Here is a 131153-nt window from a genome sequence, read left to right as displayed (position 1 = left end):
ATTCATTCGAGTATAAACGCAGCGGAAATAGAAAAATAATGCTAACACAAATCAATTTTACTTGGTTCGGAGCCTGTGTCGACTCCTACTCCAAGGCCCGCGGTCATTGACCGCTTTCGGTGGGCAATCACTAGCAATTCAAATTTTATTACAAACTACGTACAGAAAAAAATAATGAAAATGACAACAATACCGACAACGGAATGAATCGAAAAGAGAAACGTGTGTTGTCGGAGCTTCGTTAGCGTCGCAGGAGCGCAGAGCAACAGAGCAAGCAGTAGAAGATCTCTTTTTTTAGTTGTGTTTTTGAAGCTCTCCTCTGACCCTCCTTTTATAGGATGCTCGGGGCGCCTGGATCCCTTCCGGGCGCCCTGGTGTGACGTAGCCTACCCAACCAACGAGCTCCACGTGTCGACGCACACCAGGGATAGAAATTACCTCCCGGGCGCCCGAACCACTTTTTCTCCAGAAACACCTTTATCTGTAAGAAAGAGTTAGTCCGAGGCAAACAATATGTATATCCTGCAAAATAAGATGTTAGCACAATTTATACTTTAATCAAAGAAAATTATGACTTAGATTCCGTCTTTCCGAGACCGGAATCTAGTCACGATCTCGACTTAGATATCCGAAATGGATCTAAGCCGGATCGACGCCTAATGTTCCCTTCCCAGGAACGCGTCCTCACAGTCACTCCCTTCCAGTGACTTACCTTTACTCACCTGCCAGACGTCCGGTCAGCCCTTCGACCCGTCTGGACTTCTCGCCAGCTATCCGGTCAGCCCGTCGACCTAGCTGGACTTCTCACCAAGCGTCCGGTCAGCCCGTCAACCCGCTTGGACTTCGTGTCAAACATCCGGTCAGCCCGTCGACCTGTCTGGACTTATCCTGCACACTCGATTAGAGTGTTAGATAACAACGAACCTAACTTAACCTGATTTGTCATTTATCAAAACCTGAGTTAAACCGTTAGTGCTAACCGCACCAACAATCTCCCCCTTTTTGATGGAATGACAACCTGGTTAAGTTAGTGAAAAAAATCAAGCATGATTTTCAAGGTTTTTAAGGTTTTAAGTTAGTTTTTCAAGTTTGCATTTAGTTGCTCTAACTTAACCACCTATCCCTCCCCCTTTGGCATTCATCAAATAAGGACATAAGCATCAATACAGAGTATAAAGAAAGTAATAGAAATTTAAGAAATGATGACAAGTTAACTTGGGGGAGTTTAAACTTTGGAAGACTTGTTTAAAACATCAGCTTTAGCTTTTGGAAAATAGCTAAGTTTTGAGAGAGTAGTTAATTTTTAAAGATCATTTTTGCAAAATTATTTTTTTTTTAAATGACTTTGCAAACTCAAAGAGAATTTTCTAATCAGAAATTTGAAAAGCTTATACGAGTATAAGAATCAAGTTTTAAATTTTCAAAGTATTTTCAAACATAAGTTTTCAAAATTAAAATTTTAAGACTAAGTTTTCAAAACTAGATTTATCAAGAAAATTTACAAACATAAGTTTAATTTTGAAACACTTTTCAAACCTGAGATTTCAAAGCTGAGTTTTAAAAGATATTTACTAAACTAAGTTTGTAATAGATTCAAAAAATCTTAGTTTATAAAATCTAATTGAAGAATATAGTTTTATAAAAGTTAGTTTAGAAAATTTAACACAAAAGTTTTTAAGATTGAGGATTTCATGGCTAAGTTTAAAAAATATTTACTTTTCAAAACTGATTAAGTTTGTAAAAAACTTTAAATTTGAAAGCTGAAATTTAATCTCAAAACTAAAAAAAACTTAAAAAATATTATGTATAAGATGGAGAAAATAATTTTGGTGTTAAGTGATGATTTAATCCTCCCCCTAAACCTGACATCTAAAATAGTTGTCTAACCAATTAGGTACTTACTGACTATCAGAAGATAGTAGCTTTCACTTGGTTAGTCAAGTTAAGTTCATTGTAATCAGTTAGTGGTTGACTTAACTGAGTAACTTAGCTTGATTAATGTATGTTTTGTATTTAACGCCCAGACCTATGTCGATGCACTGATATAAGCATCTTAAGTCCAGGCAATTGGCCTATACATCTCACCCCTTTCTATGTTTATCAATCACAAGCAAAGTAAACCTAGGGTGTTGGTGAGATGCTCAAGTGCTAGTCCTAGGGGAGCATGATTTCTAAAGGGATTTTCTTAGTCTAAGGCTAAAATTGTTTTGAAATTCTAGAAGTAGGAAGGTTTTGAAAAAAAAAAACAATTTTAACCTAGAATTTAAAACAGTCAATTTTAAAACAGTTTTGAATTTTGAAAATCCTAGTCTATTAAACACATTCCTAATTTTCTACGCAGATTGCTAAATTCACTTTCAAGGAGTGGTTTTGTGAATATGTCAGCTAAATTGGATTTGGACTCAATGTATTTGAGTTCAATGTCCCCTTTAGTAACATGATCCTTGATAAAGTGATGCCTAATTTCAATATAGTTCTGGAATGATGCACTGAATTTTTTGTTAGGTTAATTGAGCTAATGTTATCAATTAAGACTTTGACATTTGAAAGGTTCAAGTTAAAATCTTTTAGGGTGTACATCATCCATAATAATTGTGCAACACACTCTCCTATTGCTATATAGTCTGATTCAGTTGTAGATAAGACAACACAATATTACTTTCTACTGAACCAGCTGACAAGTGATGGACCCAATAATTGACATCCACCACTTGTGCTTTTGCGGTCTAATTTGCATCCAGCATAATCTGAGTCAGAATACCCTATTAATTCAAAATTATTTGTCCTAGGATACCAAATGCCTACATTTGTCGTTCCTTTAAGGTATCTAAAGATTCTTTTGACTTGAGTCAAATGAGATTCTTTAGCACAGGTTTGGTATCTGGCACACATACTGACTGCAAACAAGATATCTGGTCGACTTGCAGTTAGGTATAGTAGGCTACCTATGACACTCCTATAATGTTTTAGGTCAACTGGTTTTCCATTGGGATCATCATCTAGGATTGTGTTTACTGCCATAGGTGTTTTTATCTCTTTGGTGTTTTCCATTTCAATTTTTTTAAGTAATTCCTTAGTATATTTTTGTTGATAAATGTAGTTACCTTCATTTGTCTGTTTGATTTGTAATCCTAAAAAGTAGGTTAATTTTCCTACCAGACTCATTTCAAATTCGTGTTCCATTAAACTTGTAAATTCATCTAAGAATTCTGAATTTGTTGAACCAAAGATTATGTCGTCTACGTAAATTTGTGCTATAAAAATATCTTCTTTTATTAATTTGACAAATAAGGTTGGGTCAATTTGACCTTGGTTAAACTCTTTAGAGATTAGGTAAGACGTTAGTCTTTCATACCAAGCCCTGGGTGCTTGCTTAAGTCCATACAAGACTTTCTTCAATTTATAGACATAATCAGGTGTTCTAGACTCTCAAACCCAGGTGGTTGTCCTATGTAGACTTCTTCTTTTATTAGTCCATTTAGGAATGATGACTTAACATCCATTTGGTATAGTCTAAACCCTTTGTGTGCTGCATAACTTAGTAACATCCTAATGGACTCTAGTCTAGCTACTGGGGCATATGTTTCATCATAGTCAAGTCCTTCCACTTGACTAAACCCCTTAACAACTAGCCTGACCTTATTTCTAGTAATTTCATCAGTTTCACTTAGTTTATTTCTAAACACCCATTTTGTTTCTATTATTTTCTTATTCTTGGGTGGTGGTACCAAGTCCCAAACTTCATTACGCTCAAATTGAGCTAATTCTTCTTGCATAGCTATGACCCAGTTTGGGTCAAGTAGTGATTCGGCTATGGTTTTGGGTTCAATTTTTGAGATTAAAGATATTTGACTTAGGTTTCTAAAGGAGGATCTAGTTTAAACCCTAAGATCTGGGTCACCAATTATTTGACCAGTTGGGTGATTTGGATTGACTCTTATTGTTCTAGGGGGTTGACTCTCCTGAGGTTGTTGTTCTTCTTCATGACTTAGGATTTGGTTGGTTCCTTTAGAGTTATTATTTTCTTGAACAAATTCACTTGATTGATGTTGTGTTTGTTCTAGGTTTTGTTTGGATTCTTCAAATTTCACATTAGTGGTTTCTTCAATTCTTAAGGTAACCTTATTATAAACCCTGTAGCCTCTACTATTTAGGGAGTATCCTAAGAAAATTCCATTTTCAACCTTGGAGGTGAATTTTCCTAAATGTTCTCTTGTGTTTAAGATAAACGCTGGGCACCCAAACACTCTAAAGTATTTTATATTAGGTTGTTTATTGTAATAAACTTCAAAAAGTGTTTTGTTATGGGTTTTGTTTAGTGTTGTTCTGTTTTATACATAGCAAGTTGTACTAACAGCTTTTGCCCAAAAATATTTAGGTAAGTTGTATTTATTTAACATCGTTCTAGAGGCATCAAGTAATGCTCTATTTTTTCTTTCTACAATCCCATTTTGTTGGGAGGGTTTTAGGGCACGAAAATTCATAATGGTAGCCATTTTCAAGAAAGAATTTGTTAAAGTTATGATTTTTAAATTCTCCCCCATTATCACTTCTAATTCTTTTAATTTTAAGGTCCTTTTCATTTTCAACTTGTTTACAAAAGTTTGTAAAAATTTCAAAAGTTTCATCCTTATTTTTTAAAAATTTTACCCAAGTGAACCTAGAATAGTCATCTATTATAACTAGACAGTATAGACTTCCATTTATTGATTCGACTCTATGGGAGTCAAATAAGTCTAAATGTAACAGTTCTAAGATTGAGTTGGTTTGTGATTCATTAGTTGGTTTGTGGGTAGATTTTGTTTGCTTACCTTGTTGACAAGCATTACATATGGTTGAATCAAGGTTAGGTAATTTTGGTAGTCCTCTAACTAGTCCATTTAGTCTGCTTATATTTCTGAAGTTTGTATGTGACATTCTTCTATGCCATAACCAGGTTTCTTCTTTTTGTGTTAAATAACACTTAATTGAAGAAATGGTTAAGTTAATCGCATAGATGTTGTCTTTCCTAAACCCTTTTAGGCTTATGTTAGGTTTGTCTAGGTGTTTGATTAAGCATTCTGTAGATAAAAACCTAGCCTCATACCTAGTATCACACAGTTGACTGATACTCAAAAGATTATACTTGAAATTTTCAACAAGTAAAGCATTTGTAATAATAAAGTCAATTTTTAGTTCGATGTTACCTATACCAATTACCTTGAGTTTGCCGTTGTTCCCAAAGGCAACTGTTCCTAGGCTTTTGTAGGTGAGTTGAGTGAATTTTGTGTGATCTCCAGTCATATGTTTGGAGCAACCACTATCCAAAATTCACTTAGTTTCTTACAATAGGTAGGAATTGGCGTTAGTCTAACTATTGGACTTAAAAAATTACGTTAAGTTTTAAAATAATTTTTTTAAGTTAAAAAATTTAAGTTTTAATAAAAAATTTAAGTTTTAATTTTTAAAATAAATTTTTAAGTTAAAAAAATTTAAGTTTTAATTTTTAAAATAAATTTTAAGTTAAAAAAAATTTAAGTTTTAATTTTTAAAATAAATTTTTAAGTTAAAAAATTTTAAGTTTTAATAAAAAATTTAAGTTTTAATTTTAAAATAAATTTTTAAGTTAAAAAAAAATTAAGTTTTAATTTTTAAAATAAATTTTTAAGTTAAAAAAAATTTTAAGTTTTTAATTTTTTTTTTAAAGTAAAATTTTAAGTTACTTTAATTTAATTTTAATTTAATTTAATTTTAATTTAATTTTAATTTAATTTAAATGTCCTTAGTCATCTCACCCGATCTATGTTTTCAATCAGGGAATCCTATAATTTTGTGAGATGAATTAGGTTCAATTTTAAAGTTTGTTTTTAACTTGTGTTAGATTTATGTTTAGCTTTGGGTTCAACAAATAGACGTTCTCTGGATAAACTTCTGGGCTATGGTGAGTAACTCGGACATCATTAAAGTAACCATACCTTCGAGGTTTTCCAAATAGTCCTATCCACTGGACTTAGTACAAAACATTGGTCTAACTGGTTAGGATCCATAAAGGGTAGCTTCGGTCAGTTCCACTTAGCCAAATGCACCAGGTCGAAGCCATATCTTCCTAGACATACATAGACTAAGCTTCCCTAACGTACTATTTGTTAGGATGTATACTAAAAGCCTAGCTTTTGGTATAAACATTTATCTAGAAATAAAGAATCACATTGGTCAAATGTCTACATTTATGATAAATGTAGTTGTTCAATTAATTTATATTGTAGATAATATGGTGTGTGGTGTCACACACAGAGGATCATGTTATCAGTACCTTATAAATTATAAACAGTAGCTCACGACCAAGATGGAAAGGAACAAACCATTGGAAGGTCGTAGTGTAATTAGGTATTAGTTTATCTTAATTATATAATTACACTAGTACACTTAGAGTGTATTGAGTAGGACCATTAGAGGTCGTTCCTTTTATACTGACTTTATAAAGGAACAAAGACCTCAGTTATTATGGAAGTGTGTGCTCTTAATCCTAATATAATAACAAGCACATATATTTGATATTTATTTCTTTAATTTATCAATGGGTGAGATTTAGTTCGATAAATCAATAAGCCCGATAAGTTGGGAAATGATATCACTTATAGTGTGTGTTGTTGATTATAGAAGGAAACTATGTCCTAGTGATCTAGGTTGAGAATGCCCCCAAGAGGAGCTCATAAGGATTATCATGTTAAACCCTGCAGGTGGACTTAGTCCGACATGATGATAAGGTTGAGTGGTACTACTCTTGGACTAAAATATTAATTAAATGAGTTGTCAGTAACTCACTTAATTAGTGGACATTCGACATCTTAAACACAGGGAGACTAACACACTCATAATAAGAAGGAGCCCAAAATGTAATTTGGGATTGATGCGGTAGTTCAATAATAGTTCTTTAGTGGAATGAATTATTATTGATGAAATTAAGTTGTGTGTTCGGGGCGAACACGGGAAGCTTAATTTCATCGGGAGACCAAAACCAATTCCTCCTCTTGGTCCCTATCGTAGCCTCTTGTATATATAGATTTATACCCACCACATACCCACCTTCTTACCCATCCAATGAGGCCGGCCAAGCTAGCTTGGAACCCAAGCTAGGGCCGGGCAAGACCAAGTGGATGAGCCAAGTTGGTGGTCGGCCAAAGCTTGGGTCCCAAGCTTAGGTGGCCGGCCACTAGAATATTAAAAAGGATTTTTATTAAAATTATTTCTTATGTGGATATCATGGTTTTAAAAGAGAGCTTAAAAAATTTAAAATTTCCTTTTATAGCTTTCTACAAAAGATTAAGAGAAGAGATTAATCTCTTTCCTTATTTGTAAATTAAAAGGATGGTTTTAATTTTTGGTAAAAACTTTCCTTATTTGTAAATCATCCACATGTTTAAAAGAGAGTTTAAAATTTGAAATCCTTCCTTATTTGTTGATTAAAAGGTGGATTTTAAATTTTAAGAAAACTTTCCTTTTTAACCATGTTCATGATTTAAAAGAGAGTTTAAAAATTAAATATTCTCTTTTATAAGTTTCTACAAAAGATTAAGAAAAGATTTGATATCTTTCCTTATTTGTAGATTAAAAGAGATTTTAATTTTTAGAGATAATTTTCTTTTTATCCACATGTTTAAAAGAAAGATTTTAATTTATAAAATTTCCTTTTTACTAACCATGAAGGGATTAAAATTATTGGAGAAATTTTTATAAATTTCTGGAGACAAATTAGAAAGTTTTAATTAATTAAAACTCTCCTTGTTTATAGCTTGTGGTGGCCGGCCATATGAATTGAGAAAATAAAATTGATTTTTAATTAATTAAATTTTCCTTTTCATGGCAAAAGAATTAAGGAAGTTTTTATTAAAATTTCCTTATTTGCCAAGACCAAGGATTATAAAAGAGGGGGTAGAGGTGTCTTCATAGGTGAACGACTCTATTCTATTTTCTCCCTCTTTTCTTCCTTGGTGTGGCCGGCCCTTCTCCTTTTCTCTCTTCCTCTTGTGTGGCCGAAATCCTTTATCTCTTGGAGCTTGGAGGAGGTGGCCAGATCTAGCTTGAGGAAGAAGGAGAGAAAGCTTGCATCCCTTGGAGCTTGGTTGGTGAAAAAAAGTTCTTCATCCTTTAGAAGATATGCTTGGTCGAAACTTGAAGGAAGGTAGAAGAAGGTGCCTTGGTGGTTCTCATCTCGGAAGATAATTGCCCACACAATGTCCGAGGTTAGAAGAGGAATACGGTAGAAGATCAAGAGGTCATTAAAAGTTCACAAAGAAAGGTATAACTAGTAATTATTTTCTGCATCATACTAGTTTTATTTCTTTGTAAAAATACCAAATACAAGAGGCATGTGATTCTAGTTTTCGAATTAGTTTTCGATGTTGTGTTTTTTTGTTTTCTTTTCGAACTTGTGCTTCGATTGTTCTTTTTGGTTAACCTAGAGTTATTTAAGAAAATTAAATATTAGCTTTCCTTAAAAGGCTTTGTCTAGGCGGTGGTGGTTGCTCCCATATCCAAGAAGGTCATGTGCCTCGCCATGCAGTCCTGAAAGCAAATTTTGGAAATTAATATTTAATGGAATTAATAACCTAGGTGATTTGGATCAAACGTGTTAAGTTTCGCAGGAGATCCAAGTCTAAACCTAAAAGAACAAATAAGTTAAACTTAGGATCAAACGTGTAAAGTTCCGCAGGCGATCCAAGTTTAATTTAAAAGAACACATGGTAGCTAGGAAAAAGTTCAGACCTTTGTACACAATTTTTGTACAGTGGAACCGTTAGACTTTCCGAGTAGCAACCAACACTATCATCCAATATTTCACCAGTATCATTTTTCAAGTTAAACTTGAACCCTTTTTAACTAATCCTAATTACCCTGTCGGGTAGGTTGGTTAGGGTTACCCTGCCGGGTAGGTTAGTTTTGGAGGTGACAGCTATTCTGGAGCCTCCCCTGAATCAATGACCATTTAATTTAATTTTGTTCTTGGTTTATGTCTATTTCTTTTATAATTATATTTTACTTGGTGATAGTTTACATTTTGTTGAGTTTTAATATGTTTAGATTTTAAATTTTTTGGTTTAAGCTTGTATTTTGGTCTTTGACTTGATTTATTCAAGTTTATATAAAATATTTTTTCTTTAGATATGTAGTATTGATTAAGTCCTACTTGCGTGATTAAACACGCTTTCGAAACCCAAGCTTATTTTGTTGGTTTGTGTTGGGTTATTAATGACTTGAATGTTTTATTTGAGCTTGACTTATAGCCAAGTCCAGTTTTATTGTAAATTACTTTTTGATTATTTAATATTAAATCTAAGTTTTTGGATATTGTTGTGAATTTTTCTAACATTTCTTTTAAATTATTAATTTCATTTTTTAGTGATAAATTCTCCTCCTCAAGTGTTAGATCTTGAGTTGGATTTGAATTTTTTATTTGTTCCTTGAGATTTTGATTTTCTTCAAGGAGCAACTCATTTCCTTTTTCTATTTTAACTAATTTATTGTTTAAGCAAGAGATAATTTTAAAAAATTTCTTATTTAAATTTTGGTATACCTCTTCAGAACCTTCCGAAATGAGTACGGACTCGTGGCTCGATTCGGGTTCGGACCCGACTTCCGATTCTTCCTCCGATTCTTCTTCGCGGGCCATCATCGCGAGGTAACTCTTGTTCTTCTGTTCTTCGGCTTCTGATTCATCCGAGGAAGTGTCGTCCCACGTTTCTTTAAGAGACTTCTTTTTGGTTGTCCTTGGTTTCTCGTTTTTCAATTTCGGATACTCGTTCTTATAGTGACCCTTTTTGTTGTATCCAAAGCATGTCACGCTCCTCGGGTCGGTTGGAGAATTGATCCTCTGAAGGTTCTTTTTGCTGAAGCTCCTTTTCCTCCTGGTGAACATTTTCCTTACCAAGTTCACCAGGTGCTCTTCATCTTCAGAGTTCTGATCAGAGTCGTCTTCAGGTTCAGACTTGTTCTTTATCTTCTCCTTGGAGGAACCTGCAAACAAAGCTACACCCTTCTCGGCCCCGACGTTAGTTTGTTCGTGTAGTTCTAATTCACAAAACAACTCGTCTAATTTAAGTTTAGATAGGTTTTTAGAAATTTTGTAGGCTTCCACAATAGATGCCCACAAACTATTACGTGGAAACACATTCAGTGCATACCTTATTAAGTCCCGGTTCTCCATTTGGTGGCCTATCGTGTGGAGCCCGTTGAGGATGTCCTTGATCCTCGCGTGCAGCTGACTTGCAGTTTCCCTTTCCTTCATTTTTATATTAAATACTTTATTTAAGAGTAAATCCCTTTTTGTTACCTTAGCGTCGCTGGTTCCTTCGTGCATCTCGATCAGTTTGTCCCATAGCTCTTTGGCGTTCTTATGTGGTCCGACCCGGTTTAGTTCTTCTCTAGTCAATCCGCACTGTAGGGTGTTGATTACCTTGTTCTCTGTTGATGCCTTCTTTTTTAGGTCTGATGTCTAATCTTCTGGATCCAGTAGATTCCCGGAACAGTCTACTGGTATTTTGTAGGGTCTGGTGACGCTCATCCACTGGTCGAAGTCCGTCTTGAAATACACTTCCATTCGCTTCTTCCAATACGGGAAATCGTCCTCGTTGAAAACGGGAGGTCGTACTGTGCTGAAGCCTTCAAGTTGAGACATTTTAATCGCTGCACACAATCAAACAAATAAACAGGCAAATTCCCAAGACTTGGTCTTGGATTAGCAGTGCGGGAGGAATTAAAAGATAATAAAGGAACTAAATTGGTGTTGCACCAATTTAGATTTAATTGCAACGAGAAAACTTTCCAAAAAGATAATAGTATCAGTTTGGAATTAAACGTAGGATTGAAAGCGAAAAACAAAAGAAAATTTCACCCCCTTGTCTGATTGGTGATTGCACCAAATCAGAGGGTACCTGCTCTGATACCACTTGTTGGATCGTAGACGTTCGATAGAGGGGGGGTGAATATCGAATAAAAATTCGTTCGAGTATAAACGCAGCGGAAATAGAAAAACAATGCTAACACAAACCAATTTTACTTGGTTCGGAGCCTGTGTCGACTCCTACTCCAAGGCCTGCGGTCGTTGACCGCTTTCGGTGGGCAATCACTAGCAATTCGAATTTTATTACAAACTAAGTACAGAAAAAGCTAATGAAAATGACAGCAATACCAACAACAGAATGAATCGAAAAGAGAAACGTGTATTGTCGGAGCTTCGTTAGCGTCGCAGGAGCGCAAAGCAGCAGAGCAAGCAGTAGAAGATCTCTTTTTTCAGTTGTGTTTTCGAAGCTATCCTCTGACCCTCCTTTTATAGGATGCTCGGGGCGCCTAGAGCCCTTCCGGGCGCCCTGGTGTGACGTAGCCCGCCCGCCCAACGAGCTCCACGTGTCGACACACGCCAAGGATAGAAATTGCCTCCCGGGCGCCCAGACCACTTTTTCTCCAAAAACTCCTTTATCTGTAAGAAAGAGTTAGTCCAAGGCAAACAATATGTATATCCTGCAAAATAAGATGTTAGCACAGTTTATACTTTAATCAAAGAAGATTATGACTTAGATTCCGTCTTTCCGAGACTGGAATCTAGTCACGATCTCGACTTAGCTATCCGAAATGGATCTAAGCCGGATCGACGTCTAATGTTCCCTTCCCGGGAACGTGTCCTCATAGTCACTCCCTTCCAGTGACTTACCTTTACTCACCTGCCAGACGTCCGGTCAGCCCTTCGACTCGTCTGGACTTCTCGCCAGCTATCCGGTCAGCCCGTCGACCTAGCTGGACTTCTCGCCAAGCGTCCGGTCAGCCCGTCGACCTGCTTGGACTTCTCGCCAGCTATCCGGTCAGCCCGTCGACCTAGCTGGACTTCTCGCCAAGCGTCCGGTCAGCCCGTCGACCCGCTTGGACTTCGTGCCAGACATCCGGTCAGCCCGTCGATCTGTCTGGACTTATCCTGCACACTCGATCAGAGTGTTAGATAACGACGAACCTAACTTAACCTGATTTGTCATTCATCAAAACCTGAGTTAGACCATTAGTGTTAACCGCACCAACACCAATGAACTGTGATGATGGAGTGACAAACTGACTAACTACATGTACAGCATATGCAATATCAGGACGAGTCACAGTGAGATAAACCAAGCTTCCCACAACTGTATAGTAGAGGTTAGGATCTGGCAAAGGAGAACCATTTGATGGAGAGTATCTAGTATAGTCTCAAGGAGAGTATCAACTACCATGTTGTCAGTGAGATGTGCACGCTCAAATAGATCAGTTATGTAGACTGAGACAAGAGATAACCTTCAGGTGAAGAGGCGATCTCAATCCCTAGAAAATAGCGCAGTAAACCCAAATCTTTCATAACTTAACAACAAGATAATTCAAACTTCAAAGAATCAATTCCATCAAAATCATCACTAGTAATTATCATATCATCCACATATAAAGATAAAAGTATACGACCTGCACGTGTGCACTTGATAAATAAAGCTGAATCATGATTACTGGGATGAAAACCAAGCGAGGTAACCACCATGAAGAACTTGTCAAACCAAGCACGTGATGTCTGTTTGAGTCCATAGAGAGCTTTGTGAAGCATGCAAACCTCACCAGATTGGTGAGCAACTCCAAGAGGAGGCACCATATACACTTCTTCTTGAAGATCGTCATTCAAGAAAGCATTTTTGACATCCATCTGAGATATCTTCCATTGACGAACAGAGGCAACAACAATTAACATACGAACAGTGGATATTTTAGCAACAGGGGCAAAAGTTTTCTTAGTCGTAGGAGGGGGAGGTGGAGGTGGAGGAGATGTCTCGAGAATACTAGATTCAGTGAAGCCATCATGTGGAAGAGTAGCCATGGGGGAGGCTTCGTCGGTGTCGGTACTGAAGGGATCAATGCGAATACGATTTACATGAGTCATGTGATAGAAAAGGTATGAAGAAGAAAGGAATATGCTCAAGAAACACAACATGACGAAAGACATACAATTTTTTACTAACTGGATCAAAACAACGATATCCCTTTTGACCAACACCATAACCAAGGAAGACACACAAAATAGACTTAGAGGATAACTTATCACACTCAACATGTGGTCGGAGAACAAAATAGGTACAACCAAAAATACGTAAAGAGGAATAATCAAGAGCATGCCCATATAGTTTTTGAAAAGGAGACAAACCTGAATTGTGAGAAGTTGGAATCCTATTAATTACATGAGTAACAGTAAGAACTGCTTCTCCCCCAAAAATACTAGAAACATCTATAGACAATAAGAATGAACGGGCTATCTCAACAAGATGTCTATGTTTTCTCTCTGCAACCTCATTATATTCAGGTGTTTCTCGACATGAGGTTTGATGTATAATACCTTCTGATGCAAGTAAATGAGAAAAATTATTAGAAGTGTATTCGCCTCTCCAAATCACGACGAAAACACTTGATAACTGCTGAATGTTGAGTTTTGACAAGAGCTTTAAAGTTATTGAAAATAGTAAGATAATCATATCTATGTTTTATAAGATAAACCCAAATATAGCGAGTGCAATCATCAATAAAAGAAACATAATATCTTGATCCCCCTTTTGTAATAACAGGAGAAGACCCCCACACATCAGAATGAACAAGATCAAAAGGATTAGGAGAAAAAGATAGACTTTTATTAAAAGGTAATGCAAATTTTTTTACCAATTTACAACCACTACAATATGAAATATCATGACTTTTTAAAGGTCCTAATACTCCAAACGAAGCTAAAAATTGTAAACGAGAGATTGCAACATGATCTAAACGAGTATGCCACAAGTAAAAATCAGAAGAAGAATGACTCAATCGGAAAGATGACAAATCGACACTAGAAGTTGCAACATCTAGTACTTCAAGCTTATCCAAGACATATAGTCCCCTTTGCTTATGACCTATCCCAATCACCTTCTGAGATCACGGGTCCTGCACATAACAATTAGACGAAGAAAAAGATATTAAATATCCAAATTTAGACAATTGACTAACAGAAACAAGATTAAGTGTAAGACTATAGGAATATAATAGACATCAGGAAGAGACATACAAGTTGTAGCAACAGAACCAACACCTAATAATGGCATCAGTCATCATAACTGATAAAAATGAATTAGAAGATAAGAAGATAAAAGATGATAAGTTATGTGACATATGGTGAGAGGCTCCAGAATCTAAGATCCATAAAGAGGAAGATATACCTGATGTACCAGAAGATGACAAACCTATATGAGAAGAAGCAGACATGGCAGAGGGTTGTGAAGCAAGGAATTGTTGAAACTGCTCAAGCATATAAGGATCTAAAGAGGGGGCAACCACTGCATTACTAGATTGAGATAGTCCATTTGGTGACTGTTGTGGTTCATTAGCAGATTTCCATGAAGCATTCTGATGTAGCAATGGTGGCTGTTGAGGTTGTTGTTGCTGATATTACAGTTGCGGTGGTCGTTTTTGCTGCTACGGTAGTTTACCTTTGTTTAACAATAATGGATATTGAGACTTCCAATGTCCTTTTTCTTTGCAATAAACACACTCATCAATAGAAACCTTCGAAGTCGACCTACTTTGATTATGCGGCATAGACCGCTGTGGTGCTGCAAAAATAGATGGCATAGATGGTGCAACATTACTCTTATCAACCTGATGTTGGTGCAACATCCCTCAGGTCAAGGTTGACCTGGTTAACCAAGCTGAGTCTTGGTTTGGGTTTAGATGTTTGACAATAAGATATTGATCGAAGAAGAGTCAAGTAGGTCAAGGTTGACCGGATACTTGACTGGGAAGTCCTAACTGGCATGTTAGGCAGATTGAAAATCCTGGTGAGTGAAGCTAGGTGAAAATCCTGGTGAGTGAAGCCAGGTGAAAGTCCTAGTGAGTGAAGCTAGGTGAAAATCCTGGTGAGTGAAGCCAGGTGAAAGTCCTAGTGAGTGAAGCTAGGCAGATGGAAAATCCTGGTGAGTGAAGCCAGGTGAAAGTCCTAGTGAGTGAAGCTAGGCAGATGGAAAACCCTAGTGAGTGAAGCTAGGCAAGGAAGGAAATCCAGATGGATCAAGAATGATCGGACATCTGGTGTTGGGAAGTCCAAGTAGGTCAAAGGATTGACTGGATACTTGGCAAGGAAGGAAGTCCAGATGGGTCAAGGTTGACCAGACATCTGGTGGAAGTCCAAGTAGGTCAATGGAGTGACCGGATACTTGGCACGACGAGTAAAAGTCCAAGTGGGTCAAAGGGAGTGACCGGACACTTGGTGGGGAGTCCTAGCAGGTCAAGGGAGTGACCAGATGCGAGGCATGATGTACCAACAGGTCAAGGTTGACCGGATGTTGGTTAGGGAGGTTTGGGACTTGGTTTTGGGCAAAAACCAAGTGCTGGATCGATCCGTGGATCGATCCAGGATGTGGATCGATCGGTGGATCGATCCAGTCTTCAATCGGACGAAGCACGGATCGATCCGTGGATCGATCGAGGTCCCGATCGATCGGCCGATCGATCGGGACGATGCTCGCGCGATAGCGCCGGATCGATCCGTGGATCGATCCGCCGATCGAATAGGCGCTGGATCGATCCGTGGATCGATCCAAAGCCTCCCCGATCGATTCGGAACATTCGAATCGATCGGGATCCGACCGTTGCGTCGGGTTTAAAGCCGCAGGCGAGCGTGGTCTTCGATATCTCTTCACGAGCTCTTCTCAGATTCATTCCAGCTCCTCCACAGCTCTCTACAAGCACGTGATCGCCAGTTCTTGAAGGTTCTTGGAGGCTTTCCAAGTCAAGAGGCGGATCTATTGCAAGAGGAAGAAGTTAGGGTTAGGGTTTTTACTGCACATCTTGTAAGCTTTTGCTTAACTTGTATTTCCCTTTCTTCTTCTTGTATTGAGAGTGTTGTAGGGCTTCTCCGCCTTTGGTAGTTACCATAAAGGAGTGTTATTCATAGTGGAGGGTGTGTGCGTTGGTGTGGATCCTTGGATTAGTCACCTCTTGTGAGGTGGATACCAAGTAAAATCCTAGTGTTAGCGTGCTTGTGTTTGTTTCTGTATTTTCCGCTGCACATCCAAGAAGCAACAAGCAACGACAAGCAACGCCAAGCAACGAAGCGCATATTCACCCCCCTCTAGCTACTTTTGGTCCTAACAAGTGGTATCAGAGCGAGGCCGCTCTTCACCGGAATCATCGCCGGAAGGGTCAAGCATATCAAGAAAAGCTAGAGGGTGAAGAAGTTGGAGCAAATTCTTCAAGTTCAAGATTTTATCAAGCTCAACTTCAAGATGCAATTCCAAGATGGACTTGGATTTGACACAAGGGTGGCTCCACCATACACTTCTACAAGTTTTGATTCTTGGAGATCAAGAATCGAAAACTTTCTTATGATGGAGATAGAGCAATGGTTTGCTCTAATGGAAGGCTTCAAAGCTCCAACGAACTCCAAGGGCAAGCTTCTAAAGAAAAGCAGATGGAGCTCGGAGAAAATTCAAAGGGGCGAGGCAAATGACAAAGTGACCAAGCTTTTGGTCAACTTATTGCCTAGCCACATCTTGGCTCAAGTTGGAGAATTCGAAGATGCCAAGGAGCTTTGGAGCAAATTGGCCAAGCTTCATGAAGAGATCCCCTCCACTGTACGAGATCAAGAAGAATCCAGAGAGGGAGACTCTGTGGAGCAAGACCAAGAGGAGGATTCCGAGGTTGAGAGATGCTCAACCTCCGAAGAAGAGGAAATCCAAGAAGCTTCATCCTCAAGGGAATGCAACGAAGGGAACAAGGAGGGAGCATACTCCTTGTTTCATATTCAAGATGATGAAGCCTCCACCTCTAGGATTGAGGGGGAGCAATCCTTGGTGACACCGGATCAAGAAGAAGGAGAAGCTTCTACATCCGGGTCAAGAGAAGAAGAGGAGGAAGAAGCTTATACCTCCACAAGTCAAGAAAAATCAAATGGAGGAGAATCAAGGTCCGATCAAGAGAAAGCTTCTACCTCCGGATCCAAAGAAAAAGATGCCACCCCTACAAGCAAAGGTATAAATATTTCAATTAATAATAAAAATCATATTATTTGCTTTGAATGTAGGGAACATGGGCACTACAAGAGCAAGTGCCCTAAATTAGCCAAGAAGAAGGGCCAAGTGGCACAAAAGGGCAAGGTGAAGCCCAAGGAGACCATCCCCAACGCAAAGAAGAGCAAGGAGCATATTATATGCTTCTCTTGCAATCAAAAGGGGCATTACCGAAGTCAATGCCTCAAGGGGAAGAAGATGGTCAAGGCTCAAGGAGGCATTAGTCAAGGGGGAGCCTCCAAGGTAAAGAAGAAGGTAACATTTATTGAGCCTACTCCTTTAAATTATGGTAAAAAGCATGATAGTTCTAATTTTTATCATTTTAATGCAATTTACCATAAGAATAGGAAGCATGAGGGCTTTAAGGAAAAGCATGTGGCCCTACATGCCAAAACTACTACACCTAAGACTAGGAATGTAGGTAAAAGTCTAGGCAAGAACTCTAAGGATTGTAGATACAAGCCTAGAAACAAAAATGCTCATGGACTTAATGAAAAACCAAATTCTAAGGATTTAATGATAGAAAATCAAGTCTTGAGATCAAGACTTGATAAAATGGAAAAGACCCTAAAAAGGATGGAAAATATCCTAAAAGGGCAAAATGAGCAAAACCTAGGGCTAGGAAAGTCAAAGCCATCAAATAGCCATAGAGGTTTGGGATACAAACCAAAGGCTAAGAAGGATGTGCCTAGTTATCATAGGGTTCCATATAGTTATGGAACAAACCCTAGGTTTAGTGGTCAAGTCAAGAATACTAGGGAAGTCATCCCTAAGAGTATTTTTGCAACCAAAGTGACTAAGACTTCTAAGAAGTCTAAGAAAGTCACTAACAAGGTCACAAGGGAGGCTATCCCTAGGGTTGACCTAGAAAATGTGACCAAGGCTTCTAAGAAGCCCAACAAGGTCACTAGGAAGGTATCTAGGAAGTTATCCCTAGTGAGTACCTAGAGCATCCAAGGAGCACCAATAGGTGTTGGGTTCCTAGGAGCATCTTCTCTACCCCATAGATGGGTTAGAGAGTGTCAACTCAATTAGAAGGGTAGTTAACCCAACTTTGAGGAAATTGACACTCAAGGAGCATTTTCAAGGTTTTGTTAACCTTTGAAAATGAAATGGAACTATTATTTACTCCTTGAAAGAGTAAAATGTGCCTAGTGGTGAAAATTTGATTTTAATCTTAAAAGGCACATATTGGGAAATTCATAAGAGCTACCAAGTTGGGATTTTGGTATGTTCTTAGGAAATTTAAGGCAATCCGGGCCTTAACTTTGAAGTGCTACTCTTGTGGAAAAATGAAATATGCCAACATTTGAGGATATGCTTAATTTCGACTGGCATAAATTAATCAAGGGAATTAGAAATGCCAATTTAGGCTTTGACATTTTCTTGAAGCACTTTAGGGCAATCTAGGTTTAAGTTGTAAGTTTAGCTAAGGTTTTAAGGATACTTAGATAGTTAATCTAGGTATATTTTATTTATGCTAAATCTTGCCATGATTGTTTGCCCATCATATGTCATGACATCATGTCTATTTTTGCGTTCATGTTTTATTATGAAAAATCCAAAAATACCATGTCATGACATTCATACATCATGTAATTATAGGATATTTTCTTTTGAAAATTATTTCTTTCTGATGTATGTCATAACATTATCATGCATTAAGTTTAATTCCTTGTAATTAAGGACAAAAGGCATTTAACAACACTTATTAACAAGTGACATCCTAGGTGGGTGTCTAATATCTCCAAAATGCCTAGATAGATATGCATGATCCCTAGATTAGGGCAAAACCAAAATCTACATCTCACAAAGACCTATAAGATGACTTGTATGTGTTTTAGTGCACATTAGATACAAGTGAGATGTTAGGATGATGAACAAAACTCAAGATGCTGATTTAGTGCATTCTTTTGAGTTTTAGTTTCATCAAAACACATAGATATGTGTTTTCCCATCATTGGGAAAGCTAATGTACAAGTCATGTGCATTAAGCCCAAGGAATATGGTGGGATATTGGTTTGAAAAGTTTTCAAAATGATTTTGGAAAACCTTGGTGAAGTCTATCTTTTGATAGTAATCACCATTGAATAGTTAAACACAAACTTAAAGAAAACACTAAAGTTTTGCAAGTTTTCAAGTTTGTGTCAATCTTTGAAAATATGATGTATTTTCATAGAAAACTATTTTTTTTGATAATATATGCCCTAAACAATGTCTACACGAAATTTCATAATTTTTGGATTTTTGTAGAATTTTCTAGGGGTTTCTGAAGTTGACTGAAATGGAATTTCAGCAACTATCAGAGTTCCGATCGATCCATGGATCGATTGGAGTGCCTGAATCGATCCATGGATCGATTCAGAAGGCAAATCTCGCGAGCAGTAGCTCGCTGGATCGATCAGCCGATCGATCCAGGTAGTCTGAATCGATCAGTGGATCGATTCAGAAAGGTTCAATCGATTGGAACCCAACTCCAATCGATCCAAGTTGCTGATTTTGGCTGGGAAAGCCTGATTTCAGCACTTTGAACCTATTTTTAGTCTAGGTACTCATTCCAAACCCTTAAAATACATTTGTATACATAAAAAGGGTGTTTTCGTGTTGAAAACAAGGATGGAATGGTAAAGGAAGGCTAAGTTGAAGTTTAGGTTGAGGTTTGTTTCAAATTTTGAACATTTGAACCTCAAAACTTCTAAATCTGGGTTTCCTAAAGGTTTAGGGATTCCAAGTCATTGTTGGTGCAATGACAGAAGTTACCACCATGTCTTTAGGGGGAGGGACTCTTTAAAGACATGAAAATTATTTTTCATGAACCTTGGAAGGTGGTTAACCTTCTGTTGTGAACTTGCTCAAGGTTGAGCATTTAAACTTGAAATGGGGATAAATGGGGAGTGGATATCCTCATCATTTCAAGTGGCAACTCAAGTGGTTGAAAATGCTCAAGGTTGGGTATTTGTCAACATTGAGGGAGAAGTTAAGGATAATGAAGGGTATGGGACCTTCGATATTAAGTTGATCACAATGAGTGAAATTGTGATCACGATGAGCAACTCTTCAGGGGGAGAGTCTTCACCAAATGGAGTTGTTGAAGTGTGCCCAAAATTGGAGCATAGGTTGATGTGTGTCCAAAGACGGGTTGATGTGTTTTATTAGTAGGAGGTTGATGTGTGCCAATAGGGGGAGAATGAAAGGAAGTAAGTTAGGTTTTCATTACCTAGAGGGAGTTTGCCCTCTTAGGGGGAGAATGAAAAGCTTAATTTATGGGTTCATTACCTAGTGGCATGAAGAAGGAGGCTATAGGATTAGCCTAACTTACATGTGGGATTGTAAGTGTTATTGTGGTATTGTCAAACATCAAAAAGGGGGAGATTGTTGGTGCAACATCCCTCAGGTCAAGGTTGACCTGGTTAACCAAGCTGAGTCTTGATTTGGGTTTAGATGTTTGACAATAAGATATTGATCGAAGAAGAGTCAAGTAGGTCAAGGTTGACCGGATACTTGACTGGGAAGTCCTAACTGGCATGTTAGGCAGATTGAAAATCCTGGTGAGTGAAGCTAGGTGAAAATCCTGGTGAGTGAAGCCAGGTGAAAGTCCTAGTGAGTGAAGCTAGGTGAAAATCCTGGTGAGTGAAGCCAGGTGAAAGTCCTAGTGAGTGAAGCTAGGCAGATGGAAAATCCTGGTGAGTGAAGCCAGGTGAAAGTCCTAGTGAGTGAAGCTAGGCAGATGGAAAACCCTAGTGAGTGAAGCTAGGCAAGGAAGGAAATCCAGATGGATCAAGAATGATCGGACATCTGGTGTTGGGAAGTCCAAGTAGGTCAAAGGATTGACTGGATACTTGGCAAGGAAGGAAGTCCAGATGGGTCAAGGTTGACCAGACATCTGGTGGAAGTCCAAGTAGGTCAATGGAGTGACCGGATACTTGGCACGACGAGTAAAAGTCCAAGTGGGTCAAAGGGAGTGACCGGACACTTGGTGGGGAGTCCTAGCAGGTCAAGGGAGTGACCAGATGCGAGGCATGATGTACCAACAGGTCAAGGTTGACCGGATGTTGGTTAGGGAGGTTTGGGACTTGGTTTTGGGCAAAAACCAAGTGCTGGATCGATCCGTGGATCGATCCAGGCTGTGGATCGATCAGTGGATCGATCCAGATTCTTCCCAGCGAACAGAAAGCTTCTGGATCGATCCGTGGATCGATCCAGAGGTCCCGATCGATCAGCCGATCGATCGGAACGATCTTGCCGTGATAAGCGCTGGATCGATCCAGGCGCGTTTCCTGAGCACAGAGGCGCTCTGAATCGATCCGTGGATCGATCCAAAGCCTCCCCGATCGATTCGGAACATTCGAATCGATCGGGATCCGACCGTTGCGTCGGGTTTAAAGCCGCAGGCGAGCGTGGTCTTCGGTATCTCTTCACGAGCTCTTCTCAGATTCATTCCAGCTCCTCCACAGCTCTCTACAAGCACGTGATCGCCAGTTCTTGAAGGTTCTTGGAGGCTTTCCAAGTCAAGAGGCGGATCTATTGCAAGAGGAAGAAGTTAGGGTTAGGGTTTTTACTGCACATCTTGTAAGCTTTTGCTTAACTTGTATTTCCCTTTCTTCTTCTTGTATTGAGAGTGTTGTAGGGCTTCTCCGCCTTTGGTAGTTACCATAAAGGAGTGTTATTCATAGTGGAGGGTGTGTGCGTTGGTGTGGATCCTTGGATTAGTCACCTCTTGTGAGGTGGATACCAAGTAAAATCCTAGTGTTAGCGTGCTTGTGTTTGTTTCTGTATTTTCCGCTGCACATCCAAGAAGAAACAAGCAACGCCCAGCAACGAAGCGCACCGAGCGAATGCGACGAGCTATTCACCCCCCCTCTAGCTACTTTTGGTCCTAACACCTGAGACTTAAGACGAATCTCCTCAGCTAGCAATTCATGTACTACTGAATCAACGGAAGGGAGAGGACTACGATGTAAAATTGTTCTACGCAATCTTTCAAAGTCATCACGAAGAGCCATCAAGAATTGGACCAGACGTTGCTCTTCTCTATGAATGACATAAGCTAGGAATGCTCGCAATTCTGAGGATTCTGTGAGTGCTAACTGGTCCCTTAGTTCCGACATAGCAGAATAAAAATCTTGGACCTCCATATCTTGCTGCCGAAGTGCACGTATATCTGCTTCTAATTGATATTGTTTCACAAAATTAGACTGCGTGTATAATCTTACCAGATGATCTCAAACCTCTTTGGCTGTCTCGTACTTGGCCAATTGAGCACCAATGGAGTGTGAAACAAAATTATTGATCCATGTAATAATCTTCGCATTATCGGTCTCCCAAACATCCAACGACTTTGCATAATCATCAGCATTAATGTTCGTAGGTTGAACTCGCACACCTGAAACATATCCCCACATATATTTTCCTCGCAAAAAATTTTTCATAACATATCCCCAATACAAATAATTCTTTCCATCCAATCGGAGACTGATCGATAGAAGTGAATCTTCTGTACGACCACTCATGATGATAGAACAAATTGTGTTCACAAATAACCGAACACCAAACAAAACCAAGTATTGCGAAAACAAAAGAACCCCAATCAAAACTGTACGGTTACGCTAACTGTGGATTGAATTAATAGTTCTTCAATCTGATTATCAAAAACATAGAGATAAAGGCTCTGATACCATGTAGAAATTGATGCCAAAGAAAAATAGTCGTCTTTATTGATGAATTCAAAAAAAGGGTTAATAGAAAATAAAGAGTACAAAGTCTTATATAAAGAATTATCAGAAAATCTAAATCCTAAATTAAAAAAGTAAAAGACTAAATTGCCCTCAAGACTATAAACAAATAATTCTTATTATATAATCTAACAGTGGGATCCCACTTGTATAACAGGTGGAGTCCATAAAAACTCACGTATGAATTAACTGGTCCATCATCTAGACTAAAAAGTACAATCCTGATCCGCACTTGATATCAGGCAGGATCCCTTGGACCGCGACCCATGTTCCACTCCTAGATCGGGGTCGCTCATAGGTAGGACCCCACCTATATAATAGATGAAAACCTGACGTATGAATAAACTGATGTGACCAGAAAATATGATATAGAGGATCCACACTCATAATGGTATAGTTTGTTTGGAAAAAAATCTCATTCGTTCTTTAAAAAGATAATACAAAATATCACTTGTTTTTTTTAAAAAAAAAAACAAGGAAAAAGTCCTTATCAAAAATCCAACAAAAAATATCTCATAAATAATTTGTTTGGAATAAAAGCATTCAGTATGTGTTTACAAATATGGACAAAAGTAATATACTTTATTTTCATGCGGCATCGGAGAGGGATTTTCATGAGACATCGGCGAGGGAAGCTAGTTCAGATCCTCTATCTTGAGGGATCTGAATTTGAGGGAAACAGATCTTTTGATTCATAAAAAAATAGATTAAAGATGAATTGTTCGTTTTAATTTAAACTATAATTTAGGGGATGATGAACTCATGAAAAAATTGTAATCGATTACGGTTAGATCGTAATCACGATCCAGACGAAGAATATTCAACAAAACATTGTGGTGTGAGTTGTGCCTCCCTAGTCTGAGGATGGTTACCTTTCTAAATCTTAATTTTATTGCGGTGTGAGTTGTGCCTCCATAGTCTAAGGATGGTTCTCTTTCTAAATCTTAATTTTGTTTGGTGTCTCTTCTATATATATTATGGTGGCAAAATGGTGGGAAAGTATGCATAAGGAAGGTATTTATCTCTATTATGCTAAGATTCGACTATACTTTCTATCAAATTAAGTATATTTTTCTGCTTTAATATAATTCCTCCTAAATTAGTACTATTTAAAAAAATTTAGTATTTTTTCCATCTAATTAAGCAATATTTAAAGAGAATCTATTATATTTTTAATCCAATTGAGGTGAAAAAAAGAGTTACGTTTAATTTGATAGAAAATATACTAAATTCTAGTTTAATATGTTGAATTTAGGAGAAATTATACTTATTTTTAAACTTTTTATACCTAAAAAAAATAAGGGGTAATTAGGTAAATTGATATCTATTATGTTTGGTTAGAGAGTGGAAAATTGAGCACCGTTTTTTCCCACTTAATATAATTTCTCCTAAATTCAGCATAATTTAAAGAAAATCTAGTATATTTTCCATCTAATTGAACACTATTTAAAGTGAATCTTGTATATGATCCAATTGAGGTGGAAAAAGAGTCGTATTAAATTTGATAAAGAGAATATATTAGATTCTAGTTTAATATGCTAAATTTAAGAGAAATTATACTCATTTTTAGATTTTTTATACCTAAAAAAATATAAGAGTTAATTAGGTAAATTGGTATCATTATGATGGGTTAGAGAGTAGTAACAAAATTTGATAGTAATGGAAATGCATGTAAAATTTAAATTATGATTAAGAAGTTCATGCAAATTTTACCTAGCTAATTTTAGTATGTTTTTTTTTGAATGATAATTAGAGGGAAAGAATGAAAATTATTAGTATAAAAGATATTCGATCTTGTAATGAATATAAGTATGGAGATATATATCAACCTGATGAGTATAAGAATAAAGAATATAAAATTCAATTCAAATCCGATTTATTATCATCCTTAGTCTGATTTCATCTCATCTCTATAGAGTTTAGGATGCAATAAGAAAGAGGGTTTAGGATGCAATAAGAAAGACGAGTGGATCCTTCGTCTCCTAAATAAATTACACATAAATATTTTTAAAATGAATATAAATTCAATATTTAAAATTATTTAATTGATGCATGAAACTACATATGTATATATATACATGCCAATTCTTACTAACCCAATATATATATATATATATATATATAATAAATGAACAAAAGATATTAGCCAAGATGAATAATTGGGATAAAGAAATTGAGGCTTAAATTGGGCCATTGAATCCACTAGGCCCAATTGGATCCCAATTACAAACTGTTGAGAAGGCAAAAACCTTCACACTTATATCTCTTTATCCCTATAAAAAAACTTCTTAAAATCTCACTCAACTCATAACTTTTTTCTCGAGTTATTCTCCACCCTTTCTTCTTAACAAGACTTCTAAAATGTTAACAAAAAAAAAAAAAAAAAAAAAAACTTGAGCACTATTAACCTTGATATATTTAAGTTAGAAGTATCAATTCGAATGGATCGGTATTATAAAAATTTTCTCAATCTAAATCCAATCGAATAAATATGAAAATTATAAATCCGAACTTGAATCCATCTGAATAACCCGATCAACTCAATCTGATTTTTTACTATATATATTATTCTTTTATTTCTTAAAAAAATAAATCAAAAAATCAAAACATATAATAATAATAATAATAATAATAATAATAATATTTTACTTTAAACACATAATAACAATCTCGTCATAATTATATTTGGTTAATATATTTAAATTTAAAAGTTTAATTATTTAAACTAATAATTACCTTTAAAAATAATTATTTAAAAAATCACCATGAAAATATATGATATTAATATAAAATCCAAAAAAATTTAGCATCACAAAATAATTTTCAAATTTCAAATTCCACTTTTCCATCCTAAATTCAGATGAATATGAATCCAATCTACCCAAAAAATCTAATTCAACAAAAAAAAAAAAAATTCTGATTCAAGTCGGATTGACGAGTTTTATTCTAACACCCCTAATTTAAGTTTATAATTAATTTATAAATAAACTTATTTATTAACTTATATAAAATTTAGTTATAAATTTATCTCTTAATTTTTTATTTAAACATATAAAAATATAATAATTTATAATTTATATAACAATAAATTATTCATAATATATTAAAATTGAAAGAAAAAAAGCGAATTTCATGTATACTATAAACGATAAAAAGCTCAACCTTGCCTTGACTTTACTAAAAAACTTAACAAAGAAGCTCAAACAAATTTGAAAAGTAAATAAATAAGCTTGAACCTACATAGCGTGTCCACCTTAAGAGGAGTGTTTTAACAATTCAAAGAGGATTTGTCAATAAATTTTAAAAAGGCTCCAACAATTCAACTCAGAGAAAATCTAACTTGCTCAGCATTTGCTCTCCTATCAACCATTCCTTACACATAGAGAAAGTTCAAATATCAGGTTGGAAAAGAAAGAAGTCATGTGTAAGGGTAGCCATTAGCATTTCTTGTCAAAAGAAGAAACCAATCAAATTTGGCTTCAAGTTCAACCTTGATAAAGTTGAATACTCAAATTTCTAATGAACTCCTGAAGCTAAATGGATCCATGCAGCTGATCTTTTGAGGAACAACTGAAGGGGAAGTGCTTGGAGGGCAACATAGAAAGGATTCAGGACGTAGTAAAGAAATTCAAGCAAAACACCACTTCTACCAAGCACAGTAGACAAATATGATACAGACATGTCCTACAAAATGAGATACAGTAGTCAACTAGAATCACAAATGACGATCAAGTAGGGCGAGAAGCAATGCGTATGTAAAAGAGAGCACGAGCCCTGTTATCCTACCAAACTTAGCTGTGGAAGAACTGCATGTTCTTATCAGACCAACAAAGAGAAATGGATAACGGTTTGTTTGATCTATTGGCCATCAGATTGATCACCAGAACGTAACTGCTCCGTTTCCTCACCGGGAAACACTTCGCCCTGCAAAGATGGAGCAATATTGTTTACATGAAACCATGTCAGGTCCCACAGGCTATCCCCACCTATTGTACTTCTTTTTGCAAGGATGCCCTTGGATTTCATCGCAATGAGAATGTTCTTGAGAAGCTCTGGAATCAATTCTTGCAGTTTATCGCTTCTCTTACCCCTCATTTTAACCTTTTTGTACTTCTCCATACGACTGAGGACCCCCAACCAAAGCTTGCAGAAGCTACTCAATCCAAATAGCTCTTGCAGCTGCTGCATAAACACCTTCGACAGCAATTTGACAGCTTGCACAAGTGTACCCTCCATGTTCCGGTACTCCTTTTGTGATTGATTCTGTGCGCAATCCAGTAAGTCATCGAGAATATCAAATATAACAACATCGAAGGCCTGCGACCAAGTTGAGGGTGGGATGCACACCCCATCTATATCAACCAAGCACCTCTGCAGTGATACTACCGCATGGTTCCTGATTTCTTCCCTCTGATCCAAACAAATCTTTCTCAGTGATTGCACGAGCCGCAGCCACATCTCTTTGATTCCTTCAGAATTTTTCTCAGCTTCTGCACCTCCTTCCCTAATCTCATTAGACCAGCGAGCAATGCAATTCATTGATTCAGTCATCAGATCTAATGCACGAACTGCTCTATCTGTTAGGCCAACACGAGATTCTGCAAACTGTCTTGCAGCTTCAATGCAAAGGACATAGTTGGCTGGTGATAAATGAGCCCCTTCAGACATAATGAAAAGAATTGCCTCGAAGCCTACTTCTGAAGCTTCTGGGTGGCGAGCAGTGATAGAGAGTAAGGATGTTATGCTCCGCCAACCAATTTGTGATTTGATATGGGCTGCATTTGCTTTTACAAGTCTGGTGACTTCTTGAGTGATGTTCTCACAATAAGCATCGGCAACACGGGCATCAAGCTTCAGAACCAATTGAAGCGACAGTAAAAGCTCATCAGTCAGGTTCTCTTTGTAAGGTAGTAAACGCTGACAAATTTTTAGAAGTCCAAAAACAGCCTTTTCCACAAGAGCACAACGCAGCATAGTAGATTGAACAATGTTGGCTATGTGCTCATAGACACCCTGCCAAAGAAGTCCAATCCGATCACGGTTGTTTAGGGTGATAGCAATAAGCAGCTCCAAGCAGAAAACTGCTGTGTCCTCATCATCAGGGGAATTGCTAACTTTCTGGGGACGACCTGCTGCCCAGATAAGTGCCCTGGCAATTTGCATCAGTGAATCAGCATGTAAAAACTTGCTTTCTATGAATATGCTATCAATGCGACATTTCTGTATTGTTTGCAGAGTTCTCTGATGAGCAGCAAGTTGCTGCTCAGAAGGTTGCAACCTTGGTTCTTCGGTGTCCAGTGATAATAGCTGGCTGAATCTCCCCATCAGTCCGGAAGATCTTCGAGGGTGACTCATACTATGAATATGAGAAATGGACAATGAGCTTGTGACAGATTTTCCAGGGACAGAATCTGCAGGCAATTCTGAGTCATCAGTTGCATCACTCGCAACACGGGCAGGAAGCAGACCTAGTTTGTGTAGTCGCAAAATACAATCAAGGATGTTTCTCCAGCCAGTGCGTATGCAATCACCATATCTATTTGCTATGCTAAAAACTGCCTCGGTTGCCAGCCTAGCTTTTATGTCATCCCCAAATGCTGTGACTGTTTCCTCGACAAATGACGAGTTCAAAAGGGTTGTGAATTTGCATAGGGATACAACTAAATCATCCAACACATCCTCTAGGTGATGATATGCTGAGATCTTTGCGACAGCTAGAAAGCCATCTACACATGTCGAGAGTACTTCTTCATGTTCTGCATAATCAAACACCACAGAGATGGCAGCAATTGTAGGACCTGACATGATTGCAAACATGTCACGATCAAGGTACGGAAGCGGGTCACAAACAATGTAAGGAGATGTCTTCTTTGACTTCCGCATGAGATCAATCCATCGGCTAGGTGACATTTCCATGAAACCGAAACCCTGTTCAGGGGCAGTTCTTATCTCATTCCTGCATATAGAGTAATAGAGCTCGGTCAGGAACTCCCTTGGGAGGTCATTACCGCCATTAATGTGACGATTATTTCGGATAAAATCCTCTTCAGTCATCTTCTTCTTAACCTGAACATTATGTTGATCCGTATTGAGCATTATAAGTGAGTAAGCCAGCACCAGTGCTGCATCCTTGTCAACAAGGATCTGAGGTGACTGCTCATAATATCTCTCTGAGAAAGCCTCGAGTACTCTCTGAATCTTCTGAGATTCACCAGGAAGACGGAACGTCTCCAGGAAAAGCCGTAGAGCAGTATCCAGATTCATGTCCTGAAAATCAAAAGTCCATGCAAATTCATGAAGCACTTGCACACAAAATTCATCATGATTTCCCAAAAAGTCGCCAACAAGGTTCTTATCCAAGCCAGCTGTGAATCTGAAGAAACAGGCCACACTCTGTGGATCGAGCTTCTCAGGCAACAGATGAGTTCCTTGCAGAAACTCCAAACCCTTCTTTGGGTCTCTGTTGAAGTGGTCTGCACCAATCATTAACCTCCTTTTAATGTACTTTCTCCGCCGGACAAATTTAACCCAATATTCTGGAGCAGAGTAGTCCTCACACCTCACCGCCCAAAACGGTGAATATTCTTGAAGCTCCAATGAAGACGGTTCAAGAGAGGTAGATGCATTTCCAATCCTATCAGCCATTCCCTCAATCACTGCAATCAAACCATCCAAAGCAAGAACATGCATGGACGAAAGAGGGCAGTTAATAGGAAATGCACTTTTTGAGAGAAGATTAGCAAGCTCTTCAAACATATTGCTGCAAGTAATGTCACAGTCGAAGTTGGCATACATCTCTGCCATAAAGTTCTTCTGACGACAGAAGTCTACGAGAGCCTCCATGGCTACTTCCTGCTGTTGATAGCTAGCCCCATATCTGCTTTGTGCAAGCCTCAAAATCACACAAGAAAAGAACGCCTCAACTTGCAATTTAAGCTTTGTGCGCAAGTGGCGATACAGGTTCAAAACTATACTACATACTGTGGACAGTATTACGGGGCTCATAGACAAACCAAACTGTATCAAGTTTCTGAATAATTCATCTTGTATCAGGGATAATAATTTTGGGTGTTTACTTATTGATGGTCCACCCAATTCAACTGCTGAGTTGATCATGCTAAGGGCAAATAATGGCACATCTTCATCAAAAGCTACCTGATTGGTTGCAGGACTCCTACCACCTTGGTCTTGGACATTTATAAGAGAACATAAGAAGTGAAATATCTCCACCACGCAAGGAACTCCATATGGCTCTACCATGATTTTCATGCCATGTTTTTGTTCTGGCTCAGTACCAATTTCATCTCCTCCCACACCTTTGTTCTCAAGCTTCACACTCCCATTCCCATTTTCTACTTGAGCAATCCCAAAAGCCTGGTCCATGTCAACTGCACTTATCTGCAGAACATCATCAAATGCTATGTTTGTTTATGAATAATAAAACTTGCAACTAGTAAAATGTCAAGCAAAAGAACATCTCTGTGCGCATAAGATTGATGAAAAACGATTAGAATATTTAATTCTTACCTTTGGCTTCAGAGAAGAAGACGCATCACCATCCTGGACATCAGCCAAGTGGGAGAAGATACAGCGGACAAGCTCATGCATTATGTGCCTTGAAAACCTCTGTAGCAACTCTCCTTTGGTGGCTGCCTGGTGGACGACACGATAGCAGGTGTTGACGATTGTGCAGACATGCTGGTTGCTCAGCACAGCCGATGCACGGCTCCGCATGATTGCATGCAACACCTGGAGTATCTTCATCAGGACGGCCTCCTCAGAAGCAGAGTCGGTCACCTCGAACCGGCAGCTTGTGACGGCCTCGACGACCAAGTGCATAGCATCTGCCACCCCAGTTCCAGATGCAGGGTCGAGGAAGTCGAGCGTAAGGATCTTGTACAAAGAAGAGAGAGCCACGCTGGTGATGGGAGCCCCGGTCTCATCAGAGCGGACGATATCCACAAACGGCCGGATATAAACAGAGGGGTCGATCGTTGACCAGGGGCGGCGGCCGTCTCCACAGGAGAAGACCTGCCGGCGGAGTAGCTTGAGGGACAGAATCAGCGAGTGCTCGATGATGTGATCATCCGCGGCCGAAGCATACCGGCCGCCCCATCGCACATTGCGCCGCATCACGGCGAGCACCGCGCTGACCTCCGAGCATATCACGCAGGCGAGGTCGGCTCTGGCGGCCGGAGCTCCGGATGCCGGCGCCTTCCATCCATCCTCAGCGACGTCGTAGGATTCCTCCTCGATGGGGTTTATCTCGAGCCGCGCAAACCCCATTCGAGCAACAAAGACGGCTTTTTCGAGCAGCTCAGTAGGGTTTTCCGAGGGTGAATTCTGATCTACGACTTCTACTGGTAGTTCAAACGAGGGTTCGATCCCAAGAATGAAAACAAAAAATTGGATGTTTGGGGAAGGTATCGGCTATAGATCTACAAATTGACCGATTGATCGAAGAAACGGGAACATATTGGAGAGAGGGGAAGGTCATAAGAAGAAAAAGGGTGCTAACGGAGACCAAGAAGGAGGAAGAGTACCCGATCGAAGCGAGGAGACGCCATTGGAGGGCTCCGGGACCAGGAGAAGACGCGAGGGAGCACCTCTCTCTCTCTCCCTCGCCCTGTATTTACTATTCGGACTTTCTCCCTTTTTTTTAACCTTTTTCTCTCGCCTCATGTTCTAATTTTTAAAAAAATCAACATAGTATTTTATTTTATTTTAAAAATAATTTTATTTCAGTCAACAAAAATTACTGCAACTTAAATAAACTACTTTTGTCAAAACACTATAGAACAGATCTAATATATAATAATTTTGACGAAAACTGTTTTAATTAAAATTATTATTAAAAAAAATCAAATTTATGCTTTTAACGTGGAGTAGCATTTATTTAAATTATTTTAATATGTTATAATAAAGGGTACTTATTCTGATTTTTTTTTTACTTTTAATTTCATAAACTACAAAACGGGTGAGATTTTTTATTCGGGCCGTTTCGGTTTATTCCTGGATCCATTACCACTACGAAGTATCAAATCCGATCCGATCCGATCCGATCCGATAAATGCCAAATAAGAGAGAAATTCCAACAACTGACTGATAGCATAACAATCGCCCGGCGCCTACAACAGCTGAAATACATTAAAGATATCGCCGTTCTTTTGCCCTTCCTCCCTTCTCTTATGCAGTTGTCGGAGGGAGCAAGCTGTTTCTCCTTCCCTGCACCGATGAGACACCAACAACTTCTCATCAGCTGTAAGCATGATCCTCCTGTGTCAAAACACTCGACCCATTAAGTTCGATTACCTGATCTTGATCCATCTCACATGCCTTCTTCTTCCCTTCTCCGCCGGCACTTCTGCCATCGGAGCTGTTCTGGAGCCGCGGGAAATGAGCCCACTGCAGATTATGACATGCACGTACCAAACTAGCCATTTCAGTAAGCTTTCATACTTCCTCTGAATTAATCATCGTAAAGAAGAGAGAACAAAAAAAAGTATATATATATACATTTTTAGAAGCTGCACTGAAAGCTTCCTTGTGGGTGATGTTAGGTTCTCTGGCCTTTATCCTCAGTATCTCCTCTCTGCATTTGGCTCCAAGTGCACAGTGTGTATTCTGTAAAACACATATAATAAACTGTTCGACAACGATGGAGTATTTTGCATCACCTGATGAACCGGTTATAAGCAGATGGAGCTCGCTGCCTTTTCTCAGGTGCTGCTCGTAGAGTAGCAGCAATTAATTCAGCTGATTAAGGGGGGGAAATGTTTATATTGCACTATTGCAGACAAGGTGTTTGTGCTTACGTTTGTTCACGCTCGGGCTGCTAATCTTTGCCGGGTTCTCTTCCTCTTCGACGCCGGTAGAGCTGTGGCATTCTTTCGGAAGCAGATCTCTGTATTTTTCCTGGGAAAAAGTTCAACAAATTAAATATCGATGCTAGCTTGCTGTGCGTCTGTAGTGGGAGAGTTTGCATTTTTGTACCTGTTGATGTTCCCCTAGGGAGGCAAGAAGTTCAGCAGAAACAATGGAGGTCCTCACTAAACTAACAGAGAGCAGGGCAGTGCAATGGCCGCACCTTACTGTCACCACCTTCAGCAAGCTGCTGTATGGAACACTCACCTGCAACATTTTTCTGATCAGTTTCAGACACAAACAGGTTGCGAGCATGAGTTTTCGAGTGGTGTACGAGTAAGATGGTGGTGCAGAAACTGCACTGAACGTAGCCTAGTTGCTCCGAGAGGTCGAGGAGTTGGTCGCCGGAAGCCATGGGAGGAGGAGAAGAGGAGGCTAGCTGCTAGCTGCTTCTGCATGAGAGCCTAGTAGTGAATATATATGCAACCAAAGATCTGAAGAAGAGCTTGTTTCTCACTGTTGTTGCACTAATCGCCAACACTTATCTGAAACAATTAATCTAGGAAACTGACAGTTCCTGACTGCAAAAACTTCAAGGACTCTTTGCTTCATGGGTTGTTTTCTCGTCTCCCCCCATTGATTACTCTCTCCGTCACTGTCACCGTGCCTCATCTTCTCACACACATGAACCAGCTGCATGGATTCCATCGGTTTCGTCGACTGCTCGATTCCTAAATCAGGGGAGGTTGCTCCAACGTTTGAATTCAATGCCTGAGGACACCATGAGGAAGGAGGAGGAATCTTTGCACCATTGGCTTTGTCTCGCTTGAGCTTGAGATCGAGGAGGGTCAATTAACTTGCCGAATGAGTGGCTTCAGACTGGAGCTGCAATGGCGACCGCAGGCATTTTTAATGCACCAAGCTATTCCCCCTCTTGCAGGAATTCAAGTCTGAATTGAATGCTGATATCTGAACTGGAGAATCCCTTTAATTACGTTGACAAAAGAAAATAAACTTGTAGCTTAATTTTTCCATTTTTTTTTAAGTTCTCCATGTTTATATATATATATAGATGTATAAAGAATACAGCACAAGAAATGGAAGGTCTGTTTGAGATCATCACTATTTTTCATATTTTTTGTTCTACAAGAAATAGATATGTAAATATACATGTATTTGAATCAGTTAGGTCAAGGAAGCCTGATTCCTGCTTTCACTTTGCATCATCCTAGCAAATGTAGAATGGAAGACGATCTTCTGATGAGCAGAGAGTTTGTATTTAATAATTACCAGCCAAAAGAAATCTGCAGTTAAGAAAAACCATGATTCAGACACAAGCAATAAATAAATAATAATAATAATAATAATAAAAACAATAAAAGTTTTTTTTGCTCATTTTTTTTTTTCAATTATAATTGTTAACTTGCCAACTTGTTTTTCTTCTGCTTCTTCTTCTTCTCCAGGTAAGCAGTGAACTCCTCCTGCTGCACCAAAGCTTCCTCGAGAGCCTGCAAAACGTGTGCGTTTAAATAATCATCCCTATAATATGTTACCACGTGGCATGCACGTGACTCGATCGTCTTGAATCTTGGTCGAGCCAAGTCAAGTCGTAACTCGATTCGAGTCGGTTTAACGTTCTTACCTTCTTAGTTTTTGCAAGCTCCGACTCCAGAGCCTCCACATTCTGCACCGTGGCATTCAACAGCTCTTCCTTCTCCGGCGCCATTTCGCTGGGTTTCGCGCTCAGGGCGCTCACCTTCTCCTCGAGCTCACCGAGGCGCTTCAGCGCGCACGCGAAGTCGGCGAGAGAAACCGTAGGCACAGCAGCGGCGGCGGCGGCGGCGGCATCAGGTTTCAGTGTCATCTGCCTCCTGATCATCGAGCTAGAGAAGCTCGCAATGTCTGCTGCATCCATCCCCTTCATCGACATGGGCGGCCGGCCGGCGCGCATCAAGGTAACGACCCCCATGACGAAGGCCATGACGCCTCCGAAAATGGGGTTGTTGAACCCGTCGGGGCCATGGTTGTTCAGCTGAGAGAGAGCGTAAGAATCTGTACCGCCTTTAGCGAGGGCCAGCTTCTCCTCCATATCTCTGTTCCAATTGGCATCGACCACCTTTTCTATGACCGGGAACAGCTCGTCGTACTCTTTAGTAAAAGGCGTAGCGGTCTTCATTTCCCCATCACAATCTAGACCTCCCCCTCCATTTTCATGAACCGGCGACAGCTCTGGGTGTTCGATGTGACTCCTCGGAATCTTCGCGCACATGTCGTCGAAGACGACGACGTTGCCCCCGCCGAACGACTCTTGCCTCTTCATGTTTGGATCGAGAAAATTAAGATTGTTGTTATATATAGTGAAGCCGGCCAAAGAGGAAAATTTTGCTCATTGCTGAATGAATCACAAGAGATAACCGAACACCTTTGGGTACACAACTTCGTCCTCTGAAATCATCTTCTCCTCGACCGCAATACTGAGTTGTTGTTTTCCACAGCATCCGATGCCGTTTTGAACCATCTACGCACACAGACGATGAGCCACAAAGGAGTACGGAGAAAGAAAGGCCTATTGTACGATAAGACGCGTCACCTTGAAAATTTCAGGGTCCTTCCATGGGCCTTTGTCTGATCGAAGGCAACCTCCTTCGCAGTTGCAAGTGCCACCGAGGAACTCGGGCAATTCACTTGCGGAGTCACAACAAAAAAAATCAATGTCGACCTCCGAAGAAGTTATGAAGCTCAGAGAGTTATTCGAAAGTACCTCGCATCGATGATCTCGAGCAACTTGCTCTGATACTTGTTCCCGAGAACCTAAAGGAACACACACAAAAAAAAAGATAGTATAAATCTACAAAATTGTTTTAACTTGCACAATTCGGTATCGAGATTATCTTACATTGATCTTGGCCGTTGTCTTTGGATCGAGGAAGCTCTTTACAGTGTTCCAAAGGAGTCTGAATCCCTGGCCTGCATTGACAATGAACATGCGACACAAGGTCTGGAGAGAAAGATTTGTCATGTAAAAAATGATTTGTCGTTTCAAATGTTCGTTATCGTCTCACGAATATAGATCGTATCGCTTTGAGAGTGTTGAAAAATAACCTCGGGATAGTTGTCTCCATCGATCTTCTGAATTCGACCGATCATTTCTCTCGCAACCTTATTGAAATGTTTGCACCCCTAAACATTGATCAAACCGAGGAAAAAAGATCAGCCTAAAATAGAAGCTTAAACTCTTCTATTTAGCTAACTCGAAGTTGAGCTACATACCACTCCTTGAACATCCATGATCGTTGTGCTCTGATCGATATGGCGCTTGGCTGCAATCGAACAAGCAGGGAACTTGACGGCAAAGGTTCTCTCAAATTCCCTCACATGGTACTTGACGTATCGATCCATGTTCGTCACTTGCATCATCTTGTTGGCGTCGACTAGGCCTAGTCTTTCAATGTAGATAGGTCTGCCATCCTTGTCGACTCCATGGTGACCTTGTGGGTAGTGTTCCACGACTTCACCAAGTTCATCGAACTCGAAATCCTAGTCGATAAAAATCATGTCTCTCCACGATGTGTCTTAAGATTTTGGTTGCGAAATCGGAAAGAAAAACAGAAGCAGGGAGCTAGCTACCTACCTCCATAATCGTGTCGGCTCCAAATTCCTTCCTCCATTGCAGCATGTCTGACCACATTTGCTTGCTCTTCTCATTGTCAAATTTTCTAGCCTTGAGAAATCTACATCCATCGAGCAACAAACCTCTTCGTTAGTTACTATAACATCACGCGAGACAAAAAAAATCTCTTTGTTAGTTTTGAATGAGCAAACCTGAGCATCATGTGGTAGTCGTCATGCCGTGCAGGAAGCAATTCTTCCAAAATGAGAGTTTGTCGAAACGCATCGACCGCCTGCATTTCCTCAGCATCGCGAACATCCTCGATGGCAACCGACATGACCTTGCTACTTTTTCGTCTTCCTCTCTTGTTCATGGAGTTCCTAAACTTTGCAGAGGCACTATTTGCCTTCTTCTTGAAAGACGCCGCCCTATGTTTCCTCTCATCCTCTGAGTCCTCAACGTGATCAGGAACTAAAAAAACACACATATCGACACATAACGATTCGATGCATATTCGACTAACGAGAAAATAAATAGAAAAGAGCTAAGTGTACCATGTTTGAGTTGGTCGACTGGCCCGGACACGAGTTCAGTCATTTGAGCGCTTGGACCTAAGCAAATACTAGATCTCAAGTTAGGGAAAATATAGTGCAACAATAAAGGGAAAACAACAACAACAACAAAAAATGTAATTTCAAGGAAAAATTCAAGTAAATTCTAGATATTTTTCTCCTGGCAAAACGATATTAGCTTTTAACAATCAAATGAGCGAAAAAAAAAAGAATATTAACTCAGAGGAATCCCGAATAAGAACAAGTTATTTTAGATAATGCTAGGTATAAAGGATCAAAGGAACTAATAAAAGGGAGTGAAAATGGAAGATGGTGAAGAAGAAGGCGCACCTCGAAGGCCGAGGCCGACCAAATCAATGGTTATTTAGAGGGAGGATGAGAAAGAAACCATGAAAGGGAAGGGAATAGCATTTTAGGATTTGGTAGCTAAAATAGAGAGAGAAGAGAGATTTGTTAAATCATGAGACCGAAAAGCAAGCCACACCATCGTTTCAAATGAAGCATGAGCCCGACGAGGAGGAAAAGGTTTCTTTAAATAGATTCTTCATGTGATGGCCGCAGAAGCAATGTTTTTCTATTAAAACATTTTTTTTTTCAGAATTCATCTATATTTTTGCAATATATTGTTATCTTTAAATTAAGATACATCCACAAACAATAATGAACCATTAACCCTTGAATGTTAGTATTTTTTTTTTTTGTTTTTGTTTTTTGTTTTTTTGACAAAGCTACAAGCAATGTAGTTGTAATTCTTCAAGAATACACTGCTAATAGTGAAAAATGACATCATGCGAGTTGGTATGCCATAAGGGTTGAACGAATGGTAGCCAACAAGGTTTTAGGAATACAAAAGACCAAAGGCCTTTCAAGCTTGAAGAATCAGGAAAGCAGAGCAAAGTCGAATAAGATCGTGTGCAAACGTAGCATACACTAAATGTCTCACATACAGCACCAGCATATTAGTAACAGCAGAGTCAGGTAGATATTACTGCCTCAAGCTCTCAACAATGTAGGAAGCATAAAGATCCCTGTATAAAAAATAGAGATTAGTTAGGCTCAAGCAATTTGGTAATTTGTTGGACGACAAGCAAATCATACTCACATTGAATATTTGATTGCTGTTATAGCATCTTCAGCTGGTAGGAAGTCATTCACTGCTACCTCCTTATTCTCATTCTTCTTGTCTTATTGCACTAGGAGTTAAGTGTTGTTTGATACATATGCTTGTCCATTCATATGAGATGACAGTTCAAATCGGCAAGTCTAAGTGAAAGGATACAGTCTTCAAAGAAGCGGCGGATTTCTGCAAGGCGGTGAGGAGGAAGGTCATTGATGTCCTTGTAGTGGCGGAACTCAGGGTCATCAGCACAAACAGCTATTATTTTGTCATCCTTCTCGCCCTAAACAGATTTAAAAGCACCCAATGAGAAAACAAAGGACCGAAAGCCATTCCCTGAGGCTTATTGATTCTCCTAGACTGAAAGAAGCTATTCTCGCAGATCAGGAACCATATAAACCATATGTCAGTGTTTGTTTGAACAACAAGGCTTTTATCATGAGATTGGTATACATGTACAATACATTTAACTAGGAAATGTTCTTACCTGATCAATCATAGGCATCAACCCGATAGCACGTGCACGCAGGAAACAACCAGAGATCACAGGCTCCTGCATGTCCATAAAGACATGTATTTGTTCACCTCAAGTACTCCAACTCTCAATCAGAACAAGTTGAGGCAATTTAGCACAAGAGGCTATACCTGCATGAGTACCAGCACATCCATCGGATCACCATCCTCACAGAGTGTGCGAGGGATAAAGCCATAGTTGTGTGGATATACCACTGATGAGTAAAGGACTCGATCAACCTGATATTCATCATTAGAATTCAGTGAAGACGACATATAACTTTTATGTGTAAAGATAATATAAATATCAGATTCCAATGGTAGCAGATATCAGGTTCCAGTGAACCTTGGTTTTGCAATGATTTCTCAATGGCTTCGGTGTATCTTGTAGAAGTGTCATTTCTCACAAGCAAGCCATTGTTTGCTCTCCACTTTTACCATTCCACAAGTGTTGGATAATTCATATTCTGCACTGTCATTTAGTATCACCTTCTCCAACCGTGTTCCCTTTTTCAATGATATGCTTTCTGTTCAAAACTCTCATCATGGTTTTCAGCTCTGCCAAGACCATTCTAAATACAACAAGCTTTTCAAAGGCCCAAAAAAGTGTTGCTGATAGTATCAAATCCTTTCCCAAAACTAGCTACCGACTAGTGTCAACTAGGTTTCTCAAGACTTGATGACCAACTCCATAGGATGACAATAGTTTTTTTTTAAAAATATAAAAACAAAAAAGAACTTGCCAAAGATGTTTTCAGAGAACAACCATTATAGACATTATAACATGGTTACGGTCATGTAATGTTGCAGGGCTAAGGTCATATGGAACTATGAACTACATGTAGGAAGAGTTACAAACCTTGATAAGACCAGTTGTCTTGTCAAGTTCATATTTAACCTTACTTCCTCTAGCAATTTCAACCACCTGGAAAAAATTGGATGATATTATAGAACAGTGACAATAGCACGTTAAACTTGTAGACATATAGGGCATGCTTGACATGTTTTCCAGGTGTTTGTTCATGAGTTTCTTCTAAGACAATTCAGTTATTCACGCAACACTAGAAATATCACTAGGAATTTACAACAGTTGACAACCAAAGCAGTAGATCAAACTTTTTGTGCTTTATGCCATGAATCAATTTTATTTTTAATATAAAATAAAATTAATTTGTGTCAAGATATTGCGTATCAAGAGTATACATATAGGAACCATTTAATTTGCTCCATTTTATAAGAAAATCTGACCACCTTAGTTTGCAAGATTATTTGATTCTGAAAATGATAGTGTGATCTTAACTTTATACCATTTGACAAGTAGAAGTTAACTAAGCATCATGGTTTAAATTCTTATTCCGAGCCTGGGTATCCATCCCCTGCGAAAATGAGACTGTATAGTGCCATCTGGGTGAGCCAAATGTGTTGTCATGCGGTGCTAGTGGAGCCAATAAGGAGATAGAAAAGCTTACTGGGCGTCTGATGTCTTGTCGCCTCATGGAAGAAGAGAAGCCCCATGCCCATCCATCTTCAATGAAAGTAGGTTTTTGGTATGTACTACTGTCTCAAGTAGAGGAAGAAGCACAAGGAAGATTCATGGAGAATATTGTGCTTGTATAGAAGAGGAAGAAACCACATTCCCCATATCATAGTCAATGTTTTTGTAACTGGACTGGAAATTGAACCGGTAAGAATACTGGGCCACTCGTTCAATCGGTAGAGCCAATTGACCAGCTAAATAAGACCATAACTATATAAGGATTTACTTAACATATTTAAATATAATAATAATAATTGATCAAACTATCTAAAAATTACATCTTGAACATAAATAAATTACGCCCTCATATGTATAAAATATTTTACTTAATGATGAATTATTAAAGTTTTATGACATATACAAACTTATATAAATATATAGCATCCGCACAATGAGCATTATATAAACTATATATAAACTCATGTAACAATTAATTCAATTCATAACTTATATTATATATATAACTGCACACATCTAATTACTCCCTACCTTATATGTATAAACTTGAATAACTGTTAATGTAAAAAACAATAAAAAGAGTAGCTAAGCTTCAAATTGCAAACTTCTGTTTGGAACAGTGGCATCACAACCAACAAATCAATGATCCGATTGCTTTAAAGGTGACGATTAGCAGTTTTTTAACTGATTCTTCCTCAGATTTCATCGATTTTCAGAACATCCAGTATTTTCAGTCAAACTAGACCAAACTTGTTGCCAGTTCCCAGTTATAAAAATGTTAATTGTTTTTTGCATCGGTGTTATTCTGCATCCCAGTGTGAGAATGAAATGGTAAATCACACTGGTATAGATTGGCATGAGATGATATTTTAATAAGCAAACATATGTTAATAGAAAGGGAATACATGAAATATAAAGGTGAGACAATGTGAAGTTGCATCAAGGTGTGTGGGACAAAAATTCTGCAAAATTGCTGCCGGCTAAAGAAGAATATGAACAATAAAAAATGAGATGGGCAGACATGCCACATTATAATAGTAAACCATGCTGCGTGTATATTATTATTATGCTGACAGAATCATTCATGGTGTACTTACACAGTTAAAAACAGCAGGAGCTCCAGGACCTGCATAATTTAGTCAAATAAAACAGATAAAGCATGTGAATTAATTTGTAAATAATAATAATAATGAATAAACGGTTAAACCTTCTATGAAAAATTCCTAAATAGAAACAAGAAAAAAAGGAAGAAAAACATGTTTAAAAGGAATGGAATTATGAGCAGATCAGACCTATTTCTAGATCATGCCAAGGATGAGCAGCGACTGATTTTCGCATCATGGAAGAAAGAATACGCTCATTCAGCGCAGCCATATCCGACTCAAACTCTGAAACAAACAAGAAAATGGTTATTCTTTGTATTCAAGTGGATATCTTCACAAATAGCAATCCTAAATAAGATCACGAAGGAGGAATCCTTGAAAGGATACAGTATAATAAAAGAAACATTACATACAACCCTGGTTTGTACTCATGAAATACGAATAATGGAAACAATAAATGTCCCTTCGAAATGGTGAATATCTCTGTTAATCACATGAAAAGTCCATTTCTTTTGTCTGTCTAGAATAGGTATACATTCAAGCGTCTTTTCAGCATCTACTTGTTGGCCAATATAGTATTTGATATTGGCAAACTAAAGATATCTTACCAACTGCAACTTGTGCTACAACTCTAAGCATTCTCTTTCAAGTGATAGGCATTTTCCTTTTCCCTTTGTTTTTTTCTTGAGTCGTTCTGATTTTAACACAATAGGTGCTTCTCCATTCCATTCCCCCATTTCTTAGGTCTAATGTCCCCAAATACCAATTTGTTCCGAATGATCACACAGCAAACACAAGACGATATGATGCCTTTATTGTCGCAGTAACATACATACAGATGAAAAGACAATTTGTAACCTCTAGGAAAATTCTCGATCTCAAAAATGCTAACATTAAATTTGTAACTCCAACTGTTAAAATCCTGTATTAAATTTGTAACTCCTCTAATCCAAAAAAAAAAAAAGGGAAAAAGAAAAGAAAATCTCCTACCAAGAAATTTCATCCAATCTACTCCGAAGATAACAACAAACTTATTCTACGAGTTATGTAATCCCCCCTCAACATCTTACAAACCTAATTGTAGTGACAGAAGAACATTAGCCGCATTGAGTGATTCAGAAAAAACAGAAATCTATATCGCGGGAGACAAAAGAAACAAGAACTACGAAACATGAAAGATACTGAAAGCCAACAGTTATGAAAACATAGTTTCGCATCACCGACTAAAGCAAGAGAAAATCGGATGAAGAGCTTCTGCGATCTAGACGCACCCAAATATCAAGAGAAAAAAGCCTCAACGAGGTTGGAGAAACGCTTTCAAACCCAAATTAAATGAGATAGCGAATCAATAGAAACAGAGAAACCGGAAGACTGAAGCACGAAGAGGAGTAGGAGAATTCACCGGCGACAAACAGAGGAGGAGATCAGAGATTTAGTGGAAGAACAACAGTACGACTAGATCAAGTGGTGAGACTGGTAGTTGCGGACTCGTGTAGTGTTTGGGAAGGAGGAACTAAAAGAATAAGAAAATAAAAAGGAATGGAAATATGGGGAAAGTTTGGATGGGACTTTTCGACGGCGATGGACCGTCCGATGGAGTCGAAATGGAACGCAGGATGGTGACGCGTGTAAACCAGGAACATCTAGGTGGGCATATTCGATTCCGTTCATGTTCAGTCGCCACCAAAATGGCTTTAGGACCTTTGAAGTGAAAAGGCGTGGAATAATTACACCTTTTACTATATTTGCGTTATATCTTTAAAAAATATATATATAAAAAAATATTTGTATATTTTAAAAAATGAAATATGATAAAGAATCAAGTAAAAGTACAAAACAGAGCATCCTTATTTTTGAAAAAAATCATCCAAGTTATTCTATTTTGATTTTTTTATATTCACCCACTGGTATATAATTATCCAATTATACTTCAATACATTATTTTCATCTATATTTTTAAATTCTAAAGTAATGACGTAATGATTACATTAAATTTATTTTAAAATATTTACATTATAGTATTTATGATTTTATAACTACTAATATGAATTTAACTTTATTCACCAATCATTTAGGTTGTAACATTTATAAAATTTATAAAATCTCAACATGTGATGTCGTAGCAGCTACGACTTGCTACACATCTTGTAGCAATTACAAAATGTAACACTATAACGTGCTATTGGTTTAAAATTTAGATGAGAGACATATGAAAATAGTAGAGTAGAAGGTGTGTAGTGGTTTGTGGTAGTTTTGATATGATCAATCAAATTAAGTTGGATCCTATGTATTTGATCCTTGTGTCTAAGTGTACAGGAACTTAGAAACACAAAAAGTTGAACGGAAAACGCAGCTAGTGAGAAGGATGATGCACAAAGAGAGCTGATGAACTCGATGCATCCGAGTGACGAGGTGCTGCGGAAGAGCACACCAGTGAACGAGAAGGACGTACACGATGATCCAAGGGACGAGAAGCTGGGAAGGAAGGCTGCTCGAGGAGAAAGCCGGAAAATGGGTTCGGGTGAGTCATATTCCGGCTGACCAAAATCACCCAAGCGAACTGAGCAGCGGAAGAGTAAAACGAAGTTGTTGGAGGCGCCTCTAACGTTGCTGGAGGCACCCTCGTGCCTTTCTAGTAGAAGGCACCTTCAAGCTATTGAAGGCGGCTTCAAACTTTCAAGCCTTTATGGAAGACTCCTTCAAACCTTTATGGAAGGCGCCTTTAATCATTTGAAGGCGCTTTAGACTGGGTAAAAAGTGGTCGTTGGTGAGGATAAAGTCTTATCCTCGCCTGCCTCGCTGGAGGCGTCTTCCAACTTGTTGGAGGCGTCTTCCAACCCCGGATAGAATTTTTCAGGAGCTATAAAAAGATCCCTGGAGCTAGGAAATATATATCAACTCTAGTATACATTTCTTAGCAATTATCTGAGTATTCAACAAGTGTAAGAAGCTTCTCCGTCTTTATTAAAGGAGACTTTTAGTGCTTTTCATTTGTCTTGGATTAACAACCACGTAGGTTGTAACCAAGTAAATTTCTGTACCTCTTCTTTCATTTTGTAATTGTTTAATTTACTTGTTATAATTATATTATTGCTACTAATCTGAGTTGAAAGTTGGAAAAGGTTCATTTTTTTTAATAGGCAATTCACACCCTCCCCCCCCCCAATCTTGCCAACCCACCAGGACCAATAAGTGGTATCAAAGTAAGGTCGCTTCAGAAAGGACTAGTCGCCACTAAAGCAACGAAACGATGACCGATGCAAGCATTCATCCACCGAAGTTCGAGGGAGACTTCGCGCAATGGAAACGCCGCATGGAGATATTTTTTAAAAAAAATAACAGATTTTGAGATCCTGTTAATTATGAAATATGATTTTGTAGCCCCCAAGGACCAACATGGAGCTGGAAAAGAAGATGTGTTTATGGATGAAGAAAGAACAAACTGACTTCGTGGCGAATGGTAAAGCAGAGTTCCATCTGCTGAGCGTCCTTCCGCCCTAGGAGGTTAATCAAATCTGCAGCTACAAATCCGCCAAAGAGCTCTAGGAGAAATTCCTAAAACTCCACGAATGTACTTCGGAAGCAAAGTTAGCAAGGCGAGACATCCTTCGAACCCAACTAACAAACCTGTAGATAAACCATGGAGAAAAGGTAGCACAGCTCCAAGCACAGATCAAACAACTCATCACTCAGCTCAACAATCTCGGAGAATCGGTAACGAACCGAAATTCAATCCGATATGCGTTCAACGCCTTCTCGAGAACTCCAGAATGGTCATTCTTATTAGATGCAAACTACATCTCTAAGGACTTCGAGGTAAGTAAACTAGAGAATTTGTTTTATACTTTTGAACTTCATGAAACTCGATGTGCAGATCCTAAAGAAATCGAAAAGTCGAACAACAATCTTGCCTTGAAAGCCAAGAAGGAAGATTTAAACTCCGAAGCATCAATCGATGAAGACGAAGCAACCTTAATGGTAAGAAAATTCAATAAATTTATTAAATCAAATAAATTTAATAAGTCACAAGTAAATAAAACAAACTCGAAGCAAAAGGAAGGTCCGGTGTTACAACTGCTAAGGAGAAGGACACATCAAAGATGACTACCCAAAACTAAAGAAAAAGAAGAAGGACAATGGCAAAAGATCAACGAAATCTAATCTCAAAACCCTGAAAGCGACGTGGGACAAAACGTCGTCATCAGAATCCAAAGTTGAAGCCTATGCCGGACTAGCCCTAATAGCAAACTATCAAAAGAAAGATGCAAGCAGCTCAGAGATGAGCATTCGTGAAGGGGGAGGATCATTAGAGGAAAGTTGCGATGAAGTGGGAGCATCAGAATACGAGGTAAGTCAAGTACGCGCCTTATATTCTGAAAAGCTATTTCAATTTATTAAGATTTTTTCTAAGGATTTAGTAAAATTAGAAAAAGAAAATATAAACTTGAAAAGACAATTAACCAATGCATACCCCCTAGATTTGTTTGATAATTTAAAATTAGAAAACGATAAATTAAAAATACAAATCAAAAGTTTGAAAATGAACATGCATGTTTGAAACTGAATAACTTTTAAAAACCAAAATTTAGAAAGTATGATAAACTAAAATGATACATTAGAAAACATCAAGGATAAATTAGAAAAATCCTCAGAAGTTATGTACCTCCCAACTTTTTCGTAAATCCAGTAGGTAGGAACCTGTACAGGATTCTTAGATCATACTTAGATTAAAGTGTTATCATTTATTTTTTAAAAAAAAACTTAGAAGTCTCAGAAAGAAAATTAAATATTTATTTTCTTTAAAAGACTTTGTTTAGAAATGGTTGTTGTTCCATTACCCAAGAAGGTTTAGTGTCTCGCCATAGTCTGAAAGCTAATTATTGAAATTAATATTTAATTATCTAACTGTTAAGACAATTAATGGTTATATTTGTTTATTATACCCCTAGAAAAATGTTTTATAATTTTTTGATGTGATCAAAAGGGAGATAAGTTAAGGGGAATAAGAACATTTTTACTATTTTTGTTCAAATTTTTGCAATTTTTGTTACTTGGTTAATTCTCTATATTACAAGATTTTTTGCAAGATTTTTCACAACTTGTTATTATTCTGTTAGACCCTAACTTTAACTTGGGTTGATGCAGATAAAAAAGGGGAGATTGCTAGTACCCCGTGCTAGTTTTACTGTGGTCAACTAAGTTAAGTTAGGTTCTGTGTATTTGATCCTTGTGTCTAAGTATGCAGGAGCTTAGGAACACAATAAGTCAAGCAGAAGATGCAGTTAGCAAAAAGGATGGCGCGCGAAGGGAGCTAACAGACTCGATGCATATGAGGGACGAGAAGCCAGGGAGGAAGGCTGCTCGAGGAGAAGGCCGGAAAATGGGTTCAGGGTGAGCCCTATTCTGGTTGGCTGAAATCACTCAAGCTAACGGAACAGCGGAAGAGCAAAATAGAGCTGCTAGAGGCACCTTCAACGCTGCTGGAGGTACCCTCGTGCCTTTCTGGTGGAATGCACCTTCAAACAATTGAAGGCACCTTTAAGCCTTCATGGAAGGCGCCTTCAATCACTTGAAGGTGCCAAGGCAAAAAGTGGTTGTTGGCGAGGATAGAGTCTTATCCTCGCCTGCCTCGCTAGAGACATCTTCTATCCCCGGATAGAATTTTTCAGGGACTATAAAAAAGTCTCTGGAGCTAGGAAATAAATATAAATTCTAATATTCATTTCCTAGTAATTGTCTGAGTATTTAACAAGTGTAAAAGGCTTCTCTGCCTTCATCGAAGGAAACTTTTAGTGTTTTTCATTTGTCTTGGATTAATAACCACCTAGGTTGTAACCAAGTAAATTTTTTTACCTCTTCTTTCATTTTATAGTTATTTTAATTTACTTATTATAATTATACTGTTACTACTAATCTGAGTTGAAAATTGAGAAAGATTTAATTTTTTTAACAGGTAATCATCCCTTTCTTATCGGTCCATCTGGACCAACAGGAGGTGATTAATTAGTTGCACATAGGTGAGATGTTTTTGATAACAAAAATTAAAGTGTGATGAAGAAAAATAATTTTAATTTTTACCTAAATTTAAATGTAAATTTAGACAAAAAGCCATATTTTTATAAGATAATTAACATAATAAAATCATAACTTCAACCATAAATAAATTTAATAAATAAAAATATTTATTATAAAAAATAAAATAAAATAAATATAAGAATAAAAATAATAAATAAAAAGTATAAGTTTATTTTTATTATCTAGCTCCTGCATAGTTGGAAATGGTAAAGGAAGAATATTAAATTTTATTAATTGGCCGAAAATGATGCGCATTAAGATTTAAGGTCTGAATATTAAATTCCTTTGCTCTTATTTTATTCCAACATATGGCATAGGTTTAAACTACTTAATAAAATAATCACGAGAGTTTATATTAAACTACTTAATATAAAAATGGTAAGAGCTTTTAAAACTCGTCTATGAGGCATTTTACAAAATTAAAAGAATATTCCATTTTCCGAGTAAATATGCGGTTCATCTGAGAGGTGTAAACCCAAACCGGTTCGGTTGTTTCGCATGTGAACCGGATCCACCCTGTTAACATTACAGCTACCTCACAATTTGTCGTCACGGAGAAACACGAACGACGCCTCCGCCTTCTCGTCCTCCGTCGCCGCCGATTCCTCTGACGGCGTTGGAGTTCCCTTCATCGTTTAATAGCCGCCATAGTTCTCCCACCTTCCTCGCTTCGCCTCCGGCCCCCGAGGAGGTGCGTCTCCCAGACGAAATCCTAATTTCTCTTACCCGACGAATCTGATGGTTCCAGATCCTCTCGATGAATCCAGTTTCAGGAAGATAATCTAGAGTTAACTTCTTGCTTTGGCCTTTTTCTAGTATTCTTTCCTCATGGAGGGAGGATTGGGCGGGGAAGCAGCTGCAGGAGCGCCGTTGCCTCTTGCGAAATGGAGGCGCGATCTATCCCGTGCTTTCCAGTACTACTTGGATAGATCTACTCCTCACACCGTCGGAAGATGGATTGGAACCTTGGGGCTCGCGCTCGTCTACTCTCTGCGCGTTTACTTCCTGCAGGGTTTTTACATCGTCAGCTATGGGCTTGGAATCTACCTGCTCAATCTGCTCATCGGATTCCTCTCGCCAATGGTGGATCCGGAGATTGAAGGCTCCGATGGGCCTTCACTACCCATGAGGGGATCTGATGAGTTCAAACCCTTTATTCGCAGGCTTCCAGAGTTCAAGTTTTGGTAACTTCATAGCTCCATACATTTCACAACATCTTTTGTTCTTGGCTGCGGGTTGTACTTTTGTTATGTTTGTCATTATCTTCTGCTTGAGAAATTTTTTCTCAAACTATTGATGATTCTGCAAGATGGCGCCTAAGATATTTAGTCTTTCATCTACGTTTGGTTAAAGGAGCTGCAGTTCTGTCTTGCTGGTTTAACTTGATTGCGAGCAGAGATCTGCAGCGCCTTTTACCTTGACATATTTTTGAGGATCAGAAAACTGTATTGTGCCTTTAAGCTTAGAGTGTTTGCCTAGTTTTGTAGCTTATGTGTTCTATTGAGGTTCATCTTTTTTGTGAATGTTGTCTCTTAGTTGGATGCTACCTCAAGGTATAAATCCATCCTTGTTTTAGAATGTTTATGCCTATCCAGAACTTGTTTTTGTAGATTGGTATAATGCTGAGTTCTCCCAAATTAATTTGCTCTCCCACTATTTCTTACTCTAACATATTAATTACCTTCTAATTGAAATAGGAGACAAGGGTTATGAGTTACAACATGTTCTAAATGCTGATGGCCTGAGATTAAAATTTCAGGAAGAATGCTGCAAATCTTTTTCCTATTACTGCTTTATGGTATTTACATATTTCATCTCCCATTTTACTGATTCTCTGTACTCCACTTAGTTTCCCCCTCAAATTTCACAGTGGTTTACTTCTGATAAGTCTTAACTGTTTCATTGAACACTTATTTTCATGAAGGTGTAAAAATAGAACAATGCGCTAGTTATTCTATTCATAAGCATCTGTTAGTTGCATAATTGTGAATGATGTCAGCCACGATAATCCAATATGAAATGTGTTATACGCAATGTTTTAAAGTTCTTGTACTATTTATTGAATGAGAATTGGGTAACCCAAAGGGAGTGGGGGCTGGTAGTATCAGCCACTCCCATAGGTTTGCAGTATATTTCTGGATTATATCAAGAAATATAATCCAGAAATTGCTTGTGATTGTTCCTCAATTTTACTGATGAACAAATGGAACTTGTTGCAAAATATCGCTTTGTGTTTTTTCACAACTTTTGGAGTCAATCTAACTCGTCAATTGTGATGGTTTATGTTTTTAAAAAGTGTTGGCTGCCTAAATCCCTTCTTTGTCTCGGCCAATGACTTATACAATGTGTGTCAAATCCTAATACCATATCCAATAATTTGCCTTATTTAACTTTTCAGGTACTCCATAACGAAAGCTTTTTGCGTGGCCTTCGCGATGACTTTCTTCTCTGTGTTCGATGTGCCTGTCTTCTGGCCCATCCTTCTCTGCTATTGGATCATCCTCTTTGTCCTGACCATGAAGCGGCAAATCATGCATATGATCAAGTATAAGTATGTGCCCTTCGACATCGGAAAGCAGGTCAGTTTTCGAATCAATTTTTTGCTGATTATGCTCTTTAGATGTGTGCCAATGTCAATATCATATGCACTTTAACTGGATCTAATTCTATTCTTCATTTTTGTTTTAAAAAAAAATCCTTGCAATTATTTACTCCCAAAATTGTTCGTTCTATTCTGACCAAAAACTGTATGTTCTGGTTATACAATGCGATTGGAACCGCATGGACCCAGATATTAACTGGTTGAATGCTATCAGAGAGTTTTAAAAATGGATGTTTTGATAAGCTCGATCATGGGATTCGACACTGGCAGCCATTTGAATCGGACTGTTTCTATCAAACCCAAAGAACTGGCACGGTTGTAAAAATAGTTTTACTACTAAAATCTATTATTATCTCCCATTTGACTAGTTAGCTTGTTTAGATTGTTTTTCTTATCTCCCTTGACACTGGCAGCCATTTGAATCGGACTGTTTCTATCAAACCCAAAGAACTGGCACGGTTGTAAAAATAGTTTTACTACTCAAATCTATTATTATCTCCCATTTGACTAGTTAGCTTGTTTAGATTGTTTTTCTTATCTCCCTTCACATAACTTAGGGATGTACTGTGAGGGACTTTTGCTACAATTGTTTAGATTGTTTTTCAATTCAATTGATCCATTGATTCGACTGCTTGTTTGGGCGTGTTCTATTATTTATAATTGTAGTCTGTTGGTGATGCAGAAATACCGTGGGAAAAAGGTTTCTGGGAGCAGCAATCCGTCGAAGGATTGATTCTGATCTCCTCTCAGCCTCATCCTCATCTTCTCGGCTGATGTTAATTACAGGCACTCCCTTATCCTCTTCTTATTTCAATGACATTAGAATTACCATATAAGATATGATATTTGTAGGAATGGTTGATGTTTGTTGCGCTGCTTGTATTCATATTATTTTTGTCTATCGCCCTCTTCCACCATTTTAGTTTCCTGTGTAGGGTTGAACACGGTCTAAGTTGAAACGTTCGACCAAAATTAGAACCCCATTCAAAGTTTTGCGGATCAAGAAAAAATGATCTTAACTTGTATCCGAGAGTTACAGAGTTGACCCGTTTCTAGTCGGGTTATGTCTAATTGTTTCTAATAAAAAAAAGTTACTTTATGATATAAAAATTAATTTCTAATATTACATTTATAATTAAAGGGGTAAAAAGCATGTTTAATATCATACAATTATAAAGTCGAATATAGAAAACGTGCTTTGTAGAACACAAGTTTAGCATCACAAGTTGTTAATTTTTACTATAATTTCACGCTATCCAGCACCTGTTTGCGATCACGCTAACGATATGTAATTAATTCTGTTTTAAGATAAAAAATTGCGAGCGTTTTTTGAATGATGATCGAACCACGATCTCATTTTCAAGTAAAACCACTTAGTTTTTCCCGTCGCAGAAACAAAAAAACTCGAAGTTCAAAACATCATTAGGGTTATTATTCAATTAACACCAAAACAAATTAATAAACAATTTTTTTCCAATTTTTTTAAAAAAGCAAAATATCTTAACTAAATTTATTCATTCAGTCAAATATTTTAATTTAATCAAATTTTTGTTCACCCCTAGCTCACACACAAAATAAAAAAAAAATTATTCCATATACAAAATAACATTAAGGCTAAATATATGATGTAGTAAATATACTAAAATATTCTATTTGATGAAAATATTTTTTTTTAAAAAAAACAAAATATCTTAACTAAATTTGCTACATGAGTCAACTAGCGTGATTTATGTTTCCTTCCGTTGAATACATGAGTCAATGACACATGAGTCATAATTGATATTCTATATGCCAATAAATTATGAGAAATAAAGACAGTAGCGATTTGGCATAGCATCGTCTACAGAGACAATAAATTTTCTGTAAGTGATTAACAAGAGCATAAACCTTCAAACTAATGAAGAATGTTATCAAATCTGAAAACATTAAAATCAATTTTAAGCACAATAAGATTGAATAGCTATAATGATGTGTAGAGATTTATCCCCGAAAGCTTAAAAAGGCTAATTCAACAAAGATTCTCTTTGCTAAGAGCACTTGCTATCACTGCAAGTATGATTTCCTTTACAAATTCATATTATTTGATCTCAAAATACATCCTAAACTAAAATGCAACAATGTGAATGATTAACTAGCTTGCTAAAAGGATCAACTAACATTCTAATTCTAAATTGCAGGTGAATATTCACAAAACGTTCCTCTGCAAAGTTAAAGAAAGCTTGATATCATATATGGTAGAGCTCAAAGTACCTTTCCCTCTTGAAACAAATGCCTTCAAAATTTTCTCTGAACCACATATTTATCTTGCAGAAGAAATGATCTCTTCCTGCTTGCTCCAAAAGAAAAACTTTATGCAAGTGACACGGTAAGGATTTATCCAGAATGTCAAGGTAAATACATAGCAGAAAATTACCTATCGATGGATTTCCAAGCATTACTTAAAGGTTAAGTTGGTTAATTTGTAATACTCTTTGATACTGTGGATCTCTACTAGGTTTCACAAAATCTCTTCTTTGTAGAAATAAGCTGCAGGTGTTATAAAGATTGCTATCAATCATCTGCAAGGGAGCTGCCAGAGGATGTTGATTCTGCTGTGTCTTCCTCCACTGCAGCACTGCACCGAAAAACTTCGAGAAGTAGATCTTGCAATCTCTTTCTCATGCCAGAAGCATCTTCTGGCCGGAACCACTCGCTGCCAAACTATTCAAATCGAGTGCAAAAGATCTAGGTTATAAAAAAGTGCAAGTCACTGTAAAATCAGTTGGATATGCATCCCTACCATTGTTAAATCATTCTTTCTAAGCCTATCAGGAGCCTCTTCAATAAATTTCTCCATGAAATAAAGAACAAAAAGACCGCAGTCATACTCATTCTTCTGTTGGGGAACCTTGTACAAGAAAGCAGATAAAACAGTTATATATGTAATAACATATTATCAAATTTACAGGTCCAACACAAATTGCAAACAACGAATATCATCATCATTTATCAATAAGTGCTTGTCTAAACTATTTGAAATGCTAGTCCAAACTATTTAGAGTTGGCTATAAAAGTTGCAACAATAGGTATGTTTTATACAATTATCATTTTATAATTGACAACAATAAAAAAAGGCACCCTTTATTTTCAAAATAACAAAGAGAATGTCCTTGCTTTCATTGTTATCAAAGGACGTCCCGTCACCTACAAAATATGTCCTTTACATTTATACCCGTCTTTATCTTAATTTAAAGAAAAATGAGTTTTCATTGAAAATTTTCATTTTGGACAATTTAAGGCTAAAAAAGCTTCCTAATTCTGTGAATGCTCACTTTCTAAGAAATATTGACTATTTGCAGGTGGAGTTAGGAAAATTTTAACCTTAGATGAGCAGAAGTGACCAATTTCATTGAAATTGTCACTTTTTAGTTTTGAAGTTTCAAACATAAATTGCAATTATACGTGTTCAATCAAGGTGTAAATATTCTCTTGTGACAAGTCTAGAAAAGAAATTAGAATGACTTTTTGTTCAAATTAACAACAAAGCACAGTTTAATACTACCTACTAAATCAAGATAAAGAGAGGTGGGCAGACAAATGGCGGTGGGGCAGCTTTTTGATAATAATAAAAATAGGGATACCCATTTAAAGATTTTGAAAATAAAGGAGCTCTTTCATTATTTTTCCTTATAACAATCTGTATTATATATAAGAAAAACTAAACAATTGCCCACCTCTCATTATAATTATGTTTTTGGAATAATTCTAACTCTGCCAACTTGTAAGTTGGCCACCCTTTTATGAAATTTTAACTTTCACATGTAAAAAAGTAAATGATAAATATTAGATTTTTTCTTTTCAATTATCAATTTTATCTTCCTAGAAAACAAAAACTGAAAATAGAAAATTTTCATAAACCAAACAAGGTTGTCTATCTCAAATGTCTTTTATGTCAGCCAAATAACTCCTCTTCTAAAATTATAATAATTACAGTTGTCCTTGATGTCAGGTATATTACTCTTCTAAAATTATATGAAATGGATTTTTAGTGTGCATTTCTCAAATTAATAAGCCACATGTCAAGTTATTAATTACATCCTATCTTCCTAGAAAACATAAACTGAAAATAGAAAATTTTCACAAACCAAACAAGGTTGTCTATCTCAAATGTCTTTTATGTCAGCCAAATAACTCCTCTTCTAAAATTATAATAATCACAGTTGCCATTTATGTCAGTTATATCACTCTTCTAAAATTATATGAAATGGATTTTTAGTGTGCATTTCTCAAATTAATAAGTCACATGTCAAGTTATTAATTACATCCTTTTTCCTGCAATTTTAAAAGGGCTCTCTAAATTACAAGAGGATGAACATAATCTCAGCCTAAGGCCTTAAAGAATAAATACTCAAAATTATGATTTTGAAGAAAGGATTTTCTTGTATAAATGCAACTGATAATGAGTAATCTTATGAAATAACAAAATAATAACAATAAAACGGAGACACTAAACTATGCAACAACCCAACCGAAAAATTATTATGAGACAGAATTCAAATTCATGGCTCGTATATTTTTGGTCAAATGCTTTCTATTATGGGAAAGATTAGGGTATTTTAGCCTAGGTATTCCCCTCTATCTATGTTTATATTCAAAAAGGTGAAACTACGAATAGATCCCTACTATTTACAATTAGCTCCTTGCCACATTTGAACTAATAGCAAGTATTTATCTCAGCTCTGTCACAGATAAGTGCTCTACACACCAAACTAGAAACATCAGAAATCATATGGATGCAATTATTCACCAGAGAGGCAGAGAAGAAAAAAACAGCTAAAGAAATAGAGCTAGCTTGCTAAGCAGAGGCTTACTGTAATTTTCTTGTTGCTAATGTTCTGTGGAAGATGTCTCCATATCTCTTCTGAAATTGGAAGATCTAGACAAGAATTTTGATTCATGCAATTCCATTCTTCTATCAAATATCTGAAATTAATAGCTTTGTATCAGGTTTATTGAGAAGGACAATGTAGACAAAGCATGTAATTTACAAATGTCCTGCCTCGCATTTTCAATGAAACATTTGTCTATTAAAAGTGAAAAGTTTCAGGGTTTCCCTGATCAAATTAGATAAACACTCGTGTTAAGTATGCAAACCAGTTTACATAAAATAACTTTTAAAATAAGAAGAAGAAAAAACTCATACTATTGACATTTGCCAGTAGTGAAACAGACAATTCAATAAGTATTAATCCGAACATCTAGCTGCTGTCTCTGGAGGATTTTGACCATTTGCTGTGAGTTAGATCCATTAAGAGTTTATATAATTATATTGAACTACTTGCAGAATCATTTTGTATGTATAAAAAAATTAGGCGAAAATTTTAACAGGTCTCAGGGGAGAATGAAGATTCAAATGGCTGGTGCTCAGATTTTACAAAATGATTAGATCATTTCAAGTCAAAAGTTGTTTGTTTATCGTCATCACTTGCAGAAACATGACATGCAAATGTTACCAATTCAATGGATAAATTTTCATAAATAGCATTGGAAGGGATATTTGCAGACAACTTACCTATCGATGACATCAAATATGGAACAACTATTGTGAATGCCTAATGAGTCCAAATGAAGCACAACAGGACCTGATTCATCTTCTTTTGCAGGTATACATATAACCACCAAACTCCAATGCAAACTGTTTAAGAAACAAATTAGTTGAAAAAACCAGAAAGAAATCAAAGGCAACATACTCTTTAACCAATAATGCAAGTCATGAGTATTTCATAACATTACACATAAAGAAGCGATCACCAAGAGAATAAACAGTAAAAAAAACTAAGATATTTTCATGTACTATATGGGAAGATATAATACAATGAAATGTTAAGCATGACTACCTCTTACCATAAGGTTAACAAAATGAGGATAGAAATGCTCAAATGCATATTCACTGAATGTTGGGAAAGTAAATTAGTTTGCCTGCCTACACAAGTCTGATTTTCAATTAAGTTCTACATTTAAGATTGCCATAATTTGGCTTTCAGGGTTACATGGAAAATTTTAGAAAAGAAAGGTGTTAACATAGCATATATTGAATTAATTAAGGATATGTACAAGGATGTAATGACAAAAATAAAGGCTTCATGCGGATTAACCAAAGTGTTTCTCATAAAGATAGGATTACATTAACGATTAACTCTAAGTCTGTATCTTTTTACACTAATCATAAACAAACTCACTAGGCACATCAAAGACACGATACCATAATGCATATTATTTGCAGATGAGATTGTTTTATTAGATGAGATTAAATTTAGTAAAATAAAAACAGAATATATGAAATTTAAATTTAGCAATATTAGACGTAATGACGAACCAATCATGGCCGGTCCCAAACCTAGATAAACGAGGAGTTGTGTTAGTACTGCAAATACCCCATGGTAATTTTGATGTAATCAACCAAATCAAGTTAGATCATGTTGTTGTTTAACCCCTGTGTCTATGTGTGCAGGAACTTAGAAGAACAAGAAGATGAGCAAAAAACGCAGCTAGCGAGAAGGACGGCATGGGAGAGAGTCGACGGGCTCGGTGCATTCGAGGGGCGAGCCGCTACAAAAGAGTACGTTGACGGACGAGAAGGAAGCCCGCACCTTTTATGAGGGATAAGAAGCCGGAGCGGAAGCTTGCTCGAGGAGAAAAGAAGTTGAATTGCCTTATGGAAGACGTCTTCCACGGTTTGGAAGGCGCCTTCAATAAACAGTGCGAAGGCACCTTCAGGCCATGGAAGGCGCCTTCCATAAATAGTGCAAATGTGCTTTCCCAATGACCTAGATAAAATTGTCACACTGGAGGTGCCTTCCACCCCATGGAAGGCGCCTTCTAGCCGCGAATAGAATTTTCCAAGGGTTATAAAAAGACCCTTGGAGCTAAGAATAATTGAACAACTCTTGTATTCATTTCCTAGCACATTTCTAAGCGTTCAACGAGTGTAATAGGCTTCTCCGCTTACACGAAGGAGATCAGTGCTTTCTTTTGTCTTGGATTAACAACCACCTAGGTTGTAACCACGTATCTCCTTAGTGTCTTTAATTTATTAGTTGTTTAATTTCCTTTTTATAAGTGTGCTACTAATCTGAATTGAAAAATCGAGAAGAGTTTTTGTTATATTTTTCAACAAGCAATTCACCCCCCTCTTGCCGGCCTAACCTGTTCCAACAAATACTAGGTTGTTCCCCGGAAGGAACACGTTGCAGGATCCGACTGTAACATCTCGGCAGGGACCACTACATTTCTAGAACTCAGGTGTATTGCTAACTATACTCTTGCCGGCCTAACCTGTTCCAACAAATACTAGGTTGTTCCCCGGAAGGAACACGTTGCAGGATCCGACTGTAACATCTCGGCAGGGACCACTACATTTCTAGAACTCAGGTGTATTGCTAACTATACAAAAGTTCACGTTACAAGTTCCACTATAATGTGTCGGCAAGGACCGTTACATCTCCATGAGAACTTGTGTGTAATACTAAATAGGCCCGAGTTCTTACATCATAGGTTGGATAAGAACAAATAATCTAATATTTGGAACATGGAACGTAAGCACCCTCATTAGTAAATCAATGGAGGTAATAGATACAATGATTAGAAGAAGAATTAGTATTTTGTGTGTACACGAGATAAAATGGGTAAGCAAGCAGACAAAACTGATAGAGAATTCGGTTTTTAAGTTATGGTACATAGGAAAGCGTAAAGCAAAAAATGGAATGAGTATTATTGTAGATAGTTTGTTAAAAGGATGAAATTGTAGGAGTAGTTAGAAAAAGGGATAGAATTATAGTCCTTAAAATAGTAGTGACGAAGAAACTATGAACATATTTAGCGTATATGCACCGCAAGTCGGATTAGATGAAGCTATCAAATCACGAATAATATATGAGGAATACAAGAGGGTACATGGGGGTTATGAGTTTGGATAGAGAAATGAGGAAAGGAAAACTATATTAAATTTTGCAATAATATATGGCCTTATATTAACTAATACGTTTTTTTAATAAAAGAGAATGAACACTTAATTACGTTCAAAAGTGAGAATAATAAATTACAAATTAACTTTCTTATGGTTAAGAAGAAGGATAGAAAGATTTATAAAAATTACAAGGTCATCCCTGAAGAAAGCTTAACTACCCATCATAGGTTAGTAGTATTAGATATACGCCTCAAATATTATATCAATAGGAAAAAAAATATACGACTCTTAGAATTAAGTGATGGAAATTAAAGGATGGGAAACAAAATATATTTAAGGAGAAGGTAAGAGTACAAACATTAGGTGAAATATATGGTGATTCTAATACGACATAGGATAAGGTGATATCAAAATTACAAATAGTAGCTAAAAATATACTCGGTGAGTCAAAGGGGCATGTATCACTAAGTAAGGAATCTTAGTGGTGGAAAGAGAAAGTACAAAAGAAAGTGAAGAAAAAACAAATAGCTGATAAAAAATTTATATATTTGTAAGAACGAGAAAAACTTAAAAAAATATATATAACAGTCAAGAAAGAAGCTAAGAGTAGTGAATGAAGCAAAAAATGAAACTTTTGAACGATTATATCAAAAATTAGATTAAAAAAAGGGGAAAGTGACATTTATAGATTACCTAAAATGAAAGAAAGGAAGACAAGAGATTTTATCAAAATAAAATATATTAAAGATGAATGTAATACGGTACTAGTAAATGATCGAGAAATAAAAGAGCGGTGGAAGAGATATTTTTAACAACTTTTTAATAAAGATTTAAATGACCAACTTAACTTAGGTAATTTAAGTAAATGAAATGAGTATAGAATTTTTATCGTAGAATTCAAACTTCAGAAGTAGAACAAGCTCTAAACGATATGCAAAATGGAAAAGTCATTAGACCAGATAATATTCTGATAAAGGTATGGAAGTGCATAGAGAAACAAGGTATTGAATGACTTATAAAATTATTTAACATGATATTGAAAATGAAAAAAAATGTCTGATTAATTCAGGGTAAGTACTCTAGTTCCCTTATATAAGAACAAGGGAGATGTACAAAATTTTGCAAACTATAGGGTATTAAGCTAATGAGTTATACCGTGAAAATTTGAGAAAAAGTAATAGAAAAAAAATTAAGGAGAGACCACGGTGACTTAAAATCAATTTGGATTCATACATGGAAGATTGACAATAGAAGTTATACATTTTCTTAGACAACTAATTGAAAACATCAGTATTCATTGACTTAGAAAAAGTTCATGATAGAATCCAAGAGAAATTATATGCAGAATTCTAGAAAAGAGAGGTGTTAGCGTAACATTTATTGAACTAATTAAGAATATGGACGAGGATGTAACAATTATAGTAAAGACTTCAGATGAAGTAACTGAAGCATTTCCAATAAAGATAGGGTTATATCAAAGATCAGCTCTAAGTCCTTATCTTTTTACACTAATTATGGGTAAACTCACTGAACACATTTAAGACATAGTACCATAATGCGTATTGTTTGCAAATGATATTATTTTGTTAAATGAAATACATGAAGGGGTAAATGCTAAACTAGAATCTTGGTGGGAACCACTAGAAGAGAAAGGGTAAATGCTAAACTAGAATCTTGGTGGGAACCACAAGTTAAAAAATTTTGTCGATCGTATCAACTTGTAATACATAGAGACATAAGTTGTCCAAATTTTTTAAAATAATACATGTATATATATAGATAAAAATACATAACATATATAAGTATGTTAATTAACCTAAATCCATACTTCCATATATATATATATATATATATATATAAACCATACGATACAAAATGTACAACATATCAAAATCGACATTAATCACCAATGTAAAATAAAAGATCCAAAAAATGCATATAATTTAGTTCTTTTGACTTACCAACTAAATGTAAATTGACACTTACAAGGTACCAAACAAAAAAATTACTTTATAAAAGTATTTTGCATTCACAAGAACTAATCTTATGTGAGGGCGAAAACATTATAAAGCCTCTAAGAAAGGGGCCAGTGCAAGTAATAATTAGGGTAATTTATTTGATTTGCTTTAACTAACACTAGTTCCATCCAATGTTTCATTTTTTGGATAAATTGCTACAAACAACAAAAGACAAGCATCGGTTAAATTGGTACTTTTGCATCTCAAGTAATCACATGTCTTGACAATGTTATTTTTACTTCATCCAATGACAATAATAAACATTCAATAGTCAAAATGATGTTGTTTATCGAAGTTCCATTTCTTTATTCAATATCATGATACCATACGATAGTTGTTATTAAAAACTTGTTATTTACCAAGATAAATTTAAAATATCACAAGTAACACATTCTCTTGAAGAACATGCAAGAGAATAAATGATTTTGCTGCAAAAGACCTTACTTTCCGTGGACAGGAACAAATATGTAGGACTTTTCAAATATGTTAACACCTTTCCACCATCTTCTCAATTTTGCAAAACATGCCTTGTCAGCCTGTTAAATAAGAAAATGTGATTAGTTTTTGACTTGTTATTAATCTTATGAGTCAAGGTCAATATATGTCAAATAGGCATATGAAATGTAGCTTTAATAATAAAAAAAGAAACAAGAGAATAGTTAAGAACGACATAAAACTCCTGAACTTTAGAAATATGAACTATTTTTCAATGAGATATTAGTGAACTTATTGTTAACATATATAGAGACACAAGGAAGCAATAATAGTGTGCCATATCTCAGAATTCTTTCAGTGGACTCTGTCTATATTAAAGACTAAAATAAATACACAGATGAACAAAAGTGAAACACTGATATACTAACAAATTTTATTTGTACCTAATGAAACAAGAAAAAAATCAGAATTGAAGGAAAATAAAAGAGTTATGGACAAAGCATAAAGCAACTAGTACAATGCAATATCAAAAAGAAAATATTTTCTTAGGGGGAAAGAGGAATTTCAACGTGTTAAAATAAATTATCATCACCAAGTTGTGTTAGTTTACGTCCCTCCATTTGAATCTGAAACAAGAAATTAGAAAAGGGAAAAAAACTTCATTAATGATGATATTACAATGGTGGTCTGAATCTCCGAGTCTATATTGAGATGGGGATATTTGATAAAAAATCATTAAGAATCTCCTTCAGTAACGACACATTCCCTGTGAAACAGATATCTCCCACTTAATCTCCAGGCTCAGAAAACATAACAATGAATTCTAGCAATTCCAAGTTTCAACTATAGTTGGACTCCATCAGAAGGAAATAGAAGTCGGTTATCTTAAGTACGATTACAAAAATATACCCTGTATGAAACAGCTTCTCCAAGTTTCTTGTAGAAGTAGGTGCTGAAGAAATGATAATCACCTCCTGGTCTATTGACTGCAGACTCTGGCCTTTGCAAATACCTAAAACAAGAAAGCATTGGTCACCACATGCCACATAGAGGTTTGAATGATAAACTATATGTACAAAGACTATAACACTAGTAAAATTTAAATACAGTAAATCAAATTTTATTTTATAAATGGAGGGGAGCATTGGTGCAACGTTAAAGTTGCTACCACATGACCTGGAGCCCATGAGTTCAAGTTGTGGAAACAACCTCTTGCAAAGCACAAAATGTTCTACATGGAGACCGAGGCAGCCGCCTTGGAGAGAGGCGAGCATCAACCACACCGCTTTTGCCATATGCAGTCAAAGATGAGGCAAGATTGGTGGGCAAGGCAGCGCGCGAGGCGGCCGAGGCGCATGAACTAGCCGAGGCGATGGGACAACAAAATTTAAAAAACCGTACTCCCTTTCAAAACATAAATAACTCCACAACCCAAGTCACCCACAACTCACCTCCTTCCATTTAGAACCGCCACTAAATTAGCTTTAATATATTTCTAGTCATGGACTGAAATTTCAAGCCGTAGCCGTTTCGCCAACTACATTCATTCGGCCCCCGAACCGACACCGACACAAGCACGCCTCCGGTGTCGGCATGCTCGGACGTGTCGACGAGCCTGACAATAGGCCCGAAAGTGTCACCTGAGCCCAACGACGAGCTCGAAAGCGTCACTCGAGACCGCCGACGAGCCCAAAGAAATAGACTTAATTAAAGTCTAATAAAATTATCCTATTAATTTAATTAATATATTTTATATTTAAAAAATACTAAAACTATATCAGTACAGCATGATATGATATCGAAATTAAATCATTCCAATCCAGGACTGAAAACTCGACACGGCTCAAAATTTTAAATCATATTTCTAGTAAGTTCTTTTTCTAACTTTTTATCTTTTATTTAATTATTGAAAATTAATTGCAGAAAATGAGAGAAAACCAGAAGTGGAATTGAAGCGAAAGTTTAGTGATATCGTTTAGGATTATGGAGAGTTGAATTGCAAAGAAACAAGAGATTGGATCACATGCAAATTGTGCAAGAGGCTTGTTATGAGAGAAGTTTATTGAATAAAGCATCATATTGCGGATATTGTAGGACAAGTTGAAGCATGTTGTAAAGCATCCGATGAAGACAAAAAAAAAGTAAGCTTATCTTGAAAATAGCATGATCAAGAAGAAATGGTGGAAAAATTAAAAGAAAAGAGGGTGAAAGTAAATATAGGTGTCGTGTTGATGCAAAGAATGATGAATGTCACGTGGAGAGAGATTCTTCTAAAAAGAAGTCAAAGCACTCGGGGCCTATTGATAAGTGGGCATCCGTAATCGATCCAACAAAGGCAAGACGATAAAACATGAAAGATGAATTGAAGTTAAAGTTTACAAATGACATACATGAGTACCTTGCAAGATGGATTTATGAGGCAGGAATTTTTTGTCATGCAATTGACAATCAAAGCTTTAGACAATTTGTAGAGGCGTTTGGCCAATTCGGCCCGGGCTACAAACCTTCAAGACAATATCTTCTAAGAGAGATACTTTTGAAACAAGAAGCTGAAAGGGCCAAATTATCTCCACAAAAGCATGAAGAAGAGTGGATGAAAAAAAGATGTTCAATTATAACCGATGCATGGACGGATCGCAAGAGGAAAAGCATTATGAATTTATGTGTTAATTGCAAACTAGGCATTTTATTCCTTGGTTCTATTGAAGAATTCATGGAAGCACACCGAGGTTTGCATCTTTGAGTTTATGGAAAAATACCTCAATGAAATTGGTCCTCAACATGTTGTTCAAGTTGTGACGAACAATGCAACAAATAATATGGCGGTGGAAGAGTTGTTGAAGGTTGCATAACCTCAAATTTTTTTGAACTCTTGTGTGACTCGTATAGTCAACCTTATGCTTAAAGCAATTAAAAAGCTACCCAAGTTTAGCGGAATTCTTGAGAAAGCAAAGACCCTAACAATATTCATCTATGCACATTATAAAACTTTGGCTATTGTTAGGAAATATACCAAGAAGGAGGACATTGTGAGGCCCAGGGTGACTAGATTTGCTACTTTATTTTTTACCTTGGAAATTCTCAAAGGCGAGAAAGATCAATTGAGACTTATGCTTACATCTGAGAAGTGGAGCAAAATAAAATCAAGTAGTGTGAAGGGGAAAGCAGCGGAGGCGACAGTAACAACTATCTCTTTTTGGAAAGGTGTTTTTTTTTTACTTTGAATGTTTTCACCCCTTTAGTGAAAGTTTTACACCTTGTTGACGATGACATGAGTGCACTTAAACAAGCCAAGGAAAAGATTAGAAAGACTTTCAATAAAGAAGAAAATGTCACCCCTTTAAAGAGTATTGATGCGAAGTCTAAAGTAGATTTAACAGTCCTTTGCATATATTGTTTACTTGTTGAATCTAATTTTTTACTTAAAAGATTCAAGCATACAAAATAACACCAATGTTATGAATGAGTTCTTGAATTGTCTTGAGAGTAAATCTAGAAACTTTGTAAGAAAAATGGCATTCGAGGCATATGAGAAGGTGGATATGTAGCATGACTTTGATTTGAGTACATCTCTTTCCTTTATTTCTATTGACTAACATACATATCTTTTTTACCTTTTTTTTGGTTTATTATTTTTTTGCCTTTTTACTTTTTTAAGTTGGATGGTGGTCCAATTATGATGGTGACTTACAAAAAATGACAATGAGATTTCTATCTTTGCCAAGTAGTAAGTACCCCGGGATAGTTTTGATGTGGTCAACCGAGTTAAGTTAGGTCTTGTTTGTGTTTGATGCCTTGTGTCTAAGTGTGTAGGAACTTAGGAGCACAAGAAGTTGAGCGAAAGACGTAGCGAACGAGAAGGATGGCACGGGAAAGGAGCCGATGGGCTCTATGCATCCGAGGGACGAGAAGGAAGAGTACACTAGCGAATGAGAAGTACGTGCGTGGTGCTTCCAAAGGACGAGAAGCCGAAGCGGAAGTTTGCTCGAGAAGAAAGTCGGAAGATGGGTTCGGGTGAGCCCAATTCCAAATGGTCAAAATCACCCACACGAAGCTACTGGAGAAAGGCGTCTTCAAGCTCATGGAAGGCTCCTTCGAGCCCTCACAGAAGGCCCTTCAATGACCATTAGCCGAAGATAAAATTTTATCTTCGGCAATAAAACTTGTCTAATTGAAGGCGCCTTGGATCATCTTAGAGGCATTTTCAAGCCACGGATAAGATTTTTCAGAGCTATAAAAAGGCCCTTGGAACTAGGAATTAAAGAACAACTGAACTACAAATCCTGTATTCATTTTCCTAGTCTTTTGTAAGCTTAAAAGTATGTAACAGGCTACTCCACCTTCAATGAAGGAGTATTTTCTAGTGGAGCTTTCTTCAACGCCTTGGATTAACAATCACCTACGTTGTAACCAAGTAAACAACCGTCTTACTTTCTTTAGTTGTTTAATTTCTTTCTATTTGTTTTAATCGTGTTATCCAACTAAATTGAAAAATCGAGAAAGGGATTATTTCTATTTTTGCAAGCAATTCACCTTCTCTTGCCGGCTGCATGGGACCAACAAGTAGTCCATCGGGATGTGAAAGAAATTGGAACCAATTTGAAAGAGTAAGTAGTAATTTATAAATTATGTTATCTATCCTTTCTTTTTATTAGTTTTTAATAATTTTCTAACTATTTAGATACATACCAAGAAAAGGAATAGGCTTGAGACATCAACATTGAATTATCTTCTATATGTCAAATTCAACGTCAATCTTATGAAGAAGAAGAGTAAAAGAGAAATGGATAGAGATTTGCTTCTATCCTCTCAAGCTAGTGAAGCTAAAAGTTGACTTGTTGATGGTGATGATGAAGATGAGGTGGAGCTAGGTTCGGGACTTACTTGGAGAATGGTGGCAGAGGCCTCAGGAGCGGATGAAGTGCTACAACCAAGGAAGAGCGCAAGGAACATCCCCATTAGAGAACTTGATGAGGATTTCGTTACAACGGAGGAAGAAAATGAAGATGTTGATTTTGAGTCCAATGATGAGAGGATCATGAATGTAGTTGATGGTGCATTTGTAGATGATCTATAAGATTAGTTATGGTTAGTCTAGTCCTTATTGGCTTGTTGTCGTGTTGGATTGAAACTTTGAATTTTAAACTTAGGTTTTTGGTAAAAGTAATGATACTACCTTTTTAGTATTAATGTAGTGATGAATTTTTATTAATTCTCTTGTTAGTTGCATTTATATATTTATTTGTACTTAATATAAATTGCATTGTATGAAGATTATTTATACATAAACATAAAGAATAATGACTATTTATAATATTATATATAAAACATAGTAAAAAAAATTCAACCACCTACGCGACCGAGGTGGTAGGCAGTCACTGACTGCCCCGCCACCATCTACCGTACAATAGATCCTTCTCCGGGACCGTGCATTAGGAGTTTTATACACCGGCCTACCCTCTTTATTGCTCTACCTCCAAACATGATTAATTAACATGTTTAATCGAATTAACTTGTTTAACTATTATATAAAACACTACATTGACTAAACTGACAAAATAAATAGCCAAACATAATTAAAATGCATCCTAGAATAAATATTAATAAGTATCCAAGTTACAAGGAGACACAGATGAGCTGAATAATCAGCTAAAGACAAAAGAGAGAAAAAGAGAAACAAAATCAAGTCCCATTAAATGAAGAAACGCCAAATGAATTCTATATCAATATCAACAACCAGTTAAATCAAAATAAAAAAAGTCAATAAGTATAAATTAATTTGCAAGAAAAATAACAACAAAGTTTCCTTTTTCTATTCTTAAGAGATGACTACAAACTAACTCGCAAGAAAAATAACCACCGTTAAATTTTCAAAAAAAAACTTTCTTATTCTAAAGAGATGTATTACTTATTACTTTACAAAGGTTTCTTGCTAGATACGATACTGTTGTTAATACTTGATATACATAGACATTAAATGTAGGGAAAAGTAAAAGAAAAAAGCACCTTATCTTCAGATATTCAACTTTTGAAGGTCAAATGGTTTAATGAAACTCTACTTCCGAGCAAAATTATCAAGGAAGTTACTTACTGAATATAAAAGTTCATTATGGGAGATGATAAATAGGATTCTGGATCTAGACATTGTATATCTGCAATTGAAAGCTCAACAGATTCAGGATCATCCCTGTTGTACAATAATAAACAAGTAAGAATTTGCAGATAACATTGAGCCCAATATTTTATATGTTCAATTAATCATAGAGAAACACCTTGAAGGATAGTAAATCTTCCTCTTCTTCCTAAGCAAAATGGGTACGGTTAGCAAGATGTACTATAACAAAGAAATATTTAGGTTGAGAGAGAGAAAGAAAAGTTCCGCAGCATGTTTACCATTTGCCAGTATCACATCCCGTTGGATGTGCAGAATGAACTTCTTCATCCAACATGACAACTTCACGAACCTGTTTAGAGAATGACAAAAAGATAACTCCAGTCTGCGTTCTTACTCTGAAACTGTTAATCACAAAAGTTGGTAGAAATAGTTTTACAAAACATCTTCTCCAATTCCAATCATATTTCTGAACCATGCATCCTAGCAAATCACACTACAGGTAAGTGTAACTATGGTTTTTAAACTGGTTCCAGTGCAGGTTTGGTAGCTGGGAAGAAGATTACGGTCAGGATACCATGTGTTGGGATAAAGTGGTACGAGAATCCCCGGCTCCTACTCCACACAGCCTAAGATCCAAGATCAACCCCGGTAACAATGCTATCTTTTTCCTATTCGGATAGCTTCTAGAGGCAGATAAACCTCTTACAATCTTTGTTCTTATAGCAATACACAAACAAAACAAAATACACAAGCAAATACAACAATAGAAATAACAATGAATGAAAGAACACTTTAGAAAACTAGAAGGCTTATTGTTTCATTTTTGTAGGTTGCTCATATAAACACTAGAATGCAGCAGCACTTCTCTGGGATTCATTGTTAGTAGATAGATGCCAAAACTTCCTCAAAATCTCCTCTTATAGAGATGTTTGTTCAATCCTTAAAAACCACAAACTAGTCGATTGATTACAATTGGCTTATGACAGATTCATCTACATCACAACCGGTTCTTCTGCAGTTGACTAATCAAAATCAACTTGACCAGTTCACTTGGATCGCAGCCATTCCCACTGTTGATTATTTCATTAATCGATTGTTTATGCTTTATCATGCACCGGATGGTCCTTTTTTGATTGTTTATGCTTTATAATAGATTTCTTCAGATAAAATCATGACCAAATCTTTTAGATCACTAATTCAAATTCTGTTGACTATACGTAGTCAACAGTCATATGTAGGGGTATCAAAAATGGACCCTACGCGTCAACCGGACCCGAATTGACCCGAAAAATATCGGATTAGGGTTGGGGGTTTTCGAATTCAAGTTGGATTCGGGTTGAGGGTTTTTGAGTTGGTTTATGTTCAGGTTGGATTTTCATTGACTGAATTAAGATTTAGGAATTATTTTGAGATTAAATCAAATTTTATTTTAAAAATTAAGATATTTTATGTACATAAATAGTATAATGTTAGTATAACAATGATGAAATATTGAGATAAAATTGAAGAATTATAGAGAAGTAACAAAAAAAAATTTTTTTTTTTGGGTCGAGCGGGTTATTCGGGTTATCCAGGTTCGGGTTCAAGTTTCAAGTTTTTGAGTTCGAGTCAGATTCGGATTAAGATTTTTTTGTAAGATTTTTGCTTTGATCCAAATCCTGAACCCACCTGACCACCCAAATTAGCACCATAGTCATCTGCTAGTTGGAGTTAGAGGTGCAAATGAGTCAAGTCGCTTGCGAGTAGCTCGATCAAAGCTCGACTCGAGCTCGGAGTTGACCGAGATCGAGAAGAGCTCGAGCCAGCTCATTTAATATTCAAGCCGATCTCGAGCCCATTTAATACTGTCTCGATGGCTCGTCGAGCCTGTTCGAGTCAGGTTAGTTCAATATTCTATTTTAAAAAAAGACAGCCCGGTGCACGAAGCTCCGGTCATGCGGGATCCCGGGGAAAGATCCATTGTACGCAGCCATACCCTGCTTTTTGGAAGAGGTTGTTTCTAGGATTCGAACCTGTGACCTTTAGGTCACAAAGCAACAACTTTACCGTTGCACCAAGGATCCCCTTCCCTAATTCAATATTCTAATATTTAAAATAATTACTACTTTAAAAAAAAATTAAATTGACGAGGTGTTTGTGGCTAAAGGGTTTCATTGGGTTTGTCGGTGGTTGAAGGTTCGAAACCCAGCCTGCACAACCTTTTTTCATTTTAATTCAATATTTCGAGCCGAGCTCGAGCCCATGATTAGATGGTCGGGCCAAGCTTAAGCTCAAATTTACAAACTCGCTCGAGCCGAGCCTCTTTAATTTTCTCTAGCTCGAGCTGACCCAAGCTCGAGCTCAGCTCGGCTCATTTGTACTCCTAGTTGGAGCATTTGCCGACTGCTAATTCTCATCAATCAACTACTCTTATCTCTTGAATGATTTATCAAACAACTAGTTGGACCTCATTAATGATTACAATAAAAAATTTATCTAGGTTCTTGTCATTGATATTTCAGCCTAAATTGACTACCTAGTCAACTCGACAATTAGTCAACTTATACTTTGACTTTTTTGAAAAAATATTTATTTTGCACACTAGGAGGCTCAAATCTGTGACCTCAGGGTTGAGAGCCCTACATTTCAGTTACTAAGCTAGACAACCTATTACTCAAACAAGCCTAGTATTTGGACTTCTCATACTAAGAAACTCCTCGTCTCTGAGACTTCATCTATTGCTTAGTACGCGACCTCAGCCTACCATGTCTTCCCCTTCCCAGCCTCATCACAGAAACTTCTACTTGTCTAGCCTCACTATCAGAACTTCCTTTTGCCCAATCTTATCAACAAGACTTTCACTTGCTCAAAATCCCCTCCTCTAGAACTTCCACTACTTAGGACTTCCACTTCTCTAGAGTTTACTCCTCCAAGACTTCTACATATCACTAGAGTTCATTCTTTTAAGACTTACACATGCGACCTCTTAGGACTTCCTAATGCTTTCTATTGTCAAATATCTAGTTAACCTTGACCCACTTGACTTCCTATCAACTAAATATCGATCAACCTAAACCCACTTGGACTTCTCCCTTGCCCATTCCCTATTAGACTTTCGACTTTTGCCAATAGTTGTTGGTCTTTTAACCAATGCCAAATGATTAATCTATCTAACCCACTTGGACCTCTCCAATCACTTAACATATTTAAGCATATTGTTCAAAAATCAAAACCCTAGACCATCGTCGACCTTCACTAAAAGACGATTGCATTGATAATCTATCCCCTTTTTATATTTGACAATATATTTAAGTTAGGTTTAACCATTGCTCAACTTCCCATATCCTATGCACAAAACCTGAATGATGTTTCTTAACGGAAACCAATCCTTGGTCCAAGGCCAGCTCAAGGCACTAAGGTCTATGCCTAAAGCCCCTATATATTGAGGCCCACTATATATATATTAAAAAATATATAATTATTATTTTAGAAATATATGTTTGGATGGGAAATATTTAAAATTATCTTTTTAAATAAGTTTGGATGGTAAATATTTATAGATCAAAGTTAAAATTGATCGTTTTTTATTTTTTACAAATCAAAGTTAGAATTGATTTATAATTTAAAATTTTTAACTATTAAAGTTAGATTTGGTTGGTAATTTATTTTTTATTAAAATTTAATCCATAATTTTTTTATCGATAAAAAGTTAATTTACCATCAAAATTAAATTTGAATAATAAATTAAAAATATTTATTGATTATACTTATTAGTAATTGATATTTTTTTTTTATAAAACCACTTTTAAAAGTAAAAAACATAATTAATATTGTACTATTATTTCTCTCTAAAGTTTTTTTTCTTTCTTTTTTTGCTCCTTCATTATCATTTTTATACCGTTATTATTGTGCCCTTGCTCCTCTACAGGTTTTATACGGACTATTTTTTTTTTGTAATTCATCTTTGATGTTTATTATCTAAATAAATTTGATTAATAATATATCGAAGTTAAAATTAATAAAAAGACAGCTCGATGCTCGAAGCTCCCACCAATGCGGGATCATGAGGAAGAGTATATTGTACTTATTCTTCTTTACAAGAGACTATATCCGCTACCCGAACATGTTATCTCTAAGTCACATAGTAGCAATTTTACCATTATGTCAAGACTTCCCTTTATCGAAGTTAAAATTGTTCAATAAAAAAAAAATTAAATAGCAATTAAAATGCATATTAATAGTATTACAATAATTTACTACTTGTTGCCAAATTAGTTAGTATTTTTAATATTTTATTGGCAACATTTAACTTTATTTATTTAATTAAAAATATTCATTAGACAAATATATTATTTTTTAACAAATTATTCTTGAAAGTTTAACATAAAAGCATTTTTATTTTTTCAATTTTACCAATGTTCTAGGCACCGCCTAAGCAGGAGGCGGACCTCAACCGCACCGTCTTGAACTACACTGCCTTATGTTTAGGCAGCGGTAAAACGTTTTTGATTTAGACTCGGGTGACGCGTCATCGGGTTCGGGCGATGCGTTCGAGCACGCGCGACGGGTCTGGACTCGTCGTCGGGCCCAAGCGATGCGTCCAAACGCGTCGCATCCAACGACACGTCCAACGCCCAAACATCGAAGTCGATTGCCGAATAGAATAAGTTTTTTTTTAACTTAGGATTTAATTGAAACTATAGATTAATAATTTTAATCATGATTGAGATAATTTAAATAAGTTTAATTATTATCATTTTAATTTAATATATATATTTAAAAATTATTGTTATTTATTTTTTAAAAAAATATTTAGATTAACTTTTTTATTTTTAGTTAATATATTTTATGGTATTTTTAAAAAAAATTTATCCTTTATTTAAGTTTTTATTCTTTAGTTAATATATTATTTAATTATGTATAAATATAGTAAAAAAATTCAACAGCCTAGGCGACCGAGCCGGTAGGCGGTCATTGACCATATCGCCACTGCCTACCGCGATTTATAATATTGGATTTTACTAATAAAGAAATGAGCTTCGACACAAGATAAAGTTGTTGTGTGACCTAGTTGGTCATGACTTCAAATTGTGAAAACAATCTTCTATAATGTACAAAACTGTCCTTTTAAATTTTATTAATAAAATTAAATATCTCTAATAATATTTTATATAAAAATATATTTAAAAAATTAAGTCGTTCAAGTTTTTTACTGCCTAGTGCCTCTAGAATTGTTGAGGCGGTGCTGCCTTGGTCAACGCTTGACAATATGTTTACAATCAAAAACTAATCTAGTTGGTGCAATCTGCCCTTAGTCAAAGTTAACAAATCAAAGGTTGACCATGATCTAAGATTTTGATGTTTGAGCAATATGTTTGAATATGTTAATGGTTGTAGAAGTAAGTGGGTGAGACACTTGCATGGGTTAAAAGACTAATAGGTGTTGGCAGAAGTCAAAATTATAATATGGAGTTGGCAAGGGAGAAGTTAAGTTAAGGTTGACGGAACACTTAGTTGATAGGAAGTCCAAATGGGTAAGGTTGAGCCAACACTTAGACAATAGGAAGCATTGGGAAGTCATAACAAATCGTGGAAAACTGAATGTTGGACACATGTGGAAGTCTTGCAGCTGTAGAAGTCTAAGTGAACTCTAGGCAAGTGGAAGTCCTAGAGCAAGTGGAAATTCTAGCCTCAAGGCTGGGCAAAAGGAAGTCCTAGTTGTGAGGCTGGTAGTGAGAATGGGCAAGTGGAAGTTCTGAACTAGGCAATGAGAAGACTTGGTAAGCCGAGGTCAGCAAGATACTCGGCAATAGGTAGAAAGAGACAAGGAGTTTCTTGGCATGAGAAGACCTAGTAGGTTAAGACACTAGCCAAGGTTAAAGTCTAAACAATATGTTTAAAAACTCTGTTTAATCAATAAGCTATCTATATCAGTGGATAGAATGCAAAGCTCTCAACCTTGAGGTTGCGGATTTAAGCCTCATGGATATGCAAAATAAACTTTTTTTCAAGAAAGTCAAGGTATCAATCAACTAATCATCAAGTCGATTAGGTAGTCGACTTGGGATGAAATGACAACGAATAAATATAGTATTGTGATGATTAAATAGGATATGTATTGAAGATATTAGATAACTCTTGAAACATTCATTTGATGAATTGTTCAAGAAATAAGAGCAGTCGACTGATAAAAATTCACAATCGTTCAAGAGATAAGGGCAGTCGACTGATAAAAATTCACAATCCACTAATCTAGTCAGCAGATGACAAAGTCAACAAAAGACATAGTCAACATATGACATAGTCCGATTATGATTTAATATGGAGCACTTGATTGATAAAGCATACACGATTGACTAATGATACAACTGACATAGGGAACAATTGCGATCTAGGTGAAATGGTCAAGTTGATCTAGATTAGTCAACTGATGATACAGTCAATAAAAGAGTCCGTTATAATCCAAATGAATTAGTCATGAGCTAATTTGAATTAGTCGAATGTCTACAATTTTTCAAAATTGAACAAAAGCTCTATAAGAGAAGGTTTCAGGGATGTTTTGGCATCTATCTACTATCAATGAATCGCAAAAAAGTGTTGTTGCATATTAGTGTTTCTATGAGCAATCTACAACAATCGAACATCAAGCAATCTCGTTTTGTAAAATGTTCTTTCGTTCATTGTTATTTCTATTGTTGTATTTACCTGTGTATTTTATTGTGTTTATTTACTACTATAAGAGGAAGAACTATAATAGGTTTCTTCGCCTCTAGAAGATATTCAAATAGGAGAAAAGGTAGCGGTGTTATCGGGTCAAACCACCCAAGGGTCATAGGCCATGTAGTATGAACCGAGAATTTTTTGAACCACATAAAATTGTGGTATTGTGTATCTATTTCATTTGCTTACATTTCTATATTTTTACTTTTTTTTTTATTTTCACTACGTACTAACAATTTTGTAAAAAAGCAAAATTGAACAAAATATCACAATCAGCACACTCATATTCACCCCCTTTAGTCGAACACCAACGAGCATCAATTTGAAGGAAGCAAGTTAGCCCATTTTTGGATGATGATGGAAGATGTTATTTAAAACTTGTGTAATATTTAATGTAGTAGCTCAACACTACAATGAATTGTAGGACGGGCATAAATTTGCCTTGCCTAAACAAACTTAGATGATCAATCCACTCTGATGGACAAACTTAGAGCCTTGAAGCTGTGAATACTCTCTTGATCTCTCAAATTCAGTATACGGCATCTTAGAGTTCTCCCAATCTTCAGCTTACTGCATACCATCCACGGGAGGTTCTAAAATGAACCAACACTGACCAAGACTATCAAGTCCTGTCTATGACAATAGTTACATGCAACTCTATCGATCATTTATGAGCATTGTGGATATATCAGATAATTTCTCACTTTATCATATTTTGAAGTTTCACCAAATGCTCTCACATTAGTAAAATTTCCATTTTATCCTTTGTTTAATAACTTCATATCTCTTAGAATTCCCAATTTTTGTAAAATTAACTACTTTTTGAACATGTTGCTTTCTAACAGCTTGATACTCCAATCCATTAAACATGGCAGATTGTACCATAGTGTTCTGAAACTTTCCTTTTTGCCTAAGAATGGCACAAGAAATTGACAATCGCGGAAGACTTGAAAAAATTCGTCTCTATTTTGACTATCCATTTTTTAACAAATTAATTACTTCAAGTTTTTTTTATATTAAATAAAATTTTCTTCAGTGATTATCTACCCCTACCTCCTTTCACTAATCAACTCAACTCTTTTAACCATAAATCACTCAAATAGCTTTGGCAGGAAGAAGAATAAATTGTGTGATCAAACAAGATTTACAATAACATTTTATTATAAACATCAAAACCTAATTGCCTATATACAATACTAGAATCAGTTCAAGTTAATTAGTTGAAAGAGATGTGAGGTAGCAATCAAATATAAACACATATTTGCCTCATTTATGAAAATGGTAGTTTAGTGGATCAACGATAATAGCAGGACATAAAACAAATATTCTAAATAGCGGCCGAGACAACCGCATAGGGAGGTGGACATCAACTGCACTGCCTTTGTCCTAGGCGGTGCTTTAGGCGACCGCAAGCGAGGCCGGTGAGGTTAGTGAGGTGGCGCGCGAGGCAGCCAAGGCAGTGGGTCCGGACGTGTTGCGCGAGCCCGGCCACAAGTCCCACATAACTGTGCAAGCCCAAATGCATCGTCGAAGATCGGAGATGGGCCTAGACGTGTTGCTCGAGCCCGACGACGAGCCCGAATGTGTCGCCCAAGCTTGGCAACAAGACCGAACGCATCGCTCGAGCTTGGCGAATATACATATATAATATTTTTTTACTTTTTTATTTTTAATTCAACGCCTAGACACCGCTAGGAGACTGAGACGGTAGGCAGTCGCTAACCACCCTACCACCGCCTATCGCCATCTACAACATTGAAATAAATAAAAGAAAAACAACTTAATAGACCACATATATCAAAGAAAATGAAATAAATGCAGAGTTGCCAAAAAGAGAGATTAAGCACCAGTTGATATGAAGAAGTGCACTGACCTTGAACATCCTTGCCATTGAGTTCCCACCTCCTGAGTCGATAAGCCTAGGAAAAGATCGTGACCAATAATTAGATTATCATCGACAGAAACATTTGTAGAATATTAGTGACCACTGGCATCTTCAATGCAACTTTCAAGTTTCCATAATAGAGCAAGCAAAAATAAAGTAACTTACATTGTACTTATGTCATCCATTACATATTTCAGTAAATCCCCACTTAATTGGATATGGAACAGGTTTATATTCAGATCTAAGTCAAAGAAAACTAGGATTGAGCTAAGCAATCAAGGCATGATGACCACTATAGCGTCCAGATAAAGTCCGTGAATTGGCTGAGGCGCTCTCCTACTTGTCAAAGTGCTCCAAATAACTTACAAAGGAAGAATAATAGAGTGGAATGTTAGTGGTTCTCTGATTCAAGAGTTCAATCCCTTTTCCAAATCCCAATCCATGGGGTGGATATTAAGAAAATTTCAAGAGGAGCACATTAGCCGTCTGGGAAAATTTGACTACGACATGTGCTAGTTCCCTTTTCCTTGGCTTAATACTAGGAGGCTGCTATACACCTTTGTTCTATGGGTGTACTATGATTTGTCAAGTTGTTCGCTAGAGATGGTGTAAGCAGCGCTTCTAATGTGTGTATTAACAATATACAGATCCCGAGATCATAAAGCATTTTGTTTAATGTATTATAACTTGATTTGGTATAGTACGGACATGTACTTAGACGACCAATAAATACTCCAATTATGCAATGTGAAACTATGACAAATGTGCATATCAAATGAGGAAAAGAAAGATAAAAAAAAAGACTTCGTTAACAACAATAAAAAAAATAAAATTTATTTAAATATAAATGATGATATAGTATGAGATAAAGCCCAATGAGATAGAAGAATCCATATAGACAACCCCACCCAGTGGGATAAGGCTGGGTTGTTGTTGAATTACAACTTGGTATGGCTCCATTAATGAAATTAAAGATAAAGAAGGGAGTGCCTACTTCCTGATACATGATGCATAAAATGAGCTTTCAAAAGCCTAAGAGTCAAAAAGAACAATATGCTACAACAAAGTACAAGGGAAAACATAGCTTGGAGAATTCAAATAAAAGAAAATTTAGATATTCATTTAAAAAATAAAAAAAGGATAGCCCGATGCACGAAGCTCCCACCATGCGGAGTCCCGGGGAAGGATCTATTGTACACAACCTTACCCTACTTTTTGCAAGAGGCTGTTTCCAGGATTCGAACTAGTAACCTTTTGATCACAAAGCAACAGCTTTACCGTTGTGCCAAGGCTCCCCTTCTTAAATATTCATTTAAGCAAGACAAAAAAAATCTGTTTTTTGTTTATACATTATCTAGAATATCACTTGGACTTTAAAGGGTTAAAATTCTTATGAAACAATAAGTGTACACAATAAGGTTCTTCAGTGCATAAGCCTATTATGTGGCATAGCTGCTTATTCGTTGATTTCCTAAAACATTGTCATGCATCAAATTGTGCATACATGCTTATCTAAATAGTGTACTAGAAGTAGAATGAGGAGTTAGTAGCCATCAGGCAATGGCGACATATCTTTCAAATGGTACACAAATGGAAAGTGATGTAATTAAAAGGAATTGGAATCAAATAAGGATATGAGAATTCTCTCATTCTTGGAGATTTGTGTCTTTCCCCATGTCGGTTATTGAAGATTCGTGGATTCCCTTCTTCAACAAGCTCTCTTTATCCAACCAGTCATCACCCATGAAATCCAATCCAGTTTCCAATTTCACTCAATTCAGAAGTATTCTTCCAGAACATAGAATGAGTTAATAACAGCAATCAGATTAAAGTAACATGAAATGAAAGCATCACAATACTATGGTTTTTGCACAGATCTTCTCGATAAAGTCCTAGGAATATCGAAGTTGATATAATACAAGAATACATGAGAGCGATGCATGTATAAGTTTACCAAAAGGTCAATGAAAACTTACTAGTTACCTTTGATTGCCAGAACACGTTTTCCTTCTATTACAAGACAGACTGCAAGATTTGAAGATCCTAGAATCACTATTCGAGAATCTCAAATCTTTCTCGGATGAGTTCCTAGCAGAAAGGGAAGGAGTTTGCTGACGAGAAACATTAGGTGGCTGTGAGGATGATACTGCAATTTGATGTCCTCTCCCACATGTTTTTAACTCACATTTTTTGGAAACTTTGCCCTTGTCTTGACTGGCAATCTTTGTACCTTTACTGCATGCTACAACTGCCTGAAGAAAGAACATGAAAATTCCAGTGTGAACAAAGTTATACAAACATAACCAAATTACCAAAAAGAGATAGTTACCTGGTCCTCTAACTTCTCCGATGAAGACTGTGAAAAAGGTTCTGACGTTGTGGTATCTGCATGATAATGTGCAACAGTACCTGATAGCTTATTATTGTTAAGCAAGTCTATGCACATCAAATAACCATAATATTTATTATTGTGGAGTTCAGAATATAACTGCTTAATCCACTAGATAAAGATTCCATATTAGAATGACAAATTTACTCTTGTGTAAAGTAAGAACTTAAACAATGGGACTGAACTCTGAAGAATCCAACTACTTAGGCAGTCACTTTTCTTGTTTATCGCATGTTCTTTGGATTTAATTATCAGAAAATCATCATTAGCATTCAAGCTATGTGGCGCATTGTTCTGCTTATCTTCGAAAATTGGTTATTCATACTACTCAAGGACAACTAGTAGTTTAGTATAAATGTCGGAATGTCATTAGCCAAAGACAATACTTAAAGTAGTTGCTAATCAGAATCAACCACTGCAAAATCAACGTTCAAGAAAAGGAATAACACCACACCATAAACCATAAATTTGGTTTATGGTTGTTTATTTTGAACGACAGTTTCCTCCAATGGTTCCCTAATTTCCTTGATGGAATTTCTACTAATTTTTCTAAGTACTAAACATATCTAACATGTTTTTAAATCCAAGAAGCGATAATGAGTGTGTCCATCATACTACTTGACATTGCGTATGATGCGTTCTCCTATTTTTGAATTAGCATAAGTATGGCAAATAATTTAGTATCTAGAAACATATAAGTGGTAGGTTTATAAACACACTATTTTGTTATTGTCAAAACTATCTACCTTCTTGGGCTCTGCTTTACTTTACCAGTTCAAACATTCTATAGATTATATGTTATAATAGCTTTGACCTGAACATATACGAATCAATAGTTTCTGTAATGTCTCTTGACAATAGAATTAACTATAGAAGCCAACAGCAGAACTTGTACCCTAAAGAGGATTTCTTTCAGCATGTAGCATATTGGAAAGTAGCAGTATATGCGTGCTTCATGCTTGTTGAAATGCAATGTATCAAAGATGAGAAAAAGAGCAGAAACTCTTATTTGACAGTCTCTATCTCTAAATTTAGCATGTCAATTTGCAGGATGCTAAGATTATGTGCAACTTCAAAACTTGATGCAAAATAAACATGACATTATAGTCCAATCAAATGCCTGAATAATATCACAACTACCAAAGGCGTCATGAGGGTGCTTCATGATAGCAAATAATAGTATTGTAATAAAAAATGAATAAGTGCCAAATAATTGAGCTACTCCAATTTAGAATGGTTTTCCTAATTATTTATACAAGTCTTGAGTTTTACCTGAGGGATTACTGTTAGTTAATTGAGAAAGACTACAGCAGGCTCCAACACCCTGTAACAAATATAACAGTAACAGGTAAGGTCAAGTTTATTGTATTAGAGGCAATCAAATCTCCTAAAGTGATGAATGAAATTTTGCTGAATTTTGCCCCTTTCAAATTTAAACAAAAAAAATGCCACTCGTTGAAGCATTGCAACTATCAACGTCTATCCACATCTCGGCTTCTTTTATGGATTTTATTACTATGTTATGACCTTCCTATTAATTCGCTACAGCATAATTCTCTTTAGCTCCTAGCTATTGGGTGGTGTTGTTCGGTATTGCAACTGATTTTGGATAAACAGGAGAAAAAACATTCCCAAGTGTATCTTTTCCTCAAAGACTCAATCTGCTCCTACATGATCATGAATTTGAGTGTTCCTTCCTAATCTTTGCCTCAATTTATTTTTTAGTTTAGGTATTTTTTTCCCCTTCTGATGCAAATTCTCATTGCTGATATTTCGCTGGACCTTCTTTAGCCAACAATCTCACCATTCCTATCTTAGAATTTTGTGGGAGAAAAAAAGTTTTTTGTCTTATTTAAACCCTTCATTTAATTTTACCATCAAAGTAGTTCTTTTCAAAAAAAAATTTGTATTTTCCATTAAAAAACTAACTTTGAGCCTCTACGATTATAAGTTCATTCAAACCCTAAACCATTCTCTCAATTGGAATGTATGCTGTCAGATTCTCGATTCAAGACTCTATGTGCATAAAATAAATCTCTATTACTCAACCAAGTATCATCCCGTATCTACCTCCACCCTCACACCGTCGGACAAGCCAGACAACCATCAACCTACCTTGGAAGAGACCACAAGCTTCCTCCGATTCCTCTCCGACTGCAACTCCCGGAGGTTAATCCTCAACTTATCGCCTCGATCGGCAAGCCGGTTCGCAAAGCCTGACGAGATTAGGCTCATCAACCGCTGGATTTTCTCCTCTAGGGCGTGATCGGAGAACTCGGAGAGGTTTGAGTCATCGGCCATCGGTGCCTTCCTCGAGCCAGAAACAGCCAGAAAAGTATCGATCTCCGGCGGCGGTACGTCGCCACCGCCCATTCAGATCTGAACGCCTTCGCGATCGATCACGACGATCGCGACGAGTTCGACGGCTTCTGGGGTTTGCGCTCCGAATGGGACGGGAATATTCTCAACTTATTTTACCCTACTGGAAATTAATGGATATCCTTGCCTATTAAATATGGAATATTTCAATTTTTATTTTAAAAAAAAAAAACAACTTTCGTTCATACTTGTTTAAAGTCATTGAAGAGAGACTTGCAAGCGTGCAAAGACCAAAAAGACGGAAGAGAATATGAAGACGTTCGATTAAAAGCGATGTGAGTATTTATTTTAGAATCAATTTCTAGCGCATCCGAAAATATTTCTCTGGGTGCCTGTGGTTTACCATGGTTTACCTTTTAATCCGAGTATTTTATACGGAGTATTTTATACATTTGTGGTATTGGAAAGGTTGAATACCTAAATTAATTAAAAAAACTTAAGCTGATTTAAAACTCTCTTCCATGCTTCTGTCGATGTTATCAGTTGTCGTACATTTTTTTAATTTACTGGTCGTATAATCGACGAACTATATTCCTTTCAAGGATCATTTGCCTTCTGATTCTATTTCACCACATTTATTATAATTAAACACTATGTTTTCACCATAAACCGCCCATGTTTATCTTGGGAGTGGTATTGCAAAGCAAGACGAAGTTCGATAGAAGGAAGTTAAAAAACGAACAGTGTTAATTAATGAAAAATATTACGGGAAAACGTTAATGTTATCCTATCTACGCAAGGTTAGAACATATGATTAATAAAGAAATGGACATATTAGCAAAGAATCACACGATATGATAACTAAATAATGGACATAGTAATTTCACAAAATCACAGTGGGTTATATGACTGTTAACAGGCATTAGAACAAGAGTATTGCATCAGAATCCAGAAAGGCTTCACGACAAAAAAAATCCACAAAGTTATAGCAAAATTTTATTACTATTAGAATTAGCACAAGATTATTGTAACAGTAGCAAAATCCACAAAGTTATAGTCTGATCATTTCCCTATTCATACAAATAGGTGGAAATGCTCATTCTTTTTCTGCAAATCTAGCATGTGGTGACCAACTCAATTATGTCCTGAGATCGGAAATGCTCATTCCTAAGTGTGCTAATGGATGATACAACAATATCAACCAAGTTTTATCCTACTAAGTGAGATGGCTAGTGTACTAATGGATGATAACAATTTAAAAATGTCTAACAATTCACCTCTGATGATGATGGTGATGATGCTGCTCCTCCTCATGCCACTCTTGTGAGGAAAAGTCTAGTTCTGATTGCTCGAGTTCTCATTGCTCAAATGCTCATGGCTCCTAATAATGTTGGCTGTTGAATTTTCATGAGACGAGGGGCTCCTCCATCCTCTCTCAGATACGGACCTCTCTGACTTTGGGCTCCTTCGTCTAGAGTTGTGATCGTAAGGGCTATACCTTGGTGAATAACCTCGGTATGAGGAAGGGAGCCTATGATCTAAGTTGAGCATGCTGTCATCCCGTATATCTGAAGACCACCTTTGCTCATGGTGGTAAGAATGGTTGGATCGATGGACTCGACTTCTCGATGAGTTGGAACCTGAGCCAGTGGGTGGGGTAGCCCAAAGCTTGGGATCAGCATTATCTGGAATAGGTGCATTTATGCCAGGAAAGGCCACGGTCATCTTTTTCTGTGGAGGCTCAGGTTCACTCCGTTCTGGAAGTTCTCCCTCTTCTGGAAGTTCGCCTTCTTCATACTTTTCCTTCGTCTCCTCGTCATCAAAGATGGTGATTCCAGAAGGCTGGTTCTCGTCGTCGTCATCTTTTGGAATAAAATTGCACCAGCATTCATGTAAGACAAAGGAGAAATTCAAAGGCAAAAAGCATACACAAAAATAGTATCAGATTACAGATATGTAAGCTCTCAAGCTAGTATCTCTAATTTTTCCTCATCCACAAAGAAGCATTTAACTCTTTCGCTTTCTCATAATACCTTCTTTTGTATTTTAGGTATTTTCAATTTTGTAAGAACATTCATCGTGGGCTACAAAATATATCAATATGATTATACTAATAAGTCCTCTCCTGTTTCTAACCATTGTTCTGTTTCAGCATTAAGTATCACAGGCCACAATGGATATAGACACACAAAATCAATTCGCCCTCATGTAAATTGCATCCTAAAATATTTATGTGAATTGCATCCTAGAATATTTACCTAAGTATCCAGGAGGGTATCCAATTTCACGCATCCGATGAAACCAAGGTGGTGGATCATATTCCTGTATAAAATCAATGGATATAAGGCAATGAAGACCACTAAATGAGCACACAAGAGCTTTTGTAATATAAAGAGATTAAACGCCAGTATGATTGAATGACAACAAAAGAAGCATATGTTCAACCTGCAGCAAAACTTTTACTGTGAAGAATGAAAACAAAAGAAGAAATCAAACTTATCTTGTACTCATAACACATTATGAAGACAGCACATCACTGAAGCTTTAATTTAAAAAAAAAATCATTTGTTTGGGAAAAAAAATGTTGCACATGTGAACCTTGGAATAAAAGCAACAAATTACATAGAATCATGGACGTACTAAAAGACAATTTCATATCATCTTCTTTATGGCATGTCTACTCGATGACAAGGGAGCCAAAATAAAGAGAGGGAGAGGAAACCAGACAGATTCCCATGCCTAGTTGGGTAGAAAATGGAAAAGTAGAAGAGAGGGAGGGAGCAATTTGGGATTCCTTTCCTCACTTTTGGTTTGGTTTGGTTCAAAAGTGGATGGAAGAGAAGAGGAAAAGAAGTAGCGAACAGATTGATTAACTTTGAGTTATTTCTTGAGAATGATAGAAGCTTTTCAAGTGACAAAAAAGGTAGATATCTTCCTAATCCCTTTTCCCCTCCTCTCTTCCTCGCCATTGTCCTTTTCTTTCCCCTTCTCGCTCCCCACCCAAGTAGACACAGTCTTATGCAGATTAATGATTCATTCATCATCTATATGTATAAGACAGGAGAACCAACAGTTAGAAAAAACTAATGGCAACTAAAGTTGCTTAAACAGCCAAAATCAAAGAACAGAATGCCATTAGTACCTTGGCACAAACAAGAGTACATCAACACAACCAAGAGATACGTCAAAACAATAAAAGCTAACCAACAATATCAGAAGAAGACTTGACTATTACCCCAATCCCCAAGCATTCTCGTGTTTCAGGCCCAAGAACTCCTGCTTGCAAATCATCAAATTTGCCAGGAATTTTCTGATGATACCGAGCTTGTGCACGGTCAGTTGGATTTTGTCTTGAACTACTATGCATCTTGCGAGCATTGATGATTGCAACATGATCACGTGGCCTTGGACACTCCTTAAGCGAGTGGCTATACGAGCCACAATTGAAACATCGAGAACCTTCTGAAGTCTCAATCCTACAAATAGCATGGAAAAGCTATGCATCTTGTAACTTAGCAAAAGATAGTTGGAAAGCAGAAGACAGTGCCAAGTTAACAGAAATATCTGATGGTATGTTGTACTGAGAAGTTTCTGAACATAAAATAGATATGCAATTTTAAAGTAGAGAAGGAAGAGAAGTTAGATATGACAATTATATCAACTTACAAACATCTCAAGTTGGCACATTTCAAAAATTTTAAAAACAGATTGAAGTAAAAGTGTGTGTGTATGATTTTTACAGCTAACAATGCATAAAGGCATTTTAATAATAAAGAACAACAGAGATAGTAGAAACTCTACATCTTTACAACAAACTCTATTAAGGAGATAAAGTTTGTACCCTCCATCACTTGAACCATCAACTATCTTTGAGCCAAAAGTATACACCCTGTCATAGAAAGGAACTTCAGCTTCGAATAGCACTTTCTTTTTATCCACCTCTTGTCTTGCTTGGTTATCTATCCAAAAAGTCTTCCATGCAAAAGAAGAAAGAAAGTTTTCTGAAATTTAAATGATGACTAGGAGGATAATAAGAAAGTTGGAGAAAATAGTAAAGAAAAATGAGAATGTTATTTCAGATGGAAATGTTGTTCACGAATCACGATGATAAAAGCCAAAATGAAAAAAATAGATATATCATAATTCACTCAAGTCATACCTTATCCGTCAGTTCCAAACTGGAACACAGAGCACAAAGTATCAAGTCAAATACATCTAAAACTACAGCAACAAACTCAGTCCCAATCATTTGGAGATGGTTATATGGACTTTATATCATCATTGAACTTTATGTAGGGATATATAGCTAGGCGGACCTTTCTGAATAACTCAAGTCATACAACTAATGACAGATCATATTCACTTGTAATAATAAAACATAGTAACATTTATGAAGCAACCAAAAATAAATCATATACACTTGTGCTGACAAAATATAGGTACATTTATGAAAGGTTTATCTGTATTTACCACTGTATTCGACTTCTTAGAGCCAACATCTATTGCTGGAAAATATGTCTCTTCGCCATCTTCTAAGGATGCGTCTCCAGTTGTCTGTTAAGAGATGAACGAGAAAACTTTAATTATATAAGAATCAAGCATTCCGTGCCGTGTCTACAATATTATACATGAGGGTATTGATTCTCTGAAACTTTGATTCTTCTCAAAACTTTAACGAGAAGATAAAAAAAAGCTTCCTTAGCTGTCATATCTGGATAAACCATATTCATGATTCTTCTAGAAATGATGAAAATGGCAGTGCCAGGAAGTAAAACAGTGAACTCCATCAAACAAAAAATGGAGAATATTCAAAGAGATTATTCACTTGGGTATTTATGCAGTGCATTTTTGTTCGCCCAACAATTTTAGTGATTGAAATGTAGCTCCCGCACTTGATGATCGTTTGGAATTTTATAAATCAATTAGGTTTAAAAACTTATCTTCAAAAATTACAAATAATCGTCAAGATATATGCAGCTCCATGATACAATCAGGATAAAGCAAAAAGACTTACGCTTGTTGAAGGCTGGTTCTCCGCCTGCCATTGAGACCACTGCTTCATGAGTTCCATTAGCTTCCTTTTGCTTTCTCTGCAGTATAGTAGAAACAAGGCATTCTCTATAAGTTTTTGTATGCAAAGCATCCATAAATGAATCATTCTTTTAATTCTTTTTTTTTTTAAATATATATATATGCCTTTTCGGAAGGAGAGCCTTGGCGCAACGGTAAAGTTGTTGTTTTGTGACCAAAAGGTCACGGGTTCGAATCCTGGAAACAACCTCTTGCAAAAAAGCAGAGTAAGGCTGCGTACAATGGATCCTTCCCTGGGACCCCACATAGCGGGAGCTTCGTGCACCAGGCTGCCCTTATATATGCCTTTTCGAAACATATATCGTGAAATCATATATTGCATTAGAGTGCTTTCTTTCTACACCAACCTTGTCAATGAGTTAAAAATTACACGGACATATGGTTGCTTCTCAACGTGAGCTTTTTTCACTCCTGCTATAGCTACAACCCCAATTAGGGAAAAAAAGTAAGAAGAAAGAAGAGTTAAGAATTTACAAAAACAAGACAGTCATGTTGCATTTGCACAACTATCATTCACCATTTCTCAGAAGACAGAAAATTATAATAAATTTTTTATAGTGATAATGGCAAATCAATATGCACAATTGCCCATAAATGGTTCAAGGATAGTACTTGTATTAAAAGAAGAAAAAGCATAACCACTAATAGGATACAACTTTCATCGTTCACAGTGTTGTTGGTAGTTGCACTGTCTATTTTAGCGTCACTGCCTGAATCCGAATCCATGTCTTTATTGGGCCTAGCTTTCAATTGTTCTGCTGTTGTGTGACCAAATAATTCAGCTCCCTCATACAGAATGGAGGGTTGTGAGGTTATGTCTTCTTCAATGTCCATATCTAGCACATTAGGATCATCTCCTTCTACACCATGTCCTTTAGAATCATCGTGATTCTCTGAACACCGATAAATTTTACTCACAAAAGGTAATCTGGCAAATCTATTTCAGTAATCCTGGAATCTAGACCTTCAAGATCATCATTACCTTTATCATTGTTTTCACTTGCAGGAGATGGTTCAAGGCCAATGATATCATCCGATTTCATCTTCTGGCACTAGGCGTTTTACCAAATAAAAGAATCCTGTATATGACAACAAAAGATGGGCTATCAAAGAACATTCAACTAAGAGATACAAACAACATAGTAAGACAACTGGAAGATTAAATAGTGATTGACTTCTACCATTGACTTGCATATTATCAGTAAGCATAGATCTACTGAATCAATCATCCGCTGAGGATGCATGGAAAACAATATACAAGTTTTTCACATATACCATGACAAAAGAAGAGCCATTCTTCTTCATCACATAAGAATCTGAATGATGGTTACCCATGAACGTAACTGAACATGCACTTTAAGAACTTCCTGCACCAGAAGTTCCCAAAATTAAGTTCTGGTATGCTTGTTACTTGTTAAGTAATAAGAGAAATTTTTCTTCATTACATGTAAAAGTCAACGTGAAATTATGAAAACAGTATTCTACCATGGTAACAGCACAGCTGCTGGGGACATTTTCCAGCAAATCATAATGGTTAGAGGTCCTCAATCTGTTTGGGTGTGAGTGGTCACTATGTAGACACCATAAATTGATACAGTTTGCTAATCCAATATGAGAATTCTAGCACCTCCAAGACCGAAGGGGTTAGCTCCTGCAGTTGATCTCTTCCATGTTGATCATTGGTGTCCATTGATATCATTGACCAATCTAATTGTTGTTGATAACCCACATCAACACTTAACACAAGGAAGTCAAGCTTGTTAATAGTGAGTCTTGTCTACCGGATACACCGGCATTGCTACCCTAACTCACTTATTCTTGTAATATGGGGTTGACTTTGGCATCAAAAATTGGATCCTATTGAGACTGTTGAAGGGAGGAATCTTCTGAGTCAGTCCAATCCAGGATATGATATCCTCTTGAGGCAAGGCTTAGTACTGACCCCCTAAACTCATTTCAAACATTTTGGCACTAGGAGAGCCTCGTTGAGATCAAGAGATGGTCCCAGGGAATCAAATTCTGGAGCACATTAAGCCAACTTAAGGTTCAACAATCCACACCACCAATCAAACGCCGCAGATGGTGACAACTATAACAAACTAACAATGATGTTCATATCAAGTTTGGAGACAACGTTTGTTGGCTCTGAGTTCAACAACAATCAACCAACAAGCATTTGGCGATTTGGCTAGCCAGCTTCATGCACTTAGCAATCTATTAAAAAAATTGGTGCACCAAATACTACTCAAACGCCTATTCAAACAACTGTAGTCGTGAGCACAATCACCATCCGTTGGCGAAGGATTCAATATCACCCCTGTCTCGGAAGTTAGAACCCAAGGTCATCAGCGAGTGCCACACAGGGAACAGACAACATTGTAAATAAGCAATCGGATCAGAAGAGGCAATCCAGTCTAGCCCCATGTGCGCAAGCCAAATCAGAGTAAAGTTTATTCGAGTGACAAACATCGACAACTGAGAAGGATGAATGACGGAGATCCTGGCCACTACGATCCGTTTAGTATCCACTAGACTTCTACGTGAATGCATATCATTCCTAAATATCAGAGATTCAGAGTCACAGAGATTGAATCATCGGGACAAAAGTTAGGGTTCTGTATTGACTAAAAAATTCTCAAGAAAGGGTACGCGAAACCTTCGGATCACATAGCAATCAGAAAACAGTATGAACACAGAAGAATTCAGGAGTACAACCTTAAGATGCGACTGAGATCAGGGTCTTGCGACAAAGGCGAGGAGCACAGTCAGGTAAAAAGCGATTACAAATCCGAGCTCCCGAAAAGGGCTTCGGAAGCCAATGGCTCGACCGAAGAATCAAAAGAGATAGAGGAAAGAGGACCTGAGGTCAGAGCTGGAGAAAGTGGCGACTTCGCGTCCGCTGCCGCCGTGCTTCGCCGGCGGATAACCTGAAATGGAAATAAGAAGACGCTCGGGTGAGCATGGAACCTAATTAGGTAAGCAGGTGCCACGTTTTTCAATCCGCACCTAGTCAGGAGTTAGGACAGTCAAAATAAAGAGAGGTTTTCTTTTTTAATACCAATTTTTTTTTTAATATGATCCCTTTTCTATCAATTTTATTATGTACTTTATTTCAACTTTATCTCATTCGTTTTAGACATAAAAAACTAATAGGGCAAAAAAAATAAAATAATAGACTATAAATTTATGTGTATATTTCTTTAACATTCTTTTTTATACATATCATTGTCTCAAATTATGATATTATGATAGAATATTTAAATTATTATCTAGATATTTATAATTTAAACTCTAATTATGATATATTTATAGAAAATTTTATCTCCAAATAAGAGGTGTAATTAAAAAATGCTAGGTTTCTTAGTTAGTCAATTAAACCATCAAAGTAGATAAATTATCCTAGTGAGAGATGGAACAATTCCATAGGACCGAGTCAATTAAACCATCAATAAAACTAATTGAGATTATCATTACTCTTCTTACTTATCCTTATAATAGGATTAAATCATAAAAGTTACTTATCCTTATAATAGGATAAAATCATAAAAGTAGATAAATTATGATATTAAAAAATATAAAAATTAAATCATGTTAAGTATCAATATTAATTTTTTATTTAAAATATATAATTTTTTATATAAATATTTTTTTAATTATTTTATTTAAAAATTTTAAATAGAATAATTGATATGAATACTAAAAACTTACATTTGATTATTTGACGTAATTTGATTATTTAACTTATGTCGATAAATTTTAAAAAATTAAAAAGGCATTCAACTCCTACATCATTATCTTAGGAGAGTTAAATAGAAAATTATGGATGAATAAATTATAGTTAGAAAGGACGAAAATGCATATTAACCTACCTTACTATTTTATTGATAATTTTTAAAGGGCAAACCATATTATTAAAATTGTGAAAACTGAAAAGGAAGCCTTTAAAAAAACAAAATCCTTTTTAAAATACTTTTATATTCAAATAAAATTTTTTAAAATGACTGTAACAATTATATATTCATATATATAATTTTTTATCAAGTTAAATTAAAAAATAATATACTTCAATAAGAATATTTTTCAAAATAAAAAATAAAATATATTTTAACTTTTGTTTTTAAAGGGTGTTTAAAAAGGATAATTAAGAGTGCCTTTATGAGTTATTTATTGGTACACATTTATTTTTAAGGGCATTAGTCTTTAGTGAGATAAAATAGCAATTAAAAGGTTAATTTATGGACTAACTTTAATCAAACACACTAATAAATTTTATAAAGCAATCGATAAAGAATCAAAATTTGAATTTTAATAAAAATAAATATTCTGAAAGTTAACCTCTAAATATACATAAATTATTGTACTCTAAATTTATTTATAAAGAAATAAAGAAAACTCATCTAATAATAATAATAATAAGTTTCACTCACTTTTAACCATTCTTATCGGACTATAAGAAAGATCTAGACTGTTGATTCCTCTAATCCAACGGTCTTAAACCGTTGCTTTAATTCTGCAAATAAAGCCGCTGCGGTCGACTTCCACGTCCCCAATAAATTTCTTTTTCCCTCCCGGCGATACCGATTCTCGTGCTACGCGACGGCGGAATCGAACGCAGCGGAGATCTGAGAGCGAAGGATTTCCACTTCGAGGTGCGTTCCGATCGATTCTTTCCCTCGTTTATCTGTTGGATTTTGTTTCGGGAAGCTTTTTATCTATGGATTTTTCGGGTTTTTTTCATTGATTTTGGCTGATTTCCGATGTGATACGTCCTTCTCTCTACACCATGGCGATATCCTGCAAAGAATCTAATTGTAGATGGACTCAACCTTGTTTGCTTCGGGGTGCAAGTATCATAGTCGTCAGGTCGTTCAAGATATAGAGTTTCCTTCTTTTGGGGCAAATGATTTCTTTTGTTTTCTGTCTTTAGGGAAAGATGGGAAGAATGACCTATAAAATTGAATTCGTGCGTAAAATGAATGTAGAAAAAGATAGAGAGCCGAGGAGTAAGGTCGATGGAGAAGTTTACCCCAAGCGTTATTGAATTGATCTATGAAGTTATTGCCCTGTGCTTGACATCGAGGTGTGCCCAATGGATTTTCGTATTAATTGTTTGGGGTTTTGCAACTTTCTTCGGGCGAAGACTTGTCTGATGATTTCCGGAGTCGTGGTAAAGTTTTCTGCAAAATGAATTGTGATAGTTAGGCCAAATGGCATGAACAGGAAGATAGAGGGTTTATGGATGAGTCTTTGGCGAAAAGAAAACACAATTAGGAACCTTACTCGAGATTTAATGGCAAAGACCAAACTTCACAGGGGCATTCCTATTGAAATTTCCTATAACGAAATATTTGCTTTGGTTCTTGCGACTTTCTTTGGGCAAAGAATTGTCTTTGATCATTACCCGGAATCGTGATGAAGTTTCCATCAAAATGAATTGTGATACTTAGGTCAAATGTCATGATCAGGAAGATAGAGGGTTTTCTATTTCAACAACCAAGATGAATGATTTTTATGGATGAGTTTTTGGGGAAGAGAAAATACAATTAGGAACCTTACTGGAGATTTACTGGCAAAGACCAACCTTCAAAGTAGCATTCCTATTGAAATTTTCTATAACGAAATACTTGCTAGATTCATAATTTCCACGTTTTATGCTTATACTGCAGTATTTTCCGTTCATTTATTTGTTCTTTTTTGTAATTTTTACCCGTATATATTGTCCACCATATAGCCATATTGAATATACTTGTTCATTTTCACATCTTACCATTGAGTAAAACAACCTCATTATCTGTTATGCTTTCATGTTTTTTTCATTCTGTCTTTCTGATTGTCCACCAAAAGAGAGTCATGGCCGTAAAAATTTCTGTATACAACGTTATGGAAGAAATTTCCTTTCGATCAACTAATTCTAAGAGTTTCAATATTACGTAATATTAGCTACTTGTGACTTTTGCTTTCTATCTGTCCAGGTTCAGAGTTTTTTCCCACCCAGTTTTTGGTTATTTCTGCAAACTGTTTTGTTATAAAACCTATCTAACTGGAGAACTAAACACTGGCACTTTTAGTTGCTCATAGATGACACTATCTATCTTAGATTAAATAAATTTTCCTTGACTATGTTTTTCATTGAAAATTCTTCAGCCTGTAAAAAAACAATGCAAGGAAAGTCCACTTTGAACCCTTTTGCTACACCGTATGTACCTATCTTGCAAATTCAGTCTGAAACAAGAGTTGAGGCTTCAGAGGAAACAACTGGTCCTCCTGGAAATAATGAGGCTACCGAGAAGTCTTTAGAACCTCAGCTTTTGGAGTCCTTCTACTATGACATCCAGAGCTTTGGAAAACTTGATATCTCTGGTGAATCATCCTCAAAATTTGACCAGCACCTTGATGACACCTTTTCAGATGAGCTCAGTCAATTGGTCAATTCCAGTGCGATACTTGAGTGTCTTTCATCAATGTTTCCAGATATCTCTTTGGACTATCTTGCCGATTTGCTTACTATAAACCAAGGCGATTTCAACGATACAATTGATGCTCTGCAGCAGCTTGAGGTATATTTTTTCTTCATTATCTAGTTTCAAGGCTGCCGACCCCACCTAGTGGGAAAAAGCTTGGTTGTTGTTGTTGTTGTATCTAGTTTCAAGGCTTTAGAAATTGGCAGCGTGCTCACTTTGTAATTTATTTTGCTTTCTAGACCAAGCATTTTCTTTATATCAATATATACAAACAACTAATCTAATGGCTTATTGTAGAGCGATGTTGATGGAACCGAGTATCCAACTGAGCCTGCCGTGGCTTATGACAGTTATGATCTTGCCCGTCAAAAAGGAAGCTCAAGCGGCACAAGTGATTCAACTTGATGAGAATTCGATGCTCTTAATCGTCTTGCCCTTCAATTTTGCTTCATCTGAGATACTTCTCGATCTTAAAGCTTGATTGAAAATGTTATTACCATTCACATGTCCACACAACTGCACAGTGCCAATGCATGGTTTGTCTTCTGGAAACAAAGCACTAGTTGTTAGCTAGGTGGTTGTACAGTTTTATTTCCTGCTTGTCATGGATCATGTTTTTGTTTAGATGGGTTACCGTGTTTGTGCTCTAGTGAAATTTGATCGAAAACAAATGATTGAATTTTTTTTTTTTTTTGGGTGCGTTCTGTATAGTGATCTTCCGTGTAATTGAGAATATGAACTCTTTAATAGCTAATTTGGGCGAAGTTCCAAATTTAATAACTAATTGGATGGAGTTTAAAATTAAATTATGTTAGTTTTTTTTATTTGTACTGAAAATAATTTTAAACTTTATTAGTAATTTTCTTGATTATTTTCTATATAAAAAATATGTTATATTATGGTTCTCTTTAATTTCACATATAAAGATTAACATCTAAAGAATAATAACACCGCTAGTGGAATAATAAAAAAAAAAGAATAATCCGGTGCATGAAGCTTTCGTCATGCAGGGTCCCGAGGAAGGATTCATTATGTGTAGTTTTACCTTATTTTTTGTAAGAGGTTGTTTCCAGGATTCGAACCCGTACCCTTTTGGTCACATGGCAACAATTTTACCGTTACACCAAGGCTCCCCTTCAAATACATGGCAATACCGCAAGTAGAATAGTTTCTATAAATATCTCGAGCCGGTAACGTAATTAAATTAGTTTTTTACGAGTGAAAGTCCATTATAGTAGTTTGTTGTTGGGGTTCTCAAGCGTTGTGTTTGCGTTGTACTACTGCATGGGCCTAGTATATCTGGGGTACTAATTTATGCATATTCATATAATATATTACACATGAAACGTGTGCGAGCGATGGCTAGTGTTCAGGTAAAAAAAAGTACAATGTCCTTAATAACAGTAAATAAATTACATTTGCAAACAATAAATTTAGTGTTCAGTTTAATAAAGCCAGTTTATCTTTTGATATGGCATGTTATGGGTGGCCTTGAAAGTAATGTGGGGTCAATAGTCAAGATGAGGTAACAATGAATGTCAAGGAGGTAGTCAATGTGTACGCAGTCAGATAGACCACTCACCTTACGGGACTTAGTTCCTTGCTTTTCTTATACAAGTCTCTTAACATATAGCCAATCGGCCCTCGCACCGATCAGACCTTCCGGGACTTAGCTCCCCACTCTTCAAGGGCGGGTCTTCTAGCATACAACTGATCAAACATTTGGGACTTAGCTCCTCACTTATCATGTGTAAATCTCTTAGTCGACCTCAGCGCCAGTCCAACATTCAGAGCTCAGTTCCTCACTCCTTAGGGGTAAGACTCCCAGCATACAACCGGTCAGCCCCAGTGTCGGTCGGACCTTCGGGACTTAGCTGCCCACTTCTCCTATACAAGTCTCTCAGCATACAGTCGATTGGCCACATCGTCGATCAGACCTTCCGAGACTCAACTCCCCACTCTTCAAGGGCAAGTCTCCTAGTATATAGCCGGTTGACTTCAGCGCTAGTCGAACATCCAGAGCTCAGTTCCTCACTCCTTGGGGGTAAGGCCCCCAGCATATGAACATTTGGGACTTAGCTCCTCACTTATCATGTGTAAATCTCCTAGTCGGCCTCAGCGTCAGTCCAAAATTCAGAGCTCCTCACTCCTTAGGGGCAAGACTTCCAGCATACAGCCGGTCAGCGCCAGCGTCAGTCGGACCTTCGGGACTTAGCTACCCACTTCTCCTGTACAAGTCTCTCAGCATACAATCGATTGGCCACATCGTCGATCAGACTTTCCGAGACTCAACTCCCCACTCTTCAAGGGCAAGTCTCCTAGTATACAGTCGATCGACTTCAGCGTCGGTCAGACATCCAGAGCTCAGTTCCTCACTCCTTGGGGGCAAGGCCCCCAGCATATGGACGGTCGACCTAAAGTGTCAATTGGACCTACGAGGCTCAATTCCCCACTCTTTAGGGGCAAGGCCCCCAGCATATAGTCAATCGGCCCCAACGCCGGTCAAATCTTCCGGGATTCATCTCCCCACTTCTCATGTGCTAGTCTCCTACCCTACAGTCGGTCGGCTACAGGGTTGGTCGGATTTCTTCCAGGAGACAGCAGTGTTAGAGAATCGTAACAACCTGTCAGAGAATAACGGTTACTCGTCAGGGAATATTCTGCTACTCTAGCATATGCACGCAATGGAACCTTCCTCTGAGGATGATCGTACCTCTACCTTTGCTTGACATATTCTGACATCATACATTCTCTGACGCCTCATTATTACAGAGATTATGAGAGTCAGTAAAAAGGGGGTCCTCTCTATTGGCCAGGTACACTCACTTATGTTACATTACGTGTGCACACACGCATCTACATTACTATTTTACTGTTAATCTTCTTCCCAGTCCATATCCTATACAAGTCTCTTAACATATAGCCAATCGGCCCTCGCACCGATCAGACCTTCCGAGACTTAGCTCCCCACTCTTCAAGGGCAGGTCTTCTAGCATACAACTGATCAAACATTTGGGACTTAGCTCCTCACTTATCATGTGTAAATCTCTTAGTCGACCTCAGCGCCGGTCCAACATTCAGAGCTCAGTTCCTCACTCCTTACGGATAAGACTCCCAGCATACAACCGGTCAGCCCCAGTGTCGGTCGGACCTTCGGGACTTAGCTACCCACTTCTCCTATACAAATCTCTCAGCATACAGTCAATTGGCCACATCGTCGATCAGACCTTCCGAGACTCAGCTCCCCACTCTTCAAGGGCAAGTCTCCTAGTATACAGCCGGTTGACTTCAGCGCTGGTCGAACATCCAGAGCTCAGTTTCTCACTCCTTGGGGGTAAGGCCCCAGCATATGGACATTTGGGACTTAGCTCCTCACTTATCATGTGTAAATCTCCTAGTCGGCCTCAGCGTCAGTCCAACATTCAGAGCTCCTCACTCCTTAGGGGCAAGACTTCCAGCATACAGCCGGTCAGCCCCAGCGTCAGTCGGACCTTTGGGACTTAGCTACCCACTTCTCCTGTACAAGTCTCTCAGCATACAATCGATTGGCCACATCGTCGATCAGACCTTCTGAGACTCAACTCCCCACTCTTCAAGGGCAAGTCTCCTAGTATACAACCGATCGACTTCAGCGTCGGTAGGACATCCAGAGCTCAGTTCCTCACTCCTTGGGGGCAAGGCCCCCAGCATATGGACGGTCGACCTAAAGTGTCGATTGGACCTACGAGGCTCAATTCCCCACTCTTTAGGGGCAAGGCCCCCAGCATATAGTCAATCGGCCCCAGCGCCGGTCAAATCTTCCGGGATTCATCTCCTCACTTCTCATGTGCCAGTCTCCTACCCTACAGTCGGTCGGCTACAGGGTTGGTCGGATTTCTTCCAGGAGACAGCAGTGTTAGAGAATCGTAACAACCTGTCAGAGAATAACGGTTACTCGTCAGGGAATATTCTGCTACTCTAGCATATGCACGCAATGGAACCTTCCTCTGAGGATGATCGTACCTCTACCTTTGCTTGACATATTCTGACATCATACATTCTCTGACGCCTCATTATTGCAGAGATTATGAGAGTCAGTATAAAGGGGGTTCTCTCCATTGGCCAGGTACACTCACTTATGTTACATTACATGTGCACACACGCATCTACATTACTATGTTACTGTTAATCTTCTTCTCCACTTTTTGCTATAGTTCTGACTTAAGCGTCGGAGTGTCTGTGCCAGGGACCCCCTCCCTGATTCTCACTGTAACGTTTTTATTTGGTCTCTGTATGGTGTGCGCAAAAAGGATCGTTGGGTGCTGCCCCCACCCAGCTTAGAGTTTTTTTTCATGGTCAGCAGTATAGCCACTTACCAGTGCTTCATCTTCCTCGATTTCAGATAGGATGATGTGTGCCCGTAAGTATACAGGTGTCATCAAGCAATAAAATATCAAGCCCACAGGGACTGTTGGTTAGCACCAATTAACTTCACACAATAAATTATCTAGATAATCGAAAGTTAGTTCACAAACCCTAGAAGAGAGATTTAAGAGAGGAAGATAAGGTTGAGAGAAATAGAGAGAAGAATTGATCTTGAGATGGGTCGAGCTTAAAAGGATGTGAGAAATGGTTTGGGAGGTGATTCTAAAATTTCGGTTTCACTATGATGCTGGTTAATAGAGAAGGATGGAAAAGAGAAGGGCCGGCCATCAAGGAAAAGAGAGGAGGAACCATGGGTTGTGTTTTTTCATAAGACACCATCTACCTCTCTTTTATAATCCTTGGTGAATGCTAAAAAGGAAAGTTTTAAACATAATTAAAACTTCCTTTTAATTCCAATCATGGTAAAAAAGGAAATTTTAATAACAATTATAATCTCTCTCTTTTAAATTTCCTATTGTGATGGCTACAAAAGGAAAGTTTAAAATTAAACTTCTCTTTTAAATCATGGTTAAAAAAGGAAAGTTTTATCAAAATTAAAATCTCTCTTTTAACCCTTGTAGATAACTACAAAAAAGGAAAGATTTTAACAAAAATAAAATCTCTCTTTTAACCATTATAGATAACTACAAAAAATGAAAAATTTTAACAAAATTAAAATATCTCTTTTAACCATTGTAGATAACTAAAAAAAGGAAAGATTTTAATAAAAATAAAATATCTCTTTTAACCATTGTAGATAACTACAAAAATGAAAATATTTTAACAAAATTAAAATATCTCTTTTAATCATTGCAGATAACTAAAAAAAGGAAATATTTTAATAAAAATAAAATCTCTCTTTTAACCATTGTAGATAACTACAAAAAGGAAAGATTTTAACAAAATTAAAATCTCTTTTTTAACCATTGTAGATAACTACAAAAAAGGAAAGATTTTTAAATTTAAAACTCTCTTTTAAAATCATGTGTGGCTATAAAAGGAAAGATTTTAACAAACATAAAATCTTCCTTTTATTCCTTTAGTGGATGATAAAAAGGAAAGTTTTAAACAAAATTAAAACTTCCTTTTAATTCTAATCATGGTCAGCCATAACTTGGGCAACAAAAAGGAAAATTTTTAAAATTAAAATCTCTCTTTTAAATCCCTTTGTGGATAGCTATAAAAGGAAAAGTTTTAAAATAAAATTTCTCTTTTAATTCCTTGTGGTTGACCCCTTGCTTGGGTAAGAAGCCGGGCTTTGGGTGGATAAAAGGCTTTTAATAAGAGGCTACAATAGGGACCGAGAGGAGGAATTGGTTTTGACCTCCCGATGAGCTTGAGCTTCCTGTGTTCGCCTCAAACACCCAACTCAAGTTCATCAATAATAACTCATACCACTAAAGAGTTATTATTGAACTACCCCACCAATCTCATATTACATTATGGGCTCCTTCTTATCATGAGTACATTAATCTCCTTGTGTTTAAGATATCGAATGCTCATTAATTAAATGAGTTACTGATAACTCACTTAATTAATATCTAGCTCTCACTATGTGAAAATCAAGTATAGACTTCGCCATAGGTTACTTCGGCAATTTATAAATACGAAGTAATATATGATAATAAACTTGGATAATAAATTTAATGAAGTCAATTTTATTTTAGACTTCATAGGTTAAAAATAATGGGCTCACTACTAATTTTTATTGATATTTTACTTCATATTATATATTTGATGAAGTAATAAGTCTTAAAATAAAATTCATATGTTTACATACCAAAGTAATAAGTCTAAACCTATTAAAACATTTTTTATTTATTAATAAATTTATTGTTTTTAAACTATTCATTTGGTAAAACTCTATTAACTTAGGATTTTTTTCCCCCGCATAAGTCTGTCTTCGCCACCCCAACTCAGCCGAGCGCTCATCATCACCTTTGTCACAGGAAGGAGAGGCGGCAAGTGCTTTCTTCACCGCCTTGACCTTTCCTTTCGGTCGCGCACGCCTTCCCTCTCCCACCCCCTTCTTTCCTTTCCCTGCAGCATCGTGTCTTCGTTTTTGAGGTTTCCTAACCACGGGAAGAAGAGGCAACTACTTTCTAGCATTTCGAGTTTGAGATCACCGTCTCTAACCAATTAGATCCTACAGCGCCATCAACTCGTCAATCAAGTTGGTTTTCTACCCATAGTTTCTGGCATCTCCTACCCTAGGGCATCTCCTACCTTAAGGCATCTCCTTCCCTATAGTTAACATCCCATATTATCCTTAATTTTGAGATCACCATCCTCTCTTAATTTTGAGGAGGGTGTGGAACAATTATTATCCTCTTCCTTTCTTTTCTTTTGCTTGTTTCATTCTATTACCTTACATGCTAAAAATTCTTTTTTTTTTTGAAAAAAAATCCATATAATTCCATCTGTTGTATAATGTGTGGTGTTAGCATCCCATATTAATAACTGCCATTTATTTATTTTATTTTTTATTTTAAAAGATGTTTTCATATCTATAATTTTACTTATCTAGTTTCTCTAAGTTTAATTTTTTGATACTAAATGCAAAATTGGAGCTGCCTAATTTGTTTTACGTTTTGTATTTGTTGTTTACACATTTATATTCTTGCACATTTTTTGCCTAATTGGAATTGCAACATTTCTATTTTTCAAAATTGGAACTGCGTTCATGTTTTCATCTGCTGCCTAATTGGAAATGCCTCATTTTTTTGATATTATTATATCTCCTACCTAATATATTGTCATTTACACATTTCTATTCTTGTATTGCCGCCATGATTGTCATCAACCAATATCAATATAGTAATTCGGCTTAGATTGCTATTGGTAAAGGGTGAAATGATTTTTCCAAAGAAATAGATACATAGATTTTTGGTAGAATTTCAAAAAATAGGATTTCAAGAAATCACTTGGAAATGAGTTAGCTTGAAAAAAATCTTAATTATCATTTGAATGCTCATATGAATATTTTAAATCATTGTAGAAGAATGTGCACCCTCAATCATTTGCTCTATTGGATGTTCATGTTCATCAAGACAAGTACAAGGAAATTGAAAAAACATTACCGATGACATGCATGTATATCTATTCATATGTTGTCAAATTGATGCCTGAAGATGAGAGCATACACATAGAATTTGATGAAGCAATGTTTGGATGTCCTAAAAGTGTATGGTTGCTAAGAGAAGATATCTTGCATTTTATGGAGATGAAAGAGATAGGTAATAGGCAAATTTTGGTTTACATGGGGTATGTTTGTCTTAAATACAATATTTGTTCAAATGCTATGCTTTGTTTGCAATATTTATTCACATGCTTTTGCTTTGATTTACATGGGCTATATTTAGATTTGTCATTACTTTATCATTATCTTGCAATTATCTTGTAGTTACCTTTACAAATACTTGAAGAAAGAAAATAGAGTTGAGTATGTCTCATTTATGGATCTTGGTCACATACCAACATGTGGTGTGGGCGAAGAAGGTAGTAAATTGTCACAACATATTGCTGGGCAGTTGAGAGCATCAAACAGATATGGTATCTACTTCATTCCATACAACACTGGGTAAGATTTTAATTATTTATCAATTTCTACTATATACTAGTCAATGTTATATTTTCATTTGTGCCGGTACCATTAGATATTGACTATAATAAATGAAGATAAGAATATGATATATATATTGGACTCTTTGAGTAATAGGAATCAAGATCATGCTTGGCAAACTATTGTGACCAAGTAGGTAGTAGATTATGTTGATTGTGAATATATACATTAAATTCATTAGAGGTTGATAAAATAACTTTCTATTTTTTACAATGTAGTGGGGTCAAGCTATACAATGCATCAAGGGGTATTTTAAAAGGACCTAATTTTAAACAATTGACAGTATGTATTGTGACTATGTATTTAGATATCAATTAATAATTCTTATTATTTGGATTATGACTTATTGATGGCATTTTCAATTTGATTAGGATAATATAAAACAAAAAGGTGGTGTTGAATGTGGATATTGTGTAATGTGGTACATAAAAGAGATAGTCTTGCATGAATATCCTCAATTGGAGATGAAGGTGAATTTCTTCTTTATAAAATATCTTCTTTATGAAATATTGAATCATTTTACATTGACTCTCAAACTTCTGTTTATGTTTCAGTTTGCAACATCAAAAAACAAACAGTATTACAATCAATCTCAGTATGATGAATTCAGAAGTGAATGGAGCGAATTCGTCTACTTCTATATAGGTGCTTAAGTGTAGGCTGTGATATAAATTTTGGATTGTATTTAGAGATTTATGGATATAAAAACTTTTGGGTTATGGTTAAACATGTCTTTTATGAATACACTTTTGGATTATATTTGATACATATTTATGATATATTTGTTCAATTTTGATTGTGAAAAATATTGTGTTGGAGTAACATATTATCATATACTCTTTTGGTCAATTAAAATTGTATTGTAGTAAAATATTGTCAATTACTTCGACGGTATAAATAAATGATGGAGTAATACAACACAAAAGACTACAATAAATTTAAATAGTGGCGTAGTTAAAGAAACTATTTACTTCACTACTGATCAAATTTGGGAAGTAGTTCATATAAATTACTTTGCTACATTTGAATTTATTTATTGTAGTAAAATATGCTCTATTACTTCTATACTACGATGAAGTAATACAATAATAAATACTTCGACTAAGTCAAATTATATGGAAGTAAAATAAAATATTTACTGCACTAAAATTCAAAAAATGTGAAGTCGTATACATATTTTACTTTGTCAAACAGCGTTACCTATGAAGTAATATATCATCAATTACTTCAATATTTTTACTGGTCTTGATGAAGTAATAAAACTTTTTTACTTCGAAAACCGTTCGATTTTGAACCGATGATAGACTTCGGTAGCGTGTGGTGAAGTAAAAAATTTACCCTTTTACTTCACGTGCGTCTACTTCAGTAATTAACTACCTATTACTTTGGATAATATCCGAAGTCTATTACTGATTTTCACATAGTGTCCAAGAGTAGTACCACTCAATTTCATTGTCATGTCGGAACTAAGTCCACCTACAGGGTTTACATGACAATCCTTATGAGCTCCTCAAGGGGACATCATCAACCTAGATAACTAGAACACAATTTCCTTCTATAATCAACAACACACCATATAAATAATATTATTTCCCAACTTATCGGGTCTATTGACTTAACGAAATAAATCTCACCCATTGATAAATTAAATAAATAAATACTAAGTATATGTGCTTGTTATTATATCGGGATTAAGAGTACACACATCCATAATAACAGAGATTCATTCTGTTCTTTTATGCAGTCAGTATAAAAAAAACAACCTCAAATGATCCTGCTCAATACACACATAGTGTACTAGTGTAATTTTATAGTCAAAATAAACTAATATCAAATTACACTACAATCATTTCAATGCTTTGTCCCAATCCATCTTGGTTGTGAGCTACTGTTTATAATTCATAAGGAACTGATAACATGATTTTCTGAGTAACATCATACACCATGTTATCTACAATATAAATTAAATGGACAACTACATTTAACTAAATGCAGACATTTGACCAATGTGATTTTTATTTCAAAATAAATGTTTATACAAAAAGCTAGGCATTTAGTATACATCCTAACACCTCGGTTATAAATCACAAGAACACACTAATACTCAATGATATAGAGATAGAAATAATAATTATGTCAAATTCCCTACTTCCTTATGGAGAATTATCCTCCTTTCAAGGCAATGTCCTAGACGTTTAGAAACGGGATACCCTTGTCACTATGACCCCTCGGTCATACGATCTAGGACATTCCCCATACGAAGTGAACAATCAATACATATCTATATATTTACATCATTCACATATTTTATCAAATACTTACAATGCATAAGACACATAGAACGTGACACAAATACTTAATTGAATAAGAAAATGTCCAAATACATAGTTCATACATCACATCACATCATAGTTACTTCCTGCATTTTAGATATAGAGAATCTACTCCATAGCAAAGAAGAAACAATCAAGAGACAATAAGTATACAATCTACAACTCAAAACATGGATTGAGAGAGAAGAGAATGTTTATCAATGTGTCATCGGTCTTCTAGGTTGGACTTCTTGCTCTGGAGGTGGACGGATCGTCGGAGATGGTGAAGATGGCTTCTCTAGGGTTTCCCCCTAATGGGAGAACTCTTCCCCAATGAGAGGGATGAAGTCCCAAATCCAAGATGAGTCAAAGAATGATGTTCTTAACCCTTTTATACCTCTTCCAAAGTACCCAGGAAAACCAGGATTATAGGGGTCCAGTAAACCAAGTTTTTCACCCCTTACATCTAGTTTTCTCGTAATTCACCCTGAACTAAAGTTGTAGTCCTTTAAATTATCTATAATCTGATAATTTGATCGACTCCAACTAAGCCGAAAGTTATGGTGGTTCAAAGTTTGATCTATAGTCTGGCAGAAGTCTAGATGAAGCTGAGGCTGGGAGTGGCTATGCCTTTTAATTAGCAAGGCTAGACTCTACTTTCTTTCTATTAAACTTGAAGTAAAGTTATGGATCTTAAATTTAGCTACGTTTTGGTATAAAGAACAGCCCGTAACTCTAACCAAGTGTAAAGTTATGGGCATTTTACGATTGGTCTATAATCTGCCCAGAATTCAGCATGACTTTTTTTTGAATGACACGACCTCGGCTTCTCCGCCACATGGCCTTGTCAAAAGACATGGCTATGGCATACATGGCCTCGGCCGGAGAGGCATGACCGTGTGAAACCATAGGGTTGTGGCATGCATTGTTAGATTGATACGCACGTGCAAGGGGGGTGAATCACGTGATTTTTGAAAAACTAGTCTTTTCGTTTTTAAGAACTCAGTGTGTAGCGGAAAACTACGAGAAAAGACATAAATAAAAAAGCAAGTAAAAGAACACACGTTAGTTTATACTTGGTTCGGAGCCTTTGGCGACTCCTACTTTAAGATCCAGGTCCCGCGGACCTATCGATGAGTAATCCACTAAAATATCTTTTCCAGTACCTCCGGAAAAGGGAATCGAGTATACAAAAATAAGGAACAAGTACAACACCCTGCACTTGTCCTATTGCAAGTAATTAAATACACAAATTACAGTTCGTTACCCAACACCTTTGAAAATTGTTAGCTTAGGCTTGGTGTCGGTTGGTTCCTCGACAGTAGTCAAGAGCAACAACATCGTAGCAGAGTGACAGCAGTAGGCAGGAGCAGCCGGAACCTCAAACGAACACGTAGAAGCTTGTATACGTGTTGTGTCTTGAATCATGCACAAACATGGCTTATATAGGCTGTGGAAGGTGCCTTCAACCTCTAATAAGGCCCCTCCACAAGCAAATACTATCCCCCTATCTTTGATGATGATAAAATATGCAAACTGCAAGTTTTATCCTCTGGAAGGCACCTTCAAATCACTTCAAGATGCCTTTAAAGCAAGCTCAAGGAACCTTCCACTACTTGAAGGCGCCTCGACCCCTGGTCTGACATAGCAATATGTTGGTTGATACTGGGAATATCGTACCGGTTCCCCTGTAAAATTTTTTTGTATAAGTCCTGAATCATTCCTAATAACCTATTGTGTTCTTTAGAAATTAAATTAGGAATCGCAAGCGGAACTTAACATTATTGATTCCAAATTTAACTTATCTGTTATTAGAGGTTTAGAATTGGATCGCAAACGATACTTAACATTATTGATATAAATCCACCCATGTTATAAATTTAATTAAATATTAATTTCATAGATTAACTTCTAGGTTAAACATGGTGAGGCACTAGGCCTTCTTGGGTATGAGAGCATCCACCACTTCCTAGATAAAGTCTTTCACTGAAATTTAATATTTAATTTCCTTATAGTAACCCTAGGTTTAACCAAAAGGAACAATCGAATCACAAGATCGGAAAAAAATAAAAGAACACAAACTCGAATCATAAATTCGAAACCTAGAATCATATGCCTCTTGTGTTTGGTATTTGAAAATCTATACAAAGAAAACTCCCAGGCCCAACCTATGTTACAAAGTTAATTAAATATTTATTTCTAAAATCAGCTCCCAAGTCAAACATGGCGAAGCACAAGGCCTTCTTGGGTATGGGATCATCCACCACTGCCTCGACAAAGCCTTTAATAGAAATTCAATATTTAATTTCCTAAAATAACATTAGGTTTAACCAAAAAGAACAATAGAATCACAAATTCGAAAAACAAAACAAAAATACAAACTCGAATAAGAAATTCGAAACTCTAGAATCATATGCCTCTTGTGTTTGGTATTTCCAAAAATAACTATACAAAAAAAACTAGTATGATGCGGAAAACAATTACTAATTATACCTTTCTTTGTAAGCAAATAACCTCTTAATCTTCTACCGTATTCCTCTTCTTATCCCGGACGTTGTGTGGGCAACAATCTACTGAGATGAGAACCACCCAAGCCTTCACCTTTCTTCCAAGTTTCGGCCACCTTCTTTTCTTCATGGGATGAAGAACTTAGACCACCAACCAATCTCCAAGGGATGCTAGGAAACAAAGCCTCCTCCTTCTTCTTCTTCTTCTTCTTCCTCAAGTAAAATCCAACCACCAACCAAGCTCCTAGAGAAGTTGTCGTCGGCCAAAAGAAGAAGAGAAGAGGGAGAAGCTAGGGCCGGCCACTAAGGAGGAAAAGAGAGGAAGAATAGAATAGAGTCGTTAGCCATGAAAGCACCTCTACCCCCTCTTTTATAATCCTTGGTCTTGGCAAATAAGGAAATTTAAATAAAAACTTCCTTAATTCTTTTGCCATGAAAATAAAAATTTATTTAATTAAAAACAATTTTCTCTTCTCAATTGTAATGGCCGGCCACTTTTAAAAACAAAATAAAGAGAGTTTTAATTAACATAAGAATTAAAACTTCCTAATTTGTTTCCGGAAATTTATAAATATTTCTCCAATAATTTTTCCCTTCATGGTGGTTTGTAAAAAGGAAATTTTATAAATTAAAATCTTTCTTTTAAATATGTGGATCATTTCCAAAAAGGAAAGTTATCTCTAAAAATTAAAAACTCCTTTCAATCTACAAATAAGGAAAGATATCAAATTTTTTCTTCTTAATCTTTTGTAGAAACTTATAAAAGAGAATATTTCATTTTTAAACTCTCTTTTAAATCATGAACATGGTTAAAAAAAGGAAAGTTTTCTCAAAATTAAAATTTACCTTTTCAATTTACAAATAAGGAAAGATTTCAAATCTTTTCTTAATCTTTTGTAGAAAGCTATAAAAGGAAATATTTAAATTTTAAACTCTCTTTTAAAACCATGATATCCACATAAGAAATAATTTTAATAAAAATCCCTTTTTATTTTCTAGTGGTCGGCCACCTAAGCTTGGAACCCAAGCTTTGGCCGACCACCTAAATTTAGATTCACCATTAGCTTTGGTCGGCCCTAGCTTGGGCTCCAAGCTAGCTTGGCCGGCCACCTTAAGGTGGGTATAGGTGGGTATAATTCTCTATATACAAGAGGTTACGATAGGGACCGAGAGGAGGAATTGGTTTTGGTCTCCTGATGAAATTAAGCTTCCCGTGTTCGCCCCGAACACACAACTTAACTTCATCAATAATAATTCATACCACTAAAGAATTATTAGTGAACTACCGCACCAATCCCAAATTACATTTTGGGCTCCTTCTTATTATGAGTGTGTTATCTCCCTGTGTTTAAGGTGTCGGATGTCCACTAATTAATTGAGTTACTGACAACTCATTTTAATTAATATCTCAGTCCAAGAGTAGTACCATTCAACCTTATCGTCATATCGAACTAAGTCCACCTGCAGGGTTTAACATGACAATCTTTATGAGCTCCTCTTAAGGACATTATCAACCTAGATTTCTATGACACAGTTTCCTTCTATAATCAACAAGACACACTATAAGTAACATCATTTCCCAAAATATCGGGTATTTTGATTTATCGAGCTAAATCTCACCTTTTGATAAGTCAAAGAAATAAATATTAAATATATGTGCTTGTTATTATATTAGGATTAAGAGCACACACTTCCATAATAACTAAGGACTTGTTCTTTTATTAAATCAGTATAAAAAGAACTTTCCTTAAATGGTCTTGCTCAATACACTTAGAGTGTATTAGTGTAATCTATTAGTCAAGATAAACTAATACCTAATTACACTACGACTATTCCAATGATTTGTTCCTTTCCATCTTAGTCGTGAGCTACTGTTTATAATTTATAAAGAACCGATAATACGATCTTCTGTGTGTGACACCACACACTATGTTATCTACAATATAAATTAATTGAACATCTACAGTTGATATATATAAATGTAGACACTTGACCAATGTGATCTTTATAAATGTTTATACAAAAGCTAGGCTTTTAGTATACACTCCAACACCAAGTTCCTTGAGATGAAGATGCCACCGGCCAAGGAAGAAGAATAAAAGAGGGAGAGGAAGAAAGGGGCCGGCCACCAACTAAGGAAAAGAGGAAATAATAGAAGAGATATTGTTATGAGGTGAGGCACCTCTACCCTCTCTTTTATATTCCTTGGTCTTGGCAAATAAAGAAAGTTTTATTAAAACTTCCTTATTCTTTTTGCCAATGAAAGGAAAGTTTAATAAAATTTCCCTTTCAAACTATATATGGCCGGTCACCTTAATCCCTCCAAACAAAGAAAGTTTTAAACACAAAATTAAAACTTCCTAATTTGTTTCCGGAAATTTTTAAATAAAATTTTTTCTTTTGAAAATTCCCTTCATGGTTGGTCATAAAAGGAAACTTTTATAAATTAAAATATCTCTATTAAAACATGTGGATGATTTACAAAAAGGAAAGTTTTCTCTAAAATGAAAATATTCCTTTCAATCTACAAATAATGAAAGATATCAAATCTTTTCTTAATCTTTTGTAGAAACTATAAAGGAAAGATTTAATTTTAAAACTCTCTTTTAAAATCATGAGGATGGTTACAAAAAAGGAAAATTTTATCAAAAATTAAAATCTTCCTTTTAACTACAAATAAGGAAAGATATCAAACCTTTCTCTTAATCTTTTGTAGAAAACTATAAAAGGAAAATTTTAAATTTTAAACTCCCTTTTAAAAACCATGGCTTCCACATAAGAAAAGATTTTAAAAAATAAAATCTTTTTATTTTAATGTGGCCAGCCACACCAAGCTTGGGTTCAAGCTAGGGTCGACCACCTAATGAAACCAACTCACCTTGGTTTGACCAGCCCTAGCTTGAGCTCCAAGTAGGGATGTAAATGAACCAAACGGTTCGCGAGCTATTCGGAGCTCGATTCGGTAAAAAGCTCGTTCGAGTTCGTTCATTTATCTTATCGAGCCGAGCTCGAGCTCGATTTCGAGCTCGACAGTTTTATCGAGCCGAGCTCGAGCTTAAGGATATTCGGCTCGTGAGCTCACGAACATGTTCATTTATAGGCTCGCGAGCCAAAAAAACGAGCCTTAAAACGAGCCTTAAACGAGCCAAAAACGAGCTCTAAAATGAGCCAAAAAAACGAGCTCTAAAATGAGCCTTAAAATGAGCCAAAAAACGAGCTCTAAAACAAGCTCTAAACGAGCCCGAAAATGAGCCCGAGCTCGCTTAACGAGTTAGGCTCGTTAACTTTCATAATCAAGCTAATAACGAGCCGAGCTCGAACTGTTCGCGAGCCTGATAATTCTAAAATGAGCCGAGCTCGAGCCTTGTGATAAAAGCTCGATTCGAGCTCGAGCCGAGCTCGAGCCCGAATATAACTTAAACGAGCCGAGCTCGAGCCTGATACTGTTCGGCTCAGTTCGGCTCGTTTACATCCCTAGCTCCAAGCTAAGCTTGGTCGACCACCTTAAGGTGGGTAAGAAGGTGGGTATGGGTGGGTATAATACTTTATAAATAAGAGGCTACGATAGGGACCGAGAGGAGGAATTGGTTTTGGTCTCCTGATGAAATTAAGCTTCCCCTGTTCGCCCAGAACACCCAACTTAATTTCATTAATAATAATTCATACCACTAAAGAATTATTATTGAACTACCGCACCAATCCCAAATTACATTTTGGGCTCCTTCTTATCATGAGTGTGTTAGTCTCCCTGTGATTAAGATATAGAATGTCCACTAATTAAATGAGTTACTGACAACTCACTTAATTAATATCTAGTCCAAAAGTAGTACCACTCAACCTTATCGGCATGTCGGACTAAGTCCACCTGCAGGGTTTACATGACAATCTTTATGAGCTCCTCTTGGGGGCATTATCAACCTAGATTACTAGGACACAGTTTCCTTCTATAATCAACAATACACACTATAAATAATATCATTTCTCAACTTATCGGGCCTCTTGATTTATCGAACTAAATCTCACCCATTGATAAGTAAAAAAAATAAATACTAGATATATGTGCTTGTTATTATATCAAGATTAAGAGCACACACTTCCACAATAACAAAGGTCTTGTTCTTTTATTCAATCAATATAAAAAGAACTTACCTTAAATGGTCTCGCTTAATACACTCAGAGTGTACTAGTGTAATTTTATAATTAAGATAAACTAATACCAAATTACACTACGACTATTCCAATGGTTTGTTCCTTTCCATCTTAGTCATGAGCTACTGTTTATAATTTATAAGGAATTGATAACATGATCTTCTGTGTGTGACACCACACACCATGTTATCTACAATATAAATTAATTGAATAACTACACTTAGCATATGCATGTAGACATTTGATCAATGTGATTCTTTATTTATAAAATAAATGTTTATACAAAAGCTAGGATTTTAGTATACACTCTAACACAATCTTCCAAAGGTCATAACTTTTGATTTCAAACTTGGAATCAAGCTCTGTTAGTTGCTATACGTGCAGAATTTGAAGGTCTACATTTTTCTCTATAATATAGAGTTAGAAAAATATATTCATAAAGATTTATGAGTTAGATCCTGTCTTCCTGAGACCAAAATCTAGTCAAGATCTCAATTTAGGTTTCTGAAATGGACATAAATTGGATTGATGCCTACTGTCCCCTCAAACGAGGCACATCCTCATCGAGTCACTCTCCTCCATTGACTTACCTTTATTTACCAGTTTGTCAGTTGTCCGGTTTGTAGACCCAACTGGACTTCCTGCTAGATATCTAGTCAGCCCATCGATCTATCTGGACTTTGCACCAGCTATACAGTTGCCATGTTGACCTAGCTAGAATTCACACCAACTATCCGGTCAGCCCGTTGGCCTAGCTGGACTTCTTGTTAGATATCTATTCGGCTCATCGACCTATCTGAATTTCTCACCAGATATCCAGTCTGCTCGTCGACCTATCTGGTTAACTCCTGCACACTTGTTAAAGTGGTTAGATCACAACAATACCTAACTTAACTTACTTTGTCATTCATCAAAACTTTAATAAGACTGTTAGTGCAAACTACACCAACATACATGGCCTCTGGAAAAACTGCACGGTCATACCTTACTTCACCTCTAGAAATTTGGCATGACCGTGCCATTTGGCATGGTCGGAGCTTGCTTTACTTCAGGATGTCCATACGATCGTATGGCTTGGTTGATGATCTTCTCTATGTTCGCTCTAATGTGTATTTTTGCTCAATTTTCACTTCAAATGACATCCTATTAATTAAAATATACAAAAAACATATCTCCAAATAAAAGGAGTGGAAATATGACATTATAATGAAATAGAGTGCAATAAACATAGATTATGCTCATGAAATACAAGTAGATGTGTGCCAAAATATACATAAAAGTGTATATAATCTACGCACATCACAAGATCATCTATTTTTGGACAGTACACACACACACACTCCTATAGGAGTTAAAATGTCCAAGGTTTGTGGGTGAATTGGGGCGCTTAGGATGATAGTTTGAAGTAATTTGGGTTTGTTTTGGGGTCTTTTTAAGGATACTAGATCCAAGATAGGTTATCTTTTTGGTTAAAATATTTTTGTCGTATCAAGGATGTATTATTGTATAAAAGTCTGCTAATTTTACCAATGTCTTTAAGATAAGGTCTTGCATAATTTAGGAGGCCTAAAAAGGCTCATAAAGTCTTAGTGTCTTCCATTTTATTTGAAAAAGCAAAGAGTTTTGTTGAAATATGAGGTTATTTGTCCTTGGTCTATTTTTGCCCCTATGAATTCTATGTGTGTTAATGCTAGTTTCATCTTTTTTACGAGAAATGATAAAACTATATTTTTTAAATAAATTAAAAATTATATACAGATGGACATAATGTTCTTGTTTTGTTTTGGAAAATACTAAAATATCATCTATGTAAATACAGGTAAATATAGAAATATGTGTTGGTGCAACCTTAGGTCAAGGTTAACCTGGTTGACCTGACTCGAGTTGACCTGACTCGAGTTGTATTTTGATGTTTGACGAGAATAGAAAAGTTCTATTCTGATGTTTGACGAGAATAGAAAAGTTCTATTATGATGTTTGACGAGAATAGAAAAGTTATATTCTGATGTTTGACAGAATACAAACTTGGGAGATTGTGAGTGCAATCTTTGGTCAAGGTTGACCTGGTTGACCCGAGGTGAGTCGACCTGATTCGGGAAATCCTGGTAAGTGAAGCCAGGTGAAAGTCCTGGTGAGTGAAGCCAGGCAAGGGAAAGTCCTGGTGAGTGAAGCCAGGCAGTTGGAAAATCCTGGTAAGTGAAGCCAGGTGAAAGTCCTGGTGAGTGAAGCCAGGCAAGGGAAAGTCCTGGTGAGTGAAGCCAGGCAGTTGGAAAATCCTGGTAAGTGAAGCCAGGTGAAAGTCCTAGTGAGTGAAGCCAGGCAGTTGGAAAGTCCTGGTAAGTGAAGCCAGGCAAGGGAAATCCAGATAGGTCAAGGTTGACCAGACATCTGGTGAAAAGTCCAAGTATGGAGACTTGGCACGAGAAAAGTCCAAGTATGGAGACTTGGCACGAAAAAGTCCAAGCAGGGAGCTTGGCACGGGAGAAGTCCAAGTATGAAAGCTTGGCATGGGAAGTCGGAGAGGGCTCGACAGCTCGTTCTCCGGACTAGGTCAGAGAGGGCTCGGTAGCTCGTTCTCCGGACTAGGTCAGAGAGGGCTCGGGAGCTCGTTCTCTGGACCGGACGAAGTCGGAGAGGGCTCGGTAGCTCGTTCTCCGGACTAGGTCAGAGAGGGCTCGGGAGCTCGTTCTCTGGACCGGACGATGGAGTCGGAGAGGGCTCGGTAGCTCGTTCTCCGGACTAGGTCAGAGAGGTCTCAATAACTCGTTCTCAGGACCAAGTAGGGTTTAGGGCTGGGAGCTCTAAACCTGGATCGGTCTGGTGACCGATCCAATGATACGCTGGTTGACTGATCGGTCTGGTGACCGATCAGTAACCAAACAGTGTGTTTCTGTGAATTACCTGATCGGTCTGGTGACCGATCAGAAGCGAAGAAGATCGGGAGAAGAAGAGGGGATCGGTCCGTGGACCGATCCACTGAGTCTGATCGGTCCATAGACCGATCGAGAGAGGCCAACTCTCACAGAGCGTGGCTGATCGGTCTGGGGACCGATCAGCATAGGTCCTGATCGGTCCCAAGACCGATCAGAGAAGGTCTGGACTGATCAGGGTGGAGCCTGATCGGTCCAGGCCCTAGCCGTTGCGACATAACGGCTAGTTTATGTGTCTTCTTCTTCGCAGGTTATATAACAGGTCGAGGGCTACAGGAGACGGCCTCTCTTTTCTTTCTGATCTTACTGCAATCAGAGCTTTGCTGAGCTCTCATTTTCCTGAAGCTTCGTGGAAGCTTCCTTCGGCTGGTTCCTGCTGTTGTAGGTGTTTCGTGAAGTTGTTGCTTCATCCAGTCGACGAGAAGGCAAGCTGTATTTTTACATTCTTACTGCCTTTGTATTGTGCTGTATCTTTGTACTCCTATCTTGCTGTTGCAAGAAGTTTGTGGCGAGGTTTCTCCACCCAGAAGGAGTTTCTATTAGCTGGTTTTCCGGGGTCTCATCCACCGACGGATTGATAGGCTTCATCCACCTTACGGACACGCCGAGGAGTAGGAGTATCATCTCCGAACCTCGTTACATCATCGTGTTTGAGGTTTGATCTTCTCCACTTTCGTTTCTACATTGTATTTCCGCTGCGCTAACCTAAATTGTAGGAAGAAACGAAAATTTGGGGTCGGCTATTCACACCCCCCCCTCTCTAGCCGCTATCCGAAGGTCCTAACAATATGTTGGAAGATATCATCCATTTTCCGTTGGACGATTTAGAGAACTACCTTAAGGCCAAAATGCATAATAAGTCATTCAAAATGACCTTCAGGAGAAGAAAAGACATTCCATTCAATAAATTCATAATGCATTTTAACATGCCAAAATCCTAATTTCATGCCAAATTTAGAGTATCATTTGAAATGTTGAAGTTTATTTAAGAGTTGATCTTTATTTGGGATCTTGTAGTCATCTTCTTGGCAGTTATCATTTAACTTTTTGTAGTTAAACATCATTCTTGATTGCCCACGTTTTTGTTCAGCTCCTTTGTTAACTATAAAGGTTGGGCTTCTGTGTCTAGAGATAGATCATTGAATTACACCTAAATGTAATAATTATTTGATATGCATTTTACATTCCTCTGTCTCCCAATTTGTATATCTCAAATCTTAGGCTTTAATTGTTAAATCAAGGTTAATTATTACAAGTTTACAGTAAACTTTGTCCCTATCCCAATATTTGGTTGGATTTTCTATAATAATCTCTAGTTTTTCTAATCTATAAATAAGGGAGTCTAAGTCTGGTTGATGGGTATTAATCATCTGAAGTAATTATTTTAGGACTATTAGATCTGATGGGATAATCCATGTAGAAAAATAATCGTATAAGGGGCTTGACCATCCAAGTGTTTCTAGTTTTCTTGATATTTAGAAAAAGCGAGAGCACAAGTTTGGAGATTAGTAATTAGGTTGGGTTACTTGTCTACTTACAAGCATTGGTTGTAGAATAGTGACAAGTTGTATTTGTTTGATTATTAATATGTTCATAAGTTGTGTTTGGTGTTGTAAATGGATAGACAACTGATGGATAGTCCAAGACAATAGGTAAGATTATTGGTGTAGAAAAGAAAAGAGCATAATCTTTAGTGAGGTCAACAGCTCTATCTGATGCTAAAAGAAAATTTAGTCCTAAAATAAGATGGATGTTAGGATGTAATAATGGTTTAATCTATAATTTGGAGAGCGATAGAGGGTACTATATTTACCATAATTATTGTGAAATTTTAAATGTATGATGGTCATAAATTGGGTACAAGCTAATTATTGACTCTCAAATTGAGTACTAATTAAGGGTTTGGAGGTTGTTTTAATGAGAGCTTTAGGTAATATTGATAAGAGTGTAGCTTTATCTATGGTAGAGTTAGTTGCCCCGATGTCTAAAAAGGCATGTAAGGTAAACTCATGGTCATGTATATTAACGAGATATTTGACCCTTGCTAGGATATATACTAAAAGTCTAGCTTTTTGTATGAACATTTATTGAATGAACATTTGTTTGTAATAAGAATCACATTGGTCGAATGTCTGCATTTAGTTAAATGCAGTTGCCCATTTAATTTATATTGTAGATAACATGGTGTGTGGTGTCACACAGAAGATCATGTTATCAGTTCCTTATAAATTATAAATAGTAGCTCACAACCAAGATGGATTGGGACAAACCATTGAAACGGTTGTAGTGTCATTTGGTATTAGTTTATCTTAACTATAAAATTACACTAGTACACTATGTGTGTATTGAGTAGGACCATTTGAGGTTGTTCCTTTTATACTGACTGCATAAAAGAACAGAACCTCTGTTATTATGAATGTGTGTATTCTTAATCCCGATATAATAACAAGCACATATACTTAGTATTTATTTCTTTAATTTATCAATGGGTGAGATTTATTCGTTAAATCAATAGGTCCGATAATTTAGGAAATAATATTGTTTATATGGTATGTTGTTGATTATAGAAGGAAATTGTGTCCTAGTTATCTAGGTTGATGATGTCCCCTTGAGGAGCTCATAAGGATTGTCATGTAAACCCTGCAGGTGGACTTAGTCCGACATGATAATGAAGTTGAGTGGTACTACTCTTGGAGCTAGATATTAATTAAATGAGTTGTCAGTAACTCGTTTAATTAATGGACATTCGATATCTTAAACACAGGGAGATTAATGCACTCATGATAAGAAGATCCCATAATGTAATATGAGATTGGTGCGGTAGTTCAATAATAACTCTTTAGTGGTATGAGTTATTATTGATAAACTTGAGTTGGGTATTCGGGTTGAATACAGGAAGCTCAAACTCATCGGGAGATCAAAATCAATTCCTCCTCTCGGTCCCTGTTGTAGCCTCTATAAAGTCTTCTATCCACAAAGTCCACTTCTTACCCAAGTAATGGGTCGGACACATCCTTGCTTGGTGCAAGGGGGCTGACCAAGCATTAGCTTGGAGCACAAGTAGTGGCCGGCCAAGCCGCTTGGTGCCCAAGCAAGGGGCCGGCCATAGCATGATAGAAAAGGAGATTTGATTTAAAATTAAATTTTGATAAAATATTTCTTCTTTTTTTGAAGTCATCCACATAGTTTTAAAAGAGAGTTTTAAATTTTAAAATCTTTCCTTTTATAGCTATCTACAAAGGATTAAAAAAGAGATTTTAATTTTGTTAAGATATTTCCTTTTTTATAGTTATCTATAATGTTTAAAAGAGAGATTTTAATTTTGATAAGACTTTTCTTTTTTGTAACCATGATTTAAAAGAGAATCTTTAATTTTAATCTTTCCTTTTTTATAACCATCTACAATGTTTAAAAGAGAGAGATTAATTTTAAAACTTTCCTTTTATAGGCATCATAATAGAAAATTTAAAAGAGAGAGATTAATTTTAAAATTTTCCTTTTGTAGCCATCATAATAGAAAATTTAAAAGAAAGAGATTAATTTTAAAACTTTCCTTTTGTAGCCATCATAATAGAAAATTTAAAAGAGAGAGATTTTAATTATTATTAAAATTTCTTTTTTTGTCATGACCAAGGATTATAAAAGAGAGGTAGAGGGTGCCTTACAAGAGAAAGAAAAATCTCTCAAAAGCTCCTTTCTTTTCCTTGGTGGCCAGCACCCCTCTCTCTATTCTTCCCTTGCTTGTTCTCCTAGGGCCGACCACTATTTTTAGTTATTCTTCTTCTCATCTTGCTTGGTGGCCGAAACCTTGCTTGGAGGGGAAGATCATAAGGGTTGGCGGTTGCTTGGAGAAGAAGGAGAAGAGAAGGAAGTTTCCTATTTTGGCATTCTTTGGGTGGCCGAAACTTGTAGGCAAAGAAGAAGGTTTGGGTGGATTTCATCTTGGTAGATCGTCGGTCACACGACGTCCAAGAGGAGAAGAGGAATACAGCAGAAGATCAAGAGGTCTTTGTTTACAAAGAAATGTATAACTAGTTCTTAATTCCACAGCGAAACTAATTTTTCTTTGTATGAATCCTGAAATACCAACACAAGAGGCTAGCGATTTCGTGTTTCATTTTTGTGTTTCGATTTAGTGTTTTGATCTTGTGCTTCTATTGAGGTCTCTGTAGTTAAACCTAGGATTACTGTAAAAGTTTAAATATCAAATTTCTTTGAAAGACTTTGTCTAGAAAGTGGTGGATGATCTCATACCCAAGAAGGTCGAGTGTCTCGTCATGTTTAACCTGGAAGTCAATCCTCGAAATAGATATTTAATCAACTTTTGTAACATGAGATGAACTTGGATTAATAATGTTAAGTATCATTTGCAATCCAAGTTTAACTACTGAAGAACACATGAGTTGAACTTGAAATAAAAATGTTAAGTTTCGTTTCCAATTCAAGTTTAACTCATGAGGAACACATAGGTTGTTAGGAAAGTTCAGTGCTTGTACAAATTTTTATATTGGGGAAGTAGAACGAAATTCCAAGTAGCGACCAACAACCCTAATATTAAGGGTTTTGCCTGTGTTACAAATACTGGAGGCTTTAATAAAAACTAGGTCTGTATCTGGTGAAGTCATGACAATTTGTAAGCCTTTGCCTTTATCCAGAATTTCTAGAGAAGGCTGAGGACATAACTTATGTACTATGGTATCCATGGTTTCAAAGTCTATTTCTAACTGATTTATTCTAGTTTCTAACACGGAGACACGTGTTTCTAGGAGAATGTTTCAGATATTGCTTTTAGAAGGCTGACTCATGAGTATTGTAATAGTAAAATATTTTTGGAGGCAAAGATAACAATCCTATTTTCTGCACATCTTACAAGTATCTCTTTTATCAATAGACGGATAATAATTATAGAGATAACAAGGAATGTTATTAATTCCTATTTTTAATAGCCAATCATGTGGACAATTAGGATCCTTGGTGTTGGTATTAAGCTGGGGAAACATTAAATTAGTTTCAGGGATATCTTCCCATATGTTCTGATCATGATTTAATGGCATGTATTCTTGTAAGTCTAGTATTGCATGATAACACTGAGACAAAGATGAAGGATGTAGAAATGAATTTACTAAGCTATAGTCTGAAGAGGGGGTACTTCTTCTACATCATCTACTGATATAATAGAGTAAATAGAAGATGTTTCTAAAACGTCAGATTGGATTTCTACTAAATCCAGGTTAGTACATGTAACTAATGTTACCTCTCGTGTATATAAATTTTCCATATTTGGGCAGGCTGAAGATAAATGTCCTAGTTTATTACAAGTAAAACATATAATAGTATTAGCATAAGTTTTCTTTGGTTTGATAATATATCTATTAAGGAATTATTGATTCTTTTTCTTAGGCCTTTATTAATAATAGTATAAGTGAATTTTAGCCAACGCTTGGTACCTAGACCTTTTCTTACTTCTTTTATTTGTTGACTGTATTTTACTATGGCTTCACAATCCGTTATTATAGTAATTTCTTGTTTATTACAAATAAATAACTTAAAAGACTCTAAACAATAGATGACAGCTAGTATTTCATAATCTAGGAATGTTAAATGTCATTTTCTTGGTATTTTCCAGAGGTATATCTGCATAAGGCTTCGGTGCTTTTAGGTTCATATTTAGATGTTTTTTGATATAAAATTCCTACCCATCCTGTTTCACATCTGTCTATTTCAATGACCAAATAGTCAGAGTCAAGAGGTAGGGTTAACTTAGAAATGGTTTTTACCAGATGTTTAATTTGTTGAACTAAAGCTATATCTTATTGGTTAAAATGTTTTTGTCATGTCAAAGATGTTTTATTGTATAAAGGTCCGCTAATTTTACTAATGTCTTTAAAATAAGGTCTTGCATAATTTATGGGACCTAAAAAGGCTCTTAAAGTCTTAGTGTCTTCCATTTTATCTGGAAAAGTAAGGAGTTTTGCTGAAATATGAGATTGTAATGTTATTTGTCCTAAGCATATTTTTGCCCCTAAGAATTCTATTGATGCTAGTTTCATCTTTTTACGAGAAATGATCAGACCATGTTTTTCAAATAAATTAAAAAGAATATGCAGATGAGCATAATGTGTTGGATATAATTATCCCTATCAGGTGGGCTTATTTGTAAGTTGCATATGTTAATACGATTTGAATCCTTTAAAGTGATCTAACTTATGCTTATTCGGTTCGGTTATTAAATGTAGACTTTGTATGTGTAGAACCTTTAGTTACGCATCTATTATCATCTATATGCTGATAATAGATGTTCAGTATAAATATGGACTTATAGTCTCGCATTTATTATTATCTATGGGATGATAATAGATGCCCACTATATATAGGGTTGGTCCCCAAGGGCTTAGGATATAATCTTGACATAGTTTCTTGTTCTCCATTGACAAAAAGTTTTACGACGCCGTCATCCCCTAAGTCTCTTGGACGTTCCTTTCCGCTACATCTTCTTCCACAGAGATCAAGCCGACGACGCTAAAAACAATGATATGACTCTTCAATCAGGTTCCTTGTCTATTATGTTTATATATTTATTTTCTTATGTCATGTTCTCGGTGAAATCAAGATCTATGTTCATATGTTCTTATTTTTCTTATTCGAATTCTTATTTTGATTGTCTAAATTTATGCGGCTTAGGTTTTTCGAGAGCTATCAATTAGTATCAGAGCGAAGGCTCTGTTTCATCAATTTCATGGTTTTAAATTAAAGTTTTTGTCGATCTTTTGGGTTTTATACTGGATTAGGTTTTACTAGTATAAATTATATTTGATCGTCGAAATCTTTTGTATAGAAAATCTAGGAAAGACTTGATCTTTCATATAGTGATTGTTTAATCGATTGATTTGGTCAATCAATCAATTATCAATTTAATTACCAAACCTAAAATATCGAATAGAATCAATTGCAATTGATTAAAATTTTTTCTTAACCGATTCTCAGTCTAAACTCGTGACAGATGAATTGGTAATCAATTAAATTTTGATTTTAATCGATTATGGTTTAATGCAATCTCTTCTTCCTGAAACAGTTAGGGTTAGTGTTTCAACGTGAAAGAGTATTTCTACGTGTTTTATTATTTCATGCATTAAAAAAAAGGAAAATTGTTTCATTGAAACAATGTAAGGATAAGAAAAACGAAAAAGTATAAAAGAAAAACAAACTGTTTCATTGAAATAATACAAGGAGAAAAAGAAACATATTGTTTCATGGAAACAGAAAAGAATTCATGCATAAAAAAAATTAATTACGTTAATTTTTTTTAACATGAATAATTAAGAAATTAGATAGTATTAAATAATACTATTTAATTATATTATAGAACTTAAAAGTAAATTTTAATTTCCAAAAAATCTACGATTATACAATCGCATACAGTAGATTTTCAAATCGATTGTGATAATCAATTGGATGAAACCAATCGACTGTTATATGATATCAATTAATTGATAAGTCTAATTTAGAGTTATCAATGCTGATTAAGTAATCTGTTCGAATAAAGTTCCTAGTATTTTCTTGGGTTTATCTACACAACGTGCTACTAAGTTGAACTAATGTGCCGGCCCAAAGGAAAGCACTTTAGGTAGATTTAATACATTTTGTGTTGGTAGACGTATATCTATGCTAAAAGTAATCGGCCCAAAGGAAGGTTACTTTTATGTCAAATATATGCATAAAGTAGCTTACAACTATGAAACAAAATATTATTTTGTTTAGATCATGTACAAAATATGTCGGCCCAAAGGAAGACATATTATGTGGCCGATTAAGGTCGTTATGAGCTATGTACCAAAATATAACTCATATAAAGTGTCATATTATGCGCACAATGGGTTGACCGAAAGGAAAGCATGTTGTGTGACCAATTAAAGTTTTAATTATATTAGAAAGTATCGCTAACAAATAATGTGTCGACCCAAAGGAAGACACATTATGTTGTACTTGATATCTCATAAAGAGTTCATTTATATCTATTTAAAATTTTATTTTATTTGCATAATTTTATATTACTTATATGTTCTTGGCTTTAGTAAAATCGTGAGCTTAAATAAATTTCTCTCTTTAATTTCAGTGTAATCTGTAACTACCAACATTAATAACATCCCAACACTAACTGATTCGATTTTTGCTGAATAGAAAGAATACGTGACCATAGTCTTAGGTTGCATGGACTTAGACTACTCATTAAGGAATGATCATCCCGCATCTTTGACCAGTGCTAGTACTATAGAGCAGAGGGTTGAATTTCAACTGTGGGAGAAATCAAATCGCATGTGTCTAAGTATCATGAAGCTTTCCATACCGGCACCAATAAAGGGCTCAATAACGGAGAGAAGATATACTAGGAGTTTCCTGAACCCATTAGCAGGCCGATTCACCTCAAATGGAAAGGTCGAGACTACCACACTTCTTACGAAGTTAGTAATCATGCGGTACAATAGTAAAGGAAACATAAGGGAGTACATTATGGAGATGTCCAATATAGCGACAAGTCCGAAAGCACTAAAACTCGATATGTCTGAGGGTATGTTAGTGCATTTCATTTGATGTCTCTACCTACACAGTTCACTCCTTTTCGTATAATACTCAAAAGGAAAAGTGAACATTGAATGAGTTTATTGGCCAATGCGTGCAAGAGGAGGGGAGACTAAAAATTGAGGCGTCTGAGAGTGCTCACTTAGCATCTGGTTTTCAAAGTGCGAGCAAGAAACGAATGAGGATCAATAACAAAGGAAAAGGAAAACAAACTGTAAATTCTAGAGGCAATGTCCATAAGGAGCACAAGAAGCAGGATACGGAATTCACTTGTTTCTTTTGCAAGAAAAAAGGTCATATGAAGAAAGACTGCCTCAAGTACTCTAACTGGCGTGTAAAGAAAGGTAAGCTTCTCAACTTTGTTAGTTCGGAAGTTAATTTAGCTATAGTACCCACTGACATTTGGTGGATAGATACCGGTGCTACTACTCACATAAGTGTCATTATGCAAGGTTGTCTCAGTAGCCGACTTCCACTTGATGGTGAAAGATACATCTATATAGGAAATGGAAAGAAAGCTAAAGTCGAGTCGATTGGTGTTTTTAGGCTTTGTTTAGGAACCAATATTTTTCTAGATTTAGAAAATACATTTATTGTACCATCTTTTCGACGGAATTTAATTTCAATTTCTTGTTTAGACAAATCAGGTTATTCTTGTTCATTTAGAAATGGAATTTTTAGTATTTTCTTTAATTCAGTGTTGGTTGGCAATGGTTCCTTGGTTGATAAGCTTTATAAATTGAATGTCTTTACTCCTACAGTTGACAACGTAATAATGCATAATATAGGTATGAAACGCAAATTGATCGACGAGAATTCTTCAATATTGTGGCATAGGTGTTTAGGACATATATCCAAACAACGCCTAGAAAGGTTAATGTCACATGGAATTCTCGATTCCCTTAACATGTCAGACTTTAATATCTGCATAGAGTGTGTTAAGGGGAAGACCACTAACAAAAGAAATAAGGGAGCTAGTTATTGTAGTGACGTTTTGGAGCTAATACATACAGATATTTGTGGATCATTCCCTAAGGCATCTTGGAATGGACACACATATTTTATTAGCTTCATAGACGACTATTCTAGATTTGGCTATTTGTACCTTATTCATGAGAAATCATAATCTTTGGAAATGTTTAAAATTTTCAAAGCCGAAGTTGAACTTTAACTAGATAAGAAAATTAAAGTTGTCCGATCCGACCATGGAGGTGAATATTACGATCGATATGATGGATCAAGTGAACAATGTCCATGACCTTTTGTGAATTACTTTGCTGAGTGTAGAATTGTGCCCCAGTATATCATACATGGTACACCCGGTCAGAATGGTGTAACTGAGCGTCGCAATCGAACCCTAAAAGACATGGTAAGAAGTATGATGACTTTCAATTCTCTATCAGAGTCCTTGTGGGGTGAATCACTCAAGACTATAGTTTACATACTCAATAGAGTACCTAGTAAGACAGTAGCTAAAACCCCAATCGAGATGTGGACAGGTAAGAAGCCTAGCATTAGGCACTTACACGTCTAGGGTTGTCTAGCTAAAGCTAGGTCTTACAATCCTAATGAAAGGAAACTGGACTCAAGAATGGTTAGCTATAATTTTGTAGGATACTCTGAGAAGTCAAGAGGGTATAAATTTTATGATCCCTCTAATAGATCCTTATTCGAAACAGGGAATGTCAAGTTCATTAAGGACAGTGGAAGTAATAAAATTAGGAAAGTATTTTGAAGAAAGCATTGACGATCCTCCTATGGTTACTACTTGTGAGATCAGTAGCGGTATGGTTACCATACCGTACATTATGGGTATCACACATCCAGAGAGCATAGTGAACCAAGATATTCCCATGACATCTCCAATGCAATTGGAGGAACCTACCACTGAAATTGAAGTATTACCTCATATTGATAAGCAAGTACCTTAACCAACTCAAATACAAGTGCCTTTAAGGTGATCCACAAGGGAACGGAGAACCACGAATTCTCGTGATTATGTTTATCTCCAAGAGCATGATTTTGACATAGGGTGGGAGAGTGATTCTACATCTTTCCAAGAAGTCAAACAATGCTCTAACCCTGAAAGGTGGATTAACGCCATGCGAGAAGAGTTGAAGTCCATGGTGGACAATGACGTTTGGAAACTTGTCGAATTGCTTGAAGGAAAGAATCTGTTGGCTGTAAATGGATATTTAAAACCAAGCGGGATTCAAGGGGCAATGTCGAAAAGTATAAGGTTTGTCTTGTTGCTAAGGGATTGACTCAGAAAGAAAACATTGATTACAAGGAGACTTTCTCACCTGTGTCGACGAAAGACTCTCTTAGGGTAATCATGACACTTGTAGCTCACTATGATTTAAAGCTACATCAAATAGATGTAAAGATTGCATTCCTCAATGGAGACATAGAGGAGTCTATATATACCAAAGAACTTTGAGTCTAATGACTCAAAGCACCTAGTATGTAGATTAAAGAAGTCTATTTATGGTTTAAAATAGACATCCCGTCAGTGGTACCAGAAATTTGATCAAGTGGTTACCTCATTTGGATTTAAAGAGAACCTCGTTGATCAATGCATATATATTAAGTTCAGTGGGAGCTGATTTGTTATACTTGTTTTGTATGTGGACGATATATTGCTTGCGAGCAATAATAAGGATCTGCTGCTTCAAACTAAGTCATTTCTATCTGATAATTTTGAAATGAAAGATTTTGGTGAAACATTGTTTGTTTTAAGCATACAAATCTATCGTGATCATTCAAGAGGTATTCTTGGACTTTCACAAAAGGCATATATTGAAAAAGTACTTATAAGGTATGGTATGCAGAATTGTACACCCGGTGACACACCTGTGTCAAGAGGTAACAAGTTCATCTTGCAGTAGTGTCCATGGCTTGAACTTAAAATAAAGGAGATTGAGCAATTCCCATATGCGTTAGCAGTGGGAAGTCTCATGTATACACAAGTTTATACTCGACCAGATATATCATTTATAGTGGAGATGTTAGGCAGATATGTTAGTAACTCAGGACCATCACACTAGAAAGCGATAAAGAGAGTGATGCGGTATTTGCAAAGAACTAAAGGGCATATGCTCACGTATCAGAGATCAGATCATCTAGAGGTGATTGGATATTCAGACTCCGATTTTGCTGGATGCTTGGATAACAGAAGATCTACTTCAGGCTATATTTTCATGCTTGCCGGAGGAGTTATATCTAGGAAGAGCGTCAAGCAGACACTAGTAGCCACTTTTACTATGGAGGCAGAGTTGATAGCATGCTATGAAGCATCCAATCATGAGATTTGATTATGGAACTTTATCACAGCATTACATATCGTTGATGGTATTGATAGGCCACTGAGGATCTACTGTGATAATAAAGCCACAGAATTTTATGCCAAAAATAATCGTAGTTCGTCGAAGTCCAAGTACATCGACATCAAGTTTCTAGCGATTAAAGAAAGAGTTCAGAGTTGTCAGATTATGGTAGAGCACATCAGCACAGATTCCATGTTGGTTGTTCCACTCACTAAAGGCTTGGTGCCTAAGGTGTTTCATGTGTATGTTATGGATATGGGAGTCATTCTTATGAAAGAAGAACTCATCTAGTTGGAGTCTGTATTTATCTTATTTCTCTATATTTGATAATAAAGACAAACATTTTGTTTTGAGTATTATACGTACTTAAAGTTCAAAACATTAATAAGAATTTAAATATTTGTCTGACACTTTGACTGTGATATCATCATTTACTACTGCTGTTTAGCATTTAGTGTTTGTAAATATGATACAGATTTCTTTTAGAATCATAAAGTGAATCATGATTTGCTATTGCAGTTTAACATAAAGTATTTCATAAATATGATCTGACCTCTTTTGAGGTCATCTTAGGACCAGTTGAAAATTGACATGTACTGATTACATTTCATGTAATTTTCACTCTACACATCTACATCTTGATCTATGTCATTAATGATATTGGTATTATGATTACTATTGGGCCTTGTTACGATCATATACAGTAGCTATGACCTCTTTAGTCATATACCAATGAACTTAATGGACTAGATTGTTTACAGGGGTATCTTGTACCCATAAAGTTTGATATCAACTAAAGTTTTACTTGTATTCTACATACAACTCACATATAGCCCAAGTGGGAGATTGTTGGATATAATTATCCCTATCAGATGAGCTTATTTGTAAGTTGTATATGTTAATACGATTTGAATCCTTTAAAGTGATCTAACTTATGCTTATTGGGTTCGATTATTAAATGTAGACTTTGTATGTATAGAACCTTTAGTCATGCATCTATTATTATCTATATGCTGATAATAGATGTTCAGTATAAATATGGACTTATAGTCCCGCATTTATTATTATCTATGGGATGATAATAGATGCCCACTATATATAGGGTTGGTCCCCAAGGGCTTAGGATATAATATTGACATAGTTTCTTGTTCCCCATTGACAAGAAGCTTTACGACGCCGTCATCCCCTAAGTCCCTTGGAAGACCTTCCTTTCCGCTACATCTTCTTCCACAGAGATCAAGCCGACAACGCTAAAGACAAGGATATGGCTCTTCAATCAGGTTCCTCGTCTATTATATTTATATATTTATTTTCTTATGTCATGTTCTCGATGACCAAAAGGTAAAGTTGTTGTCATGTGACCAAAAGGTCACGGGTTCGAATCCTGGAAACAGCCTCTTGCAAAAAGCAGGGTAAAGCTGCGTACAATGGATCCTTCCCCGGGACCACTCATGGCGGGAGCTTCATGCACTGGGCTGCCGTTTTTATGTTCTCGATGAAACCAAGATCCATGTTCATATGTTCTTATTTTTCCTATTTGAATTCTTATTTCGGTTGTCTAGCAGGGGCGGTCCTTGTGGTGGGCAGGCAGGGCACCTGCCCAGGGCCCCACTTTGGGTGGGGCCCCATTAATTTTTTAAAATATATTATATAAAAATATATTAGATTTTCTCGATTCTTCAATCCTCCTCACCGAAGTGATTCAAGCGAAGCTTTCTCGCCCTAGCCCTCTCGTCGATTCAAGCGAAGCTCTCTCACCCTAGCCCTCTCTCGCCCTCCCTCTTGTCGCGTCCTCCCTCATTGAGCCTGAACTCCGAAGCTCCCGCGACGGAGTCGTCCCTCGTCGTGCCCTTCCTTGAGCCGCTCTGACTTGCAAGAGATATTTTAGGACTGATTATTTTCTTATTGTGGTAGATATTGCTCTTATGGAGTTGAGGAGTAGGTTTGAACAATTGAATACTTTTGAAGAGATGTTTGGATTCTTGTTCGATGGAGAACAGTTAATGATGTTGGATGAAGATGATTTGAGAAAATATTGTGTGAATCTTGAATCTGCACTAACAAAGGATGATATGTCTAATATTGATGCATATGATCTACTTTTGGAATTACGAATGTTGCAAGAGATGCTACCTCTAGAAGCATGTGACACAAATAAATCTTGGACGATCATTAAAATTTTAGAGTTTGCATTGAAAATGGATATTTTCCCTATGATCGTGGTTGCCTATCAAATTTTACTGACTATTCCTGTGACTGTAGCATCAACTGAAAGAAGCTTTTCAAAGTTAAAATTATTGAAATCTTATTTGAGAACTACAATGAGTCAAGAGAGATTGAATGACTTAGCGATCCTTTGCATGGAAAAAGACATATTGGAGGATGTCTCATATGATGATATAATTGATGGCTTTGCTTCAAAAAATGCAAGAAGAGTACATTTTAAGTGATATTGATTGTTGAATAAGTTATTTTGAGAAATAATGTAAAATATTATCTAATATATAGTTTCTTCAATTACATATTTTAGTTTATTTTGATTATGATATTTAATTAATTTTTTAATATATATTTGATTTTTCAAATTAATGCAAGAGGAGGGCCCAAATGGCCAAATTTATAATTTTGCCCCGGGCCTAATTTTTCTCAGGACCGCCCCTATTGTCTAGAATTCATGCGGCTTAAATTTTACGAGAATTGTCATAATGTTCTTGTTTTGTTTTGGAGAGTACTAAATTATAGTCTATGTAAATATAGGTAAACATAGAAACATATTGGAAGATATCATCCATTTTTCGTTAGAAGATTTGGGGAGCTAACTTAAGGCCAAACGATATAACAAGCCATTCAAAATGGACTTCAGGATAAGAAAAGACAGTCCATTCAATAGATTCAAGATGTATTTTAACCTGTCAAAATCCTGATTTCATGTCAAATTTAGAATATCATTTGGAATGTTATATCTTATTTAAGAGTTGATCTTTATATGGGATCTTATAGTCATCTTCTTGGCATTTATCATTTAACTTTTTGTAATTAAATACTATTCTTGATTGCTCACGTTTATGTTCGGCTCCTTTGTTAACTATAAAGGTCGGACTTCTGTGTCTAGAGGTAGATCGTTGAATAGCCCTAAATGTAATAATTGTTTGATATGTATTTTACATTCATCTGTCTCTAGGACTGTAAACGAGTCGAGCCGAGTTTTGGGGTGTTCAACCTTGTTTGATAAGATAACTGAGCCGAGTTTAAAATGAACCAAGCTTTTGAAATGCGTGTTCAAGCTTGGTTTGGTTTATTTTTTATGAGCTTGAGCTTGTTTGAAGCTTGGCTTGAGCTTGGTTTATTTAGATGTTATGAAGCTCTCAATTCAAGCTTGGCTTGAGCTTGGTTCGAGCTTGGTTCATTTAGCTGTTATCAAGCTCTCAATTCAAGCTTGTTTGATTGTTTGAAACTTTTAATTGTTTGATTGGTTATTAAGATTGATAATTTAAATTAATTTATTTATTTTATTGTTTATTTAGCATATTGAAAAATTTTTATTAATAAATATGGTTCATGAACATTGTTCACGAACGTTAACGAGCTGAACACATATGTGTTCAAGTTTGTTTGTTTAGCTTAACGAGCTGTTCAAGCTTGTTTGTTTAATTAATCTAATGTATATTGAACGAACATAAATAAGCTCTTACCAAGCCGAACACCAAACTTGTTCACGAACACTTGGTTCATTTACAGCCTTATCTGTCTCCCAGTGTGTATATCATAAATCTTAGGCTTTAATTGTTAAATTGGGGGTTAATTATTGTAAGTTTGCAATGAACTCTGTCATTGCCCCAAATTTGATTGGATTTTCTCCAACAATATCTAATTGTTCTAATATAAAAATAAGGGAGTCTAACTCTAGTTGATAAGTATTAATCATCTGTGTTGGTTGCTACTCGGAAAACCTAGAGGTTCCACTGTACAAAAATTTTGTACAAAGGTCTTAACCTTTTCTTAGCTACCATGTGTTCTTTTAAATTAAATTTTGGATTTCCTGCGGAACTTAACACGTTTGATCCAAAACTTAATCTATTTGTTCTTTTAGGTTTAGACTTGGATCTCCTGCGGAACTTAACACGTTCGATCCAAATCACCTTAAGTTATTAATTCCATTAAATATTAATTTCCATAATTGGTTCCCAGTACTGACGTGGCGAGACACATGACCTTCTTGGATATGGGAGCAACCACCACCGACTAGACAAAACCTTTTATGGAAAGCTAATATTTAATTTCCTAAAATAACTTTAGGTCAACCGAAAAGAACAATCAAATCACAAGGAAAAGAAAAACAAAAGAACACTATATCGAAAACAAATTCGAAACACTAAAATCGTATGCCTCTTGTATTTGGTATTATTTCCAAAAATAACTAGTATGATGCGGAAAGGAAAAATACTAGTTATACGTTTTAGAAAGACCTCTTGATCTTCTATCGTATTCCTCTTCTAACCTCGGACGTTGTGTGGACAACGATCTTTCGAGATGAGAACCACCAAGCACCTTCTTCTTCCTTGCAAGTTTCGGCCATCAAAACATCTTCTAGGATGAAGAGGTTCGGCCACCACCACCATGCTCCAAGGGATGCTAGAAACAAAGCTTTCTTTCTCTCCTTCTTCTTCTTCTTCTCTAAACTTGATCCGGCCACCATATGAGTCTCCACAAGAAGGATGAGGTTCGGCCATCAAAGAGAAGAAAGGAGGAGAGGATGACCGGCCACACCAAGGAAGAAAAAGAGAGAGGAAAAATAATAGAGTTGTTAACCATGAAGGCACATCTACCCTCTCTTTTATAATCCTTGGCCTTGGCAAATAAGGAAATTTAAATAAAAATTTCCTTAATTCTTTTGCCATTGATAAGGAAAATTTATTTAATTAAAAATAATTTTTTTTCTCATCAACAATGTGGCCGGCCACTTTAAACCAAGCAAAGGAAATTTAATTCAATCAAGAATTAAAACTTTCCTAATTTGTTTCCGGAAATTTTATAAAAAATTTCTCTAATAATTTTTCCCTTCATGATGGTTAATAAAAAGGAAATTTTATAAATTAAAATATTTCTTTTAAACATGTGGATAAAAAGAAAGTTATCTTTAAAAATTAAAATCTCTTCCAATCTACAAATAAGGAAAGATATCTAATCTTTTCTTAATCTTTGTAGAAGCTTTATAAAAGAGATATTTAATTTTTAAACTCTCTTTTAAATTATGAACATGATTAAAAGGAAAGTTTTTACCAAAATTAAAATCAACCTTTTAATCTACAAATAAGGAAAGAGATTTAACTCTTCTCTTAATCTTTTGTAGAATCTTATAAAAGGAAAGATTTAAATTTTTAAACTCTCTTTTAAATCATGTTATCCACATAAGAAATTTTTAAAAAATAAAATTCCTTTTTATTTTAATAGGGCTGGCCACCTAAGCTTGAGTTCAAGCTAGGGCCGGCCACATGAATTCACCCATGAACCAAAACATGGCCGGCCCTAGCTTGGTCTCCAAGCTAGCTTGGTCTCCAAGCTAGCTTGGTCGGCCCCCTATAGGATGAGTAAGAAGGTGGGTATAGTACTCTATAATCAAGAGGCTACGATAGGGACCGAGAGGAGGAATTGGTTTTGGTCTCCCGATAAAATTAAGCATCCCGTGTTCGCCCCGAACACACAACTTAATTTTATCAATAATAATTCATTCCACCAGAGAATTATTATTGAACTACCGCACCAATCCCAAATTACATTTTTGGGCTCTTTCTTATTATGAGTGTGTTAGTCTCCCTGTGTTTAAGATAACAAATGTCCACTAATTCAGCAAGTTACTGACAACTCACTTAATTAATATCTAGCTCCAAGAGTAGTACCACTCAACTTCATCGTCATGTCGGATTAAGTCCACCTGCAGGGTTTAACATGACAATCCTTTTGAGCTCCTCTTGGGGACATTCTCATCCTAGTATCTCTAGGACACAATTTCCTTCTATAATCAACAACACACACTATAAGTGATATCATTTCCCAACTTATCGGGCTTATTGATTCATCGAACTAAATCTCACCCATTGATAAATTAAAGAAATAAATATCAAATATATGTGCTTGTTATTATATTAAGATTAAGAGCACACACTTCCATAATAACTGAGGTCTTTGTTCCTTTATAAAGTCAGTATAAAAGAAATTAACTCAAATGGTCCTACTCAATACACTTTAAGTGTACTAGTGTAATTATATAGTTAAGATAAACTAATACCTAATTACACTACGACCTTCCAATGGTTTGTTCCTTTCCATCTTGGTCGTGAGCTACTGTTTATAATTTATAAGGAACCGATAACATAATCTTCTGTGTGTGACATCACACACCATATTATCTTCAATATAAATTAATTGAGCAACTACATTTATCATAAATGTAGACATTTGACCAATGTGATTCTTATTTCTAGATAAATGTTTATACTAAAAATTAGGCTTTTAATATACATCCTAACAATCTGAAGTAATTATTTTGGGACTATTAGATCTGATGGGATAATCCATGTAAAAAAATAATCGTACAAGAGACTTGATCAGTAAGTATTTTTAGTTTTTTTTGATATTCAGAAAGAGCACAAGTTTAGAGATTAAAACTTAGGATGGGGTTATATATATATAATAAATTAGAATATTATTGAGTTTAGTTTGTATAATAAATAATATAAAAATAGGAACGTAAGATAGTTGTTATGCATCAGATCAAGATAACAAGGCATTTTAGCTTAAGTAAAAACTAAATTATAAAGATACCAAGGCACTTAAGGTTGATAACAACATGGACTTGACTACATTCAAAAAGATTTTTAATAAATGATTTTAAATATGTTTTATATATTAAATAAATAAGTTTGTGTATAGAAACGGCATATTTTAAAAAAAAAAAAAATCTTGTTTTTGTTAATTTGGACCGGATATTCAGTTGATACTAATTAATTCTAAGGATAATCGATTGCGATTGCCTCAACGTCCGGTTTATTTTTTAAATTCGCTGCCGTCTCGTTAGTTACTAGAACTGTCGGCCAGACCGGATGGGCTCACATCGTGTTTTCTGTATCCGATAAATGATAATTTAATCTTTAACGAATTAATTATAAAATTAATGTTTATATATATACCCTGATTTTGTTGAAGCCACGTATTTAAGTAATGATTTGACTGATGTTGATTAGTCAATAGCTAGTTTCATTGATGTTAACGTTGGTGTTAAGGTTAAACATGCAAATTAAGGAAGTTTAACCAGCTGCTCTTAATTTCCCACACGTGATCATAAGTTCCATTTAGATAAGTTTTAAAATTAGAATTGTGGCCTAAATTACTTTATAATATAAACGATATTTTATCTAGATTTAAATTTTTGAATTTATCAAAATGTAGTTATTATTTTTAATATTTAGACGTATTTTTTTTAATAATGATCTCCTCATTCTACCTTTTGATAAATTTAATTATTTTTTTTATTTTTTTTTTCTCTTTCGTTTTTACATGCAACGTATCTTTTTTTTTCTATTTTTTTTTTATTTTTTTCTTAACCTTATTATAGAAGATCGGATCCACGTTGAACCTGATATTTCTTCATATCAGGTTTATTGTGCCCCGATATAGGAAAAGTTGATATTATATAAAATTTTCAGCAGTTAAAGTATAAATAAGAAAGAGCGGGTCGCAAAAAAACTTTTCCTGATCGAGTCAACTTTTCAAACTGAATAATCTACTGTATATTATAATTGAGATTTTGATTAACTATTTAAGAGGTCTAATCACTGTATCATTGTCTCGGAATGAGGACATACGTTTTTACCCTACACTATAAGCATTAATTGATGTTTTATTTATTGGATTAAATCTTCAAGTAAACTCTAAAAATAATTATGCAGCTAATTGAGCTAGGTAAAAATTCACTTACAATTTTTTAATTGATACGGTCAGTATCCTGCTCCAGGTCAGCCAGACTTGCTTGCGCGATCCAATCCTGAGTAACTCAGTCATCTTGCTGAGTCACCAATATTCGGATTACATTTAGTCGTGCTAAGCCTAGTTGTCAACTTGCCGAGTTGATCCGAGTTGCCGACCTTTTGATCTGCCAAAATATCTTGAACGCCAAATACCCGAAGACTCCAAGACACTCAGGAACCGAAATCCTAGTGC

General features: G+C 36.3%; 7 protein-coding genes and 1 long non-coding RNA gene across 19 annotated transcripts; 3 read left to right on the top strand and 5 right to left on the bottom strand.

Moving 5' to 3' along the window:
• Positions 1 to 26417: 26417 nt before the first annotated feature.
• Positions 26418 to 31458, bottom strand: LOC121984128 (ARF guanine-nucleotide exchange factor GNOM-like). The gene is made up of 2 exons (XM_042536932.1): positions 30329 to 31458; positions 26418 to 30199 (listed from the first exon to the last, which is right to left on the bottom strand). The coding sequence occupies exons 1-2, from the start codon at positions 31085 to 31087 to the stop codon at positions 26660 to 26662; spliced, it is 4299 nt and encodes a 1432-aa protein (XP_042392866.1). The 5' UTR covers positions 31088 to 31458; the 3' UTR covers positions 26418 to 26659.
• Positions 31459 to 31914: 456 nt separating this feature from the next.
• LOC121984123 lies at positions 31915 to 33784 on the top strand. Its single transcript, XR_006112792.1, has 2 exons — positions 31915 to 32246; positions 32362 to 33784. It is a non-coding gene; the product is annotated as an uncharacterized LOC121984123 (long non-coding RNA).
• LOC121984099 (phosphatidylinositol/phosphatidylcholine transfer protein SFH12-like) lies at positions 33735 to 37501 on the bottom strand. The gene is made up of 12 exons (XM_042536884.1): positions 36830 to 37501; positions 36488 to 36746; positions 36297 to 36396; positions 35936 to 36202; positions 35768 to 35845; positions 35562 to 35663; positions 35427 to 35476; positions 35256 to 35349; positions 35088 to 35183; positions 34308 to 34979; positions 34093 to 34173; positions 33735 to 33969 (listed from the first exon to the last, which is right to left on the bottom strand). The coding sequence occupies exons 1-12, from the start codon at positions 36870 to 36872 to the stop codon at positions 33952 to 33954; spliced, it is 1860 nt and encodes a 619-aa protein (XP_042392818.1). The 5' UTR covers positions 36873 to 37501; the 3' UTR covers positions 33735 to 33951.
• Positions 37502 to 37618: 117 nt separating this feature from the next.
• LOC121984108 (soluble inorganic pyrophosphatase) lies at positions 37619 to 42590 on the bottom strand. Of its 3 annotated transcripts, none has more exons than XM_042536897.1 (9): positions 42478 to 42590; positions 41265 to 41360; positions 41070 to 41098; positions 39337 to 39402; positions 38610 to 38717; positions 38452 to 38517; positions 38127 to 38247; positions 37950 to 38031; positions 37619 to 37875 (listed from the first exon to the last, which is right to left on the bottom strand). In XM_042536897.1, exons 2-9 carry the CDS (start codon positions 41344 to 41346, stop codon positions 37833 to 37835), a joined length of 597 nt encoding a protein of 198 aa, XP_042392831.1. In that variant the 5' UTR covers positions 41347 to 41360; positions 42478 to 42590; the 3' UTR covers positions 37619 to 37832. The 3 variants fall into 3 exon arrangements, with proteins under 3 accessions (XP_042392831.1, XP_042392839.1, XP_042392846.1); XM_042536905.1 differs by lacking the exon at positions 42478 to 42590 and adding an exon at positions 42347 to 42467; XM_042536912.1 differs by lacking the exon at positions 37619 to 37875 and having other exon boundaries at positions 37950 to 38040.
• A 5091-nt stretch (positions 42591 to 47681) lies between these two features.
• On the top strand, positions 47682 to 50653 carry LOC121984091 (protein RER1A-like). The gene is made up of 4 exons (XM_042536875.1): positions 47682 to 47841; positions 47967 to 48334; positions 49549 to 49729; positions 50435 to 50653. Exons 2-4 carry the CDS (start codon positions 47979 to 47981, stop codon positions 50483 to 50485), a joined length of 588 nt encoding a protein of 195 aa, XP_042392809.1. The 5' UTR covers positions 47682 to 47841; positions 47967 to 47978; the 3' UTR covers positions 50486 to 50653.
• Positions 50654 to 51759: 1106 nt separating this feature from the next.
• On the bottom strand, positions 51760 to 79740 carry LOC121984075 (ubiquitin-like-specific protease 1D). Of its 4 annotated transcripts, none has more exons than XR_006112770.1 (15): positions 79354 to 79739; positions 78511 to 78562; positions 77179 to 77258; positions 76833 to 77101; positions 74838 to 74883; positions 66544 to 66614; positions 66423 to 66452; positions 66242 to 66337; positions 61060 to 61162; positions 60160 to 60251; positions 55304 to 55426; positions 54603 to 54714; positions 52532 to 52639; positions 52166 to 52452; positions 51760 to 52099 (listed from the first exon to the last, which is right to left on the bottom strand). XR_006112770.1 is itself a non-coding variant. In XM_042536870.1 (14 exons), the coding sequence occupies exons 1-14, from the start codon at positions 79609 to 79611 to the stop codon at positions 52303 to 52305; spliced, it is 1566 nt and encodes a 521-aa protein (XP_042392804.1). In that variant the 5' UTR covers positions 79612 to 79740; the 3' UTR covers positions 51760 to 52302. The 4 variants fall into 4 exon arrangements, 2 of the variants coding, with proteins under 2 accessions (XP_042392804.1, XP_042392790.1); XR_006112767.1 differs by having other exon boundaries at positions 51760 to 52078; XM_042536870.1 differs by having other exon boundaries at positions 51760 to 52452; positions 77179 to 77234; positions 79354 to 79740.
• A 791-nt stretch (positions 79741 to 80531) lies between these two features.
• Positions 80532 to 87662, bottom strand: LOC121984034 (zinc finger CCHC domain-containing protein 8-like). 7 transcript variants are annotated; one of them, XM_042536843.1, is made up of 12 exons: positions 87509 to 87662; positions 87364 to 87388; positions 85924 to 86015; positions 85631 to 85727; positions 85302 to 85541; positions 84996 to 85068; positions 84572 to 84647; positions 84028 to 84111; positions 83399 to 83529; positions 82793 to 83033; positions 81816 to 81879; positions 80532 to 81419 (listed from the first exon to the last, which is right to left on the bottom strand). In XM_042536843.1, exons 4-12 carry the CDS (start codon positions 85689 to 85691, stop codon positions 80893 to 80895), a joined length of 1497 nt encoding a protein of 498 aa, XP_042392777.1. In that variant the 5' UTR covers positions 85692 to 85727; positions 85924 to 86015; positions 87364 to 87388; positions 87509 to 87662; the 3' UTR covers positions 80532 to 80892. The 7 variants fall into 7 exon arrangements, with proteins under 7 accessions (XP_042392777.1, XP_042392743.1, XP_042392760.1 ...); XM_042536809.1 differs by having other exon boundaries at positions 87364 to 87662; XM_042536826.1 differs by lacking the exon at positions 85924 to 86015.
• Positions 87663 to 89151: 1489 nt separating this feature from the next.
• Positions 89152 to 91915, top strand: LOC121984028. Its single transcript, XM_042536789.1, has 3 exons — positions 89152 to 89297; positions 90793 to 91205; positions 91407 to 91915. Exons 2-3 carry the CDS (start codon positions 90807 to 90809, stop codon positions 91512 to 91514), a joined length of 507 nt encoding a protein of 168 aa, XP_042392723.1. The 5' UTR covers positions 89152 to 89297; positions 90793 to 90806; the 3' UTR covers positions 91515 to 91915.
• The last annotated feature ends 39238 nt before the right edge of the window (positions 91916 to 131153 follow it).

This window comes from Zingiber officinale, chromosome 1B, assembly GCF_018446385.1.
Source record: "Zingiber officinale cultivar Zhangliang chromosome 1B, Zo_v1.1, whole genome shotgun sequence".
In the NCBI taxonomy this organism is placed as follows: Eukaryota; Viridiplantae; Streptophyta; class Magnoliopsida; order Zingiberales; family Zingiberaceae; genus Zingiber; species Zingiber officinale.
Note: the sequence above shows the minus strand (reverse complement) of the source record. Positions and strands in the feature narration are given on the sequence as shown.

Excerpts from the sequence above, each read along its gene's own strand:
- LOC121984128 (XM_042536932.1), bottom strand. The coding sequence starts at position 31,087 with ATGGGGTTTGCGCGGCTCGAGATAAACCCCATCGAGGAGGAATCCTAC. Across the intron at positions 30,200-30,328 it reads CTTCTTCTCTGAAGCCAAAG|ATAAGTGCAGTTGACATGGA; the intron begins GTAAGAATTAAA and ends GATGTTCTGCAG.
- LOC121984099 (XM_042536884.1), bottom strand. The coding sequence starts at position 36,872 with ATGACTGAACTCGTGTCCGGGCCAGTCGACCAACTCAAACATG. Across the intron at positions 36,397-36,487 it reads GACTACCACATGATGCTCAG|ATTTCTCAAGGCTAGAAAAT; the intron begins GTTTGCTCATTC and ends CGATGGATGTAG. Across the intron at positions 35,846-35,935 it reads TCATGGATGTTCAAGGAGTG|GGGTGCAAACATTTCAATAA; the intron begins GTATGTAGCTCA and ends ATCAATGTTTAG.
- LOC121984108 (XM_042536897.1), bottom strand. The coding sequence starts at position 41,346 with ATGGCTGCGCTGAATGAGCGTATTCTTTCTTCCATGATGCGAAAATCA. Across the intron at positions 38,518-38,609 it reads ATGTGCTGGTACTCATGCAG|GAGCCTGTGATCTCTGGTTG; the intron begins GTATAGCCTCTT and ends ATGGACATGCAG. Across the intron at positions 37,876-37,949 it reads ACAGCAATCAAATATTCAAT|GGATCTTTATGCTTCCTACA; the intron begins GTGAGTATGATT and ends TTTTTTATACAG.
- LOC121984091 (XM_042536875.1), top strand. The coding sequence starts at position 47,979 with ATGGAGGGAGGATTGGGCGGGGAAGCAGCTGCAGGAGCGCCGTTGCCT. Across the intron at positions 48,335-49,548 it reads CTTCCAGAGTTCAAGTTTTG|GTACTCCATAACGAAAGCTT; the intron begins GTAACTTCATAG and ends TTAACTTTTCAG. Across the intron at positions 49,730-50,434 it reads CCTTCGACATCGGAAAGCAG|AAATACCGTGGGAAAAAGGT; the intron begins GTCAGTTTTCGA and ends TTGGTGATGCAG.
- LOC121984075 (XM_042536856.1), bottom strand. The coding sequence starts at position 79,611 with ATGGGCGGTGGCGACGTACCGCCGCCGGAGATCGATACTTTTCTGGCT. Across the intron at positions 66,453-66,543 it reads GGATGTGATACTGGCAAATG|GAAGAAGAGGAAGATTTACT; the intron begins GTAAACATGCTG and ends CATTTTGCTTAG. Across the intron at positions 55,427-60,159 it reads TTTGTTCCTGTCCACGGAAA|TTTGCATTGGAGTTTGGTGG; the intron begins GTAAGGTCTTTT and ends TTTCTTAAACAG.
- LOC121984034 (XM_042536809.1), bottom strand. The coding sequence starts at position 85,691 with ATGAAATCGGATGATATCATTGGCCTTGAACCATCTCCTGCAAGTGAA. Across the intron at positions 84,648-84,995 it reads ATTTTTAACTCATTGACAAG|AGAAAGCAAAAGGAAGCTAA; the intron begins GTTGGTGTAGAA and ends ACTATACTGCAG. Across the intron at positions 83,530-84,027 it reads CTAAGAAGTCGAATACAGTG|ACTTTTTGGATAGATAACCA; the intron begins GTAAATACAGAT and ends TTTGCATGGAAG.
- LOC121984028 (XM_042536789.1), top strand. The coding sequence starts at position 90,807 with ATGCAAGGAAAGTCCACTTTGAACCCTTTTGCTACACCGTATGTACCT. Across the intron at positions 91,206-91,406 it reads ATGCTCTGCAGCAGCTTGAG|AGCGATGTTGATGGAACCGA; the intron begins GTATATTTTTTC and ends GGCTTATTGTAG.